This window comes from Euphorbia lathyris, chromosome 2, assembly GCF_963576675.1.
Source record: "Euphorbia lathyris chromosome 2, ddEupLath1.1, whole genome shotgun sequence".
NCBI classification, from domain to species: domain Eukaryota; kingdom Viridiplantae; phylum Streptophyta; class Magnoliopsida; order Malpighiales; family Euphorbiaceae; genus Euphorbia; species Euphorbia lathyris.
This window is the reverse complement of record NC_088911.1, coordinates 82,653,561-82,755,255: the sequence shown is the minus strand read 5'-3', so window position 1 is coordinate 82,755,255 and position 101,695 is coordinate 82,653,561. Positions and strand designations below refer to the sequence as shown.

The following is a 101,695-nucleotide window of genomic DNA, read 5'->3' as shown; positions in this document are numbered from 1 at the left end:
TAAAGCCTAGAGTTCAAATCAAATAAAAGTGAGGAACCACTTACCTCGTTGCAGCGTGTCCTGCTCAAGTGTGTCGTAGGGTCGTGGAAGGTATCCACTCTATCCAGGTTTACATAAACCTCGTCCATGCCTCTAGTACCATCCCATTCGTCTAAATCCATCCCGAGAATAATCCAAATTGAAGTCTAGTGAGAGAAAGAGGAGAGAGAAGGTGTGGGGTTGAAATGAAACCCCACCACCTTATATAGGAAAAGGGAATGGCATTCCCGTAAATAGTGAAAAAAGTACGATGTGACATAAAGGTAAAAAGTAAATAATTAATTACCAGGTGCACAGACCTCCGATTTGCAGTCCGTTTCAGCCTGCATTTCTCCCAAACAGTGACTAACATTGTCAAAACATCGATTCCAGACAACAGCTAATTTTTACAGAACAGTGACACCAGTCAAAATACAGACGACAGTCAACAGAAAAACAATCAGTAGTCTATTTCATTTCGGACTAAGACGTGTGCCCATCGAATCGTCGAGATGATAGCTCCAGTGGGAAAATACAGACAATAGTGTGGTAAGAAAATCCAGAAACAGCCCCCGCTTTTTAGCCATTTGACTCACGGTCGCAGACCGGAGTTGCTTTTTAGCCATCTGGCTCGTGGTCGCAGACCGAAGTTGCTTTTTAGCCATTTGACTCACGGTCGCAGACCGGAGTTGCTTTTGAGCCATTTGACTCTCGGTCGCAGACCGAAGTTGCTTTTTAGCCATTTGACTCACGGTCGCAGACCGGAGTTGCTTTTGAGCCATTTGACTCTCGGTCGCAGACCGAAGTTGCTTTTTAGCCATTTGACTCACGGTCGCAGACCGGAGTTGCTTTTTAGCCATTTGACTCTCGGTCGCAGACCGAAGTTGCTTTTTAGCCATTTGACTCACGGTCGCAGACCAGAGTTGCTTTTTAGCCATTTGACTCTCGGTCGCAGACCGGAGTTGCTTTTTAGCCATTTGACTCTTGGTCGCAGACCGGAGTTGCTTTTTAGCCATCTAGCTCGTGGTCGCTGACCGGAGTTGCTTTTTAGCCATCTTCCCCACAGTCGTAAATCAGGGTAGCTGTTTAGCCATTATCCCCGTGATCTTGAAATAGGGTAGCTGTTTAGCCATTATCCCCGTGATCTTGAAATAGGGTAGCTGTTTAGCCATTATCCCCGCAATCTTGAAATAGGGTAGCTGTTTAGCCATTATCCCCACAGTCGTAAATCAGGGTAGCTGTTTAGCCATTATCCCCGTGATCTTGAAATAGGGTAGCTGTTTAGCCATTATCCCCATAGTCGTAAATCAGGGTAGCTGTTTAGCCATTATCCCCGTGATCTTGAAATAGGGTAGCTGTTTAGCCATTATCCCCGCAATCTTGAAATAGGGTAGCTATTTAGCCATTATCCCCACAGTCGTAAATCAGGGTAGCTGTTTAGCCATTATCCCCGTGATCTTGAAATAGGGTAGCTGTTTAGCCATTATCCCCGCGATCTTGAAATAGGGTAGCTGTTTAGCCATTATCCCCGTGATCTTGAAATAGGGTAGCTGTTTAGCCATTATCCCCGCAATCTTGAAATAGGGTAGCTGTTTAGCCATTATCCCCACAGTCGTAAATCAGGGTAGCTGTTTAGCCATTATCCCCGCAATCTTGAAATAGGTTAGCTGTTTAGCTATTATCCCCACAGTCGTAAATCAGGGTAGCTGTTTAGCCATTATCCCCGTGATCTTGAAATAGGGTAGCTGTTTAGCCATTATCCCCGCAATCTTGAAATAGGGTAGCTGTTTAGCCATTATCCCCACAGTCGTAAATCAGGGTAGCTGTTTAGCCATTATCCCCGCAATCTTGAAATAGGGTAGCTGTTTAGCCATTATCCCCGCAATCTTGAAATAGGGTAGCTGTTTAGCCATTATCCCCGCAATCTTGAAATGGGGTAGCTGTTTAGCCATTATCCCCGCAGTCGTAAACCAGGGTAGCTGTTTAGCCATCATCCCCGCAGTCGTAAACCAGGGTAGCTGTTTAGCCATCATCCCCACAATCTTAAAATGGGGTAGCTATTTAGCCATTATCCCCGCAGTCGTAAATCAGGGTAGCTATTTAGCCATTATCCCCGCAATCTTGAAATAGGGTAGCTGTTTAGCCATTATCCCCGCGGTCATAAACTAGGGTAGCTATTTAGCCATTATCCCCGCGGTCGTGAACTAGGGTGCAACCCGAAGCAGAGTCTGATGCAGTCAGAGAGCAACGCCGGAGCGCGCAGCGTAAAGGTCAGGTATGTTTCCTCCTACTCTTTACGTGTCTTTTACTTTTATATGTTTTACATTGCATGTGTTACGTTAGCAAAAACGTTTTCGAACCACACACATCACTGTCAAAATAGAAAAGTAGGGGCAACTGTAGACACCGAGTCGGAGGACCTGTGACGAAAACCTGAAACAAGACGGTCGAAGCGATTGATTCCGGAAGTTTTGAAAAATATATAAAGAATAATAAGCTGAGGAAAATTAACGGCACGGCGTGGGCACGCAACGGCATCCCGCACGCGGACGATGATGGTCGAACGCCCGCTTGACGGCTCGAGACGTGCGCGCGGCGTCCGTCAGACGCACCGCGAGTGGCACGCTCTCGATGCCCGAGCAATGCCTGGGACCGCTGGCGGTGCGCACCCTCATGGGCCGTTGAGCACACGTGCCTGGCAGCGCGAGGCGCGCGTTCGGCGGCCGCGACGTGCGAACGTCTAGCTGCGCGGAACGCGCGCTCGGCGGCCACGGAGTGCACGCGTCCGACGGCGCGGGGCACGCCCCGAGGGTCGCCGGGCGGACACCCAACCATGTCGGGCGAACGCCCAACGCGTCGGGTGGACGCCCGACGAGGGTTGGGCGCGGGCGCCCAACCTCGCGTTGGGCGCTCGCCCAACGCCGTTGGGCGGCCGCCCAACTATTGTTGGGCGGCCGCCCAACAAGGTTGGGCGGTAGCCCAACACTAGGTTGGGCGGCCGGCCAACCACAATGGGCGACGCCCAATTTTTTTTGGGCGTCGCCCATTGTTCCGGGATCCGTTTCCCTATATAAGGGCACGGATCCCAAGGTGAAAAGAGGCCTTTTTTTTGGGGGGGAGGAAAAACTTTCTCACTCTAAACATTTTTAGAGAGAGAGAGAGTGGATTTTTTTGAGAAAAATATTTTTTTTCTCAAAAATTCCGAATTTCCTAAGTTCAATTTTTACTAAATTTTTACTAAAATCGGGAGCTCGCGGTTCGTGGAATCAATCGGCTTCGACTGTCAGATACCGAATCAAAGGTATTATCCGAGGACTAGACTCTTTATTTTATTTAATTCATTTCTCTCCTTCTATTTATTTTTTTATGCTATAGTTTTTATTCCTTTAGTCATTTATTTATTTTGTCACGTTTTATTTAGTTAGCGTATTTATTTAATTTTCGCTTCATGTTAAATAAAATCCGGTTTTGTTTTAAAATAAAAACCTCGTTTTGGATATCCCAATACGAACCGTGATCCGATAAAAAGGTAGTTCGGGTATCGAAAATGTTGTAATTATAAGTTTTTGATTTAAAAGAGGTTTCCAAATAACGTTTTAAAATAAAAACATCGTTTTAGGAACTTCCGTTTTCGACTATGATCCATCTTTGGTAGTTCGGAAGTCCAAAACGATTGAATTAGATTTAATTTAATGCTTTTGAACAAATCTGGAAAATGTTGGAGTGCTGCTGTAATTTGCCAATTCTGTCACTAAAGGCTGTTTATCGACGGATTTTCCGTCGATAAATCTGCCAAGATGTAAAAAATATCATTTCGGTCCTTTTTCTTAACTTTTAGACTTTTAATCCTTAGTATATATATATATAATTACGTGACATATTCTTTTCAAATTATTAAAGAATTTTAGTATATATATTTATTTTAGAATATTGGTATATTATTCTTATTTTATTTTACAATATAAGTATAAATATATATATAAGTATTTCCTTTTTATTAACTTAGGCTATGTTTAAATATTAGTTATTTGATATTTTGAGAAACAATGGATGGATATTGGTATATGTCATTTTTGGTATTTAAACTATATTAATTATGTATATATATGTATAGTTTTGGGAACATTTGGGTTATTTTGTTGATTATTATATGAAGTTATTTTGGATAAAGGTTATTTTCTTATTTGGGAGATTTATTTATTATTTTCACATCTTTAAAATATAAATGTATTTTATCTAGTATTTTCATATATGTATTATATAGTTTCCTTTTATTAACTCTTATTTTCTTATCTTCTCCTTTTTGATTTAAATGTATATATATATATGTGTCTAAACTATTTTCTTTATTCTTTTGGCCCATTCATGGGTCCATGTTCCAAGAAGGCTTTATTTGAGTGTGAATATTAGTTTAAATAAGTTTATTGTTGTGAGTATAACAATTAGAGAGTCCATTGAATAAGTGGGGAAAATAAATCACAAAAAAGAGAGTTTTCAATTGAACTATTTAAATTAATGAGTTTTTTTTAGATTTCTAATGTAAATAAATAGAGTCATTCTTGTTAACATTTCAAATCATCTTCAAAACACCACGTTTTAAAACCTTAATCCGTTCCAAAGGCGGATTAAGCGAACATTGTAATTAAAACCGTTTTCGTTGTGAACAATAGAATTTTTGAATCATTTTCCTAAAGAATTTGTACAAAATAAAATTGACTTGTATGTTTAACCATGTTTTCTCATTAAAAGGTTTTCATCTCAAACGTTTTCGAATACTCGAGTCGTTCCAACGGCGATTCGGGTAAACTTCATCAAACGGGGTTTTAAAACGCACCTAAATCGTTCCAACGACGATTAAGGTGCGAACCACGTAAATAAATCCGTTTTGGGGAAGTAAGTTAGTGTAGAATAGACACACAACATAACCTTTAAATACGGTTGTAAATAAATCACTTCTTTCTCCCCCCCCTCTCTGTGTATGTATAAACATAAATGGGTGATTCTTTACTGATATGGCTTTTCAATATCATATGCTCAAAACGGTTTCCAAAAAGAGAAAGAAAAGGGTTTCAAATGAATTTTAAACTTAAAGAAGTATACGATTAGTCCGTTATCGCCTAACATGCTGAGTAGGAGGCCGGTGGTTCATAACCGGGCGATGTCGGGGTGCCTAGTAGCCTTTCTCCGGAAAGGAGCTAGCCTTCTCGGCTCGTACCTAAGTTTCCCGAACCCACACCAGTCTCCCGCAAGGGATCGGTGTTCATTTTCCCATTTGTGGGTGGCGACTCTTCCATATCTCCGAGCTCCGGTCCTACCGAGCAGCTTGATTCCACGATTGGTTGCTTTCGGCGCCAATCACCGCTTACGTCGCCATGAGGTTGTCCACCCCCCGGTCCGCCCGGGAGATTAGGCCGCGGCACCTCGTCTAACACTCTAGTGACATTTAAAATGTCCTGATGCTTTCGCTCCACAACGCCATTCTGTTGTGGTGTCTCTATGCAGCTTATTTGATGAACAATTCCCTTTTCTGAATAGAATTGTGACATGTTGAATTCTCCTCCATTGTCTGATCTTATCACCTTGATAGATCTGTTGAATTGTGTCTGCACATATTGATAAAAAACTTTTATAGCTTCCCTGGTTTCAGACTTACACTTCATAAGATAGAGCCAAACAAAACGACTATGATCATCAACAATTGTTAGAAAATAGTGTTTGTCATTAAAGGAATGTGAAACAGGGCCCCAAATATCCATATGAAGTAAATCAAAACATTTCTCAGCTCTATTTAAACTAAGACAATATTTCTTTTTCTTTTGTTTTGATAGATGACAAATATCACATGCTGAATGCTTGTGAATTGCAGGAATTGTAGGCTGAATCTTGTGCAAGACATTGCTTCTGAGATCTGAAGGATGTCCAAGTCTCATATGCCATAGAGTGATGCTTGAATTTATGGAGGAAGTTGTAGCTAAATGAGAGGTGTATTGCTGATCCAAATGGTATAGCCCATCTACCATTCTAGCAGATCCAATCTTCTGGTAAGTAATCAAATCCTGGATCAGGCACTGCTGCGAGGTGAAATATAAACATACTTTAGACTGCTCTGTTAATTTGCTACTAGATATTAAGTTGTAGATGAATTGTGGCACAAACAGTGCATCATGTAACACTAGTTTTTCACTAAGTTGCACAGTTCCTATGTGTGTCACAGGAACAATTTGATTGTTAGGTAATTGAACAGAAAATTTATCTATAGGTCTATATGTTGAGAAGAAATTTAAGTTGCAAACGATGTGATCAGTTGCCCCCGTATCAATAATCCAACTGCCATGTTTATAGTTATTCTTAGATAAGGAAAAGATTATACCAGAATATGGCATGGTTATCTTGCGGTGGTTATTTGCAGATGCAATCTGCTTGTTCTTCCCATTTTCACGACTCTGCTTCTGAGGAATGAGACTTAGGATCTCATTGTATTGTGCCCTTGTGAGATTGAAAACTTCATTGTCATTTTCATCAAGATCATCATGGCTGCTATCTCCATCTTCTATTTCATCATTATCATTTTCATATTGAACATTCACCTGGTTAGCCTTAGTGTACCTCTGCTTGTTAGCATTGTTTCGATTGCCATAACCAGGAGGAAATTCATGTTTCCTGTAACATATGTCCTCTGTATGACCTTCCTTTCCATAATGAGTGCATGTAGGTAATTGTTTAAAGTAGGAGTTATTGGTTTTCCTGTTTGTGTTGTTCTGGTAGTTATTGGTTGCATTTCTGTTGGAATGATTTGTATTGTGAGAATTGTTTGATGATCTATGTTGTCCAGTATTGAAAGCTATGAAAGTCGTTGGCTCAGGAGTAGGGTTAGAAGTGAGGCTTGATGAGTTAGGGTTGATTTGCCTTTCATATTGAATAGCAAAATTGAAAACACGATTGAGATTTGGAAGAGGTTCCATCAGGAGTATTTGAGAACATATAGTCGAGAAATTTGGATTCAATCCTATAAGAAACGTGATAACTTGATCTGAATCTTGATAATTCCTAAATCTTGTTATAGCATCACATGAACATACCGGATCACATGAACATTTTGGCAATGGTCTGAAATTATGTAACTCATCCCATAAAATCTTCATCTGAGTGAAATAATTTGAGATAGACAGATTACCTTGCTTGAAATACTGTATTTCTCTTTGCAGCTCTGCAATCCGGATGTTGTCGCCTTGAGAGAAACGAGCCTTGAGATCATCCCACACTGCCTTAGCATTCTCAAGATAGACAGTACTTTGTCCGATTTGAGGGGATACAGCGTGCATAATCCATGACTGCACCATGGTGTTACGCCACACGTTATAGTGTTGATCAGTAGATCCAAGAGCTTCAATCGATCCGTCGACGAATCCGTACTTGTTTTTCGAGATCAAGGCAATTCTCATACATCTGGACCATTGACGATAATTAGGTCTAGTGAGAACTTCGGTGACTAATATGAGTGATGGATTTTCATTTGCAGGTAGAAAGTATGGGCTAGCAGGTGTATTAACTCTAACTTGTGCCATTGATGTTTGATTAGAGGAAGAAAAGAAAATGAGAAAGGATAACAAGATCTACAAGAGAAAAACCAGATTTAGAGCAATCTGCAGAAGTAATGAACAAGAAAAATTCCCTGATACCATCATGAATGATGAAGAAACTTGTGTAATTTGTTATTTCACCGTGTAAAACTATACAGCTCTATATATCTATATATACAAGATGTAAAATAACTGCCTAACTACAGCTGTCTACAGCTGTCAAAAGTTTGTTATGAATGATGGGTATAAATGTAAAATTACATGTTATACAGCTGTGAGCCTTGATATACTCTAACTACACACACCCATCTTCATTTGGGTTAGATGGCGTAACATTTCTCATAATTTTTCTCTTCCGGTTAATAATATCACTTGTATAGAAAATATAAAATAAATATTGCAAATATAGAAAATTAGCAAAATTCAGAAAAAAAATTAAGTAAGCAAAAATTCATTCATATTTAAAAATTCATTCATATTCCTAATGATACTCTAATAGTGATCTTTATGGTTGTGGACATTTTTAATAGTTAATTTTAGTAAGCAAAAATTCATTCATACTATTACTTTGAGAAGATGATAATCTCTCATAATATTTCAAAATGTCAACACGAAAAATGAGTTTAAAGCTTAAAGTAATCCGCTTAGCTCATTAATTCAGGTGTATCCAAGTTAAAACAACAACAAATTCATCAGTATAAAACATAAAAAAAAAAAGCAAAAACAATAAATGAAAAAAAGGCCAACAATTTCATAAAATCTCATCTCAGCCTAGAGATACACACAAAATCTGAAAATGAAAAAAACTAAAATGATCATGTGCTTTCATCTAATTGCTTTTTAATAAATTGTTTACAAAATGTTTTTTCTTATCTTTTAAACAAATGGTAAATTAAGTAATAAATTGTTTTTTCTTTTATTTAAAATAAATAAAAATAAATAAACTTTCATCTAATTACTTTTAAACATTTGAAAATAGAGATAACATTTACTTTGTTTTCTAATATGAAAACAAAACAAAAATTTACTCTGTTTTCTAGTAGGAACGATTTCGAACTTATACTTTATTTTCTAATATGAAAACAGAGGTAACTATTTAAAGATTAATAAACCATAAACATGAAAATAAAGTACAATCAATTGTAAAGCTACGATTCAAAACATGAAAACTCTCAAGGATTTTTTCACGCACTATGGGAAAATCTCTGGGCAAATTGTCAGTTGGGATAAACCTGAAGCCTACTTTAGTCCTTCTATTAATGCTGCTAGAATTGCGACTCTTTATGATAGTGTTCATATCCGAACTGACAATCCCCTGCTCTTTTCTTTGGCGCTCCACGTAAACAAATGCTTCAACCAATTGCTGACAAAATTCTGGCTACCTTTTCAAAATGGAAGGGTCGTAGTCTCTCTATGGTAGTTCGGGTGACTCTGGTTAATTCGGTGATCAATAGTTCCTTCATTCACTCCTTTATCGTTTATAAGTGGCCCTCGAGTCTTCTTAAATTCATGACAAGAGCCATTCGTAATTTCATTTGGACCGGTTGTATCTCTGAGAGGAAATTAATTACTACTCCTTGGGATGTTTGTTGCCGTCCTTTAAAATATGGGGGGCTTGGTATACGTGATCTCTATGCTATGAATATGGTGATGTTAGGAAAATTGGCTTGGGATTTTGTTTCCTCCAATGATTTTTTAATTGCTCTTCTTAAAAAACGTTTTTTTGAATACTTTAGGTTCTGTGAGAAGCTGTCATATTTTCTCCTCTATTTGGAGTTCAATTAAAGAGGTTTATAAAACCCTCTTGAATGACAGCTTTTGGAGCATTGGTGATGTGGAGATGTTCAGTTTTTGGATTGGTCGCTGGTTGGTACCGACGGTGGCTGCTCAATTGAATCTCTCTTCTAGTTTGGTACGATCACTTACTGATAGGGTTGCAGATTTTCTGCACGAAGACCATTGGCATGAGCTTCCACCTCTTCATTCGGTTGTTCGGTATAATATCTTTGTTGTTCGTCCTTATAGCGGCTCGGTTGATTCTTGCATTTGGATTTTTGCGGTTGATGGGGAATTTACGGTCAAGAAATATGTTAAATCTCTTGCCTCGTACCAGCCAATTCGCTGGTGCAGCTTTATTTGGCAGCCTTTTATTCCTCTTTCGCATTCTATGTTTTTTTGACGTGTCTATATGGGGTATGTTCCAACTCATGAAATTTTAAGATGTGAAGGGTTGAATATTATTTCTCATTGCTCGTTGTGTTTATTGGCCTACGAGGATTTGGATCACCTGTTTGTTCATTGCCTTTTTTCTAAAGCGTTGTGGACCTCGATAGCCTCCATTTTTCAGACTCAGATAAAATTGGATGGCACTCTCAAAGAGTTAATTACGGATGCTATCGAGGCTAAGTTCAGTTTGCAGATTTGTGCTTTATGGAATTCGGCGATTGTAAACACTGTTTGGCTAATCTGACGCACGAGAAATTTGTCTTTTTTTGAAGGCGAGACTGCTAGCATTTTTCTCTGTCTTCGTCTGCTTTGGGCTCTCATCCGGGAAGCAAATGTCTTTTCCCGCGGAACGGTTTCTAATTATTCAAAGGACTATGCGGTTCTGAAGCATCTCTCCCGTGATGCTAAACGTCCGGGCATTCCTAAGATCATTTCCGTCATTTGGCGAGCTCCTCCCCCTTGTTGGATTAAAGTTAATTTGGATGGATTTATTTTTGGCAATCCAGTTGTTGCTGGTGCTGGTGGTGTTTTTCATACAGCCCGTGGTTTCCTGCGAGGTTTGTTTTCGTTTCCTGTTCAAACTTTGCTCGCTTACATTGCCGAGCTTCGGGCTGCCATTTTTGCAATCAAAATTGCTTGGGATAAGGGCTGGCACTCACTGTGGATTGAATGTGATTCGAGCTTTGTGGTTGATATTTTAAAATCTAAAACTCACAAAGTGCCTTGGAAAGTGCGTGTTGCGTGGTTTGATTGCTTGTTCCATCTTCAACATATGCGTGTGGTCATCTCTCACATTTATCGCAAAGGGAATCGAGTTGCCGATGCCTTAGCGAAGCACGGAGTGACTATTCCTGATTTGGTTTGGTGGAATACATCTCCATCGTTTTGTAATTCTTTCATTTATGAGGATTATAGTTCGGTTGAGCAATTTAGGATTTAGTTTTGCTCTGTTCTCATCTTTCTGTTTCTTTATTCCTTTGTATACTCTTTGTTTGCTTTTTAATAATATTCGGGTCCGGGTTTGGGTTATTTGGCTGGGGGTGCCGACCTAGCCGGGATGTCCGGCCTTTCCCTAAACCATCACCCCATTTTTACTGAAAAAAATAAATCCGTGTTAGAGAATGTTTCTTGGTGTAATCCTCCCAAGTGAGTACTATTTTGATCGTTATCATAAAAAATTCTCAGAAGCAGATATCTCCAAGGTTGAAGAATTTAAACTTATATTGAGATCAAAATCAACATTAAATTGTCTTCAATATCGACAACTTGTTATTCGGGTAAATTACATATGTGGTGTACAACCTTTACCCCAAATCACACTTTGGTATACAACCAAAATTTTGTCACACTAAACCGTACGAACTTCAGGTGATCTCCCACTAAAGTGTACAACCGGTTTTTATGACCGGTCAACGCTAGTCAACTATGCCACATAAGCATTTTTCATTGTAGAATTAAAAGAAGTGGGACCCACTTTTTATGGAATGACTAATATAGTCTCATTCCTTATAAAATTACTAAAACACCCTCATCTTCTCCTTCAATCCATCTCTCCCATTTCTCTCTCTAGATCTTCTCTCTCACTCCTCTTTCTACCATTTCTCTCTCACTCATCTCTCTACCATTTCTCTCTCTACATCTTCACTCTCATAGCTCTTTGGATGCTTTTCATTGAAAAATCAAATACTACACATCACATTCACACCCCCTCTCATTGTTAGCTGTATATATATTTTTTCATATTAATATTTGACTAAAATTATCAGAAATTCTACTTGCAATACAAATAATCTCATCCCTCTTGTCTTGTTGGGATAACTAAACATTTCTATTTATATTTTAATGTTTGGAATAATAAACAGATCATTTATCCCCAAGTAACTCGATCTGCTAAACCAAATTTGTGTTTGTGATATTCCGACTCGAACTAACACTGTAAATTTATGAATTTTAAAACTCATTAAGAGACCTCCTATCCTATCCTATCCTAAGTGAATTGGCTAAATCCGCTATTAACAATACAATTTATAATTTTCGAGTTTGGAGTTGTTAACAATAGAATCTCTCTATGCCTCATAGTAAAGTCAAGCTATTTCCACTTGTAAAAAGATGCTAACTTGAAATTGGGCTTTTGTTTTGTCCCACCACCCAATTATGGAAGATAGTAATTCTAATCAGCTGATTCCGAAACTATGGCTTCCTTTGATGAACTTTCCATATAAACTACATAATGCTGTCATAATTTCCAAAATTATGAAGAAAAATTTATGAATTAATATTTTCTGTAATGGGTATAAGTTCATTGTGTTTAAAACAAGTAGATGGATACTTCATTGTTAAAAAATGATGGAGGATAAGGATATTTACCTGAGGAATTTGAAGTATCACTATTTGCATCAATTGAGTTTGATAGAGAGAGGAGTGAGAGAGAAATGGTAGAGAGAGGAGTGAGAGAGAAGATGTAGAGAGAGAAATGGTAGAGAGATGAGTGAGAGAGAAGATCTAGAGAGAGAAATGGGAGAGAGGGGTTGAAGGAAGAAGATGAGGGTGTTTTAGTAATTTTATAAGGAATGAGGCTATATTATTAATTCCATAAAAAGTGGGCCCCACTTCTTTTAATTCTATAATGAAAAATGCTTATGTGGCATAGTTGACCAGTGTTGACCGGTCATAAAAACCGGTTGTACACTTTAGTGGGAGGTCACCTGAAGTTCGTACGGTTTAGTGTGATAAAATTTTAGTTGTACACCAAAGTTTGATTTGGGATAAATGTTGTACACCACATATGTAATTTACCCCTTGTTATTCTGTAGGTTGTATTTATAGTTCCATGGAGTTCATGTTATTCGTTTATCTTCATTGGGCATATTTATAAACTACAAGAAACAAAAAGAATCATTGCCCAAATTTTGAATTAAAAAACTTGGTTGAAATTTTTTTACAAAAGAAACAAAATTAGCAGCAAGATTATGGCGCCAGAAGCTTGTTGGGAGTGGATTAGTCTATGATAAAAAAAAGACAACCTATTAAGAGTGGATTAATCACTAAAGGTAGCTTATTTTAAGTTTGTATAATTAAGAAGAAGAAAGAGAACAATATAAGAATTAGGGCTCGTTTGGTTCGCGGAATAGAGAGGGAATAGAATAGTCTATTCCTAAAGAATAGCTATTCCCACCTTTGGTTGATTTTTTTTATGGAATAGCTATTCCATGGAATCCCTATTCCTTGATTTCATGGAATAGCTATTCTTCAATTTAGGTTAGGAATAGCCTATTCCTAATATTATATTTTTGTAATTTACAAAATTATCTTCCATTAAATCCTCAATCTTCTCTCTAATCACTTTCCCAAATCTTATAAATTTTGGTCAATCCATAATTTATATCATATAAAACGTGAAAAATGGAAAAATGACGAAAACGTTAAAAAATGTAAAAATACGAAAAATATGAAACACGAAAAATGTGAAAATGTTACAAACACGAGAATATGCAAAAAATAAAATACGCGAAAAACATGAAAACGTGAACAAATGCGAAAAACACGAAGACGTAAAAAAAAGCAAACACACGAAAATGCGAAAAAATACGAAAAATGCTAAAACACAAAAACGTAACAATATGTGAAAAACATGAAAATGCGAAAAATGCAAACAAAACACGAAAAAGTTAAAAACAAAAAAATATGAAAAAATACGAAAAACATGGAAAAACGTGAATAACACGAAAAAGTAACAAAATACGAAAAATACAAAAACGCGAAAAAAAACAAAAAGGGGAAAAACCGAAAAACTAAAACGTGAAAAATCGAAAAAATGCAAAATAAAACACAATAACATGACAAAACGTGAACAAACGGAAAAAACAAGAAAACTTGGGAAACACGAAAAAACATAAAAAAAACGTTACAAACGCATTTTTCGTGTTTTTAACACTTTTTCATGTTTTCGTGTTTTTCGATTTTTTCACGTTTTTCATTTTTTTTCACATTTTCGTGTTTTCCACTTTTTTCATGTTTTTGTGTTTTTACGGTTTGCACATTTTTTTTGTGTTTTTTCATATTTTGCGTGTGTGTTTTTTTTGTGTGTTAACACGTTTATATGTTTTCGCATTTTCACCCTTTTCCACTTTTATCTCATTTTTTTCTTTTGTTTTTGTTTTTTTACCTCTCTTTTTTCGTGTTTTTACAATTTTTCCGTTTTCATGTTCTTATTGTTTTTTCGTTTTTAATGTATTTTTCGTGTTTTTTTCGTCTTTCGTCTTTCGTGTTTCCCATTTTTCTATTTTTTATATATTTTTTAAAATAATATATATTAAATATTTGAACAATTTATAGTAAAAAATTAAAATTTTAAAATAAATAAGAAATTACATTTGAGGATAATATTATCTTTTTAATAAAAAAAATTATCTATTCCATTCTACCTTATTCCCAGTGCCGGCTCCAGGGGGAGGCTGCCTAGGCGGCGGCCTAGGGCCTCCGATCGAATTTTTTTTAAAATTTGATAATTATTAAAACATTATGATTAAAAGGTATATAGATTTAGATATATAACAAGAAATAGTGCTAGCTTGAATGGTAAAGACATAGTGGAGATGTTTACAAGTTCAATTCCTTGGATTAGCATTTTTTTGTTCACATTTTCTCTTATTTTTTCTTTTTTGCTTTGACCACACAAATGTATAAATTATTACTTTGTTATTATAGTTATTTTTAAATTTTTTATTTTTTTATAAATTATAAGATGAAATTCACTTATGAATTACAATTTGTAATTTGATATAAAATGTTAGTTAGACTCTGATTTATTTAAAATTTTAATATTTGACCACTAATTTATTATTTGGTCACATTTGGACCATAAACTATTCAAATTGATGAAATTCTACTTAATTACGATGAAGTCTTGATAAAATTGTTTCCTTATAATATGTGGTGATATTTTGACATATGGGCTTGACATGTCGTATGTTTTAAAGTTGATTTACCCAAATAATTAATGAGATTAAAACAAGAAAACAAATCTCTAAACTAAAATTTATCAAATCTAGTTATCAAAATATCATCCTATGTCAATAATTCTATCAAGTTTCCATCCAAATTGGATTGAAATTTCACCAATTGGGATAATTCAGTGGCCAAATGATAAAATTTTGGATAGATCAAGCGCCAAATGACAAGATTCCTTAGATCAATCGATGTCCAAATAGTGATTTAAGCATGTAATTCGTAATAAATACGCGACTCAACCAATTTTTAATCTCGAAGATAAATTCTTCTCTTTCTTTCCATAGAATCTTGCGATTAGGTTCGAGTTCAGTCGTCCAAGATTAATTTCCAGAAATTAATACTTTGTCGTCTACTTGCTTCTCGCATGACTGGTGAGAAGAAACTTGATTTTAAATATATAAAACAAAACTCGATTTTACATATACAAAAGCAAGAAGAAGAATAATTTCTTAGTTTTATGTTATGATTATATGACTTGAATTGTAGTTAATAATATATTGGTTTTACTATTTAATATTTATTATTTCTAAAATAATATTAGATTTAGATATGAAAAAAAGTGCACAATGCGCCTAGGGCCTCCAAAATGCTGGAGAAGGCCCTGCTTATTCCATCAACCAAACATAGGAATAGTAATTCCTAAGAATTTCTATTCCATTCTTTGCTATTCTATTCCTTTGGAATGACCATTCTATTCCATTCCATTCTATTCCGCGAACCAAACGGCACCTTAGAGTTTAAATGAAAGTTAATGAAAGGTAAGTTAGTCTTTTTAAGGTTAAGTTGAGGCTTTCTTATTTATTTTTATTTTTTTCCCTCAAACGTGATATATTTGTGAAGGGTTTTGCTATTCGTCGCCCCTATTTTCCTTACCGTCGCCTTCTGTTTGACATTTTTGCCATTTTCATTTTTCATTCAAAAAACTGAAATTCTCTCAACCACGAAGAACAAAACGAAGAAAAATCATGCCTCCAAAACAAGGAAAAATAATTGAACATCTAAATTTCGTATTTACCAATAATCTGAAATTTAACGAATTTAACTTAAAACGGAATTTGTTTTTTCGTTGAATTTGCACTAAACGGGTAAGCCCATACGGTCCGGTCCATGGACCGATAGCATGAACTACCCTATTTCACCTAGGCAAAATAGGGTAGCCTACCCGTTTTGCCTAGGTGAAATAGGGTAGTCTACCCGTTTTCCTTTAGGGAAAATAGATTTATTTATTTATTTATTTTAATTATAATAAATATTAATTATAGATAAATTACGTATTAACACGTGCAATACATAATTTACGTATTTTTTATTTCCAATCAATAATTTATATATACGTTTTTTCTATCCAGTCAATACATAATTTACGTATAATTAAATTTACGTTCTAAAAGGTAAATAAATATAAGGGTAAATTCCAAAAACAACCCCTGTGGTTTCATGTTGTTAAAAAAAACCCTGTGGTTTGTTTTTACCAAAAAAAAGGACCGTGTTATACGCCGTTACTCGAAAAAACGGAAAATGGCTTAACAGTGTTAAAATGGATGACGTGGCAAGGGGTAAAACTGTCCGAATTAAAATAAAAAAATAAAAATAACAAAATAATAAAATTAAAATTAAAATAGATAGAAAATCCACCTTTTTCTTCCACCATCTTCTTCTTCTTCTTCTTCCACCACCATCTTCTTCTTCTTCTTCCACCATTTTCTTCTTCTTCTTCTATTATCTTTTTCTTCTTCATGGACGGAATCTGGAAATTTCTAGATTTCTGGAAATTTTCCAGATTTCTGGAAATTCCCAGATTCCGTCCATCCATGCTGATTCCCTTCTTCGTCGCCACCATTCCCCTCTTCGTCGCCACCAATCTCTTAGTTTAGATGAATAGGCGAAACTCACTAGTAAAATGCTTTGCGGTTATGATAAATTCTTCCGCTTAATACGTCGTGGGTTTGGTTGCCATGGATGATGGTTGAGAGTTCTCGAACTGATGAAGCTGCTTTATGAATCGAAGCTCGAGCTCTTGCTAGTCCCTGTTCTAATTCATCTTCTCTGCTCGGTTTCACGACTTTCTTCTGTCAAAAATTAATACACATCACATTTCAAAATCAAAAGATCATAAAGATTGCTCTAAATGAAATAATGAAAGATGGAATTCAAATTCAATATCATAAAAATTCAAACGGTTTCCAACTTTTTGAAAACTAATAAATGATTTCTTTTTAATCCAATCGGTTCTAGATAGAGAGAAAACGGTCCAGAAATCGGGAAATTCTGGAATTTCCATTAATCGGGAAATTTCCACATTAATCTCAATTTCCAGATTTCTGGAAATTTCTGGAATTTGTTTCATCAGAATTAAAAAAAAATAGAAGAAGAGAAGAGAGGAGGAAGAAGAAGAGAAGAGAGAGAGGAGGAAGAAGAAGAAAAGAAAGGATGAGGAAGAGGAGGAGGAAGAAGAAGAATGGAGGAAGAAGAAGGAGAAGAACCTCCATGGAAGAAGAAGGAGAGAGAGAGAAAGAAAAATAAAAAAATTTTGATTTTCCAATTTTACCTCTTGCCACGTCATCCATTTTAACGGTGTTAAGCCATTTTCCGTTTTTCGGGTAACGGCGTATAACACGGTCCTTTTTTTTAGTAAAAACAAACCACAGGGGTTTTTTTTTAACAACATGAAACCACAGGAGTTGTTTTTGGAATTTACCCTAAATATAATTTACCAAATAAAAATTAATTGGACACTTCAATACGTATTTTTTATTTCCAATCAATACATAATTTATCTATAATTAATATTTATTATAATTAAAAAAAATAAATAAATAAACCTATTTTTTTTAAAAGCAAAACGGGTAGACTACCCTATTTCACCTAGGCAAAACGGGTAGCCCACCCGTTTTGCCTAGCCTACCCGTTTTGCCTAGGTGAAATAGGGTAGTTCATGCTATCGGTCCATGGACCGGACCGTATGGGCTACCCGTTTAGTGCAAATTCAACGAAAAAAAATTCCGTTTTAAGTTAAATTCGTTAAATTTCAGATTATTGGTAAATACGAAACTTAGATGTTCAATTATTTTTCCTTGTTTTGGAGGTATGATTTTTCTTCGTTTTGTTCTTCGTGGTTGAGAGAATTTCACTTTTTTGAATGAAAAATGAAAAGGGCAAAAATGTCAAACAGGAGGCGACGGTAAGGAAAATAGAGGCGACGAATAGTAATCCACATTTGTGAATGATATAAGAGAATAATTATGACGAGTAATGATTAGGAAAAGAACAATATCGTATATATATGGTAGCTCTCATTCTCATCACCATCCATTCTTGTAAACGCCATTGAATTAGACATCTGCTTCAATAATTTTACAACCAATGGATAATATCGTTCATTCTCGCAAACACCACCGAATCAGACATCATCGTTCTCTCGTCTTCTCTAGTACACGTTTGGCTTAGAGGGAAATTGGAAAAAAATTGGTCTTCCCTTATTGCCACATGTCGTCTGATTATTGTTCTTCTATGTCAAAAAAATTGATAACTTGGCAAGTCACTCTCTGTTGAAAGAGAATGTATTAGACCACTAGCACTTCTAATTAATTAAGAGTTTGAAACAATAAAAAAAAAAATAGGAAAAATTACAAAATTGTATCAATTTGGAGGCCCATTTATATATTTAGACCAATTACCCAACACATTGCATATCTAAACTATTTATTCGTGACTTCTCCTAAATACCCTAATTGTTTCATCTTGCTCTCTTCCTTTCTATCGTTTCATCTTCCTCTCTTCCTTTCTTTCTTATTGTGCGAACTAAAGACATTTTTTCTTCTTTCTCTTTTGGTTTCTTTCTTCTTGTGCAAATCGAAATCATCATTCTTCATCTTCTTGTTTTTTCTTCCTCTCTTGGTTTCTTTCTTCTTGTGCGAACTCGAAGGCACCATTTTCTTTGCAGAAATGATTTTTTTCTGCGTTTATCATATGTTTATTATCGATTTTAATGGCAAAAGGCGGAAAGAAGGTAAGTATATACTGTATTTCTGAGAAAATGACTTCGCAGTTTGTAAAAACTGCGAAGCAAACTCATGTACTAAAGTAGTATTTTCTCTAGAAAATGACTTCACAGAATGAGTTTGTTTCGTGATTTGTGAAAACTACGAAGCAAACTCATGTGCCGAAGTAGTATTTGCTCTAGAAAAATGACTTTGCCGAATGAGTTTGCTTCGCAGTTTTCGCAAACCGCGAAGCAAACTCATATTAGTCAGGTTGTATTTACCTTCATAGGCTTAGCAGTTTTGCTTACCGCGAAACGTTTCTTTCATTATTTCTCTAAAATAACTAAATTTTTATGAAGGTTGAATACAAAGGCATCAAAATCAAGTATCCGTTTAGCTTGAATACAAAAGCATCAATCACAGTGAGTGATTGGGATGTGATGAAGAAAGTGAAGACCAAATTAACTAGAGAGCAAATGTTGACTTTTGGGGTTTAGGGTAGTACACTGGTGCCCATGCCATTGCTGGAAGGCATACCCCTGGTACATTCACTAATCAGCTTCAAACTTCCTTCAATGAGCCTCGTCTACTTACTGATCCAATAACTTGTCACCAAGGAAGTACTTAGGGTTTATGGTTTGAATTATAGTTGCAATCTTATTGTAAATTTTGATAATATGAAGGTGAATGAGGTAAAGTTCATACAAACTTCATTAATTTCTCATTAAAAGAAAAATACATATCTAACTAATACATTATATAAAAATGCAAGGTGTGGTGAGCAAGCAAAGCTGGAGACAAGTGGCAAGAATATAACCCTTGATCATAGCCCTTGGTGATGAATGGTGATGATTAGAAGTGGGAATGCTATGGTGTAATAGGGTGTATGATACAAGGGGTGAATGTCTTCTAGAATAGTCTATTGTTGCGGAATGACTAAAGAGCCCCTGGAGCTGTGAAAAGACCAAGCTGCCCTTGGTAAGTGAAGGGGCGCTTGTCTTGCTTATTCGGATATTTAGACTTGAAGTCTTGGTACTTGTTTATTTGGAAATCCAAATAAACCTCTCTAGATCTTTCGGATGGAAAACCAAGAGTCTCCCTGCTCTCCTTCATCTTCTTCCCTTTCTTCTGTAATTCTTCATAACCCTAGAACCCAGAACTTCATATGTTGCGTTTATTTCAATACCCTCCCTCAAACTAGGCTTGGTACAAGTTACGCAAGCTGAGTTTGCTCACGAGAAAACGGAGCTGCGGCGAATGTTGTGCCTTGGTGAATAGATCCGCTAACTGTAAGGCGGACGGAATAGGCATGAGTCGTATCAACCCTCGTTGAACTCGTTCGCGGATCACATGACAATCAATGTCTATGTGTTTCGTTCTCTCATGAAACACTGGGTTTTGAGTTATGTGCATGGCTGATTGATTGTCGCAGAAGAGGAGGGAAGCCACGGATGGTGGTAAGGCGAGGTCACGGAGGAGATTGGTGAGCCAATGAAGCTCACAGGAGGTAGAGGCCATGGCGCGGTACTCTGCCTCAGAGGAAGAGCGAGAAATTGTGTTTTGCTTCTTTGATCGCCACGAGATGAGAGCCGATCCGAGGAAAACGGCGTAGCCTGTGAGTGACTTTCAAGTCTCTGCGCAAGTGGCCCAATCAGAATCTGTGAAGGCCTGTAGTTGGAGGTCATTGCATGCCGGAAAGAACAGACCCAAGCCGATCGTCCCCTTAAGGTAACGTAAGACTCGTTGTGCCCTATGTTGATCTTCTGTAGTTGGTTTTGTGAGATGTTGTGACAGTTGATTCACGATGTAGGATATATCTGGTCTGGTATGTGTTAAATAAAGTAGCTTGCCTATGAGTTGCCTGTAAGGTGTGATTTCTGGGAGTAGTGTACTTTGCATGTTTGGCTTATAGTTTGGTAAAGCTGGGGAGGAGGCTGGCTTACAGTCGATGAGTCCCGTTCTATGTAGTAATTCTAATGCGTATTTTCTTTGTGACATGTGGAGTCCTTGATTGCTGCGGGAGAACTCGAAACCAAGGAAGTAGTGGACTGGCCCGAGGTCCTTGATGCTAAAAACGTCGTTCAGATACTTCTTGGCTAACTGGATGGTGTGCATGTCACTACCTGCAAGGATAACATCATCGACATAGATTAAAAGAACAGTCATGTGTCCAGCTGCTTCTTTGGTAAACAAGGAAGGGTCTGCTATGGACTGAGTGAAACCCATCTCTCTGACGGTTGCAGTTAGCTTAGCATTCCACTGCCTTCCGGCCTGGCGAAGTCCATATAGGGACTTATTGAGCTTACAGACTTGATTCGTGTGTTTAGCCACCATTCCGGGCGGTAACGCCATGTACACATCCTCGTCCAAATCCTCGTGTAAGTATGCGTTGTCTATGTCTAGCTCATGGATATGCCAGTTTTTTGTGATTGCAATTGCTAGAAGGACTCTAATGGTGGTAAATTTTGCTACAGGGGCGAAGGTTGCGGTGAAGTCCACCCCTTCTTGCTGTGTGTAACCCTTCGCTACCAGTCTGGCCTTAAACCTCGCAATGCTACCGTCTGCCCGGTGCTTTATCTTGTAGACCCATCTGCATCCTATGGGCCTCTTTCCGGCGGGTAATGTAACCAAACTCCAAGTATGGTTTGCTTCTAATGCACTCAGTTCATTTTCCATGGCCTGTTGCCACCTCTCATCAGACATTGCTTCTTTGTAGGTTGCAGGTTCAGAGTGGCAAGTTATGTTGATGGAGAAAACCTTCTTGGCGGACGAAAGTCTGTCATATGACAAATGCTTGGAGAGAGCATGAGGAGAATTTGAAAAATAGGGCAAAGGAGAACCCTGCACAAGGGCCAGGTGATAATCTCTGAGATAGGTCGGCATAGTCCTGGTCCTTTGTGGCCTTTCTGTTGTATGTTGGATTTGTGGATTTACTGCTTCTCTGTCTGTTTCATCGTCCGTTGTTTGAATGGTGTCAATGTGTTGTTCATTGCTTGTTTCTGTGTCTGAATGTGTATCCTCATCATCACTTGCCGATGCCATGTGTAGCGAGTCTAGCTCCTCTTCACTGCAAAATGGTGTTTGTGTCTCTTGACTGTTTTCTGAGAAGGGAAAATGCTCTTCAAAAAATCTTACATGCCTGGAAAAGAAAAGAACATTAGTGTTGAGATTTAGGAGTCTGAACCCCTTTATGCCATGCTTGTAGCCTAGGAAGGCGCATTTGACCGCTCTGTCTGAGAATTTGTTTCTGTGCTTATCCATAGTTGAGGCATATGCCAGGCATCCAAACACCCTTAGCTGCTCATGGCTGCTCTTTTCCCCATATATGCGCTCGTACGGTGTCTCCCCTTGTATAGGCACGGATGGTAACCTATTGATGAGGTAAACTGCGTGGCTAACGGCTTCTGGCCAATATATTTTGGGTAAAGAGTTTTGAATCATGAGCGCTCTCGTGGTGTTCATGATATCTTGATGCTTTCTTTCCACTCTGCCGTTTTGTTGTGGGGTTTCTGGGCAAGATGTTTGATGTGTGATGCCATTTGTCGTGTAAAAGTCCTTCATGATGAACTCAGGGCCGTTGTCCATTCTTATAGTTCTTACATGTTTGTCAAATTGTCTGGTGACGTGTTTGCAAAATTGTTGAATCACTGTGCTTGCTTCCCCTTTGTTTTGCATTAATGTCACCCATGTATACCTGCTGCGATCATCAACTATGGTTAGGAAGTACTTTTTGTTAGAGTGAGACTCGGTTGTTGGACCCCATATGTCGACATGTATAACATCAAAATTTTCTTTTGCTAAACTTTGGCTTAACGGAAAAGACATCTTTTTCTGTTTAGCTCTTTGGCAAACGTCACATGGCATTGCTTTGAAGGAATTAAAATCATTACAAGATAAGTTGAGGCCTCTCATTCTCTCATAGGAGGGATGGCCAAAACGCAAGTGCCATACATCGGCTTTAATTGAAAAAACAGAATGAAATCCACTTGGTAATGGATGTTCTAGGTAGTACAGCCCTTTGTGTTCTCTAGCCAAGCCAATCCTCTTCCAACTTGTTGTGTCCTGTATCATACATGTCGAGCCTGTTATCACGATGCATAATTTACTGGTGTCCAATAATTTGCTAGTTGATACCAAGTTGTAATCAAAAGTGGGTATGCATAAGACATTGTGTAAAATGAATTTGGGGCTTAGGGTTACGGTGCCCGTAAATTCTGCCTTGACCCTGTCCCCATTCGGCAAGTTTACCCAACATTTGTTAATTTCTGTGTATGAACTGTAGAACTTTGTGTCACAAATAATATGGTCGGTAGCACCCGTGTCTATTATCCAGCATGATGAAACAGAGTTAGGGTTTAGGCTGTTACCAGAGTTGTCTCCCTTGACAAAGGTATTGACGCTGCTTCCCGAGGCCGGAGCTTTTCCCGATTGGTTCAGTGGTAATAGGGAAACTAGTGTTTGGTACTGGTCTTTGGTTAGAGTGAATGGCTCTGCGTTTGTATGCCTATTGTCCTCTTCCCCTGAGTCTCCGTTGTCTCTGCCCTGATTCATTGCTGAATTAGCCTTGGGTTGATTTGTTCTGAAAGGACTTCCCTTGTTTCTATTTCCGTAATTTGGAGGATAACCATGCTTTTTGAAACAAATGTCTTCGGTGTGACCTGTGTTTCCACAAAAGGTGCACAATGATGAACTTTTGTTGTTGTTTTTGCGGTTTGTTGCATACCTTGGATTACTGCGAATGTTGTTCTGTCTGTTTTGTGTATTGGTAGAACCTGCGAATGGATTGCTTTCATGTACTTCCCCGTTTTTGGCAGGCGCAAGGCCTATCTGTCGCTCATGTTGTGTGGACAAGGCAAAAACCTTGTTGAGTGACGGTAATGGCTCCATGAGGAGAATCTGTGAACATATTGTAGAATAGGACTCATTTAGTCCTTGAAGGAAGGTGATAACTTGATCCGCATCCTGTTGATCTCGCAAGATCTTGAAAGCACTGCAGCTACACGTCTCCCGGCAGGTACACTTGGGCATGGGTCGTAGGTTTAACAGTTCATCATATAGAATTTTTAAGTTCGTGTAGTAATCACTCATATTGCTGTTTCCTTGTTTCAGGCTGTGGATCTCCCTTCGGAGTTCCAGTATTCTCAACGAGTCGGTTTGAGCGAAACGCTCCTTTAGATCTGCCCATATTTGGTCCACTTTGTCCAGCCACATAATGCTACGAGCTATGGAGGGCGAGACAGCATGGTTTATCCATGAGATAACCATGTTGTTACATCTTTCCCACTGGTTGTACATGGCGTCGTCTAAAGCCGGAGCCTTGATGGTGCCGTCAACGAAAGAAAACTTGTTCTTGGATATGAGTGCCACCTTGACTGCACGAGACCATTGGTGGTAGTTCGGTCCTGTGAGGATTTGCGAGACAAGCGCTAAAGCCGGAGTCTCATTTGGTGGGAGGTGATAGGGACTGCTGGCACTAATGACCGGAGCAGCCCTTGTAGCTCACTTGGGGTAAAAAAAGATCAGAGTTGCTCTGATACCATATGAAGGTGAATGAAGTAAAGTTCATACAAACTTCATTAATTTCTCATTAAAAGAAAAATACATATCTAACTAATACATTATATAAAAATGCAAGGTGTGGTGAGCAAGCAAAGCTGGAGACAAGTGGCAAGAATATAACCCTTGATCATAGCCCTTGGTGATGAATGGTGATGATTAGAAGTGGGAATGCTATGGTGTAATAGGGTGTATGATACAAGGGGTGAATGTCTTTTAGAATAGTCTATTATTGCGGAATGACTAAAGAGCCCCTGGAGCTGTGAAAAGACCAAGCTGCCTTGGTAAGTGAAGGGGCGCTTGTCTTGCTTATTCGGATATTTAGACTTGAAGTCTTGGTACTTGTTTATTTGAAAATCCAAATAAACCTCTCTAGATCTTTCGGATGGAAAACCAAGAGTCTCCCTGCTCTCCTTCATCTTCTTCCCTTTCTTCTGTAATTCTTCATAACCCTAGAACCCAGAACTTCGTATGTTGCGTTTATTTTAATAGATAATGTTTTGTTTTAATGTTATTTGGTTATACACGGGTTTAGGATTTAGTTGTATTCCGACAGTGATGCGACTCTTGTTGAATTATTGTTGCAATCTTGTTTTAAATTTTGATAATGTTTTGTTTTAGTGTCTTTTGGTTATATATGTTGTTTACTTGTGTATATTTTAGGCAAATAACAAAAGATACTACTTCGCATTTTTCGCAAACTACGTAAGAAAATACTACTTCACAGAATGAGTTTGGTTCGCAGTTTGCGAAACTGCGAAGTAAACTCGTGTACTGAAGTAGTATTTCCCTTCACAATTTGCGAAAAATGCGAATTAAAATCATATACGGGAAATATTATTGTAAATACAGCGTACAACATTCCTTAAAGTCAATTGAAAGAAATAGCATGTTGGATTCTGAATTAGTAAGAATTGTCGAACTAGAATATGATAGAGTTGGAAAAAAAAAACATCATACGTAGTAATGAGTAATGATTAGTAAAAAAACAATATGATATAATATATGGTCCCATGTCCGGAAGTCACGCCTTGATTCTTACCTTCTCTGATGAACCTTTTATCTGCTTTTTCATATATATGTTAGTTCAACTCTCCCAAACGACCAGACCCATTGGGACCCTTAATTATCCCATTAATTAAACCTCCGTTTTGGTTGTATTCTATGTTTTTTCACTGATAGTAATGGCTACACCAAAGATATACCTGTTCTTCATTTTCCTTTGCTTTTTGAGCGGCAACTCATCTCAGTTTGGCTTAGAAGACGAAAATGATGGCTTGTCCGAGCGGATTGAAGCAGCGGATAGCAAAAGCAAACGTAGATCATGTGATTTTACTGCTGGAAAATGGGTTTATGATCCGTCTTATCCTCTTTATGATCACTCCACTTGCCCTTATCTTAGCACTGCTGTTACTTGTAAGAGAAATGGAAGGCCTGATTCTGATTATGAGAAATGGAGATGGAGCCCTCATTCCTGCTCTATTCCCAGGTTTAATTAGCTGCTTATAATTGATTAAACAGTACTAATTATAGGTGCTTTTTTTTATGTATAGTTGAATTGGGGCGATTTTGTAGGTTCAACGCATTGAAATTTCTAGGGAAGATGAGAAGGAAAAGAATAATGCTAGTTGGTGATTCCATCATGAGGAACCAATGGGAATCTCTTGTTTGCTTAGTTCAGGGAGTTATTCCTACTGGCCATAAAATGCTTACCTATAATGGTCCTTCTATGGCCTTCCATGCTCTGGTAATTTTAGTTAATTACATTAGATTTCATTTATGTTATCCCTGGTCCCTAATTAATTAATAATTAACAGGAGTTTGGGACATCAATTGAGTTTACATGGGCGCCATTGCTAGTTGAATTAAAGAAAGGAGCTGGAAATAAGAGAGTTTTACATTTAGATAGGATTGAAGAGAATGCTAAATATTGGAGAAATGTTGATGTTCTTGTCTTTGATTCTGCTCACTGGTGGACTCATTCTGATCAATATAAGTCGTAAGATATATACTTATTTGTTTTGTCATCCTCAATTTCATGAAATTTGATTATGAAATTTCAATTTGCAGATGGGATTACTACATGGAAGGAAATTCTGTGATAAAAACAATGAATCCCATGATTGCTTATGAGAAAGGACTTTTAACATGGGCAAAATGGGTGGATTCAAATCTTGATCCTCGTAGAACAAGAGTTATCTTTCGAAGCATGTCTCCGAGGCATAACAGAGACAACGGTTGGAAATGCTACAATCAAAAGAAGCCCCTGGCGTATTTCAGTCACCAGCATATTCCAGAACAATTGGTGGTAGTGCAGGAGGTGGTAAGAAAGATGAGTTATCCAGTATATTTACAGGACATAACCACAATGACTGCTATGCGAAGAGATGGGCATCCTTCTGTTTATACAAGAACAATAAGCCATCAAAACAGCAGGCAGGCTTCTTCCTCTGATTGCAGCCATTGGTGTCTTCCTGGTGTTCCTGATATATGGAATGAGATGTTATCTGCTATTCTTTAATTAGCTAGCTAGGTTCTCTGTGTTAGAGCTGCTTGTGATGATTCTAGTTACTGCTTTATGTGTTTTGATGGGATGCTATATACATATGTAATGACCAAGTATTGAGTGTTTGTTCATTAATTAATGATAATCATCATTTATCTTACTATATAACAAATTCATGTATATGAGTCTTGATGTGAATAGCAAGAAAGCCGACTCTTGTGACATCCTCATTCGATTTCAAATTTTGTTGTTAAGTAAGATTCTTGGTATACAAGTCCCAACCCAAGTCGTATTCTAACTGTTACGAGTAACCTTACGTGTAACTAATGTCAGTTAAGATTTATTTGATGTCTGCTGTAAGATAGAAAAGAAAATCAAAAGAGAGATCGGGGATGGGAGACTCCACTTTGATGTTAAAGTTACCAGGGTTAAATAAGGTTGATATTGAAAAGTATGTCATTAGAGCTCCACTTTGATGTTAAAGTTACTAAGGTTAAATAAGGTTGATATTGAAAAGTATGTCATTAGAGCTTTTGTGCAGAGAATGTATGTGTACCTTAGCTATGTAATAATATGTTCTATTTATAGCGTAACTGGAGTAAATCTGATAGTTGATCAGATTATACACCCTAGTTCAGCCTATAGACACATTTCGATCATTGAATGAGGAACGTCCACTGTCAACTAATGGCAGTTTGCTTTTGCCAAAATTGTTACCTGATTCCAAGTGTGAAATCAAGGACCAATGTTCGGTGGAATTTTGGAATTCTTCTTCTACTGGTCCATGAGGGCAATCTTCTCTTATGGCTTTCACCTCCCGCCCGGATAGGAAGAGAGGAAAAAGACTCTGTCATCTATCTCGACCTGTTTCCCGAGGCGTTGGAAATCCAGACCGGCTCAGAGAATCACAGGCGCCTGCGCTGCGGCGCCATTCCTTCCCCGCCGAGCCGCCTCTTTTCGCCATTCGAAGTACTACCTCTGCCTTCCCTTTCTATAACATACCCTGGCGCCCCCCTTTCCAATCACTAAGAAAAAATCAATGCCAATCAAATCAAAGCCCTATCTAAGTAAAGCTTCGTCTGTTATTTTCTTTTTTCCGGCCCCAGCCCAGCCCCAGGGGAGTTTACTCTACCCATTCCCCAGTCTCCCACACTGCTCAAGTAAGTGTGCGACTCTGTATGAGGACCTCCTTCCCTTCTGCCCACTCTGGGCTAAGAAAGCAGCTGGGTTCCGGGGTTCAACAGCGAAAGAAGGCGCCTAAGCAAGGGTGGAAAAGGCGATAGAGAGGGAAGGAAAGCTGCGGATTCCTAAGCTGCGGTCCTAGGGCTCATAACCGGGCTAGGGAAAAGGGCTAGGTAAAGGCCTAAATAAATGGGTTCCGAATAGGAAGCTTGCAGCAGAGGGCAATAGGCTAAAAGGAAAGGAATGGCGGCAAACAGGTTACGTTACGAATGGCGGCTCATCCCATAGGTAAGTAGAGAAGCCAAGGGCAGGCAATAGGAATAGTAAGCTAGCAACCCATTACCTAGGACGATAGGAAGGAGCTCTCACAGATAGACAGATGGGGTTGTTAGCAACATCAGTAGTTCGAATATCTACTAGTGAGAAGGTTAGGTTAAGCTCAAAGAAAGCACTGCACAGGCAGTTTCAGGATAACCCGAGCAGTGAAAGAAAGTGAGAGTAGGCCAAGGGCTGGGAGTTCAATTGGAGTCAATAAAGGGGGAGGGCTTAATAGTTATCTACCTTTATTCAGCTTAATATGAAGACTCTTTTCATGACATGTATCCTTACCTCTTCTAATGAGAATGTGTGTCCACCTTTGTATATTTGTCTGATATGAGTGGTCTTCTTTGTGATTTAAAGCTTTCGTAAGATATATTTCATTTTGCAACAAACTGGTCGAATATGGGTGGTGCTGAAGTAGAAGGTTCGAGTAAAGAGCGAGCCTAAGAAAGAAGTAAAAATGATCCCACATTGAAAACGAAGAGAGAGTGACGGAAACTTATTAACGATATAGATTTCTAATGTATATCTATCCGTTTTAAACTGTAAACCTGAAAATATTGGATTTAGAACCAAGGCAACAATTGGTTGGTTGAAGATTTCTCTTTTTCTCCTTAAATTTATTTTAATAAAAAATATTCCATAACTTGAGAAAAGTTACCAAAGTTGAGTTTTGCCACACCAATCCATCTAGAAAGAATGCTAATTGTCCATAATAAGTGGCTGTATTTATGCTGGTGGATCAATGATCATGATTGTCAACCACATGGGTACCACATTTATATTTTCTCATATTAGAATTGCTTTTCTACTAGCCAATGGATAAGTGCATATCCTCAAGAGGTATATAACATATGTGTAGGTTTAGAACAAAAATGACAATATGAATTAAGCAAATAAAAGTCATCAATTGATGACTTAATGCTAAAGTTATCAATTTATTTTTATTTGGTTAATCAGTAAAGCTGAACCCACATTTTTATAGGTAATTTTGTCCTAGCTAATTAAAAATATATGTAATCAATCATGGATCTAGGAGAGTCACAAGGGATCTGAGCATCTACTGATCACCGAAAAACTTTATAACTATGCAGAGAACTTTAATTTTTATTCTATGAAAACACTTAAAATATTTATCAATTGAGTACAATAGATCACTAGAGATATACTCCAAACATCCATTCTCACTGAATTTCTATCGTTCGTATGTAGCCTGTTCATAGATCTTGAAGGAAAAAATCAACAATCTATATATATATATAAGCCCAAAATACATAAATTATTCTAAAGCATGGCTAATTTATGTGATGCACAAGTGCTTGTACATAAACATATATATAAAAAGAAGTAAAATTTAGGTGTAATTAAATCAAGTTCTAAATTCTAATTTCTAGGTGAGGTGATGAGGAGGGGAAAATCTTTTGTTAAACTTGGCAATCTCTTTGGCAGTTAATCCAAAAGCCTTCTCCAAAAGCTGATCCTTAATTCCTGAACCAAAAACAGTAGCTGGAATTCTGATCAATCCAGGATTCTGGCTATTAAAACTACCTATAATAGTTGCTGGTTTATCACCAACATTCATCTGAAAATGAACTAGACCCCTCGGAAACACCATCACTTCACCTTTCTCAATAACCTTAGCAAATAATCGATTCTGAGAATCAACAAATCCAGAATAAAGTTTCCCTTCAACAACATAAGCAACCTCAGTTGCTATTGGATGGAAATGAGGAACATTCACTCCATCTACTTCAAAATCAGCACGAACCATTGACATTCCTAATGTGTTAAGCCCTGGAAACACATTCACATTCGCTGGAATTGATGACAGCCCCATTTCATCGAATTTTCCATGAGATTTCAGCCCTGAAAACACAAAGTTTTCTGCTGTAACTTCTGATGCATTCTTGCATGATGAATCTGATGAGTTTATTAGTATGCAGAAGTCCCGGAGAGGATCTGGGTCGGAAGCTAACGTGCAGATATAGCCATGGAAGAGTAAAGAGAAGAATACTATCAATCTTTCTAGTGCCATTAATTGCTATAAATTGGCTGCAGAAATAACTAGTAATATAGGAAATGCAGTTTGCTTGATGAGAAAGGGAAATAAAGAGGATTTGTTGGCTAACTTTTGGACATTTTTAATCAAAAGTTGGTTGTTAAGTGGGATTTGATTTGCTTTGATTATTGAAGAAAGAGTAGTTCCAAAGATACAATTATAATACTTCCGGATTGGATTCCAACAAGCCAAAATTAAAAGTATGTGGTCCTCCTAATAGAAATATTATTCTTGTCATGATATAAAATTGAATTAGTTTCATATACACTATTGATTGCTAACTAATCCGTTTCAATTATATATATGGACACTGTTACCATTGAGAATCTCAGTTTTCGCAAACGGCTGGAACAACCAATTTAGACTAGGGGTAGCAACAGACAGTGGCGGAACCAGGAATCCAGAAGGGGCTAATTTTAGTCTTAGGTAATTTTTCAATGTACAGTCTGTAAGGGTTGGGCAAAAATTTTTTTAACTTCCAACACCCTAAAACTTTATCATTTTGGGGTGTCGGTTAAAGAATTAAAAATGTTCAACGTGAAAAGAGTAGGTATATTTAACTTTTTATAATTTCAATGCTAATTTCTCAAAACTAATAACATTTTTACATTTTTATTTTATTTTAGTTATAAGTTATTTTAGTGTTAAAAGTAAGAAATTGATTTTTTTAATGAAAAAGAGATACAATAAAAATGATTTTAAAAGTGTTATTACAATAAAGAGATCATTAAAAGTAATTAATACTCTTTAAAAAAAGTAATTAATATTAATAATGGTAACATAGTTTATAATTATTTGAAAAATAAAGTTCGAATAAATAAAAACTTTATACAAAATAAAATGACACTAGTGGGGTTTGAGAACCCATAACTTCTTACTTAAAAACATGCATCTTAACTAACTAAATCACTCTTTAATAGTGATATAATGCTACATACATTAAATATAAAACAAATATTTGAAGGGGGGCTCCAAGAGGCAAAATAAATCGTACTCAATGGTGGAGCCAACGGTTAGGGGGGCTTTGGCCCCCTGCGCCCTGGGCTGGCTCCGCCCCTAGCAATAGAATATGAATTCTGTAGGATGCGAACAGTGAAGACGGAAAATCACGCAAATATTTAGGGTTGGGGTGGAGTTAGTGGAATAGGAAGAGAATGTACAAAAAGCTCCTCGCACCGGGCCTCCAAATTTAAGGGGTGCCTTATATGGTTACTTTGTTTTTGACAAAGTAACCATTACTTGTTTAACTAAATTATTTTTATTATATCAAGAATTAAGTAATTGTTAACTTATCCAGAATATATCTAAAGTCTAACGGTTTAAGAGTCTTAAAAAGCCCAATTTATTATTATTATTATATGATATTATTTATTTATTTATTTTGCAAATCAAACCTCATAGATTAAATAACTTCAGCAATATCTTCACAAAGAATAGAAATAAAAAACTCAGGAACCTCTAAGGCACTAAATGGATTAGCATTGGAATGAGACTGACGGGCCATTACATGAGCCGCCTCATTCGATAATCGTGGAATAAAGACCGATGTGTATATCCTCTATAACATATCCAAATTCAAATGTTATGTTAGCATATGGGAATGAGAACGCCCAAAACATACTATCATGTAGTGCCAACGCTTTTGCCAATTTCGTCGAGGGAATTCAGTCTGAAACCGAACTAAAACCACCTAGAAATTCACCATCTTGCCCCCTCAGTACTGCTCCTGCTCCAAACTGCTTATATGTCACGAACATAGCAGTATCGATGTTGCACTTTACAATGCCTATCACCGACGACGTCCACCTCCGAACAATCCCACGGCCTGCTTCGCCGCCCTATCTCGCCTCCTACCGCTACCTTGACTCCTTCTAGTCTGCCCAGAAAATATTTGCACATGTGACAGCAGCCGTAGACGGTTTGCACGTCCCTTGACAGACCTTCAAGTTCCATTACTACCATATTACCCATAACACAATCATTGCTCGACTCGTGGCCTCCCTCCTTATCTGAACTAGGTAATAAAAAAACCAATCTTCAATCTGCTCTCATTCATCATCTGGCCTTGGAATATTAGTCGCCTCCCAGCAGTCAGTTGCATATTTGCAACCCGCGATCAAATGCGACCCGTGTTCAATGTCTCCCTCACACAATACACACTTGCTCGGGACACTCATATGATGGACGACCAATCTAGTCCTCAACAATAGTATTTTCGAGAGCACCTTCCAGATAAAAACCTTGACCTTTGGTGGGATATCAAGGTTCCGTAGTTGCACCAGTCATCCCTGCGTAAAGCCCCGTCCCGCATATCCTCCAATAAACAATACCCTAACTTAACAAAATACCTTCCATCCCTAGTAAAATGTCAAACCAATTTATTGTCCCTTTGAGACATGGGAACCACTATATCTATAATATGAGCCACCTCTCCTTGATCAAACCAAGCCATTAATTTCCCTCGATCCAAGTTTGCATCCCCGAGATAAATAGCTCTCCGAATTTGGCACTTTCATTATCGCTCGTACTCCTTAAATTAATGAAAAATCATGATTCATGACAAACCTAGGGATCCTTCCAAACTGATATAGAATCACCTCGACCAATATGCCGTCGTACTCCTTGACTAATTAACTCTTTGGAACTCCACACACTCCTCCAAACAAAATTGGGATTAGTGCCCAATTTAGAGGAAAGGAAAGATCTATTAGCAAAATATTTAGTCTTGAACATTCGACTAAGATTTTCCATGAATTTCCATTCATGCTTACTTAATAAAGCCATATTAAAATCGTGTAGATCCTGAAAACCTAGACCACTTTTTTCCTTACATTTACATAATCGATCCCAACTACTCCAATGGACATTCTTCTTTCCATTTTCCTTCGAACCCCGCCAAAAAGAGTTCATCACCTTCTACAGGTCATCATAAATAGATTTAGGTAGCAAGAACGTACTCATACAGAATGTAGGTAACGCCTGAGTTACTGATTTTAGTAATACTTCCTTACATACAACTGATAGGAATCTGAAGGTCCGGCTACTAAATATCTTGGCCAACCTTTCCTTTAAAAAACCAAAGATGAATTTTTTGAACCTGCCAATTAATGACGGCAAGCCAATGTACCGGCCTGTGTCTAACGTCGCATGGACACATAGCAAATTTTGAATTGCAAGCCTATCCTCCTTCACATTTGCACTAAAATAAATACTAGATTTATCAAGATTTACGGCCTGCCAAGGTTGTAAAAAACGTTAGACGCTAGTCGGACGGACAGGACCCTCAAGGATTAGTCGAGAACTAATTGGATTTGTATTTTTATATTTTTTATTTGTTAATCAACAAATTATTATATAAATTCAATTAATATGTATTATAGTATCTAAAAACAATAGTATAAAATTATTTAATATAGAAAAACACTTATATTTGGAACATATATCTTTAAAAATATGCAAACATCAACATTTCAACAACAATATCATTGAAACAACTCAAAAGTGAATTATAATAAAGGAAAAAAATAAATTCACAATAAAAATGTTTTCTTCATCGTCACTTAGGCGGTGCCTATGTAGTCTAGGAGGTGCCGAGGTAGCCTAGGTAGAGCCCAATCGGCTAAGAGCCAAAAAAACTTCAAGAAGGACCAATCGGAGAAAATCGGGGCAGGTTCTCGATTTCGAGCATCTAGGCGGACCTATGTAGTCAAGGCAAACTTCGTTTTGAACATTGCAAGCTGCCTAGAAGTCATTTCATATCTATGCAAAACATCAGCCACTGTCCTACTTTCCGCGTTTGTAGCCCTAAAAAAACAAAAAACTATCATCAACAAAAAACAGATAGGTAGCGTTTTGCATTCCTGGACATACACGACATCCTGTAATGTCACCATTTCTCTCTGCATGAGATATCATCTGCGATAAAAACACGAAAAACAAAATGAATAGGTAAGACGATAACAGGTCCCATTGTCTTAATCCCCGCCCAAGCGACCGCAGGCTGACGATCTCAGAGTTCACAATAACTGAATATGAAACAGTGTTAATACATAGCATAATCCATTCAATCCATTAAGCACAAAAACCCATACGAGCCATAACAGTTTTCAAACAACCCCAGTCCACACTATCGTGAGCTTGCTTATGTCAATTTTGAGAGCCAACTAGATCGCTATCCTCCTTGCTACTTTCTTTTCATATAATGTAAAGATTCAAATGCTACCTGCACACTATCAATTAATGACATAGAAAGGACAAAAGTAGATTGGCTCTCTGACACTACATTAGGAAAAGGATAATTTTTAGCCTCTTGGCCAAGACCTTTGTAATGATCTTACATAGCACATTACATAAAGAGATTGGCCTCATGATCCTGCATTCTAGTAGGATTATCACACTTAGGGATTAATGTAATGATTGCATCATTTAGATTTGCAGGGAAATCCTTTCTCCTTAACCACCTCGCATAAGCGTTAAAAACCTCATGACCAATCTAGGTCCAATAATGCTGATAGAGACCCAGGTTAAGCCCATTAGGGCCCGTGATTTGTCAGCGTGCATTTGAAACACAACAATCTTAAATTCATCATAAGTAAAAGGAGCAATAAGAGCACTAATAATCTCATTTGTCACAAAACATGGTACAACATCACTAGTTGCATAGTTGGGTACTTGAATTGTAGAGAATCAAGTATTAAAGTAGTTTTTAGCTACATTGCACATACTATATTTATTTGATTGCTAAATACCCGAATCATCCACCAATATAACTATTCAATTCACCATCCTCCGGGCCTTTACACACGCATGGAAAAACTTTGAGTTTGTATCTCATTGCTTTAGCCAGAACTTCTTCGCCCTTTGTTTCTAGAAGGCCTCCTCCTGTTCGAGTAGTACTGTAAGTTTCCAATTTATCTGTACATATAAACAGATTGAACCCTCGTCCCTGTTATCTCGCAAGATACCCAACTGTTATTTGCATCAACCGATTTTCCCCGAGAACCAATCATTAAACACCCCACCCTATTGCATCATCAATGCACTACAAGCCTCAAGTTTCCACACCATAGACGCGCTGCCCTGACTAACCCAATATGATGTCACCAATTTGTCAAAACCCCCCTCCTTAGTCCATGCCTCTTCGAACCGAAACATTTGAGGTTGCTTAACCTTCTCACACAATCAGTTCCAATAGTAAAGGAGAATGGTTAGAATAAGGGGACACCAAGTTTGATAGCATGTACTTATTAAATCGTTGCACCCATATCCCTGAACCAAAAGCTCGATCAAGTTTTTCTCGTATCCAATACTTTGAACCTTTACCCTTATCCTAGGTAAATTGGATGCCCCTCAACCTAAGTTTATGGAGATCATTTGGCATTATAGCCTCAGTGAACTCAGATATAAGATTTATCGGGTACCCATGCCCTCATATCTTCTCTTTTTGGGACAATATACAGTTGAAATCACCAACAATACACCATGGTATTGGAGACCTACGAGCAATCCGTCCAAGCAGTTCCTAAGAGTCCCTATGCCTCATATCCGTGAACCCATAAAAACCAACCAATCACTAGTCACCTCCTACTAGATCCCCAATATCTGCTTCAATATGATAATGAGAGAATGACACAATCGAGACTCTGTTTACCCCTCGCCACATTATCACTAACCCCCCCACCCCCCCACCCCACACACACACACTATGACCATGTGCATCCATTATAAAACAACTTTCGAACATAAACTTTATTCTCAAACCCTCATGTTGGTCCCGTGTGATTAGTTCCAAGGGGGAGGTTAGGAACTAATATAACTTTTTCGCTATTTAATCTTGCTGACTTAGTTATTTTAGTGAGTTGAACAACTCAGCTTTGGTCAGCTTGGGTGAGCTTAGCGTAAGACAGCTTTAGTCAGATGCTGACTAAGACTGTTTTACTTGAGAGATAGGAATTGACTCTCTTGTAGTCAGTTTCCAACTCAGCACTTCGATTTACTCAGTGTTAGTTTCCAACAGTTTATATGCTGAGTAAATGCAACAATCAACACAAGCACAGATATATATATATATATATATATATATATATATATATATATATATATATTTGAGAGAGTTAGAAATTACTCAGTATCACTTATCCTGGTTCGGCCTCTCTGCCTACGTCCAGTCCCCAGAGTCCTCCGGGCTTTTAGAATCCAATACTGAGCTCTTTAAAGGTAGAGCACAAACCGATTACAGGCAGTTGAATATGCAAGAGTATCGTCCTCTATTCTTCTACTCAACTCCTACTAAGCACCACAACCCGGTACTTAGATTTTTCTACCACTGAATGTTTACAACCAAACACTCAGCACAACACTCTCAATATCTCAATTGATACAATTTGTTCTCTTTCAGAAGAAGAACACCTTAGATGATTACAGACAATCAATCTAGCATTTACACAGGAATAGAAAATGAGTGTAAGACCTTTTTCTTGTTTTGAAGTGCTTTGAACTTGTATTTTTCTTTCTTGTGTTTTTCTTCTTTTATTTCGGCAATGATCCAAGGAGTTTGATTGTCTTTATATAGATGAAGACCTGGAGAAGGATCATTTGAAATGATTTAGCCGTTAATTCCAAAATAGCTCTTTTGGGAGACAGATTCTGGTCAGCTTCAGTTTATGTAGGCCAATCCTATCCTCTGAATTCTTCAGGCGTCAGGCTTGTCTTGTTCTTGCAGACGTTGTCTTTTTGTGGCAGTTGTCTTTTAGCAATAATCCATTGACCCATACATCTCGGAAAGTGTCTATTGCGCATTTCCGAGGATTCAATTATTGGTGCAGAAGTTTTGCAATGCTTGTCTTCTAGTGAACGGATTTCTCATGCTGTCCTGAGAATTTACTTGTCCTCTACTTTATTAGTTGTCTTCGTTTGTTGTCAACTCTTATGCTGAGTCAGTTTTGTTTTGCACGACGACTGGTGAGAGGGCTTCTGATGCTGAGTTCTAATCCACTTAGCTTTGTTGAATTTCAGGCTTCTATTCTTTGATACTGAGTTCGATTCTACTCAGTTTATTCTTTGCTCTCATGCTGACTTTGTCCTGTCTTACTTTTTATATCTTTTTGTATTTAAGTTTATTCTCAACATTGAACAAACAGATTAGTACAATTAAATCAAAGCACTTAAATTTAATTGTCCCTTAATCATGGATGATTTTGTCAAATCAAAATCTTGTGGAACGGTGTTTCAACAAACTCCCCCATTTTGATGTTGGCAAAATACATAATTATGGAACTCAGTTTTGAAATTCCCCATGATTGATTTATTTTTCACATTTCTGAAATTACTCCCCCGTAAGGGTTGCATCTAATGTACTAACTTAATTCTAAATCTTCTAAGATTTAACTTAAGACATTGCTTTCACTGACTTAGTTTAATTCTAGACCTTCCAAGATCTAATCTAGGTCAGTTTTTCAGAAATAGTTAAATACTCAGTTTGATACATAGATTGTTTTGGTGTTTAACGTATACTGAGTATGTTTACTTTAACTTGTTTGTTCAATTCTGATTTATCAGTTTTTAGCACATAATTTTAGGCATGGTATTTGGATAAACTGGTACTTCCCATAGCTTAACTCGTTAAGCATACAAAACATCAAAGTGCACAAAAAAACAAGAACCACAAAAAACATTAAGCACAAAATTACATGCTTAGTCCTGAAGTATGATTAAACTACTTTTTCTTCCTTGAGGTAGGCTCCCCAGCTTGAAGTTTAGCTTTTTCCCTTATCTTTGCTTCCCGATGCACCACCTGCGTGCTGAGTTCGCTGAGTTCCATCTTGGTTGTTCTCCCCCGTTTTGCCAAGATCGGGAGGAGGAGGAATAAAGGTATCATTTCTAGCAGCAGTAGATAGGGCCTTTGAATAACGCGTTAGCCTCTTTGTACTCTCTCTTAGGCCATCGATAATAGGAACACCATTATCTTGAATGGTTCTAGGAACTCGTATGGAGCTACTTAGTATGCTAATGAGATACTCATGAGACTTGCTGATCCAGGAGACGGACTCAGTGAGCTGGGCATAGGATTGGTGGTACATTTTGAGTACAGCTGAGTCAAAGAATTTTCGTTGATCATGGATGTCTTGCACAAAGTTCAGAAATGCATCAGTATTGATGGGGTCAATATCCATCTGGTCCTTATTGACATTGAGGAGGCGCACAGCTTCACTCAGTTGATCAATGGTACACTGAGAAGTGGAGGAAATTAATTCACGTGTGCAGTTCAGATCAGAAGTCACATTGAGAAGTGTTGGTTCAGCTCAGCAGAAGTGGCATACTCAGGATGACCCTTAGATCCAATGTTGGCCAGGTCCATGGTTAGCTTACCAAAGTAGTCTTTAAGCTCAGTAGAAGTAACATACCCTGGATTTACATCAGAGTGACTTTGAACTTTGCCTTCAAGTGCATTCATGTGGTTGACCATCATGAGCAATAGTTCAATGATCTTTGCAATTTGGTCTTGCTTGGGTTGCTGCGTCTGGACCGTGCTCATAACACTGATGAGATCTTTGAGGCTCCGAATTTCGTGTAGAAGTGGAGTGAGGGATGTAATTTGGAGGGACTCAAGATTTGCAGATCCAGCAGCATCCATAGGCATAAGATTCAAGTCCTGAAGTAGAGACTGAGCAGAGGCAATGATTCTGCGCCCAGACTCAGTAGCACTTAGATAGGCCAATGTGCCAGCAGGACTGGACTCAGAAGTAGGAATTGAAGTTGAACTTGATGGTGGTGGAGTTGGCTGCTTGTCAGATTGGTTTGGTTGGTCAATAGTTGGGCCTTGTGGTAGCTCAGTACGAGGAGCTGAGTGTTCAACATCTTGGGTATTTGGAGTTGGTGGTGAAGGACTTATAGAGATATTGGCCTGCTCAACATGATGTGGAAGTTGAGCAGGTTGTTCCAAAGATTGCTCCCCAGCTTGACCATTTTGGACTTCGAGCTCTTGCTCGGCAGAATTTGGATTTTCCAGAGTCTTGGCTTGTTCCTCAATACGAGTAACAGAGGCTTGATTTTCAGCAGGTTCCGTAGGAGGAGACACATTGTCGGTAGAAAAATAGCTAAACTGGATGTCAGATAGATCAGAAATTGGGTCCCAAAGTAGGGAGTCTCCTAACAGATCAATGACGGGTGCTCTATAGGCTTTCTTCTTTAGCCGTTTGAATGTCTTAGCTTGAGGGGGTGAAGGGTCATCTTGAATATCCTCACTTGAGTTAGAAGAGGAGTTGTCTTTAAGCTCAGTATTGACCTCATTTTCTACAATGTTATGTTCGGTGAGGTCAATATCCACTGTTTGAAGTGCCATACTTGGATTCTCCTCTTGCTCAGCATTGTCTTCATTCTGTGTTTGCTTAGTATTTTCTTCTTCCTCAATATCAGGCTGAGCATCGTCATATATCTGTTCTTCCTCTTCTCCTTCCATAGGGGTTTGCTCAAAATCAATCTCGCGACTTTGGACGAAGTGTGACTTGGGAGGGACAACCCAGTCGAGGGGGTCAGCTTCAACAATTTGCAATGCAGAGCTTCTTCTTTTCCTCTGCAGAGGTTGTTCAGTAGTCTCTTCACTTTCCTCTTCGGGCTCATCTTGCCCTTTTTGTTTTCTTGCTGACTGAGGTGTTTGGTCAGCATCAACTTTCTTCCCTTTAGAGACAGCCCGTGTCTTCCTTAGGACAGCAGCAATATCCTTTGAGCACGTTTCAAGTGCTTTTCTCTTCTTCGTTGTCTTTGTTAGCACAGCGGACTCATCAACAACTTTCTTGCCTTTCTTTGGTACCACTTCCTGTTCAGCATCATTTTCTTCTTCATCTTCCTCCACATCTTCAGTCCCCTTCAGAGGCTGATTGAATTTTAACCCTAACAGCAGAGTCGCTGTAATTTCATTTCCCAAACTCTGAGTTTCATTGATTGTTTCTATTTTTTGGTCTTTGAGAATTTTAGTGATGAGGGAGCCTAGTTTGAGTTTCTTACCTCCTCGTTGAAATGCTCCGACTAGAAATACCGGCATGTCAAGTGGGTTGTAGGTTAGCATGTGCCATATGAAGCACTGCTCGAAATTGGAGGCCGACGATATTGAGCTGAGTTTTGGGAAGATGAAGTTGGTCAACAAGTAATGAGCCATCTTCTGATTTTGCCCCATACATGTGCTGGGTATCTCTCCTTTGTGATTTTCTGGTTTGCAGAATCCTTTGACGTGGTCAAGCGCTTCTTTGGTTGTTCTAAACTCTTTTCCTTCTTCTGGCAGGTTGAGTAAGGTTGCTAGGTAAGATGGGGTGATTGTAATCTTGTGACCCTTGACGAAAGTTTCCAAGTAGTCAGCATCTTCCTCGTCAACACGAAGATTGGAATAGAATTCCCTAACTAACCTAGGATAGGTTTTCCCAGGGAGAGAGAATAGTCATACCCATTCATTCTTCTCAATCCACTCACAAAAGGGTTTTTCAACGGTGATGAAGTTGGAAGAGAACCATTTGCATTTCAGAACTTCCAGATTGTTGACTTTCTTGTGGACCTTGACCATGTTTCTTTTCTTGGGCTTCTTTGAAGAGCTTGATGGGTCAGCTTGAGGGTTTTTGTTTGGAATTTGGTTAGGCTGGGGAGATTTTGAATTTTCATCGTTGTGATGTTTGCCGGAATCACCACCGGAGACATTCTGAGGATTTGACATTTTTCTTCTTAGAGATTTTCGAGGGTTTTTGAAATTCAGAGAAAGAGAAAGATTTGGAATGCCAAAGGATTCAAGCTTAAAGATGATTAAGTGGGAAATCTTCCACCTTTTATAGAGATTTTAAATCGATCCTATTCGTCAGACTAGCCGTTTTTCTCTTGGGACATTCAATCGACAGAGATTCTGTCACTTATGACACATTCGGCGCATGGGCTTTGCCTTTATTGCTTACGTTATCCCAGATGCCCTTTTTATTACATGTGTTTGCATTAAATGGTGCAGGTGGGTTTTACTAAGTTTTACTAGAATATGGAACGTTTGTGATGCTAAGTACTTAGTTCTGCATAGATGAGTTTCTATTGAGCATAGGATAATCACTCAGCATGTATATCTATTGAGCATAAAGTGATCTTCTACATTTTAAACTCAGTATTCATTCATTTTGAATTCACTTAGCATGGCAATCACTCAACATTCAATTTATTCACATAGAATTATTGAAGTGGGTTAGACATACCGATAGCTTCCCTTAGTATATTGAATTGTTCACGGGCCAATGGCTTGGTGAAGATATCTGCAAGTTGTTCATCTGTTGGCACATAGGTCAGCTTGATCTCACCCTTTAGTACGTGATCTCTAATGAAGTGATGCCTTATGCTGACATGCTTCATCCTGCTGTGTTGAATTTGATTCTTAGATAGATCAATGGCACTCTTGTTTTCACATTTGATCTCTATTGTTTCGGTTTTCACTCCATAATCTTCAAGCTGTTGCTTTATCCATAGGACCTGAGCAACACAGCTTCCAGCAGCTACGTACTCAGCTTCAATTGTAGACAGGGCTACGGATGATTGCTTCTTGCTGAACCAAGATACTAGACAGCTTCCAAGGAAATGACATCCTCCCGAAGTACTCTTACGTTCTAGCTTATCTCGTCCGTAGTCAGCATCAGTATATCCAATGAGTGTGAAGTCATTTGAGGTTGGATACCATAAACATGCATCAACTGAGCTTTGCAAATATCTAAAAATTCTTTTTACAGCAATTAGGTGAGATTCCCTGGGGTCAGCTTGATATCTTGCACAATAACATACTGAGTACTGTATATCAGGTCTACTAGTTGTGAGATAAAGTAAGGAGCCTATCATACCTCGATAAAGTTTACTATCTATTGACTTACTTTTCTCATCTTTGCATAGGACAGTATCATTACCCATTGGGGTCGATATGGGCTTGCAATCTTCCATATCAAATTTCTTTAACATCTCTTTGGTGTACTTGGACTGACTTATAAAGATGTCATTCTTACCTTGCTTAATCTGAAGTCCAAGGAAGAAGTTGAGCTCACCCATCATGGATATCTGGAACTCAGTTTGCATTTGTTTGCTAAATTCTTTACACAAAGATTCATCAGTAGCACCAAATATTATATCATCTACATAGATTTGTGCAAGTAGGGTATGTTTACCCTTTTTCTTAATGAACAAGGTTGTGTCAGCTTTTCCTCTGACATAGTTCCTGGTCAGCAGAAAGTTGGTCAATCTCTCATACCAAGCTCTTGGAGCTTGCTTCAGGCCATACAGGGCCTTCTTGAGTTTATAAACGTGGTTTGGAAACTTTGGATCTTCAAACCCAGGAGGTTGATTAACATATACCTCCTCGTTTATAAAGCCATTAAGAAATGCACTTTTAACATCCATTTGGTATAATTTAAAGTTCATAAAACTAGCATAAGCACACAATATACGTATAGCTTCTAGCCTAGCAATTGGTGCAAAAGTTTCACCATAGTCAATACCCTCTTGTTGACTATAGCCTTGAGCTACAAGTCGAGCCTTGTTTCTGACTACATTTCCATGCTCATCTAGTTTGTTTCTAAAGACCCACTTAGTTCCTATGGACTTTTGATTTCTGGGCTTAGGTACTAAATCCCATACCTCATTTCTTGTGAATTGGTCTAGCTCTTCTTGCATAGCGTTGATCCAATATTCATCGTGCTCAGCATCAGCAAAGTTCTTTGGTTCATGTACTGATACAAAAGCCACATTGCCTAGATATTTCTGAAGCTGATCTCTTGTCATCAGCTTGTTGTCAGCAGCATCAAGAATAGATTTTTCTGAGTGTCCTCTTGGAATTCTTATTTCCTTAGGTAGTATTGAGTTGTTTGGAACATGTGTTTCTACAATCTCTACAGGAGTAGATTGGTCAGCAAATATAATTTCAACTTCTTGCTTACCTTTGGTCAGCCCTTGTATTGATGACTCAGAGGCTCCTGGATGATCAGCGGAAGCTGAGCTTGGTTCATCTTCTTCGAGCTGAGCTAACTTTCCTGTAGGGCCAGCTTCATCGAACTCAATATGTACAGACTCTTCTACAACCTGAGTTCTTTTATTATATACTCTATATGCTTTACTGTTTGTTGAGTACCCTAAAAAGATCGATTCGTCAGCTTTAGCATCAAATTTTCCAAGGTTATCCTTTGTATTGAGTATAAAACACTTACACCCAAAGGCACGAAAGTAGCCAATGTTGGGCTTTCGTCCTTTCCAAAGTTCATATGGGGTTTTCTTAAGTATAGGCCTGACTAGAGCCCTATTCAGTATGTAGCATGCTGTGTGGACAGCTTCATCCCAGAAGTACTTTGGAAGCCTATTTTCACTCAGTATGGTTCTAGCAACTTCGACAATAGTTTTGTTCTTCCTTTCAACAACCCCATTCTGTTGAGGTGTTCTAGGAGCAGAGAAATTATGGTCAATACCACTGGTTTCACAGAATTCGTCAAACTGTTGGTTTTTGAATTCTCCACTATTGTCACTTCTAATATGAGCTACTTTTAGGTATTTGTCAATCTCAAGCTTTTTAATCAATGTGGTAAACATCTCAAATGTTTCATCCTTGCTACTCAGCAAGATGATCCAAGTGTACCGAGAGAAATCGTCTACAATGACAAAGGAAAATTTCTTACCTCCCAAGCTGAGTGGCTGGATAGGTCCGAAAAGATCCAAGTGTAGTAATTCCAATGGTCTCTTGGTTGAGACAATATTTTTACTATGAAATGACTTTTTAGTTTGTTTGCCTTGCTGACAAGCTTTACACAATTGATCTTTTTAAAATTTTAATTTGGGCAATCCCTCAACCAGTTGCTTTCTAGCTAATTTAGCAAGAAGTTCCATGCTGACATGCCCAAGTCTTCTATGCCATAGCCAGGAGTTATCCTCTTTAGACACTAAGCATATGTTTTTAGAAAATTGTCTTTCTAAACTTAGCATGTATACATTGTCTACACGAGGGGCAGTTAAAATTAATTCATTTGAATTTCCCTCGAGTATTTGACACTTAGTATCATCAAATACAAATTTTCTGCTGCTTTTGCAAAGCTGAGCTACACTCAGCAGATTGTATTTGAGACCTTTAACTAGGGAGACTGACTCAATAGTTGGGTTACTCCCGATAGTACCTGAGCCGACTATCTTGCCTTTCTTATTGTCTCCAAAACTTACACTTCCACATCGTTTAAGCTCTAGTGTGATGAATTGTGTTTCATCACCTATCATGTGTCTTGAGCATGCGCTGTCTATGTACCAAAGTTTTGACTTCTCCACGCATGTCAAGCTAACCTGCATTTTAAACTATTCATCTTTAGGTACCCAATTCTTTTTGGGTCCTTTCTTGTTAGTATAAACAGGTGCAAAGTCATATTTTAGTTTATGACGACAGACTTTTATAGTGTGGCCATTTTTACCACAGAAGTCACAATAAGTTGCCCTTTGGGGGTGATGCTGAGTGTAGTCAGCATTGTTATGCTGAGCATGCCAACATACCTTAGTGGTATGCCCTTTTCTTCCGCAGAAGTCACATTGGACAATCCACTTATTGAACCAACACACTTCTTTCGTGTGTCCCCTTTTTCCGCAACAGTCACACTGAGTGAACTATTTATGCTGATTAGTACTTACGTACTCAGTATGGGGTTTATTTCTGTTTGAGCCTTTTACTTGGCTCTATAAGGTTGTAACGTCCTTTCTTAGTTTCTTTGACTCAGATTGGACCTCCGTGACAAACTTATGCATTATTTGCATGTTGGTATGTAAGTCTGAATTGTCTTGGAGGAGATATCGGAGGTCACTCAGCTTGACCTCTCCAATCTCGTCACATCGCCTGCTGAGTGATTTTATTTTCTTATTGCATTTCTTAGTTAGCTTGTATAAATCACTCAGGGCATTTACCATCTCATTTTTAAACAAGAGTAAGGGTGTTACCTCATTGCTGTGTACCTCCTGGTCAGTTTCATCAGAGAGGTCCGCTTGCTCAGATTGGGAGTGGTCAGCTCCATCATCTGCCATGAAACATATATTGGCAGTTTCATTTTGCTCAGCTTCAGATGAGGTTGACTCATCACTGTCGCTCCATGTTGCTACCATTGCTTTCTTGTTTCCCTTCTTATCCTTTTTGAGATTCGGACAGCTTGACTTGATATGCCCAGTTTGGTGGCACTCAAAACATATGACGGACTTGGAGCTGTCCTTCTTGTATTTATCACTCGACTCAGCTTTGTATCTGTCACCTCTTTTGTATGGCCATTTGCTGTTTCTGTCATTTCTTCTGAACAGCTTCTTCATCTTTCTAGTGAACATAGCCATTTCCTCATCATCAGTTGAGTCAGCTTCGGTCGAGTCAGCTTTCATGACCATTGACTTTTGTTTCTTGTCTTCTGACCTTTCCTTCTCTTTAGCTTCAAAGTTTTGCATTGAGATTTCATGAGTCAGCAGAGATCTGATTATCTTATCATACTTGTACGTAGTCAGGTCCTGAGCTTCTTCTACTACAGTTTTCTTTACTTGCCAGCTCTTTGGTAAGCTTCTCAAGATTTTCTTCACTTGTTCTTCTTCGGTGAAGTTCTTGCCGAGTCTTTTTAGCTCATTTATAATATTGGTGAATCTAGCATTCATGCTGGAGATGTCTTCGTTGTCGTTCATTTCGAACAGCTCATACAATCTCATGTGTTGATTCACCTTTGACTCTTTGACTTTGCTTGTGCCTTCATAAGTCACCTCGAGCTTCTTCCAAATCTCCTGTGCTGACTCACAACCTGAAATCTTATTGTATTCTGCAGCATCTAAAGCACAGTGAAGCATATTTATAGCCGAAGCATTATTTTGAAGTTTTCTAAGGTCATCTTCTGACCACTCAGTTTCACTCTTAACAACTTTCTCATTGTTAACAGTTTTATATGGCACGAATGGCCCTTGAACAATTGCAAGCCATGCACTCATGTTCGTGGCTTGGATAAAGTTCTTCATCCTATTCTTCCAGAATGTATAGTTTGATCCAAAGAATAGGGGAGGCCGACTAATTGATAATCCATCGGGGAGTATCTGTGTTGTTTGGTTCCCTGGAAGGAAAAGAGTGCTGTTCTCAGCCATATATGGGGATCCGCTCAAGATAGTTATATCTTAGAGTAGTGAGCTTAGGCTCTGATACCACTTGTTGGTTCCGTGTGATTAGTTCCAAAGGGGGGTTAGGAACTAATATAACTTTTTCGCTTTTTAATCTAGCTGACTTAGTTATTTTAGTGAGTTGACCAACTCAGCTTTGGTCAGCTTGGGTGAGCTTAGCGTAAGACAGCTTTAGTCAGATGCTGACTAAGACTGTTTTACTTGAGAGATAGGAATTGACTCTCTTGTAGTCAGTTTCCAAATCAGCACTTCGATTTACTCAGTGTTAGTTTCCAACAGTTTATATGCTGAGTAAATGCAACAATCAACACAAGCACAGATATATATATATATATTTGAGAGAGTTAGAAATTACTCAGTATCACTTATCCTGGTTCGGCCTCTCTGCCTACGTCCAGTTCCCAGAGTCCTCCGGGCTTTTAGAATCCAATACTGAGCTCTTTAAAGGTAGAGCACAAACCGATTACAGGCAGTTGAATATGCAAGAGTACCGTCCTCTATTCTTCTACTCAACTCCTACTAAGCACCACAACCCGGTACTTAGATTTTTCTACCACTGAATGTTTACAACCAAACACTCAGCACAACACTCTCAATATCTCAATTGATACAATTTGTTCTCTTTCAGAAGAAGAACACCTTAGATGATTACAGACAATCAATCTAGCATTTACACAGGAATAGAAAATGAGTGTAAGATCTTTTTCTTGTTTTGAAGTGCTTTGAACTTGTATTTTTCTTTCTTGTGTTTTTCTTCTTTTATTTCGGCAATGATCCAAGGAGTTTGATTGTCTTTATATAGATGAAGACCTGGAGAAGGATCATTTGAAATGATTTAGCCGTTAATTCCAAAACAGCTCTTTTGGGAGACAGATTCTGGTCAGCTTCAGTTTTTGCAGGCCAATCCTATCCTCTGAATTCTTCAGGCGTCAGGCTTGTCTTGTTCTTGCAGACGTTGTCTTTTTGTGGCAGTTGTCTTTTAGCAATAATCCATTAACCCATACATCTCGGAAAGTGTCTATTGCGCATTTCTGAGGATTCAATTGTTGGTGCAGAAGTTTTGCAACGCTTGTCTTCTAGTGAACGGATTTCTCATGTTGTCCTGAGAATTTACTTGTCCTCTACTTTATTAGTTGTCTTCGTTTGTTGTCAACTCTTATGCTGAGTCAGTTTTGTTTTGCACGACGACTAGTGAGAGGGCTTCTGATGCTGAGTTCTATTCCACTTAGCTTTGTTGAATTTTAGACTTCTATTCTTTGATACTGAGTTCGATTCTACTCAGTTTATTCTTTGCTCTCATGTTGACTTTGTCCTATCTTACTTTTTATATCTTTTTGTATTTAAGTTTATTCTCAACATTGAACAAACAGATTAGTACAATTAAATCAAAGCACTTAAATTTAATTGTCCCTTAATCATGGATGATTTTGTCAAATCAAAATCTTGTGGAACGGTGTTTCAACACCTCAATCCTAGATTTATCTACCAGCGTTTCAATTAAGAAAATCACCATCGTCTTGTGAGATTTAATGATCTCACCTAAAGCTCGAACCGCTCGGGGGTTGCCGAGACCCCGACAGTTCCAACTAATGCAACTCATAACACACGGCAGGTCTGTTCCACAGACCTCACAGTTTTTCCCTATAGTAACTGATGCTAATGCTTCATGCTCACATCCAATACCTTACTCTACATGCCTCCATTTCCTATCTCCTAGACCTCCATCACAGCATTCTCACCCGCTAGTATATCTTCCTCAGTTTCAAACACGTCGAAATCATTACCATGATCGCTCCTCATTTGTTGCGCCCCTGACACGCCACTTCTTCCCCTTGCTAGCCACGAATTATCATTCCCAACCCCTCCTAGCACTCGTAACCATCAAATGTTGGTTGTAGACTACCCCTTCTCACTGACGTTATTAACCAGGTACGCTAATTCCTGTTTCAAATCCGCTGAATGCGGTCTAAACAAGTTGTCACAAAACCCCTCTGGATGTCCCATAACTCAACATATAAAATAAAAATTGCATAACCATTCATATTTACAAGTAATTATTGACACTTTCGTCTCTGAATTTTTCACATGCTTTGTGTGTGTCCAGTGCAACATAAACTCTCATGAAACTCAGTCTGGTATTATTCATATTGTTCTTAGTTTGATACTCCCTCCCAATCCCCTCTATCATATAATTCGGTGGTAAATCATATATTTGAACCCACATATCCACCGTATCAAAGACCACATGCTCTAGGTGCACCCCAGGTTTCAATTCCTTTAGCAGTAGCATTTTGTTATCAAACGAGGAAAGCACCTCCAACAAGAACTCTACTCTTATCCACTTCATCATAGAAATCGAAAGTGAAGAGGTTAGAATCAATAGCTACTATCGATACACCTTTTTTTGGCATCCATATATCCACAAGCACTGTCTTCATCGTCACGAAGTTTATCGGCCTCTCCATAAGAAACTGACCTATCAACGCCAGTTGATAGTCCTATGCAATTGTCGATGCTTCCCATAGCAGAAGTATCACTTCATACTCCTCCTCATCCAAGCAGTGGCGGAGCCAGAGCTCAATGTCCGGAGGGGCTCCATTGCATGAAGATTTTTTTTCTTAATAACGACTTAAGGCTTTGATTCATAGTAGTCAAATCAAAATTTTCAAATTTTTTATAATATAAGGGTAAATTTGATCATAATTGGAAATATTAAGGTACAAAACAACTGAGATTCAATATAAAGTAAGGATAAGGTGCAAAAATACTCTAATGTTTACACCTAAGAACAATTTTACCCCTAAAGTCTAAAATGGTGCAATTTTACCCTTAACGTTGGCAGTCAAGAGCAATTTTATCCCTAACGTTGACAAGTTTGGTCAATTGGAGAAATTATTCATCAAATTGTCTTCTCGGTCATGAATTTTGTAACTAAAAAAATACAATTAAAAATAATAAAGGAGAATGAGGTTAATAATAATTAAAAATGAATGAGGTTAATAATAATTAAAAATGATACTTAATATTGATATTTTTAAAGGAGAATGAGGTTTAAGGGAAAAAATTAAAATGAGATAAAAAGTGAAGAGAGGAAGACTCGAACATATGACCAATTGGATGTAGAGATTCCTTTAATTATCACTACAACCAACTATGCAAACTTAGTTTTATGTCATATAATCACATTCTACATTATAAGTACTAATTTTAATTATTTTGTGGGCTGCTCGAGACTGAACCACTATTCATCAAGGGTGTTCCGGAGGGTCGAGAGACCCTCCCTTACCCCCTGGCTCCGCCCCTGCATCCAAGGTAAGATTACTCAGATCCATCTCCATTCCAGAGTACAACAAATAAAAAACCAGGAAAATCAAAAGCAGCAACAACAAAAGGAACAAAACCCAGCAACAAACTCTCACACCGAGAAGACAACTCTCACGCTGATAGACTAAATTATTTAGGAGATTGAGCAAGCTTTTCTATATACCTTACCCGTCGATGACTGGAGATAGCTCGTCCGTTGAAGAAGACGATGCTAGAATGAGAAGAAATGGATGAGAGAAGAAAACCGTTCACCAATATGAGGCATTGAGAGAAGGATCGCAGATGAGTGGGAATGATACCGCTATTAAAACATCAAGGTTGGAGTCCCCAAAAACGGAGAAGAAACGGCACAATAAGGTGGTGGCACTCTGCGTCTTGTTTAGGTCATCATCTTCTTTGGAGAGAAAAAAATATTATTATATGATATCTAATTAAATTATTTTTATTATGTTAAAGTATTTTGGTGTTTCATTTTATAGAAAAATTATTGTAATATAAAAACATTAATTTTTTTAATAAATGAGTCCAATTTTTTCATTTAGCATAATATTCCAAAAATGTTTAAGACGACCATGGGGGGTGAGGTATATTTTGCTCTCGAAGTCTAAACATAGATGGAAGCGAGGTTTACTGAACCCCAAGAGCGGGATCCCTACATCGCCGAGTAAACCTCCTCAGGGATCCTCAAAAGATTCTCTGCGGGGAGCTTCGAATTTATATTAAGAGTTAAGAGAGAATTAAAAATAAAAATCCAGTAAGAAATAATAACTATATAATTGAAATAATGCATTTCCATTCGAAGTCTATCCATGCAAATATTCCTAAATTTGGTTTGAATCTATTCAAAAATTGTGAGTACTGGTCAGTATCCACAATTGACACTACCAGAATATAAAATAAAAAAAAACTTTGCAATATGTTGCGAACTTAGAGAATGTGAATATAAAATGGCATTATCTCTTGAATTAACTGAACTCTATAACCTCATAAACTTTAGCTCACAATGAATAATCAAAGTTAGAAAAAATATCTCCCAGGTCAAACCTTAGCTATTTCAGTCCATTTATTCCCATGTAACTTTAGCTTCCCAGTAAATTACCTTCTGTTGTGGAAACAACAAACAATTTTAAAACTAAAGCATAAAATAAACAGAAAACACTAAAATTTAACGAGTTTCAACCAATATTGTCTACATCATCGGACATAACCAAATAATATTTTGCTAATGAGCAAATATTATAATAGAGAATACTTAATATAATATAATTAATAAATATAATTCTAATCTCATTAAAATATTTAATTAAGTTAGGATAATAAATTAGATATATAATCACATTATACTATCTAATTAAAATTATTGTAATACCCTGATCCAATACCATGTAGATATTGTCCGCTCTGGCCCAATTCCAACACATTGAGCCTCACGGCTTTAAAACGCGTCTGCATGTATTGGATTCACATCTTACTAATAAGCCTCAATCACTCCCTCTCCATTTCCGATGTGGGATTCAGTTCATTCCTGCCCCCATCGCCATCCCTTAGGGCCACTCCTTGCTCAGGCCTTCTACCCCGGCGCCACCCACTCCGGACCGGGTCGTTACAGGCCCACCAGCTTCCGCCTGGTTCGTCCCCGAACCACACATCGTACGTGGAGAGTCGGCTCTGATACCAATTGTAACACCCTGATCCAATACCATGTAGATATTGTCCGCTCTGGCCCAAATCCAACACCTTGGGCCTCACGGCTTTAAAATGCGTCTGCATGTATTGGATTCACATCTTACTAATAAGCCCCAATCACTCCCTCTCCATTTCCGATGTGGGATTCAGTTCATTCCTGCCCCCATCGCCATCCCTTAGGGCCGCTTCTTGCTCAGGCCTTCTACCCCGGCGCCACCCACTCTGGACCGGGTCGTTACAGGGGTATCAGAGCCGACTCTCCACGTACGATGTGTGGTTCGAGGACGAACCAGGCGGAAGCTGGTGGGCCTGTAACGACCCGATCCGGAGTGGGTGGTGCCGGGGTAAGAAGGCCTGAGCAAGGAGCGGCCCTAAGGGATGACGATGGGGGCAGGAATGAACTGAATCCCACGTCGGAAATGGAGAGTGAGTGATTGAGACTTATTAGTGAGATGAGAATCCAATACATGTAGACGCGTTTTAAAGCCGTGAGGCCCAAGGTGTTGGATTTGGGCCAGAGCGGACAATATCTACATGGTATTGGAACAGGGTGTTACAATTACCCTTTAATTGATTTAACCACAAATATAATCTAATTACAATTGTCTAAATAAATAAGTTAATCCAACTTAATATTATTTATATATATTTCGGCCTATACATGTCCTTCCTCTCCAAATTACTATTATGTCCTTCAGTCTTAATTCTATGTGCGACCCATTAGGTTCTTACCGCAACTAGCCGTATAGATTTATTTAAATTAATTTAACCAAACCAATTTAAACTAAACATATAACGGAATGAGTGCGCAGACTGTTATTGGCAGAAATCGTCACATTCCCCTAGAGCAATAAGAAGTCAGGTTGATTCCGACGTTTACCTTTCTGTATTAATTCTAGTATAATTCAATCATTCATTAGCTATACGTTTAGACGAATATGTAATTATGGAGTATGTCAAGTTACATATAATGAGACGTCTGTTTTACTTGTTTCAGGTAGAATTAACTCTGATTAGATAGGTTAAGTGAAATCTACATTTCTCCTCTTAACGCTATCACCTTACAAGGGCTTCAGTTAATTCTTCCATAAGAGGCTCATGGATATATGTTGTCCTCTAAACAAACTCTAGCAAGTGCACTAGAAACAAGTAATAAAGTGATAAATAGAGTATCGTCTCCACAGGGATTGAGGACCAAATTTTACTAGAAAAACCTTGCAGAACAGGGTGTTCGTGGTATGTGAATTCTTTATAATGAGAGATATTGAGAAAATGTGACAAAGTCAATGAGTAAACTGATAAAAACGATTACTTGATAATGAATAAAAGGTAGAACAGGTTAGGCACAGCGGAACCGGTTACTTTAATTCCCTAAACATCCTATTTATTCATGAATGGAGTAAAGTGAAGTCAATGTCTCTGTTTTAATGCTCACTTAAGTCAACTATCGTGTGTTCTTAAGATTCTAAGACTTACTACAACCATAAGCGTCCCTAAGGTTGGTTCTTTCTTGCATTATGATCGAAACAACATTTCAATAAAGAAAACCCTTGATACAACCTCCTAACATTCCTGCTTCGGGGTTGGATGTTTGATAGAAAGGTCCGTGAAGATGAAAGCAAATCCCTATCATTCATCTAACACTAGCATATATGTGTAAGCAGTGGAATAAAAAGCTTCATCAAACACTTCATAAATTAACAACATTCATTCATAAATAGAAAATAGCGAGCTTACATAACCGGCCCTAACTGGCCGAACCAGTTCAAAATGACTACTCACTCATACTACCGAGTGAACAGTCTGCTTCCCATCTATAGAGCTCCATCGATGTAGTCATCATCTTCCTCGAGAGCTCTTCTCTCTACCAAAACGTCTATTTTTAGTTCACCAAAAAAGTATCTTTCCTTTCCCCCACTACGTCTATTTAAGGGAGAAAAGATCAAAACGGTACTGAAAGTATGCGATAAAAATATTACAAAAACCAAATAAATTGTTCATAAATCCTAGACTACTAGAAGTGATTAAGATCCTTTTGACCCTTGAACACTCAAGGGTCGAACTTTCTTGTCATCATGCTTCTTTTTAACTGCTCTTTTCTGCCTTTCCTGCCTGCCGCTCCTACCGTCTGTCAAGTCGCCATCCGTCATCAGAAATTGCAGCGTTAGACCGCTGGATCATAGGTTGCTCATCTCCTCATAGTTTGTGCAAAACAGGCTGCTTACAGTCTGTTTGACTTAATCTTTCCTAATCTGCATAAAAACACTTATAAGACCTTCTTTTACGCAATTTAACCCTAAAAACACCCTTAATTCATCATAAATAGTATGTTAAATTGTAGTCAAATTCATGCCTAACAATATATCTTCTATCTATCTATCAGGAGTGATGAATGCTCTCTACCAAAACGTCTATTTTTAGTTCACCAAAAAAGTATCTTTCCTTTCCCCCACTACGTCTATTTAAGGGAGAAAAGATCAAAACGGTACTGAAAGTATACGATAAAAATATTACAAAAACCAAATAAATTGTTCATAAATCCTAGACTACTAGAAGTGGTTAAGATCCTTTTGACCCTTGAACACTCAAGGGTCGAACTTTCTTGTCATCATGCTTGTTTTTAACTGCTCTTTTCTGCCTGCCGCTCCTGCCGTCTGTCAAGTCGCCATCCATCATCAGAAATTGCAGCATTAGACCGCTGGATCATAGGTTGCTCATCTCCTCATGGTTTGTGCAAAACAGGCTGCTTACAGTCTGTTTGACTTAATCTTTCCCAATCTGCATAAAAACACTTATAAGACCTTCTTTTACGTAATTTAACCCTAAAGCACCCTTAATTCATCATAAATAGTATGTTAAATTGTAGTCAAATTCATGCCTAACAATATATCTTCTATCTATCTATCTATCAGGAGTGATGAATGCTCAATCTAACATTAGCTGTCCTTCAATTAGTGATACCCAACGCATGGTTGCACACCCCTCATAGTCATCCCTGTTATGGATCGTGTTTAAACAGAGTCTAAGTATCAGACTCCATAATCCAGAATAACTAATTAATGTTTATTTGAGTCCGAGGATTACTTATACCTACTAATACCATTTAAGATGAAACATGTGATACTAGATAAATTCATCCATCCTGTTATCTCAAGTCGGGTCCCAATCCTAATGAACTCATTCACTAGATCTATGTAATTATCTAGATATCCAAATATCTATTGCTTGTGACATCAAGTCTTTGTTCACAATAGAAGACACTATTACATGCAAGTCTCAACAGCACTATGTTAATCCCATAAACATATTACTTGACTTGGAGTTGTTTTAAGTTTATTGGTTTATTATAAAGTTTAGTCTCACTTTATGCTTGTTTGAACACTTTATGATCACTTAAATATACTTGAGATTTCTTTTATTTAACTTAATTAGTTCTGATAAAAGATAAATGCCTTTATATAGTTAAACATACTATATCTTATAAAACAAACGATAATGAATGATTCATTTACAACTGGTTTAAATCCTACAACAATTGTCTATAGGACACCAAACCCCAACATATATATATATATATATATATTGAAATTAAACTTCAAATTTAATTTTGGCCTTTATTCATTTCCCCATTTGGGATAGACTGAAACTGAATTCAATCCAATTGAATCCATATGTTCATCTGGGCCTAATAACTATGTTTTAACCATTCTTAAGCAAAACCTTGATTCCTTAGTAGTTCCATTATGCGAGCGATCCAGATAGGTATATCTAGAGGTGGTAATTAGACCGAACTTCTAGTTCATCTAATCCTATCATCAGTAGGTTTTAGCTTACCTCTATGACTATCCAGCTCAAATATTTATCTAATGTTCAAAGACTGAGAAACTAATAGTAACCTCATAGCAATCCCTTGCTAAATGATATCAAGTTGAATATGAGGCACAATATTGTCATCCTCATATAATGTTCAAACATTCATTGATCTCCTAATGGAATGATCAGTTCGAATAAGCAATACCTAATGCTTCATTCGGGCGTGTCCACACTCTTCTCAATTCCACTAATCAAGTGGCCGATGATATCTGATCTCCCCCGGGATAGTAGCAATCCCTCGCACTTCACTCATGGTCTCTCAACATGATTCAGTACATACTTGGCTAAACTTGGCACCAATTTACTGGCCCATTAGGTGATAACAAACATATGCAATGTCTTATCCAAGTCCCATAGTGATTTTGGGTTTAAGGATTCATCTATGACCGTTACATGAGAACCACCTCTGACATTAATAACCATGTGGTGTTCTCATAGCAGATCAATCTAGAGTTTACTCTATAAACCCTAATGCCCTTGGTTTGACATTCCATGTTTGTGATCAATGCAACACCATCACAACCAAGGCAACAAACTAGTCTTTAGTTATTCTTCGTTCCCATGATAATAATAAACTAGTGATATTTAGATTAATATCTTATTGCCATACATCTTCACTTGATCAGGTCCTCAACCCGCCAAACGTGTGCAGATCACTCATCTTGGATACTATGCTAATCATCTTGCATAAGTAAGTATGACTTAACAGATTGTTGCCTCATAGTTAATGATATCGTTAAATATAACGTCTCGGGACTAGGTCATACCCCAATAAAAAAGTCTCGTGCATACTTTCATTCTCGTCGGTATTACATGATAACCACAAACATAGCAGAATCATTGAAAGTAATAATGGTTATAGGAAGACGTTTACATATGACAGTGTTGGTAGAGTACATAAGAGCTACTCTTGAAAGATGGTTTTACGTGAGCCAATAATTAACAAGTTAGAAGTTTCAACCCATCATGTAGTGTAATTTGTGCAACTTGAATTATATATATATATATATATATATATATATATATATATATATATATATATATATATATATATATATATAACATAACAACTTTAACTTTCAGGAGCACGTCAATCACATTTATCGCATTGGGCTGAAAAGAAGATGATAAGTCATGTAGACAAAGCTGTCACTTGTACATTTTATGGAATAAACAACCACATATTTCATATCGGCAATTCAACAAAGGAGGGAGTTATCGACTTAAATGCAAAAACAATGCACGTGTAGGAAATGGCAACTTTCACAGTTTCTATGTAAACATGTATGCAAAGTTGCACGTGAGCATCAGCTAAGTATTGCATATCAATGGGTAGATCGTTACTACACCAACGAAGTAGTTAAATTATCTTATGTTGAGTCTATATAACCAATTGGACACTAGTAGGAATGGATAAACTGTGATCCTCATATTAAAGTTCTCCCCCTATAAAAGGCTCTACACTTATCAGTCGACTAATAAGTCAGAATAGAAGACCATCTCAAGGTGAAGATCTAGTTCTAAGAATATGTAGCAAGTGCGGGAATACTAGGCATATTAGGTTGAATTGTCATCGTCTGTTACCAAATACAACATAACCTCTGAGTATAGTAACAAGTTCTCTAAGCTCTAGGACGCGAAGATGTAATCTTTCATTGTGTGAACTTCTATTGAACTCATATATTAAACAACGATACTCAATATGTGTGCTTAATTGTATATTTTGATATGTGTGCTTAATTATATCTATTTCATTATATGTGCTTAGGTTTAGTCATTATCAATTGTAGTATATAAGTGACATTCATAGTTCAAATAACCACTTCACAGTTGCACTGACTACGAAATCAGAACTATACACATTAATTTCACAATTGAATAAACTGCGAAATAGACACACAAATAGTGATAACATTCATTTTACAGTTCAAGTAATACCTTCACATTTAATGAAACTATGAGGAATAATATACAAATTTAAGCTTCATGTTTAAGTAATACCTTCACAATTAATGAAACTATGAAGTGGTATAAGTAATTGCGAAAACAACGAAACTCAAAACTGAATATTAAGTAACTCAACCCATCATTATCCATAATACTCAAACTTGAAATGTTCATAATATCAACCACTATATCAACTATAATATACAATACTTAACCCTGCAATGTTCATAATATCAACTATTATATCAACCATAATATACAATACTCAAATATGCAATGTTCACAAAATCAACCACTATATCAACCATAATATACAATACTCAAACATGTATGTTCACAATATCAACCATAATATATAATACTCAAACTTGAAATGTCCATAGTATCAACCATAATATACAACACTGAAACCTGAATGATATAATATACTAAATGTTCACAAAATCAACCACAATATACATTTTTAATCCAATTCCAAAGGATAGAGTTTCCCGTGAAACACCTCAAGCGTAATTCAATTAAAATATGTTGATACAAATCTAGAATTAATCAAATATATATGAATCGTATATGGAATGTTTGTGCTAACCCAATTAGTTGATATGATACGACGCTATCAATCTTCCGTTGGCTGAAATTCTCAAACTTCTCTTTTTTGGATGAATTAGTTATAACCCTTTGCATGGTCCTATAAGTCTCCTCCTAAGCTTTTACTCCCTATCATGGTTGTCAAAACTGGACTGGCCAGAGAACCGATATGGATAAAGGATTAAAGGTTTAAGGTTCAATCGAGGTTGAACCGAAGTTCAAAATAGCGTGTGAAAACTAGTATTTTTGCTTTATTTAATCTCTTAAAATAGAAAATATTAATAATCCTTGATTGATTAGTATATTCTGGAAATTAAAACTTTCCTCTCAAATCCTAGATTTATTAGCAATTTCTGTTCAGACTTGACATGAAACTTGAAAGCCATATGAAGAGAAAAATTTATAAATAAAAACTACAAAACTAATCCTAGAATACACTTTGGTATATTGCAAATAGGATATACAAAATAGAAAATAAAAACTAAATTAGAAATTATAAAATTAAAAATTAAAAATTAGAAAGTATTGAGTTGTAATATCTTTGTATCGATATGGAAAAGTTGAAAGAATAACTAAGGACTAAAGCAATAAAGTTATTGAATTATTGGAGTGCATAAATTTTCAATTTTTCATCAAACAAACTTATCAAGTTAATTAATTAATTAATAAGTTATTGACAATTAATGGTATAAATTAAACTTAATTTTAAATTTTCTTAAAAAAAGACTGAAATTTTGACCCGTGAAACTTGCTAACCAGTGGCTAGTTTTCCGATTCAACTGATTGGTTCAATGAGTTTTAAGCGGCTTTCACTAGTGTTGATTTTTTAGTATCTCCGGACAGGTCTGCCTACCAGGTGCGATTCAATCGGGTTGAACCGGTCAGGTCAGGCCATATCTTACAACCTTGCTCCCTATGGAAACTCATAAAAAATTCAATTAAAATATGTTGAAACAAATCTAAAATCAATCATATATATATATATATGAATCATACTTGGAATGTTTGTGCTAATCCAATTAGTAGATATGACACGACGCTATCAATCTTTCATTGACTGAAATTCTCAAATTTTTCTTTTCTGGATGAACCGACTATAGCCCTTTGCATAGTCCTATAAGTATCCTCACAAGCAATTACTCCCAATGGAAACTCACAAAAAGTTTAGGAAAGTCAGTGAGGTCGATGATATTGATATTCACTAAATGAGATGGATCAGTAGCGAAGAAGATCTTATCTATAACATACAACATCACCATGAATACTGCATCACCGTCTTTTTCCCCATGCCAATTTGTGTTAATGAAAGCTTAATATATTTGTTTATGCCTTAAGCTTCGACTTCCTCTAAAGTACATGCCTCTCAATCTATTATTCTTCTTTAAATGACCCATCCTTTGCAAAATTGGCTTCGTCTCGCAAAATCTCAACCCGATGATCAGTCCGTACTCTCAATCTCCAAATTTGAGTTCAACTCATTTGATATTGAACCACATCTCTCTATGTTTTGGGTTTGGTGGAGTAATCTCTCTAGTTATTACACCATGACATATGAGAGTAGATAATGTGCACACTTCCATATCCACCAAATGCCCGAAAGAAGTCATCTTAAACCATTCCATTTGGTCTTTTAACAATTTGCTCTTCACTTTCTTCATTACCTTAGTGTCATTCCTCACCGTGATTGAGGCCTTTGTATTCAAGCTGATGGGACACTTGAATTTAATTCCTTTGGGACTATCATCAAGAGGTACTCCCCTTTTTCTCTTTTTGGAATCCTTCTTAGAAGCATCCTCGGTTGAAACCTTCACATTATTAAAAAAAACGGAACTAAATGTAAGGGAAACAAGAAAACAAAACTACTTCGCAGTTATAAACTCCTTCGCACTGTGAAACAAAATCAACTTAAAATACTTCATAGTTGAAGCAACTGTAAAACATATGATAAAACTACGAAGACAACTATCTTCGCAGTTCTGCGATCCCTTCATAGTGTGTGAGACATCGAAGGTACTCCTCCATGCAAAGATAATTTCGCAGTCATGAAAACCTTACGTAGTGGAAGCAATTGCGTAGAAAATTCAAATGACTGATATGAATTTCCTTCGCAGTTGCTTCCACCGTGGAAGGTTTTAATGACTGTGAAATTATCTTCCCGCTGAAATAAGAGGACTTCTAACATTCAATCACGCAAATACATCACAAATAAGTTTCCAATAAGTTTCCAACATAACTCTAACCCTAATACGAAATCACTAGAAAAACTACTAAACCCAAACCCTGAACTAGTAAATCCTAAATCGCACCAAAAACCTAAACTAAACCATAAACATGCAAAGAGATTAAAACTTACATTCTTGCTGACCTTGCCATTAAATTACAAAAAAAATGACTCCAAAATCGCCGCAGAAATCGTACAAAATCACTATGCAGCTGTCTTTCCACAAATTATATTCCGTATAAGATATGTTAAGTGATAATATATGTACTAAGGATATTTCAGAAAAGTTAATTTTGAAAGTGTCTAATTTGGTAAGAAGTGTTGTAATGGATCTAAATATATAAATAAACAGTTCAATTGAGTCGGCTTTGTAATTCACCTTTATCTTTATCCAATCAATGACGAAATTGAGTGTTTAGTAAAATTAAAAAATTATTAAAAATTATCGAGAAGCTTTTTATTGTTTAACACCGGTTTTAAATCCTTTAGATGCAATTCAAAACTTTTTTTATTTAAATAATTTGAGATTCTTAACCATTCAAATTTTCGTAAATGGTATAATTGGTGATACCACTTTTCATACCTAATATATATATTTTCTTTATTAAAAAAAACCTTAAAACTAATTTCCCATTCTTTATTTAGATATTTTTTTAATTTATTTTAGAATTTTTAGAATATTTTGTGTCTATGTATTAATTTTCTCCAAACATTAGTAGAAATTAGATTAGGTTTTTCTCCAATTAATTTTCTAATTGTGGTCGTTGTATAGTCGATAGTTTAGTCCCTACCTTCCTTACTTCAGTTCTAGTCTTCGCGAGGTTTTTCTTCTTCCCTCACTCTTCTGCAGATCTCTCTTCTCTTCTCTTCTCCCTGGAAAGGAAATCCCCACATACAAACACCACTTTTATGGCCGGTTGATTTGATTCATTGAGTTTCTAACCTTACAAAACCTTGCAAATCAAACAAAACCAGTTTTCAATTTAGATCTGAAATTATCTATTTTTCACATTTTAATGGCATCTCCAAATCCACAAACCCCTCAGTTTGACATGCACAAATTCTTCATGCCCACGACTTCAACACCACCACCAACAGCAAACAATCAAAATCTACCCCATAACCTTATGGTTCCTCCTCTTACTTCTATGCCTTCTTCTTCTTATCCTCCTACTGGTACCAATTCGAACTTCCCCTATCAATTTCCGCCTCAACAATTTCACCATGCCCCTTCTTATCCTCCTCCTATGGATAACCATACCCATAACGTCCCTCCTTCTCCTCTTTCTAATATGCCGCCGCAGCGTTCTGTTTCTTTTCCTACCCCGCCTCTTCAACCCCAACCGCAACTCCAGCAGCAACAAAACCCTTCTCCTCGGAATAACACTAACGAGCGCAGTGGGGCTGAAATTATGGCCCTTCTTCGCTCTTCTCCTCCCCCTAATCAAGACCCGCCACCTCCTCAACAGACTCAACATTCCATGGAGTTCCCTGCTGGACCGCTAGGATCCATTGGCACCAATGTTCCTGCTGTAGGACCTATTAGGATGCCCAGCAGCAAGATACCCAAGGGCAGGAGGATATTGGGTGATCATGCTCTCTATGATGTGGATGTAAGGTTGCAAGGGGAGGTGCAGCCTCAGCTCGAGGTTACTCCCATAACCAAGTACACGTCGGATCCTCAGCTTTGCTTGGGACGGCAAATTGCTGTCAACAAGTCTTACATTTGTTACGGGTTGAAGCAGGGCAATATTAGGATTCTTAACATCAATACTGCTTTGAGGTCTTTGTTTCGCACCCAATCTCAGGTCTAATTCTTTGCCAATTTTAGTGCTTTTAGCTCTTTGTTTTTGTTTTATCCGCTTTCCCCATTTCAGGATAGCTTTCTTGGTTTTAAAAAGCTGCATTCCATACCCAGTTTAGCAAAAAATTGTGTTATTTAGTGTCACTGTGGAACTAAAGGAAAAAAAGAGTTGTACTAATAATCTGTTCACCCTTATATAATATGCTTATTTGTTAGTTTAACAAAATCGGAATTGGGTTCCATCGGATATGCATATTGCAGTTAGCAAGGCCTTGAAGAGCATCATGATTATATTTTTCAGTTGTGGGGTTCACTGTTGTTGTAGTATATTTGAGTCTTTTGTTGTTGTATTTTGTAGAAAAGTTAAAGAAATTTATTTACTTTATATATTTCTTTGAGGATCGCAATGGTTGACTGTTGCATATGTGTTGCCATCTGTAAATGAGTGCTTCAGTATAAGAGTTGGTTTTTTATGTTCACATAAGCTTGATTTTGATGCTAGATGAAAAAGCAAAGCTCTTGCTGATCATGATTGTACATACTGCACTGATACGCCAAATAATTGTGTAGTTGTAGCCATGCAGTTTATGTGTGGGGAAAATAGCTTTAACTCAAGTTTTTAATCGCATAATAGATGGAGATATGAATTTTCTCTTAATTAAATTCAAATATAAGGTAAAAGGATAAACAACAAATATATTTCGCCCAGCCATGAGTGATACTGTTGATCCTTCTTGTCCTCAGGATGAGTTTGGTTGATTTTTTTAACTATTGCTGTTATGATAATAAACAGAAAATATGTTTTCCCCAGCTCGAATCTTTTCTATTATGTTATTATAATAAACAAATTCAAGTTCTGGCCTTCTGTTTACTGTTGGTTCTGTCAATTGTTGCATGACAAGCAGCATCGCTACGTTCATTTTTAAGTAAATATCAGTAGGGGTATGAATCAATGTAGTTGCACATGAAGGAGGCATCTTTGTTCAACTCTTCTTTCTTTCATTACGTAATGTGATATTTTTGATCCTTCTTGTCCTCAGGATGAGTTTGGTTTTTTTTTTTAACTATTGCTGTTATTATAATAAACAGTAAATATATTTTCCCAGCCCTAACCTTTTGTATTATGTTATTATAATAAACAAATTTAAGTGCTGGCCTTCTGTTTACTGTCAGTTCTGTCAATTGTTGCATGACAAGCAGCATCGCTACGGTCATTTTTATGTAAATATCAGTAACTGTAAACGTTGTTGTCGTGTGACCTGTTCGAGTCTTAGGAGCGGCCTCTTGCCAAAAAAAAAAAAAAATTGGCCGGGGAAGGCTTGCCCCCAGTACACCCTTGTGGTGGGACCCCTCTCCGGACCCTCGCTTAGCGGGGACGCGTAGTGCACCGGGTCGCTCTTTTTTTGTTTATATTTATTATCAGTAGGGGTATGAATCAATGTAGTTGCACATGAAGGAGGCATCTTTGCTCAACTCTTCTTTCTTTCATTACATAATGCGACGCTGATTAATTGGATTTCATGCTGGATCCGTGAATAGCTGTGAACAGAATTGCAGATTTTTTTTTTTTGGGGGGGTGAAGGCTCTAAGCTCTATAGTCATTTTCTCCCTCTCTCTCTCTCTCTCTCTCTCTCTAACAAGAAATGGAATGAACTGTTCTGCAGTTAGTCCCATTAGGGACTGGATGATTGAATGGAAAATTGCTAAATTATTTGAATTGCATTTTATTCTCTATTTCTTGTTGAATCTTGTGTGCATTTTTCTTGGTATTATTAAGCAAAAGAGTTTTTTGTTCTTTTATTTTTCTGATTGCTGAGTTCAAATAAATTCATTTACTTGCTCAAACAGCAAGGTTATCATTTGTTTCGAACTTAAATTGGTTATCATAATGTGTTGGTCCTACTTCTGCTTTTATCTATTGAGTTAGAAATTGATAATAATTGCTGTATACTTTAGTATAATGTTTTCGTTAATCAACTTGGCACTTTGGATTTTGATGTCACTTTTGCTGATTTGAAGTGGTGTGCATGATCATACAAAAGATTATGTGCTTTGTAATTTCTGCATTACGTTCCCTTTCAATGTTCTATTAAATTCTTATATTATTTTTCAATTCAATTAAAGGACAACTGAAAGGGTTGGATGGGGTGAAATCTTTTTGGTGCCTATACTTTTCTTTTCTCCTCATCTAAAGTCTTGTCTTTTCATCTCAGAGGGTCACTGACATGGCTTTCTTTGCTGAGGATGTTCATCTTTTGGCCAGGTATCCCTCTCTCTCTAGTTTGTAATTTACTACTCTGATCTGTTTCAGGTTGTGTAACTTGTTTCTATGCAGTGCTGGGGTAGATGGAAGATTTAATGTCTGGAAAATTTCTGAAGGTCCAGATGATGAAGATAAGCCACAAATTACAGGAAAGACTGTTATTTCCATTCAAATAGTCGGGGAGGAGGAAATTAAAAATCCACGAGTTTGTTGGCACTGTTACAAACAAGTATGAAACTCTTGTAGATCCTCAACGGAAGAGTGTCTTCTGTTACACATATCCTTTTTGTTTTTTTCTTTCCGTTGATTTAGTTCTTGTATCGTCTCACTTACGACCTTTCTCTATCACTTCTAACAGGAGATTTTGGTTGTTGGGGTTGGTAAGCGGATTCTCAGAATTGATACCAACAAGGTTGGGAAGGGTGGCCTCTATACATCTGAGGCACCTCTTCAGTGTCCTCTTGACAAATTGACTGATGGTATCCAATTGGTTGGCAAGCATGATGGCGAAGTGACTGATTTATCGATGTGCCAATGGATGACTACCCGTTTGGTTTCTGCTTCGATGGATGGCACTGTTCGTATTTCTCCTTAACTTTCATTCTATTAAATACTGTTATTTTCTACTTGAATCCTTTTCTTTCTAGAATTTCGTTTGAGTTTATTTATTTTTTATTTAGTGAAAAACTCTAAAGTTCGATTGGAATTTTTTTTCAAAAATAATTTTGATTGAAGTTTATATTTGATATTGTTATCTTTATCATAAGGGTGATTCTGTAATCTAGTATTGGCTTGTTTGTTTATTTCCCCTAAATAAGGTAGAATTGGGTTAGGAATGGTAAAAAGGTTGTAAAGATTGTTAACCATAGAGAAGTGGACAGTTGAATTCCTGGTTGGAGTTATAAGTGAAAAATGCCTTAAAGAACTCTTCTCTTTTACTGGGGAAAGTCCAAACATGATGTAGATAATCTGTTTCTCCCCTTCACATGACCATAGACGTGGAGTGCTAATTCGAAATGCATTTTCCAACTAATGGCACTAATAGATTTTCCTCAATAGGAAATGAACTTCTAAGCTGGCTAAGGTAAGATAATCCTGTTTCTTGCAAAAACAGGCCCTCTCTTCTTTACGGCTTCACTTCTCCATGTTTGCTTATTCGATTGATTGTTTACTTTAAACCTTGTAATCATTTGTCATGTTGTAAAGTGTCTTTACATCTAAATAAGGTTCTTTAACTCTTATCTTAATCTGAATAGCTATACTAATTTTCAAATCAAGTTGGCACTTCCATTTTCCAAGCTTTCAAAATGATTTTAAATTTTAAAGGATTCTTCAGAATGGACAAAACATTTGTCTGTTCATGATATAAGAATCTTTAACTTTTTTTAGCTTACAATATTTTGATCCTTAATCTGTAGCACTTGTCAGAATGCTTTGGAGATACTGATCTTTCATTGTTGCTAGTCACTATTTCTGCAGCAGAATCTTTAACGTTATTGTGCTGGCAATGATTTTGATTTGTAAGCACTTACGAGGGTTTCTACGTAGCCTTTTCTTATTGCATTATTAGAGGCAGTTCTCTGGGAATTTACAATTTGTTTCTTAGAATTCTTTCTGTTCTTCCCCTTTAGGGTCATTTATCATTAGGTTCTGTTTGATCTATTTGAAATGTGTTTTACAGAATGATGTGTTTCCAGTTGTTGGTGGTTAAAATATATCTATGCATGGATGCATGCTTGCTTATGTTCCATTGGTTTTGATTGAATTGAAGTCTATTTCTAGTGTTGTTGACTCTTTCCTCTCTTTTTTTTTTTTTTTTTTTTTTTTGTGCAACCAGATTAAGATTTGGGAGGATCTCAAGGCACTGCCTCTTGTGGTTTTGAGACCGCATGATGGCCTATCTGTTTACTCGGCTACATTCCTCACTGCTTCCAACCGGCCAGATCATATCATACTTGTGACTGCGGTATGCTGTTGAGATTGTTACTTTTGTTGGTCAAAATCTTTTAATTATACTTCTGCTAGCTAGCCAGATGTGGAGCATCTAAGTTGCACTCATTGAGTTACTAATACAATAAAACGTTCTTTTTGATAGTTGAGCTGCTGACATGAAAACAGTAAAGTTCTGTGCGTTTTTCCAATTGTTTTACTTATGATGTTGGTTAGAATTTTTTTCCAATTGTTGCTAATCATTTATAAGCAGGTTCTGCTCTGCATAACCTAGTCAAGACTTGGAAATATACTCTTTTGTCTATTATGGCCTCCACTGTTATTCCATCCAACCATTACAAAATAAGTTAATTTGTGGGAGAGATCTTGAGATAATGTCCATGACAAAGAATTTAGGTTGGAGAGAGATGAGTTTTTTTTTTTTTTTGCCATGTATTGATCAATTAGTTTTGTTCTGTATTAATGGTCAATGGTCATATTAGCAAATCTCACCCTAAAATAGCTGCATATCTCAATTTTGTAAATTGGAAGGATTGGTCCAAATGTAAAAAAGCTCTGAAATTCAAGATGCGGTTATTCTTATTTAATTGGGAGATCGATCTTAAAGTTCCTTTGGAGCATAAACATGCAATGCTTGTCTAATTTTTCAAATTGGTGAACAGGGGCCCCAGAATAGGGAAGTGAAGGTTTGGGTTTCCTCCAAAGAAGAGGGCTGGCTCCTACCTAGCGATGCTGATTCATTGAATTGCATACAGACTTTAGAGCTGAAGAGCTCAGCTGAACCTCGAGTCGAGGAGGCGTTCTTCAACCAAGTTGTAGCTCTATCCCAAGTGGGTCTCCTCTTACTTGCAAATGCTAAGAGAAATGCTATATATGCTATACATATAGATTATGGTCCTAATCCAGCAGCATCTCGCATGGATTACATATCGGAGTTTACAGTCACTATGCCTATCTTGAGTTTAACAGGAACTAGTGATGTTCTTCATGGCCAGTCTGTTGCTCAGATTTATTGTGTCCAGACACAGGCTATTCAGCAATATACATTGGACTTATGCCAGTGCTTCCCACCATTGTTGGAGAATGTGGGTTTTGAGAAGTCAGATACTGATGCTGCATTTGGTCTACCTAACATTGAAGGAGTTGCTGCTTTGGACTCACATGGAAGTAACTTCTCTGACATTCCTGTTAGTGCTGCTTCAATTGATATGTCCACTGCCCAAGATATTTCTTCTTCAAATATTAATTCCAAGCCTCTGGGTTTGACCCCTTCAAATAGTGATGTTGACATTTCTTGTGGTCCGACATCTCCTCTTTCCCGTAGTCGGAAGACTTTTGCTGAGGTTACAGCCGGAGGAAGGCTTGAGCCTGGCCCTGTGCCTGGTGACCAAGTTTCACATCAACCAGTCATTGATTATTCAGTTGACCAGCAAATGGATTCAATGCGTGCTAATTTAACTGATGTTCCATCCTTGGATAGTGATTCAAAAAGTGATGAAAAGAAAGGTGCAGAAGATGATAGTTCTAGCATACTTAATCCACCTGTCATGTTTAAACACCCAACTCATCTGATAACTCCATCGGAGATTTTAATGGGTGTTCCATCTCCTAATAATGAGGGCAAGATAGAGGTTGAATCAGACATTCAGGATGTAGTTGTCAATGGTGATGTCAATAATGCAGAAGTTGAGGTTAAAGTAGTTGGCGAAACAAAATCTACTCAAAATGATGAATTTGGTCTACGGTTAGAACCTAAAACACTCATTTCAGAGAATAAGGAGAAGTTCTTTTGCTCCCAGGCTTCAGATCTGGGTATTGAAATGGCCAGGGAATGTCGTGCCATTTCAGCAGAAACTTACAATATGGAGGAACCCCAAGGAGATGGGGCTGGTGCAGCAGAGTTTCTTGCCCAAACTTCTAATGCAGGCGAGGAAGAAGCCCATGATTCTGCAAAAGATCAAAAAGTTTCAGAGTCAAGTATGACCACTATAGTTCAGCAATCAATCAATCCAACTTCGAAGGGGAAAAAGCAGAAAGGGAAAATTTCTCAAGTGCTAGGTCCATCTTCTCCATCTCCAAGTGCTTTTGATTCAACAGATTCTTCAAATGAACCAGCAGGGCCTGCTGGTCATATGTCATTGGAATCTCCCATACCTCAAATTGTTGCTATGCAGGAGATGCTTAATCAGGTAATTGCTTACACGTGGGACATAAAAACCATGCACCATATTTGTGTGCCTTTACTATGTGATATTAAGCACCCTCAATGTTCGTGAGATTTCAAATGCATCATACATGGTTTGCTGATAGGTTTGTACACTTACATTGTATCCTATGTGTAAATAGCTCAATTGTCCATCGGCGATCTTATTTGATCGAGGTTTGAGACCTCGATTTATTGCACCTTCCTGTTGCTATTTTTTTTTTCCTTGGAGTGGAAGGGGGTTGGGACTTGGGGGGCAAATAAAGAGTTATTTTAACTATGGTTTGTATACAGAGTAACCAGTGGGAAAAAACCGCTGCTAAGTCATAATAAGAAAAAAAAAAGAGATTTCATGCAGCTGTTAGAAAATGACTTGCAGATTGAAGAACAGTATGGTATATTAGGAAGAAACTCATATAATGACCAGTTGAAATTCTCTGAGTATCAGATAATGCAAAACATTCACTTCACTTCTAAAAAATGGTGTGATGGACTGTGCTGGAGATCATTATGCTGGCAAGACCAACTTTTTTGAGGTGACTACCAATTGTTGCCTTGTCATAGTGCACCTGTAAATCAGGGAAAGAAAGAAGGTTCCTAGAATCTTTTTTATACCCCTGTTAAAATGTGCCAAGGATCATAACAACCTCTGGCCTAAGTTCCGAGTTTTAACAGCAAGAATCTAGCAAAAAGAGGATATTTACATGATATAAAGAAAAAGGAGTTTTGCACCATGAGCAAATTTACAAGTTCTATATTTTCTTAGCATTTATAATCTAGGAACAAGTAGTCCAAAGGTGAAGATATCCCTTGGTTGAAAAAAGGACTGGGCTGATTTGAAGTAGATATTAGGAACTGCCACTGGCATTGTTTGGCATAGATACTAAGTACCCCCCTGCATTTGTCATTCCCTGAACAGTAAAGGTTTTTAACCATTTATATAGAAAATATTTAATAGAACTTAAAAGCTTCTATATAACTAAATAAGAATTAAATATAGAAATAGCAGAGATGTATTTCTATCTATGTTTTTTTATTTATACATAATATTATATATAAATAAAACAACTGAAGTACATAGGGTCTTTTTTATGCATTGAGTATTTGGTACAGAAAATAAGCATGATGTATTATCTAACACCTGCATTACTAGCTTAGAAAGTTAGAAGAATTAATGGCCGAGGCATGGAACCAAAGTTATTGCTTTGCTGCTTAGAACTTTTCAAGGTTGCAATGTGATCACTCCATTTTGTCAGAAGTGCATAATGTGTTTACATATTTTAATTGTTTTACATGGAACAAATGTTTTGATTAGATTACAAATTCTGTTGAATATATATATATATATATATATAGGGATAAGGTGCAAAAATACCCCTACTGTTTACATGGCAACCAAGAGCAATTTTACCCCTAACGTTGACAAGTAGGGTCAATTTGAGAAATAATTCATCATTCTGTCTTTTCAGTCATAAATCTTGTCATCTCCACTGCATACTTATGTCATTTTATCACTCATCAACAGATCACACATCTGTATACACGTGAACAAAAAATTAAAAAATTATACTGTGTTCCGTACGAGTTGGACAAAAAAATCCAAATATTTTGTCGAATTTTAAAATATTAATCTCCAATTCTGTTATGAAATTTCAAAAACATAATTAAAAAAATTTAGAACCAATATGCAACTGATGCAGAATATGAGAACAAAATATTTGTGTTTTTTTAATGATGTCTGAAATTGACCCAACTTGCCAGCGCTAGAGGTAAAATTGCTCTTGGTTGCCAACATTAAGAGTAAAAATTCGCACCATTTAGATGGCAGGTGTAAAATTGCTCGACTGTCAACATTAGAGGCATTTTTGCACCTTATCCCATATATATAATATATATTGATATACAGAAAAGCCACAATATAATCTTCTATTAATAGTGCTAGACCTTTCTATGATGGTTTTTATTTGTTCGAAAGCTGCATCCTCTACCCATTCTCCTACGTGTCTCTCTTCAAATAGATGAATAAAAAATGACCAGGCATAAGTCCCTTCTTTTGCTGAGATCATATATATATAGAGCAAATAGAACTGGGTTACAAGTTTGGCTTTTGGGTTTGCATTGATCAGGATGGTGTCATGTTAGTGTGCTCTTATTATTAATGGCTGCAAGCTTTGCTCATAGTTTTTTCTTTTCTTTTCTTTTCTTTTTTTCCTACAGTTAGTGTCCAGCCAAAGAGAGATGCAGAAGCAGATGTCAAATATGGTTGCTGTGCCTGTTTCAAAAGAATGTAGAAGACTGGAGGCAGCTTTAGGGCGGAGCATTGAGAAAGCTGTTAAGGCAAATACTGATGCACTGTGGGCTCGTTTTCAAGAAGAGAGCACAAAGAATGAGAAGTTATTGCGAGATCGAACACAGCAAATCACAAGTTTGATTTCTAATTTTGTTAGCAAGGACCTGACAGGCATATTAGAGAAAGCAGTGAAGAAAGAATTAGCTTCAGTTGGACAAGCTGTAGCTCGAACGATGTCTCCTGTCATTGAGAAGACAATATCTTCAACTATTATTGAGACATTCCAGGTTCGGAATTTTCATTTGGTGATCGTTTTTCACCTTTTTTGCATGATATTGCTTGTTTTGTTACTGATGCATTGCACTGCAGAGAGGGGTAGGTGATAAGGCGGTGAATCAACTCGAGAAATCAGTTAATTCAAAACTTGAAGCCACTGTTGCTAGGCAAATTCAAGCACAGTTTCAAACTTCTGGAAAGCAAGCTCTACAGGTTTGCCTGAGTTTAACTTGAAATCCAGCATGATTTTCAATGGTTGAATAAGATATATCTGAAATTGAGGGTCATTTTTATTCTGAGGAGAGAAAAAAATATTCAGGAGCACATGTTAACATATTAGGCTTGCAACTTTGGGCTGCTGCTTTGAAGTTCAGAGCAGCCAGTTGTACAAGCATTGAGCCACTTGTACAAGCTGGTTGAAAAGGGAGAATCATCTGCAGAGCTTCCTACCAGGATTTTATTTAGTGGGGACACAGCTTTGCAATAACATTTTGTTAATGAGACACCTTTTTTTTTTTCCTGTTGTATGGTTATGCCATTTGGTTTGGACTGGCTGTGTCCGATTTATTAATGATAGAACTTCATTGTTCACATGCAGGAGGCTTTGAAGACAGGTTTGGAAGCTTCAGTTGTCCCTGCCTTTGAGATGTCATGCAAAGCTATGTTTGAGCAAGTAGATGCCACCTTTCGAAAAGGGATGGTTGAACATACAACTGCAGCTCAACAACACTTTGAATCTACACATTCTTCGTTGGCCCTTGCTTTAAGGGTATGTATTCTAGTGCCACAGAACTCTTCTTTTTTTTCCAACAAGGTGGTGACTTAAATTTTAGGGCTTCATAATTTGAATGGCGAAAATAGATGTCCATTTACTTGGAATTCAAGTGTTAAAATATTACTTGCAACCAAGTAGTATGCAATTCTAAGGAGTGAGTCAAAATATGGAGATTTTAGCATCTTTCCTTTAGATGAGAAATTATTGACAGTACTGGTCGGCAACTCAACATGTCAAGAAACCAGTTCAATTCAGCATGTTGTGTTCTTGCTTCTTAGTAATTTGATATGTGGATCTTTGGACGTGGTGATTTTTGAAGTCCTAATTGTTTGTAAATTTCAAAAGCATCTTGAAAATTTGGTTTCTTTAAATGATGCTGGACTTCAAGTTACGCATATCAGAAGAGTTGTAAGTGACTGCTGTTTTTGTGTTCTTGCTTCTTAGTAATTTGATATGTGGGTCTAGAAACGTGATTTTTGAAGTCCTAATTGTTTGTAAATTTCAATAAGGATCTTGAAAATTTGGTTTCTTTAAATGATGCTGGACTTCAAGTTAGGCATATCAGAAGAGTTGTACGTGACTGCTGTTTTGTGAAATTCAGGAAACCATCAACTCAGCTTCATCATTAACTCAGTCCTTGAGTGGGGAATTGGCTGAAAGTCAAAGGAAGATGTTAGCTCTTGTGGCTGCTGGTGCAAACTCAAGTGCAGCTAATCCCTTGGTCACACAATTGAGCAATGGACCTTTAGCTGGCCTCCATGAAAAGGTTTGCCATTTACGAATGTAATCGATATTATTGTTGAGTCCATTTTCATTTGCCCTTATTAAGGAATGCAATTCTGAGAATTTCTGTCAACAATTTAGGTTGAGACACATTTGGATCCCACAAAAGAGCTATCAAGATTGGTATCCGAACGCAAATACGATGAGGCTTTTACCATTGCCCTCCAAAGAAGTGACGTGTCGATTGTGTCCTGGTTATGTTCTCAGGTCTCTTTCTTTACTTTTCAATGTTGTGTTAAATGAAACGTGATATCTAGCTCTATATTGCATGGAAACGAAAATGGATATCAGGAAATTCATTTGTTAAAAACATAGGAAATAGAAACGTGGAGAAACATGTGAACAATAAAATATGAGGGTATATTTATAAATCTATTTATTTTGAAAGCTCGCAGGTGATCTAGAAAAAATTAGGGATCTAATGTGATGTGGTCTGCTTCGGGAAATGTATAGTATTTTAAGATACGAGATCCAATTAATTTAAGTTACAGAAACATGATCTGAAAAAATATAAGAGTTTCAGTTTCCAAAATGTGAAAGCGCTTTAAAATCATAGCTTCATGGTAAACATAGATCTAGCTTGAAATCATTTTATTAGATAAGGTTTTTCATTGCCGAGCTTTCAATAATTTTAGCTAGTACACCCATCTTGAGCAGTGTGATTTGTTCCGTCTCAACTTTGAAATTAACTTAGGCAGCTTTATTTGCTTTTGCTAGGTTGATATGCGGGGAATTTTAGGAATGAATCCTCTGCCATTAAGCCAGGGAGTATTGCTGTCTCTTCTCCAGCAGCTGGCTTGTGATGTAAGCAAAGATACGGCTCGAAAATTGGCATGGATGACAGACGTTGCAGCTGCCATAAATCCAGCTGATCAAATGATCTCGATGCATGTGCGACCCATCTTTGAGCAAGTATATCAGATCCTCCATCATCAACGGAGTTTGCCTACAATCACCGGTGCTGATACTGGAACCATTCGGGTTCTTATGCATGTCATCAACTCGATGCTGGTGACCTGTAAATGATTATCCATTTTCAGTATTGTGCAAAATATAGCGAGTTTAGGGGTAGGAAGTGTACAAATCTTTGATGGGTCCTAGATCTTTTTCATTTCTTTTCTCAAGGTATATTTACTTTATCCTCTTTCATTAGAGATCTTTTAGTCTCTAGATACAAACAAATTAGTTCAGCTCTTTAAGACTTTCCTCTTTTTAAGTGCAAATATTCAATTTTTGTCAATGTAGAATTCTTTTTGCATTCTTAGCTCAAAATGAGGTTCACATAAACCAGAGGAAGAAAAAAACAGCTTAAAAAAAGCAACAAACTAGAAGTTCTGATTTAACTCATTTTAATTTAGAATTTTGCTTAAATTGTGGGAGTTTCAATGCAGGCATCAGAATTTCGTATTTTGTGGCGGGTTCTTTCAGACATTTGTTGTTATTGTTAGTATTTGCCTCTGAACTATTTTAGGGGCCGTTTCGTTCGTACAGGGGTAACGGAATAGAATCAAGAAAGGGAAACAAGAAGAAAGGAATGGAATGATCATGAATTCCTTTCTCTGTTTGTTTGAGTTCCACAAAGAGAATGGTATACCCATGATTCTCTTTGTGGCTGTTTGGTTCAAATGAAGTAATAAACTAGATTTGCGTTTTTAACAATAATTTCTGTACATATATGTGTCTATATTAATAAATTAATTACATGTAAAATGAAAATCAATTTATTCAACTATTAAAATCAAAAGACGAAGAAACTGAAATAAAATAAATCAAAGAAAATGTATAAATATTCTATTTTAAAAAAGAAAATAATTAAAAATAAATACCAAAATCGAATAATAAGATAAAAGAAAAATATTTATTAAAATTATTTTTTAGGATAAAAAAATAAAAACAATCAAGTGTAAGGATCAAAAGTGAGATTAGTCTAGGAATAACAAAATATAAATAAATAAATATAAGGATCAAAATAAAAATAAAAAAGTAAAAATTAGTCAAAAATATTTTTTTGAGAATAAATATATAAGAATAAGGATCAAAAGTGAAATTAATTCAATGATTAAAAAAAAGTAAAAATGAATAAATATATAGACCAAAATAAAAATTAAAAACAAAATAAAGGCTAAAATGAAATTTTATAAGAATAGTAGATGTTCAAATTAGTGAGAGAGGGGGGGAAAGGGAATGGAAAACCTTAGGGGGATTGGGGGAATGAGATTAGAGGAGTTAGGGGTAAACCCAAAACCAAAAAGAATTCCATAAAAAAAAAACAATAAAAGAGGGTAAAGGGCAATGATTGAATTGATAAAACAAACACCAACAAAAGGAATGAAACCTCCTCTTTCCTTTACCCTTTCCTGAAACCCCCAAAATAAACAGCCCTTTATTTTTCGTAAAATTTGCTCATTGAGCTACCTAAAATATTTTTTGTTTTTTTTATCTATTATTTGGTAACATTTATTCTTTGACTTAAATTGGTAAAATCTCAATGGCCTAAACTATACGCAGTCCCCTGAACTTGTCACTTTTGGTCATTTTTCCCCCTAAACTTACGGGATCACCTATTTGCCCTTTCAACTATTTAAAAGTGATATTAGCAACCCCCTGTTCTCATTATAACGAAAACAATTATGACATTTCTCATTGCAAGCACCAATGTTATAATAAAAAGGGTTGTGCACTACTAAAATAAGCTGCAAATGAGGTTAGTATAGTTAGTACACAAGTTCTCTTGTAAAAATTGCATATATGGTTATGCACTACTAAAACAAGCTGCAAATTAGGTTATATATATGCAGGCTGGTTCCAGTACTTCCATGAACACTTGTACTAATGTTGGAATTTCATTTTGTTTCCGTTATAATGAAAATATGGAGTTGCTAATACCACTTTTAAATAGTTGAGTGGACAAATAGGTCGTCCTGTAAGTTTAGGGGGCAAAATGACCAAAATTGACAAGTTCAGAGGGTTGCGTATGGTTTAGACCAATCTCAATCAATAATTTATATCCATGTGGATTGAGATTTCATTAATTTTCATAGGTTATGGGCAATAAACATTTTAATGCCAGGAAATAATTTTTATTTGAAAGAAGTAGAAAACATGGATTATGTAAAAAATAGGGTTTTGTTATTCACCGCCCTCAAATTATTTATTACCGCCCCCTCTTTTAACTTTCCGCCCTTCTCATTATTTTGCATCCAAAACTCAAAATCCTCTCTCCCAAGCAAAAAATTCGATTTTTACGAAAATGGAACCGAGCATTCCCGAAGTAGATGATTTCGAACACGAGGTAATATTACGATCCTACATTTAAAAAAAAAACGAAATCTGAAATTTGAAATTTTTTTTCATGATTTTTGCCTGAACAGGTGGCGCACGCTGCCCGTTCCATAGGCCAAACGCATGAACCACATGTTCGGCCTGTGGAACGGGCAGCGTAAGCTGCCCGTTCCTGCCTGTAGTGGAACTGGGTGGCCTTCACGTTTCCCTTAAAATAGGGCCGAAACACCACCCGAATTTAATTTTTTTGTATTTTTTCAGACTATATTAACAATTGTTATGCATTTTTTGTATATTCAGGAACCGCTAGAAGATTTGAATCCCAACGGCATTGATTATAGTTCCCATTTCATAAAGGACACCGTTTTCCCTTCGTGTCAAGATGCTGTTGATTGGGCAAAACAGGTAGCTATTCAGAATGGGTTTGAGATAATAATATATTCGCACAAACATGGGAGAAAGTAGAAGCTGTTGAGATGTTCACGAGGTGAACGCTGTAGAGGTGTTCTGAGAACTTCTGAAGAGACTTTAAAGCCTATCAACATGCAGACCTTTCTGGTTGGGGATACAGATTAAGTCTGGGGAAACTGGTATGCACAATCATACATTACTTGTGTATCTAGAGGGAAGTCGATAGATGAGCGAACTTAGTACCACATCTAAAATAATTGTGCGTGATATGAGTTCGGTTCAAGCAAAGCTCTGTGCTATTTTAGCAGCAGTTAAAGAAAAGCATCCATCAAACAACCCAACAATTAAACACGTCTATAATTACAGGGATAAGATGAGGAAGGATAGGTTCGAAGGTAGAGACCTGGCTAGTCAATTCTACCGTATAACTGTCGAGAACATGTATGTTCATTATACCCAGGCTGATCCTGATTCTAGCGTGATAACGCATGTGTTTATGGCACATCCAGAATTAATAGATATATTCAGGACCTACTACTGGTATATCGACATTGATTCAATGTACAAAACTAACAAGTACAAAATGTCATTTGTTGAAATTGTTGGGATGACGCCATGCAATAACAACTTTAAGATCGTGTATGCCATAATTAAAGATGAGACTGAAGGAAGCTATCGTTGGGTCCTGCAGCAGCTGAGGATTTTGATGGGGTTTGATCTTAACCCGACTGTTATTGTTAGTGATAGAGAGTTAGGGTTGTTAAAGCTAATCCAAGAGGTTTTTCCACATTCAGCACACTTGTTATTCACTTGGCATATAAATAAGGATGTAGAAGATCGGGTGTACAGACTTATGTGAGATAAGGTGCATGCTGCTAAATTCAAGAATGGAAGATGGAGAACACTAATACAATCCTCAACCATTGCTGAGTATGAGCAAAATCTGAGCAAGATGAAGGATGCGATGACTAGGTACCAAAATGTTATCTCGTACGTTGAGAAGACGTGGTTGGTGCACAAGGAGAAGTTTGTTGTTGCTTGGACGAAGGATTTCCTACATTTTGGCAACACAACTTCTTGTAGAGTAGAGAGCGAACATGCGAGTCTAAAGCAATGGCTTAATACCGCCACTGGCTCCGTCGATACGGTATGGCAGAAGGTTCACAAGCAAATAGAATCTCAAGGAACTAATATCAGGTGTTTGCAATTTGTTATAATGTAGTTAAGTAATTTGCATTTATGAATATATTTTATAACTGATAGTATGTTTATCTTCTTATCATGTACATGCTTGAGTAGTCTAGGCTTCGTAAAGGAGTCATGTACTCCGTATTCCCACTTAACTACATGGTCTTCAATGTCTCCCACCACTATATGCAGTTACTCAGTGATGAGTTAGAGCGCATGAGAGGTTTGAGTTATAAAATGAACGTGCATTGTGGTTGTGTATTGAGAACCTCTCATCAGATCCCATGTGCATGCAAGCTCAAACAAGCTTATGAGACTAACAATCCGATCAGTATTGAGGATGTTCATGTGTTCTGGAAGACACTTTTAATTAATTATGGTGGCACTGATGAAAATGCAGGGTGTAATGATCAGACGGAGGATCAGAGATACTTTCAATCCTTATTCGACCAGGTCTCTAAAGGCGACCCAGCCTTTATGCGGAATATTTCATTACTGATCCATGATCAACTGCACTCGGATCAAGTGCACTATACATAACCAGATGTAAAAATTCACATGCGAGGACGACCTAAGGGGAGTAAATCAACAAAACATATGCCGAGTGCGTGGGAGTACAATGACACTGGTCGTGCACGTGCTCGTTCTTCTAGTTCGTCCAGGAGTCGTGGTGGAAGTGGTAGAAGAAGCTCTTCATCATCGATCCATAATGTTTCCTCAATAAAGGGCAGCCCGGTCGCATTACGCGTCCCCGCTGAGCGAGGGTCCGGGGAGGGGTCCCACCACAAGGGTGTATTGGGGGCAAGCCTTCCCTTGCCAATTTAATTGGCAAGAGGCCGCTCCTAAGACTCGAACCCGTGACCTCAGGTCACACGGCAACAACGTTTTACCGTTGCGCCAAGGCTCGCCCTCATAATGTTTCCTCAATAAGTAATGTTTATTTGATAAATCCAGTTCTGTAAATGTTTTTCAATATCTAGTTCATTTACAACCAAAATAAGTCATGCGAGCTTTATAATATCTTATTTCATTAACTGCAGATGGAAATACGTTTGATGTTTGTGATTTTGCACATTCTGATAAAATAGTCGGCATAATTAAGCCGTATGTCGAATCATATCTTGATGTCATTGGTGATGGCAATTGTGGGTTCCGTGTCATTGCATCCTATATTTTTGGTAGCGAAGAATAGTGGCATGCAGTTAGGCATAGCATTAGAAATGAAATAATTGCTAACCGTTACCTATATGAAAATGTATTTGTTGATCATGTTGATTCAGCAATTAGGAGGGTTAGTTGGGACGGGGCAGGTTGTACCCAAGACTATTAGATGCTCGTTTGGGACAACTTGTATCCGATTGCTACATTGTATAATGCTGCCGTCATGTTGTTCGGTTTCGGAGGTGGACAGACATTGATGTTTTGTGGTACTGTCTTACCATTGTATGTCGCCTCCACTGCTACAAGACCAGAACGGGAGATATGTACAGCTCATTTAGGGACTAACTACCGACACTATATCCATTTCAATTTAGCTAATAATTTTTCGGTACCCCCTATACTGTTATGGTGGTTTCAGCACCATGATCGAAGCGTGGAAGGGTGTGATCGCTTATATGACGATCGTAGAGCACAGTGGAACAAATTGGTAAACATTAGGGGCAATTAGTTGTATCGTTATTGTGTATTTTGTAGACATTAGGGGCAATGTTCTGGAATGTTACAGTTATGTTACAAGTTGATACTGTTTGAGTTCTGTAATATTCTGGAATGATTCAGTTACAGTTATGTTACAGATATGTTATAGTTATGTTCAGTTATATTACAGTTTGATACTATTTGAGTTCTGTAATGTTCTTGAATGATTCAATTATGTTTCAGTTATGTTCATTTATGTTACAGGTTGATACTGTTTGAGTTCTGTAATGTTCGGGAATGATTCAGTTATATTTCAGTTATGTTACAGGTTGATACTGTTTGAGTTCTATAATATTCTGGAATGTTGCAGATATGTTACAGTTATGTTACAGGTTATATTCAGTTATGTTACAGGTTGATATTGTTTGAGTTCTGTAATGTTCTAGAATGATTCAGTTATAGTTATGTTACAGTTATGTTCGGTTATGTTATAGGTTGATATTGTTTGAGTTCTGTAATGTTCTAGAATATTACAGATTGATACTGTTTGAGTTCTGTAATGTTTTGGAATGATTCAGTTACAGTTATGTTACAGATATGTTACAGTTATGTTCAGTTATGTTACAAGTTTATACTATTTGAGTTCTGTATAGTTCAGGAATGATTCAGTTATGTTCATTTATGTTACAGGTTGATACTGTTTGAGTTCCGTAATGTTCAGGAATGATTCAGTTATGTTTCAGTTATGTTCAGTTATATTACAGGTTGATACCGTTTGAGTTCTATAATGTTCTGGAATGATTCAGATATGTTACAGTTATTTTCAGTTATGTTACAGGTTGATACTGTTTTGTTCAGTTATGTTACAGTTATGTTCAGTAATGTTTTGGAATGATTCAGTTTGAGTTTCAAAAATAAGTCATGATATGAAGTCAAAAGTGTGAAATATAATCTGTACAAGTATAATAAAAAACTAAAATACAGTCACAAATCACTTGGCCAAATGCCAAGCACCCATAATCTGCTCCAACGACTATCTCCACTCGGTCGCATCCTCCTCATCATGCCCTTTCAGCACATCCAACACACCGTCGCTCCAGTTAGCCAAACGGCTAACCCACTAAAAGAAGAAAAAAAGAAAACTTAATAAATATTATTTCATACTTCAACAAATATCATTTCATATATGTAAATCAGTAGATTAAAACAAAAATCACTTACAATCTCACTATTCGATCGAGTATGAACAGTCGGTGCGGGTCTAGTAATCTTCGGAAATAGATGAGGATATGAATGATGGGTGTACCAATTCATGTACTGATCTTCACAGGCTGACGGAATCCGTGCTGGCGTGAACCAAGATAATATCAGCCTAGCCGACTCGGGAAATGAGTCCCAACAATCCTGTGCCATCACATGCGGCACATCTACCCGATACTGTTTGGTAGACCAGGGACGTACGGCCTTGGAAGGCCTTAAGATCGGTCTAGGGATGGTCTGCACGTATTACAGCTGGCGAAGGCATCTACCCAGCATATACGGCTCGATCACATCCCTGTATCGTATCCATCCGGCGTATGTCATCCTCGGGGTACCTGTAATGGCATCAGGACCATACGACATCCACATCACCTATAGATGTATACAACTAAATTAACATACAAGTAAATCAAAATATTTTAATTGCACCAAATTTATAAATAAATGGAAATTGTACCTTGTCCGCTGTCAATCTATCAATCCGGGCTCGATATGATCTTAGCCGATCATCAATCTTCTCTAGCGCGATGGATGGCCACATGGAAGCCCTAGGAAGATCGGGATCCGCGTCAACTCCCTCCTGATGAGGCCTGAATCATGGGAAGTACTCGTAAATCCATGCCTGAAGCAGTGTCAGACATCTAGTGATCTGGCCGCAGTCTCCTCTACTAGCAATACCTAAATGACGGTATAGATATGCTAGTGCAGCCGAGCCCCATAAGAATCCCATGGCTCCAGCTACCGAGTCATGGACCTCCAACAGTCAGGAAGGTCGGATGCGGTCACCACTCTTATCTATGAACAAGGTGGAACCAAGCATCATCCATGTCCAAGCTGTAGCTTGGGCATCAGGAATCCGATCTCCTTGACAATACTCCATGATGGAAGCCGCTCGTATACCGTTGGAAAAATAGTGACCGACCAGCAACTCTGCCCGAGTCATCCTAAACAAGTCCATCACGTATGACTGTAACTCCTCCGAACCCATCTCAGCAGGCACCATATCCCTATATACGGGGATACGCAAAATTTGCCACACGTCATGCAACAGAATGCTCATCTCACCGAATGGCATGTGGAATGATGACGTGTCTGGCTGCCATCGCTCTGTAAAAGCAGTAATCAGAGGTGCATCGATGTGGCCATACATGATAGTTGGAAGATGGGTCAACCCAGACGACTCGATACATGACCGAATCTCCTCAAAAGCACTGTTGTGCTATAACACCAGCCTCCCGCAATAACCTGATCTGGTTTGTCACCTAAGGATGCCCCTATCCTGCCCGTTCCAGATAGCACATGCAATATGTCCCAGAAAGCTGGGGATCACAGCTCCATCAACTGGACCCCCGGGGATAGGGGCCTTCACGATCCAGTCGTCCTCAACAGCACTCCTGGAGCGTTTGCTACTACCTGAAATTACAGTACACGAATTATAGAATATTCTTGTATTTTCAACTAATAGGGAGTAAATCATATAATAATAACTAAATTCAGCTAATACAAAAATAAATTTATAATGTAAGTTTAAATTTCATACCAGAAGACGACCCTGGTGCAACAGTAAAACGTCCATCTTGACCCCTCGTCACTACACCATGGGGTACTGAGATAGTATCAGCACTCGGAGGAGGCATAGAGTCATCTGCATCCATCTCTACATCATCAGCCTCCTCCTGATGTCTAGCACGTGCCTCGTGTGCATCATGTGCCCTCTGGGCATCCCCCATCAATCTCTGCTCAGTCCGAATCCTCCGAGAAGAGGCAGTAACAACACGTCTGGATGTATGCCGGTGTCTAGAACCACCGTCAGCAATGTCAGCCTATAAATTAACAAACAAACCAATTAACTACATTTTTTTATTTATAATATTCAATTGTACGATTTCGAATTTTTTTACTATTTCGGGTCCGCCCACTAACATCCCGGTATCGATATTAAAAAAATAATAAAGATAGCCCTTTTTCGGCTTGGGCGGGTGACTCACACCACCCGACCCTGGGCAAAAATGGGTGTGGCGCACCGTTCGGCCCTAGGACCGAACGGGTGTGCCAGAGGTGGAACGGGTGGCAATCCCATTCCACCTAATGGTGGAACGAGTGCGCCGCCCGTTCCACCTTTGGTTGGAACGGGTGGTGATCCTGTTCCGTCCCTGGGCCGAACGCATAGTTCATGCGTTCGTCCCAGGGACGGAATGGGATCCGCACCCATTTAGGCCATTTCTGCCGAGTTCTGTCTCCGATTTCGGAGAAGGAAGTCATGTTTTCGAATAATTTTTTTTGAAAAAAAACTTACCGGAATCGTCATGAAGCCTTTTCCCTTTCCTTATTTTGGTGCCATGTCGTTTTAGGTCGGATATTTGAAAATCCAAAAATGCTTGAGAGGTTTTGATTTTTTGAGTTCAAATTATGAGAATGGTAAAATTGTCAAAATGGGACGTTGATAAGTAATTTAGAGGCGGTAAATAGCAGTTCACAAAAAATTTCATCAACCATTTACTAAAAGACTGATAAGCAAATCAATCTTATATTATTTTTATAAAAGAATTTTATTTCTATACCAACTCTTAATAAAAAAAACTGTATAAAAATAAACGTTCCAACTCTGATATCTATATTCCAACTCTGATCTCTATATTATGACAACAATTTACGTTTGTCAACCTAATTTAACTTTAAAATACAGGGATCCAAGACATTTTCAAAAACAACCAGTTTAAAAAGCTAGAAAGTAAGAGAAAATGGATGATATCACAATACTCATACTCATACATTATAGAGATACCCAGACAGATAAAAACAAATTCATCAACTACGACATCATCAGAATCCCGATTCCAAAAATAACTGCACATACAAACTTCCCAGAAGCAATTAAAGATAACTTAAAAATCGATCAAACTAAAAAGAAATTGAAAAACATGTCCAACTCCAGGAACGACAACCACCACCAATGCTAATCAACAATGACATGATACTAAGATTTTATCTCCATCTAAAGGCAAGAAACAATATACTAATGGAGTATCATCTCTACATCACATGTATCCAACAAAACATCATTTAACGATACAACAACAATGAAATAGGTAAGCAATACAAAAAAAAATATTTCATAAGATCTCATATAAAAAATGACCAATAATCATAAATACATATTTTAGAACCAGTAATTACAAGATTACTTCAATTTTCAAAAGAGTTCAATTAGATAAAACATCAATTTCACAGAATTTCATTTGCTCAAACTTCAATGAAAGCAAATGAAATCCAGTTAAAGCCAGTGAAATTAGCTATGACTCATTACTAAAATATAATATTCAATGTTTAATAAAGTGTTGCATCAATTTCACACCTCTGAAATCAAATGAAAGAGGATAAACTTGACTAAAATTGTACAAAATAAACTAAAACTCGGACCAAACTGATTCAAACAATGAACAAACGTCACAAAGCATACCCTAACAAGTTTAGTATGATTTTCAAAATGTCACAATGCAGTTTCAAACAATGTCAAATCTTTGGAAATCATTTGAAAGTGAAAGACATTCAGTGAAAACAAATCAAATCTAATGAAACTTACACGAAACTGATTCCACCAACAATAAATACATTAAACAAATATTTACACAAGTAAAATGTATGACATCATTATAGTTGCACATATGGTTGAAGAAACAAGCAATACAATTCAAAATATAGAAAACTATCAATACCAAATAGAGTACCATGACAACACTGAGGAAAGCTGTGCAACTTAAATAACCAACATCACTAATAAAATCATACATAAAATCTTTAAGAACAACAACTACTCAAGAGAAGAAATAGGATTTCAAGACTCAAACCAAGAAGATTTTCATATTTGACAAACTTTTACAAACAAATAACTAATGAAAAGAAGCAAGTACAAACTATGCAATAATGTTTTTTCCTAGTTCAAGACAAAAAGGTCTTGCCAACAAATTTTTTTCGTAAATGCAAAATGTTCTTAGACATTCAAACAAAGATACAACCTTCATGATCATGAAATACAATGATCATCACACGTGCAACTTTGACATCAGACACAATAACAAAAGACAAATAACAAATGAAGTAATAACAACAACAATCAAGGAAAAATTCATGAGACTAAAAAATGTATACACAATAAAAGACATAATCCATGGTTCACATGGCATGAGACAAACACCAGGAATAGACCTTAGCTACCGAAAGGCATGGAAATCTAAAGAAGAAGCATTAAGGGTGGCAACAAGGCGGGGCGGGGATGCATTCCTCATTCCGCCTCCAATACTTTCGGAGACGGTTTAGGAGAATCCCAAAAAGAGTTCGAAGATTTTTTTGCCCCTCCCGCACGGGTCCCTATAGATAATGGAAAATCCCTATCATCCAAAAAAATAGTTACCGTAATTTAACTAATAAACTAATAAAATTTGTAAACTGTAGCTTAGAATGATTTACCAATTTAACTGATAAAGTTTGGAAACAGTAGCTCAGAAGATTGAGACTTTAATCAACAAAATTTGTAGAGATTAGGGGGCCTCGAACTACTTCTACATTCCAAATTTTCTATTCAATAAGCTCAATAAGAACAAGGAAAAAGTCTCTCTCTCTCTCTCTCTCTCTCTATATATATATATATATATATAGCATAACATCACAAATTAATTTCTTAAAAAAATCAGAAATCAATATAATAATTTCTTTGTAGAAAATTATTACTAATAACTTGTTAATAAAAAATTGATTAAGCTAATTAATATTTTCAATTGAGTTGGTTACTTTCAGCTCTAGGATATGACCAAAAAGACAAACACTTATAACAAGAAGGTTAGTGAATATACACTTACATATATACTTGCAAATACTAAGAAAATTCTTGTTGAAATCCTTATGGATAAGCCTTTTTCTTTCCTTCTCTCGTGATGGTGTGATTGATAATTCTTGTTGAAATCCTTTAGAAACAATAACTTAGACTAATTTACTAATGCATGCATTTAGACGATAGTGCATTATTAATATAGTTTCGAGGATCCTTATAGGTTTTTTTTCCGGAGGCATGACGGGAATCCCCACGATTCAGGGGTCAAATTTCCTCTGCACCCACCCTACCCCCAAATAATTCGGTAATTTTCCACCTTCGCCGGTTCGGATCCCTGCGGTTTTAGGAAAATCCCCATCCCATTGCAACCCTTAAGAAGCACTCACCCACACACGAGGTTCACCTTCTGAATCATATTTTCTATTACCTAGATACCTGCACATGCTAAAAATTAACAAATCTTTGAACATTCATCAATCTACATACTCAATATAACAAATTTCTTTACCTATTCATGACACTTCATGCTTCAATATAGGGATGGGAACACCACAATCCTGTTGTAGTTATTGATGTCCATTCCTAAAATCTTGATGTGGTGGAACATTAACTCAACACGCATATAAGATGCAACAGGTAACAACATCTTAAATAAATAATATATGTATGAATACACACACATTACACAAACACACATACCATAGTTTTGAACGAACTATTCACATTGCAACTATGATCTTCCAACTCGCGTTTGCAATAGTTGATCTAGAAAAAAATTGATTCTTGGGAATGGTTCTTCAACCAGTTGAATAGACATATAATCAAAAGACCAAAGATGACAATCGTCTTTGACATGAATGAAAGAATACAAAATCATCCATGCAAATGTTCCGAGAAGTACCACATCGTGTCAGCACATTCCATCTTTTTTAGAATTTGAAATTAAAATTCAACTAACACCAAAAAGATATGAAAAATACTACAACCTAGCATCTAGAGCATATACGGTGCATGATTTTGATATACATGGCAAAACTAGAGAAAATCAACAAGAAATTCCTAAAATACCTCAAGAAGATTGGTTATGTAAAATGGAGTATAGTCCATGCAACAAACTACCAACAAACTTCCATGACATTAAACATTGTAGAACCCATGTATTCAGTCAACAAAGTAGCTAAAAATTGACCAAGAGCATCCCTCATCTGAGTACCTAAGCAATATGGTACACGAATTTTTGTATAAAAATAGAAACATTGCACTAACAACAATGACCACACTAATTGAGAGACACAGATATATGCCACGTGAAAACTATACAGAAGCATTGACACGGGAGGTAGACCCTATAAAAAAATCAAATCTATAAATAACATTAAATATAATGATTAATAATTTGAAGTTGCTTTAAAACATCTCTAAATACAATTACACATGAGCTACACCCATTTTCAAATCATATTAATGTGACTCAAAGTGGATAAAAGTAACCGATGGTATCTAATATTCATTGAAATTGTCTTTAACTCAATATTAGCGAACAAAAAGTTTTGAAATTATTTGGAACTTAGACAAGACGAGTCTAATGAACTTAAACGCGAGTTACAAAAAAATCCAATCAATTCAACATCATGTTAAAGTGAATGAATTGGGATGAAAGTGACTGAAAGTCAAGTATAACTAATTAAAAAAATAACTCAAAACAATTTTTCAACCATATTTACCTCAATTGAATATGATTGGAAGTACATGCAAGTGTCTGAAAGTTACCGAAAGCAATTGAAAAGGACTAAAAAGTCACTAGAAGCGATTGAAAGTAACTTCAAACCGGTTTAGATGATGTTCATGTCAAATAAATGCATTAACATGACCTACCTTTCTTTAAGATGCCGGTCAAACCATCAAAAACAAATCTTGCAACATTAATATCTAAAGGAAAAACTTACATAGTTGAGATGGAGGAAAATTCATCGAACTATAATAGATTCCAAATGGATGAGCTTCCATGTAAACATGCATTGACATACATAAAAAAAGTTCCACATTGACACTTACGAATACCGCTTTGAGTACTACACAAAAGAAAAGATGATACTATCCTATTGAGGGATAATACGCACCATGTCATCAAGAGAAACATGACACATTCCTCAAAACATTGCAGAAAACATTATTCCACCACCATCGAAGAAACTAAAATCGAGAAGACCAAGAAAACATAAAATAACAACATCATCAACAATCACCACATCCTTCCCACCAAAATAATTGATAATGAGATTTTTTCTCTTCCCCTACAACAATTTCATATTCTCAAAACAGCTTAAACCACTAATCACAACGAACTCTTTAATACCAAACTTAACCCTCAGTCCACCTACGTCAAAATACATACAAATTGTCCTCATGATAAACCTCACATAAAAAACAACGGATCAACGGATTTTGTAAACACAAATCACCTAAATCAAGTAATTTACCAAAACATGACTTCCTAAATATGTTCAATTATTGTTCACTCAATTTTGCTCTTATAATACCCAAACAACAGATAGATTTGTCAAGTTGCACACTTTAAATCTAATACTCACTAGCAAGATAATATGGATTCCAAATTCTAAAACAACAAAACAAAACAAATAATTAATTTAAAATATATTTCAATAGAACAAAACATAATTTCAAATAATTCCACACAAACAATTTCATACACTTTCACATCAAAATGAAAGTCACAAAAAAAATTGAATGAAACAAAATGAAACCAATTTCAATCAGTAAATTTACATTTTCCACAAATTTCCTATAATTTAATATAATTTCATCCATTTGCAGCCAATGTAATCTTTTTAAAACATACTGAAATTGAATGAAGTACGACAACAAACAAAATAAAGCAATAAATAAACAATGTAAATCATAAAAAAAACATAATGAAACAACTTCAAAATTGTTTAACAGTAGTTAAGGTCATATAACATACATTTCATCTAGATCTACACCTTTTGAAATCCATCGAAATTGAATGAAATCTAAACAAAAAAAAGAACATATCTCCAATTTATGAGTTTCAAAATTTCATTACTAACATATTTAACATGAGATTTCTTTATTGATTTCTTCATTGACTTCTTCACCAAATTTCTCTTCTTAATATTTCTACTATATTTTAGTATGTTTCTTCTCAGAATCCTCAACCTTCTTCTCAATAACATTTTTAACACTAATAATGTTCTTATCATACACATGCAAAATTTTCCCTGACCTGCCTTTTAATTTTTTACAAAGCCACCTCCATTATTATTTTTCTTTTCCCCTACATTTGGAAGAGGCCTAACATTATTAAAATGGTCCATCATATTAAAAAACGAAAACAATTCAGAGCATTCCAAACCAGAAGACATCAATGTTTTGTCTGTATTCACAGAAAGATTACAATCAACATTTTCACTTCAATTAACCATACAAGAAAAACTTTAGAAAATACAAAACCAAAAACAAAAACTGAAAAATAAAACATAAAGGGTTAATACACATATTTGCCCCTATATTATCACAGAAACACAGATATGTCCTTGAATCAAATAAATTCACAAAAATATCCCTAAGTTTTTCAAAAACAAACAATTATACCCTAATCTAACAGAATTTGGATGTGGTATAAACCACCGTGAAGTGTGGGTTCACTGTTGTATCCTTTTCTCTTCCTCTCACAAATTAGGCAAACTCTTTCCCCAGACCACCGTCTCTTCCTCCAACACCAACCAATCCCAAACAAAATCAGAACACAGATATGAAGATTGATGCACAGAGTTCCTAATTTGTCAATCAAATTCTGTTTGGCTGCTGGAAAAATCCAGCAAAAGTGAGGAACTCTGCAAAAAGACTGGAAACAGAAGTTCCACATCAAACAGAGTACGAATTAGAATTTCATCCCCCATTTTCCCCTCTTTTCCATGAACCCAAACAGAGCTTGAAAACCCATAGTACACAAAAAAAAAGCATAAACCGAATTATCTTACCTTGACCTTTTTCATCACAAGAAACCGAACCATCTCCGAAATTACTCTCAACAAACGCCATTAAAATGACAGCAGAAAATCAAAATCAAAATAAAAGCGGAGACACTGTACTGTAGTAGAAAAAGAAGATGACGAAATGAGGAATGCCAACAAGGAAAAAAAGCATGAAATGCTACCCCATTAATGGAGAAAAGGAAAAATAAAAAAGAGAGAAAGTGGTTATGCAAGCATTGAATTTGACAATTAGTAGTAGTAGAAGAGTAGTTTGGATTGAGTCACACAAAAACCTCTGTTTTCCTTCACACCACTTTTACAGAGAGAGAGAGAGGGGCGTTTATTTTGTTTTTCTTTCTATACAAAACCCAGAAAAATTCACCAAATCCCTAAACCAAACCAGTTTTTTTCATTCTCAAAAATATTATTTTTCTCTTTCTCAGGCAGCCATGCCAGATTTCTCTTCCTCAAAGAAATGAAATTATTATTGGGTAAAGGATATCTAATATTGGGTTAGGCAGGGAAGAATATATGAATAAACAGCAATAACCTCACATTTGCATTCCGTTAGATTAGGGTATAATTGTTTGTTTCTGTTAGATTAGGGTATAATTGTTTGTTTTTAAAAAACTTAGGGATACTTTTGTGAGTTTATTTGATATAAGGGTATATCTGCTTATCCGTGATAATATAAGGGCAAATATGTATATTAACCCAAACATAAACTAACGAAAGATAGCAAAATACTTAAAAATTGAAAAAAAATCTAACACAATACTAGAGAAATTCGAAGAAAATAAGATCAAAAAAAGAAGAAGAAATGTCAAACATTGTAACATAACACACTTTAAAAAATATGAAAAGCGATATAAAAAATAGTAAAAGAAGAAATGAAAATTTTAAAACAAAACACATGCAGAAATACAGAATATATAATAATTTGCATATCAATTGGTTCTAAAAAAAATTACATTTTTTGTGATTTAATAATAGAATTAGAGATTAGTATTTTTAAATTCGATAAAATATTTAGATTTTTTAGTCCAACTCGTATAAAATATAGTATAATTGTTTAACATCTATTCATATTTTTGTGATCTCTTACTGATTAGTCATAAAATGTCGCAACGTGAACTATATATGACAAAATCAACGACTGAAAAGAAAGTTTGATGAATTTGTCTCAAATTGATTCAACTTGCCAATATTAGAGATAAACTTAATCTTTACTGCCAATGTTAAAGGTAAAATTATATAATTTTAAACGTTAAAAGTAAAATAACTCTTGACTGTCAACGTTGAAAGTATTTTATTTTTGCGCTTTATCCCTAGTAATTTTAAGCCATAATAAATAATGACACATTACTAAAATGATAATTATTTGTAATTATAAGATGAGTTATGTATATTTTTTCATGTACAATGAATATTTTGTAGGACTTTTTACATGAAAATAGATAGAAAATTATAACTAAATCATACTACTAAAAATAATTCTAAATATGTCACTTTTTTCTATGTATCACAAAGAAATATGATTTTATACTCTAATTTAAAAATTCTAAATCCAAATTCATAAATCTTAAACCGTAAAAAATATATCATAGACCCATAATTTATAAACTGTCCATAAACTATATTAAAAATAATGATTTACTTAATTTGATATAATAAAAATTATTACTTGACATAGTTATAGATAATCTATAAAAATGAATTTTTATTTAAATTTCCTTATGTTTTAACTAAATTATATATCAATTAAAAGATCAAATATTTAATTAAATTAAAAGGCTTAATACATTGTTTGTCCCCTGAACTGTCCAAAAAGATCAATTGACCTCTTGAACTTTAAAAATAACTTGATAGTCCCCTCAACCTAGATAAAGTGTCCATAAAGCTTTCAACTTACGTAAAATATAGATAATTAATCACTCTATTGCAAAAAAAACTTATGTGTGGAAGGTGTGTAGCACACTGTTTAAAACTAAGGCCGCTTGAACCGTCTAGACCTTCGAAATCGAGAATCCGTTCCCGATTTGCTCCGATTAGTTACTTTAAGCGATTTTTAGCCCTCTAGCCACCGCCTAGAATACCTGGACGCCGCCTAAGCGACGATAAACAAAGCGTTTTTTTGTTGTTTGATTATAATTCACTTTTGAGTTATTTTAATGATATTGTTGTTGAAACGTTGATGTTTGTATATTTTTAAAGATATATGTTACAAATATACATGATTTCTATATTAAATAATTTTATACTATTTTTTAGATAATATAATACATATTTTGATTGAATTTATATGATAATTTATTAATTCATAAATACAAAAATACAAATATGATTAATCCTCTATTAATCCCCGATTAATCTTCGAGGAGCTTATCCATCCGTCTAGCGGCTAACATTTTTTATAACCTTCACGCGCCTTGGAAAAGTAAAATGACCAAGATCAGGATATGTATACCAGAGTTGACAAGTAGTTGAGTAAGTATGAACTTCTTTTTAATATGTTTAAATCTATTCTGCAAATTATATAAGGGGGCGTTTGGTTCATGCAGAGGTAACGAAATGGAATCAAGAAAGTGAAACAAAAAAAAAGAATGGAATGACCCCGAATTTCTTTGTCTGTTTGTTTCAGTTTCATAAAAGGGATGATATATCTCTGATTCCCTTTGTAGCTATTTGGTTCAAATGAGATAATAAACCAGAATTGTGTTTTGCAATAATAATTTCTATACATACATGTATTTGTATTAATAAATTAATCACATTTAAATGTAAGAATGAAAATCAATTTATTCAACCATTAAAATCAAAAGACAATGAAAGAAAATTGAAATAAAATAAATAAAGAAAAATGCATAGACATTCTATTTTTTTTAAATAATCATTTTAAAATAATTAAAAATAAATACTAAAACTGAATAATATGATAAAAGAAAAATATTTATGAAAATTATTTTCAGGGCAAAAAAGTAAAAACAAATAAGTATAAGGATCTAAATTGAAATTAGTCTAGAGATAAAAAAAATATAAGGATCAAAACAAAAATCAAAAAGTAAAATTTAGTCTAAATGTTTTTTGAGAGAAAAATAAAAAATATACAAGTATAAGGATCACAAGTGAAATTAATTCAAATATTAAAAAAGTAAAAACAATTAAATATATAGATCAAAATTAAAATTAAAAATAAAATAGAAATAAAATAGAATTTTATAAGGAGACTAAATGTTAAAATTAGTAAGAGGAGGGAAAGAGAATAGAAAACCTTAAAGGGTTGGAGAATAAGATTAGAGGGAGTTAGGAGTAAACCAAAACCAAAAGTGGATAAAATGAATAATTGAATTAAGAAAACAAATATGAAAAAATGAATGAAACTTTCTCTTTTCTAAACCCCCAAAACAAACGCTCCCTAATAATGTTTAAGACTTATACAATACACCTTATGTATTAATATTATTTTTTATATAATTAAATAATTAATTAATTACATTTTACATAAATTAAAAGAGTTATTCATATATTTTATATAAGTTGAGGGACTATTTGAAAATTCAGGACCAGTTAAACGTTTTGGATAAAAAAATAATTTTGGTAGATAACAGACAAAACAAAAACAAACAGCAACAGAACCGAAAAAAAAATCAAGAAGCCAGAAGCCTCAAACAGGATCTGCCTGCACGATCTTCATAAAGAAGAGGAGATAACAAGGTAGGAGCTGTCTGTAATACCTGGCGCCAGACCGATAGCAGAACGAGCAAGGAAATCTGCACACTTATTACACTCCCTATGGATGTGGCACACCTCAATATTCTCAAACCGAGACATAAAGGATTTAATACCCCGAATTAAAGCACGGGCCGGGTGATGAAGAGGCGTATCTGAATTAACCAAACTAACCGCCTGAAGACAGTTAGACCCTGCAATCAACCTCCGACAATTAGAATCCAACGCTAACTTAAGACCAGCATGTATCCCCCACTGTTCAGCAGTTAAAATATCACCCTTACCGATATTTTGAGTAAACCCCCTACACCAGTTCCCCAAACAATCCCTAATCACGCCACCTGAAGCAATCTGACCCGTCGAAACATTAGAAGAGCCGTCCATATTGAGTTTAAACCAGTCCCTATCCGGTTTTTTCCACTGAAGCAAATTCCGCATGCCTTCCCCTACAGTCAACTTTGGCCAGACCTCCCAAGCCGCAGTAACACCATCCAAAGTTCTATAGATCGAAGCAATTCGATCACCCGGGATACCTTCACCATTACAAAAGATCTCTAAGTTCCTCCAAGTCCAAAGTTTATAAACCGTCACAGCAAAAAGACTCACCCAGTTCTGAATCCCAAACATTTTATCAGAACCCACCATACAGACAATAAGCCAAGATTCTTTAGCCATCTCAAAGAACTACCCCCACAAACTCGGTGGAAGAAGCCCCTGGCAAATAAGAATGCTCACAGGACAGTCCCTGAGCACATGAATAATAGACTCAAGATCCCTATGCAAATAGAACAAACATCCACCTCACTCAAATGTCTTCTTTTCCGCTCCAAATTGGTGAGAATCCTATCATGAAGATACAGTCAAAGGAAAGTCCGGATACGATGAGGGACTTTAATCTTCCAAACCGCATCAAACCGAGCATCCACCTCCGCACCACCACGATCAGCAATCAAAAGAGAATACGCATCCTTATAAGTAAAATTACCATTAGAAGAATTAACCCATCTAGGCATGTCCCGGATGTCCGAATCACAAGCCGTAAGGATACATCTCAGACGCAACAACATAGTGATATCCAAATAGTGCTCAATTTTACACCAATTCCAACTCCCACTATCATCAAACACATCACTCACTCGCCAATTGAGGTCCTCATCCTCCACCCTACGCACAGCCAACTCACGAAGAGAGAAAGAACCCAACCACCTATCATCCCAGAACGACGTAGATTTCCCATCCCCTATACTCCAGACTAGACCCTGTAAAAAACAATCAAAGACTGATTGTAAACTACGACAAATATGGGATCGACGACTGGCAATTGAAAACGAGCCCCCAAAAATAAGATCCTTCCTATATTTTGTAGACAGAACTCTTGCCCATAGTGCATGGGGCTCTTTCCAAATCCTCTAGAGAAGCTTAAGACAGAGAACCACATTCGAATCAGCTGCTTTCCTAACACTAGTCCCCCCACACCTCTTCGGCTTACAAACTGAATCCCAATCAACTAAATGGATTTTATTATTCTCCCCTGTATATGGCCCCAAATAAAAGCTCTATTCACTTTATCAATCCTACGCAAATCCCCTTTAGGGAGAATATTCGTTTGCATCACATGATTAGCAACCGTCGAGGTGACAGACTGCACAAGCGTAATCCTCCCGGCTAGAGAAAGATTATTAGCTTTCCAAGCACTCATTTTAGAACTAATACTATCCACAATATCCCTGAAGCTATTCTTATCCACTCTTCCTCCTAAAAGAGGAACACCAAGATACTTTCCCAAGCAATTAGTTAAAGGGATAGAACACGACAAACTCAACCTACGCGCAAGGTTATTAGAGACGTTTTTAGACACCATCATTCTAGACTTTTGGATATTAACGTTCTGACCAAATAAAGAACAAAACTCATTTAGGACCTCCATAAAGCCACTAACCTGCTCCAAATCAGCCTCAAGGAAAATCAAAACATCGTTAGCGAAGAAAAGATGACTAATCTCCCGACCCCCGCGGACAAGCTTGATAGGATTAATTTTCTTTAAAGTAATCGTATGCTTTATCATATGGTCCAGTCTAGCCATACATAGGACAAAAAGATAAGGGGACATCGGATCTCCCTGTCTGATTCTGCGAGAAGGATAGAAAACCGAAGTCGTCTCCCCATTAATAGCTACCTGCATCGAGCTCGATTGCACACACCTGTCAATAATCTGACACCAAAACTCTGGAATCCCAGCAAGCCGAGTGGTTTCAAACAAAAACTGCCAGTCGATCCTATAATAAGCTTTCTCCATATCAATTTTAAGCGCCATAAGCCCCTTTTTACCCTTCTTCACACGCATCAAATGGACCACCACCTGAGCAATAACCACATAATCAAAAATCTGTCTCCTAGGAATAAAACTACATTGAGTTGAATCAATAATAAGGGGGAGGATATCCTTCAAACGACTCGTAATAATCCTCGTCACAATCTTATAAAGAACATTGCAAAGGCTAATCGGCCTATAATGAGCAAAATTTCTCGGGTCCGCCACCTTTGTTTTCAAAACTAGAAGAGTTTGGTTAACTTGCGCAATAGACCGAGAGCTAGCAAAAATATCCATGACGAAAGCAGTAACACTAGAACCCACAACATCCCAGTGTTTCTGTTAGAAATCGCAGGAAGACCATCCACCCTCGGGGCCTTACTACCACCCATACCAAACACAGCAATGCGGGCCTCCTCTTGACTAACCGGGTGAAAGACCCTACTCATAACATCCGAGTCCACATCAGGGAAACGAACAAAGTTGGTTCCCTACAAATTAAGGGTATCATCCTTTAGAAATAAGGTCTTATAAAATTCGAGAGCATAATCTCTAATCTTGTCCATGTCAAAGACCCAATTACCAGTTTCATCTTCTATACCCCCGATTCTGTTCTTTTTACGCCTAATGATAGTAGAGAGATGGTAAAAACGGGTGTTCCTATCACCATCCTTGACCCAATTCCTTCTCGACTTCTGAAACCAAATAACCTCCTCCATTCTAAGCACATCCATCAGTTCATTCTGAAGAGCCCTTTCCTTCCTCGCCAACTGCTCATTATGACAAATATAGGAGAGCATTCTGAATCCCTTTCAGCTTCTAGAGAATCTCCCTCTTTCTAGTAAAGACATTTCCAAACACCTTCTTATTCCAACAAGTAACCCCATTTCTAAACTCCACAGCAGCTTGAACAGGGTCAGATAAGGAGGACCAAGTGTCCGCCACAAACCTGTTAAAATCCTCGTGTAATTCCCAACACATCTGGTAACGAAAAGGCCTCAATTCAACCTTACCAACTTGATCTTTCAGTCTAAAAAGAATTGGAGCGTGATCCGAATTCCTAAACGGGAGGTTTGTGATCGAACAATCAGGGAATATAAGCCGACAATCCAGGTTCCCATACACTTTATCTAGACGGAACAAAAGATGTCTTCTACTCCAGGTAAACCTTTGACCCTTAAAGCCTAAATCCATCACTCCACAGTCATTCATTTGTCTTACATGATTCAGACACCTTCTATTATACAAGTAACTACCCCCTTTTTGGTCCTGTAAATTAAAATCCCTCATTAAAAACCAAGGAGAAGAAATCGACGAGCTCAAAACCCCAAGGCGATTCCACATAATATTGCGATTCACAGGATTAGGAGACGCATAAACAAAAGATAAAAAACATAACGGAGTACCATTCTTTATAATCCTACAATGCATAAACTGAAAATGGGTTTCAATAACATGGACCTCAACCTCAGCCTCCCTCCAGAAAACCCAAATTCCCCCAGCGCGACCTTCAGCATCAGAAACAGCATGCTTCCAGCCTCTATACTTTGCAATAACCTTACTCGCAGCAGTCCCACTAATCTTTGTCTCAAGGAGAGCAAAAATAGTCGAATTATAGACAGAAATGATATCTTTATAGTGCAAAATAGTATCTCTACTAGCTGCACCTCTAACATTCCAGGACAGAACAATCATCAAAAGGATAAGAAGAAAACGGCCCCAGAAATAGAGACACACTCAAACATAATATTTCGCCGGAGCACCTTCAAAAATCGAGGAAGTGCTCTTACCAATTAACTTCGAGTGAGAGGAGCTACTAGCTTTGTTAGCCTTTCTAGAATATTTCTGTAAACCGAAGGGAGGTTTCCCCAACTTCAACCCAGACTGAGATTTAGGGGAGTGTGGAGCAGGGTCCCCGGACTGAATCGTAGCCACCTTCTCCGGACTCAACACCCGCTGGTTCCCCACCAAACCCCTAGGCCCACCTGAATCAAGGTTAACAGCCACCTTCTCAAACAATGGATTTAAGGGGGTCCCTCCATCCGAATTCATAATCTCAGCATTATCATGTGCAACCCCAATTTTTTGCTCTCCCAAATCATTGAACACCGCCTTATCCCCCTGCACAACATTTAACAACTCAAATCTAGAACCATTATTGCCCCCAAATAACTCAGCAGACGACCCCAGCACACACTAGGGTGAAACAATCTGCTCAGTCATAGACGACCCAAGCCTAGCTCCTCCCTCAAACCTCTGATTCATCCCAAAACCAAGTCGTGGCTGATTCAATCTCACCGGGCGTTTCACAACCATCCATGGACCATAATCATTCAAAACCTCTTCCCTGTTTAAATCCGCATTAATCGGACCTTGTTCATCAGGGACAGCAATATCAGGCTTATATCTAGTAGGACATTGATCAATCCCATGACCATAGCTACCACACTCAAAGCATATATTATGAACGCCTTCATATTCTATGCGATAAGTAGTACGGCGAAGTTTATACTTAGACGATAAAGGCTTCAAGAGATCAACCTCAATACAGACTCTAGCAAATTTACCTCGTTCTGTATCTAGGGTTAGGGCTGGGCGCGGATCCTGGAGATACTGGACCGGACCGAATATCCGAGGAAAAAACTCCGGAATTGGACCGGGACCGTTGACTTTTTTTGGAGAACCGAACTGGATTGGACCGTTGACTTTCATCAAAGAACTGGACCGAATTGGACCGAAATTTATCCAGGACCAGACCGATAACCGGATTGGATTGGATTGGATTGGACTAAACTGAAATAACCGAAAGTTTAGCAATAATAAATTTATATTTCATACATTAACTTTATATAAAGAGAAATATTATATAATATATAGTTATATATTTTGTAAGGTTTGGTAAACTAATTACAATAATATAAATTTATAATTTATTAATAAGGTATAACATTATTATATAGTCATAAAAATTATCCCGATTAATTTCCGTTTATAAAATGAAATAAAAAATATTTACCTAAAATGTAGACATGGAGAATCAAATATCTAACCAAATGGAACATTGTTAATCGCCTTAGCCATCTGAACCAATTCTACTTCTTGTTAACCATTTAATTAAGTAACAAATATTAGAAGTTTTAAATATTAAAATTTTTAAACATTTTATAAAAATAGAATCTCATTACCTCTTGTTCAATCGGGTATTATGGGGTCTTATAGCTAAAAAAGCTTTGCTTAATCTGCCAAGGGATGACAACATCAATCTGTGACTGAGATACCGACATTGATGAATTGAACCTATAGAAATGCAGCTATCTTTGCCTACCCCATCCGCCCTTAGTCAGATAACTAAGAATCAAAGAAATTTGATCATCCAAATCTTCTGTGAATACAGAATCACTCTTCGGACTATTTCTTCACAAATCTCCAATAATTTTTAGTGGAAATTCATATGAACAATCGAACATGTTTTGTGTTATTTACTTTTTTTTAGTCCATTTCGCAGTATGAACTGTCCATTTTGCTAATGAAGTGTTGTCTTTTTTGAATTAAAGGTTGTTTGTTTTTATGGATTTGTTATTTTGTAACTTTGATTTTGTGGGTTTTTTAACCTTGTTATCTACCGTAACTTTTAATACTTTGATTTTGTGGGTTTTTTTTTAGCTTTGTTGTCTACTGTAACTTTTAATGAATGTTGTTTACTTCCTAAAAAAATATCATTTATTTCAAGTTATGTAAGATAATAAAATTTTATATTTTATTATTTTGTAAATTAAATTTTTAATTTATTTTTTAGGACTTAAACTATTAGATATTTATCCGAATCACCGAAAAATTATATTGGATTGGACCGGAACCGAATCTCCGAATCCCCGAACTGGACTGGACTGAAATTTTAGGGCAATTCAATTCTGGAGATTTATTCTTTCAATCCAATCCTGGAGATTTCCTTTTATTAATCTCCGAATTTCAATCCAATACTGGAGATTCATGAATCCCCGACTTGGACCGAACTGTGCCCAGCCCTATCTAGGGTCATCTTGTCAATATGATGAACTTTTCCTACATGACTACCCAACTTAGTAAGAAAAGAAGCATTATAATACTCAATTGGAAGACGGGGGAACCGCACGCACTCAAGTCAAAATTTTCTTTACTTCAACATCATATGGGTCATAATGTGGGGTCCACTGATAAATAGAAATACAGTGGTCAGAAATGATGTAAGGGCCACCATCCATAACAACATTAAAATCCTCAACACAAGAAAATTTAATCACATAAAAATCATTCTCCACATCAATAATATTCAAAGTTCCTTTTTTAGCCCACAGAGTTCTCAGCCTGTTAGCAAGATATCTATATCCAACTTTCTTTCCTAAAACTTTCACAATCAAAGCTAGTCTCCATTCGTTCCAAAGGCCAATCTTCTCCTCCTTAGACAATCTAATATTTGAACATCTCGGGTCATCCTCCTCATCACAATCCTCATCAGATTCAACTGAATCACCAAAGAAAAAATTATCTGGAGCCCCAGGATACTGAACCGTGGAAACACCATCTCCAACCCCCAAAAGGGTATCATTCCACGATAACTTTCTCCTAGCCGGCGATTCAATCATGGAAGACTTGTGAGTCAGAGATTCCGCACCAGAGATCGATGATTAGCCCTCATCATTCTTGGATTTTTTAAGCTTGCGGGCGGAGATGGGAGTGAAGAGGATTTTGAATTTTGAGAGAAAAATCAAAATTTGGCCTAAACAGATGTGGCATACCGTCCGACTCATGGCGGGAACAGATGTAACATCCGTTCCTGCCATGGGTTAGGCGGTATGCCACATCCGTTTAGGCTAAATTTTGAATTTTCTCTAAAAAAAAATTCCCTAATTTTGAAAAAGAAATTATACCAAGGACAATTGTCCAATGGCAACGTTAATAAGTAATTTGGAATGGTAAATAAGTAATTTGGAATGGTAAATAGCAAAACCCTATTTCTAAAGCAGTTTTTGGATTTATTGTTTTCTTTTTCTTTTCACAAAAAATGACAGAAAAAAACCTGTATGAATAAATTGTTTGGAAATTTAAAGTATTTATTTACCACAAAATACGTAAGCACACACCAATTGATATATGATTCACATGCAAAGAAAGTGTAATTAGAAGTATTCACAATTTTTCTGTTTCTTCTTTTCTTTTTCGGCCAACGGGATAAAAAATTTGGTGGAATATACACAGAAAATCCCTCTACAATCATGTGACATGTTTGCGTACAGCAAAACCCTAAAAAATTAGGGAAAAAATAAACAGAATGATTCATCCAACACAGCCATTCACTTTCGACTTTTTTACCAGCACTGGTCGGTCTCCCATCTCCGGGTCGGATAATAACCCCCTGAAAACCCAACGGTCCTCCGCCTCCGGTAGTAATTGCTCGCCGCTTCAAGCGACAGATCATAGAGCGCCCTGCTAGCCGGATCCAACAGCGTTTCATAAGCATCGTGGATCTGAATGAATTCCCGATTATCAGATTCAGCATCCTCGTGGACCGCGTCGGGATGGTAGAGTTTGGCCAGGCTTCTATACGCCGTTTTAATCTCCATTTGCGACGCCGTCTGGTCGACTCGGAGAATCTCGTATAGACTCATGGACCTGCCAGAATTGACAGTAATCGACTCGACAACAGACGAAAGAGAGACATTCACATTCATTCTCCGGCGAGATCTAGCGGTTGAGATTGTACAAAGTCGAGCTCCAGAGGTGGGCGACAAGGCGTCAGGTATTGGAGGATGAAAGGTGGGGGAGGGGGAAGAGAAGTACATTGAAAGAGGGTTTTAAGGGTAGGATGGGCAGAGAGAAATAGTAGGAATTGTGCAAATCGGAGCGAGAAGAGAAAGTTATATAAAGGGTCAAAGAAGAAGGTGGGAAGGAAAAGGAAATTATTATTTTTTAAAGGAAAAACACAAGTGAAAGACCAAAGGAAAATTAACTGTGGGCCTGTGTGGTTTGAAAAACATTTTTCAAGGGGCCGGGATAAATTGCTCTCCTAATTATTAAAATATTGAAAAGGTAAAGAATTATATGGGTTATATTTAAATAAATTAAGGTAGTTTTCAGTACGATTCTAAAATTAGCAATAATACTATATGGTATATAATATAAAAATAATAATCGTATTAAGCCAAATAGATTATTTATGTAAACTGTAAGTTTAAGTTTAATAATAATTGTAGTATTTGAAGTATATTTTAACTGGAAAAAGTAACAAAAATATATTTGATTAATTTTGATAAATTATCCGGATTCATTAAATTAAAACAATAGTGTGCTTGTAATTGACATTAATATTAAAAAGATAGCAAATTATATAGGTTGATAATATAGAATAATTATGTTTTCTTATGGGTTAAGGTGTAAAAATACCCTAACGTTTTGGGTAATGAGCAATTTTATCCA

General features: G+C 36.8%; 4 protein-coding genes across 5 annotated transcripts; 2 read left to right on the top strand and 2 right to left on the bottom strand.

The window, feature by feature from the left end:
• Positions 1-5,015: 5,015 nt before the first annotated feature.
• On the bottom strand, positions 5,016-7,723 carry LOC136220629 (uncharacterized). Of its 2 annotated transcripts, none has more exons than XM_066008428.1 (2): positions 6,389-7,723; positions 5,016-6,089 (listed from the first exon to the last, which is right to left on the bottom strand). In XM_066008428.1, the coding sequence occupies exons 1-2, from the start codon at positions 7,581-7,583 to the stop codon at positions 6,040-6,042; spliced, it is 1,245 nt and encodes a 414-aa protein (XP_065864500.1). In that variant the 5' UTR covers positions 7,584-7,723; the 3' UTR covers positions 5,016-6,039. The 2 variants fall into 2 exon arrangements, with proteins under 2 accessions (XP_065864500.1, XP_065864501.1); XM_066008429.1 differs by having other exon boundaries at positions 5,016-6,086.
• A 17,746-nt stretch (positions 7,724-25,469) lies between these two features.
• Positions 25,470-27,059, top strand: LOC136218733 (protein trichome birefringence-like 36). Its single transcript, XM_066005802.1, has 4 exons — positions 25,470-25,862; positions 25,949-26,120; positions 26,191-26,372; positions 26,444-27,059. The coding sequence occupies exons 1-4, from the start codon at positions 25,558-25,560 to the stop codon at positions 26,892-26,894; spliced, it is 1,110 nt and encodes a 369-aa protein (XP_065861874.1). The 5' UTR covers positions 25,470-25,557; the 3' UTR covers positions 26,895-27,059.
• Positions 27,060-29,471: 2,412 nt separating this feature from the next.
• On the bottom strand, positions 29,472-30,490 carry LOC136220628 (germin-like protein subfamily 3 member 2). The gene has a single exon (XM_066008427.1). It carries the CDS (start codon positions 30,415-30,417, stop codon positions 29,773-29,775), a length of 645 nt encoding a protein of 214 aa, XP_065864499.1. The 5' UTR covers positions 30,418-30,490; the 3' UTR covers positions 29,472-29,772.
• Positions 30,491-60,991: 30,501 nt separating this feature from the next.
• Positions 60,992-73,837, top strand: LOC136218732 (enhancer of mRNA-decapping protein 4-like). The gene is made up of 12 exons (XM_066005801.1): positions 60,992-62,043; positions 64,253-64,302; positions 64,375-64,531; positions 64,661-64,879; positions 66,140-66,268; positions 66,915-68,441; positions 70,673-71,032; positions 71,115-71,234; positions 71,620-71,790; positions 72,398-72,562; positions 72,661-72,786; positions 73,297-73,837. Exons 1-12 carry the CDS (start codon positions 61,252-61,254, stop codon positions 73,603-73,605), a joined length of 4,125 nt encoding a protein of 1,374 aa, XP_065861873.1. The 5' UTR covers positions 60,992-61,251; the 3' UTR covers positions 73,606-73,837.
• Positions 73,838-101,695: the final 27,858 nt, after the last annotated feature.

What these genes read in the sequence shown, in the direction of transcription:
- LOC136220629 (XM_066008428.1), bottom strand. Translation starts at nt 7,583, where the DNA reads ATGGCACAAGTTAGAGTTAATACACCTGCTAGCCCATACTTTCTACCT. An exon ending in GATAACCATGCCATATTCTG is followed by an intron (nt 6,090 to 6,388) that starts GTATAATCTTTT and finishes TTCACCTCGCAG; the next exon opens with CAGTGCCTGATCCAGGATTT.
- LOC136218732 (XM_066005801.1), top strand. Translation starts at nt 61,252, where the DNA reads ATGGCATCTCCAAATCCACAAACCCCTCAGTTTGACATGCACAAATTC. An exon ending in GATGTTCATCTTTTGGCCAG is followed by an intron (nt 64,303 to 64,374) that starts GTATCCCTCTCT and finishes GTTTCTATGCAG; the next exon opens with TGCTGGGGTAGATGGAAGAT. An exon ending in GTTGGCACTGTTACAAACAA is followed by an intron (nt 64,532 to 64,660) that starts GTATGAAACTCT and finishes CACTTCTAACAG; the next exon opens with GAGATTTTGGTTGTTGGGGT.
- LOC136220628 (XM_066008427.1), bottom strand. Translation starts at nt 30,417, where the DNA reads ATGGCACTAGAAAGATTGATAGTATTCTTCTCTTTACTCTTCCATGGC.
- LOC136218733 (XM_066005802.1), top strand. Translation starts at nt 25,558, where the DNA reads ATGGCTACACCAAAGATATACCTGTTCTTCATTTTCCTTTGCTTTTTG. An exon ending in CATTCCTGCTCTATTCCCAG is followed by an intron (nt 25,863 to 25,948) that starts GTTTAATTAGCT and finishes GCGATTTTGTAG; the next exon opens with GTTCAACGCATTGAAATTTC. An exon ending in CTATGGCCTTCCATGCTCTG is followed by an intron (nt 26,121 to 26,190) that starts GTAATTTTAGTT and finishes AATAATTAACAG; the next exon opens with GAGTTTGGGACATCAATTGA.